The 126,572-nt window shown below is 38.9% G+C and overlaps 2 protein-coding genes across 16 annotated transcripts; both read right to left on the reverse strand.

Annotated features, from left to right (window-relative positions):
• Nucleotides 1-14,035: 14,035 nt before the first annotated feature.
• KCNJ8 (potassium inwardly rectifying channel subfamily J member 8) lies at nt 14,036-21,095 on the reverse strand. Its single transcript, XM_013184706.3, has 3 exons — nt 20,676-21,095; nt 19,974-20,422; nt 14,036-16,239 (listed from the first exon to the last, which is right to left on the reverse strand). Exons 2-3 carry the CDS (start codon nt 20,336-20,338, stop codon nt 15,339-15,341), a joined length of 1,266 nt encoding a protein of 421 aa, XP_013040160.1. The 5' UTR covers nt 20,339-20,422; nt 20,676-21,095; the 3' UTR covers nt 14,036-15,338.
• A 7,405-nt stretch (nt 21,096-28,500) lies between these two features.
• ABCC9 (ATP binding cassette subfamily C member 9) lies at nt 28,501-107,635 on the reverse strand. Of its 15 annotated transcripts, none has more exons than XM_067000665.1 (41): nt 107,496-107,635; nt 106,068-106,105; nt 103,968-104,073; nt 99,615-99,780; nt 96,230-96,371; nt 95,740-95,861; nt 94,467-94,633; nt 93,563-93,805; nt 87,487-87,681; nt 84,155-84,319; nt 82,522-82,677; nt 79,604-79,738; nt 78,207-78,369; nt 77,549-77,589; nt 76,517-76,659; nt 73,692-73,800; nt 72,393-72,503; nt 71,386-71,458; nt 69,633-69,738; nt 65,427-65,465; nt 63,747-63,848; nt 62,164-62,248; nt 60,696-60,776; nt 59,555-59,692; nt 58,943-59,068; nt 58,296-58,392; nt 56,415-56,662; nt 55,302-55,450; nt 54,425-54,494; nt 53,430-53,587; nt 50,475-50,567; nt 47,611-47,713; nt 45,217-45,318; nt 42,360-42,480; nt 41,136-41,266; nt 39,695-39,773; nt 36,638-36,746; nt 36,302-36,405; nt 35,491-35,624; nt 35,055-35,117; nt 28,501-32,925 (listed from the first exon to the last, which is right to left on the reverse strand). In XM_067000665.1, the coding sequence occupies exons 4-41, from the start codon at nt 99,757-99,759 to the stop codon at nt 32,788-32,790; spliced, it is 4,686 nt and encodes a 1,561-aa protein (XP_066856766.1). In that variant the 5' UTR covers nt 99,760-99,780; nt 103,968-104,073; nt 106,068-106,105; nt 107,496-107,635; the 3' UTR covers nt 28,501-32,787. The 15 variants fall into 15 exon arrangements, with proteins under 15 accessions (XP_066856766.1, XP_066856759.1, XP_047909835.1 ...); XM_067000658.1 differs by having other exon boundaries at nt 107,467-107,607; XM_048053877.2 differs by lacking the exon at nt 103,968-104,073 and adding an exon at nt 33,785-33,964 and having other exon boundaries at nt 32,786-32,925; nt 107,467-107,607.
• Between the last annotated feature and the right edge of the window lie 18,937 nt (nt 107,636-126,572).

Below are 126,572 nucleotides of genomic sequence, written 5' to 3' on the forward strand. Positions count from 1 at the left end.
ATAGTTTTATCCTGTCTGGTTAACATTTGATTTATGTGGAAATGTACTCCCCAAAGTGACAGACCAGTGATACTGAAGAATGCAGTGCTCCCAGCCTCACGTAATGGCTGGGGAAGTTTCTTTATTTATCCATTGTTTTCCTCTACATCAAACAGAATGATGGGCATGTATATTGAATATTTTTATTTGTCCCTGACTCATTTTTATTTGTCTGCCTCAGCCCAAAAGAAAGACAAAAAGCAGGAGGAAAACAATTGAGATTCATTTCAATGCTATCCCCAAATCTTTCAGTAAGAGAAATGACTATAGGTATAGGACATTACTAACTTATGGAACAATACATTTGCTGGGAAATTCAGAGAATGGATTCCAAAAAATATTTGGTGAGTGATTGTCCCTTCTTACTGATGAATGCAACAAGAAATATGCTGTAATATGCCTTCTCATCTGAATGAAGCATGATCTAATAGCTCTTTATCATTGAAGGATGACATACTGTCTCAGTGGCTTATTTCTTAATATGTCCTAGGGGAGAGAGAATGCCATATATCTGACATGAATCTTGATCTGCTATGCATCCTTTTCCATCCAGGCAACTGTGCAGCAGAGGTCAGGGTACATTTTTAAAAGCCTTTAAAGGCTTTCAGAAGAAATATATTGCAGTTTTTAGAAGATCAACATTCAGGACTAATGTAGCATATCTGTTAATCTTCACTGCTTAAATTGTTGCTTAGCTACATATATGCATGTGTTTGTATAGATATATACACACCGAGTAAAGAATGTTTATTCTAATTTTCCATTCTCCTGGAGTTTTGTATTTTGTGGACAGGAATGAATATCTGTGGATTTATATGGTTTTGTTTCTTGTAAAGCCAGTCTGATAAGCAGCCTCCAGCCTTGATCAGTAACAAGAATTGATTCCTATTCCTAAAATTTCATATCTTTTTATATTCTGTCAGTAATAGTTTGACTGTTTCAGTTGGTATGATAAATATATTTCTAGCAAGACTTGTTATGAATCCAATGAAAGACACCATTAGGAAAAAGTCAAATCTAAAACATCTGTCTCAACCTCTGTTATTCCTTGATGTCATACAAAAGTATGACAAATACCACAGTAGTGTCTTACCATGACATTAAAATCTGCATTAACTCTTCAGATTTAAAAAACAATAAATAAAAACCGTCTGCCTTCTTCAATCAAATTTGAGGCCATGAAAGTTTAAGAATGCATAGTGTTCTGAGTGTGGTTAGATATTCCTATCCCAGAAAGAAATAAACTCAAAAAACCCTGACCCTGGAAACCTGAACAGTAAAAGAGATTAGGCATGAAATTTAAACCTTACCTCCCCTATCTTCTCACAGTCTCTGGGTTTTCAATAGATTTTTTTTTTAACTCTTTCTTGGAATTCAGTTACATCTCTGAATCTTTTTAGCTGATCGTCAGAGGAGATTGCCAGTGCTACAGGTTCACCATGCGGTACCACAGTCACATTGCCTCCAGGAGAAGGGGTGGCCTGAGCAGGGCTGTGGTTCCTGAGTTGTCTGCTTGGGGACAAGAAGTGAGAGAGGACAGAGTCAACTATAGTCAGAGGAAAGGAAGGGATGTGTGTATACATCTGAGGTAACCAAAACGGAGCACTAGACTGTGGAAAGAGAAGAAACATTTAAGAATTCAGTCATTTTCCAGAACTTTATTTTATTATACAGGGAAAGCAAGAATTATCCTTCTCCTTGGCATGTGAGGGCTTTAGTGAGTAAGAAACAGTTATATCAAAATAGGGCACCTCTTTTGGGTGTCTAGGTGTTTCTCCATTTTTGAGACAACTCCAACTTTGGCTGATGCACAGAGGACTGGACAAATCCTCCCTTCCCTGTTCTCTGAGACATATTCTATAGGAGAATTCAGCAGTAAACCAACTCCTATGATTTCAGTTATTAAAACCTTGTCATGTGTTCAATTCTTTTATAGAATAGAATAGTGTATGTTAGAAGGTCATGTGTGAACCATGGTCTTGTTTTGATACCAATGAAATTTTGTATTTCAATCCTGAGACTGGGTCCTTCTATTTTAAATGGCAAGTAGGAAGTCACATCACCCTGAAAATAATATAAAATGCTGTTTGTAGATAATTCACTTCATGATTAAAAAAAAAAAAAAGAAAAGCAAAACCCACCCCCAAAAAAGTTTAACTGATCTATTATACCAGGATCAGTTCAATTTTTTGTTATGTAATCTGCATGATGGCCTTGTTTTCTGCTGATGGGAAATTATCCCAAGGAGCAGTGTGTCTCCTCTGGGAATGCTCAGTACCCTGGAGATGCTTCTTGTTTGACATTTTGTTTTTCAAGTGATTACTGGGCCTTTGCTCGGATGAGAGAAATAATTTTTCTTTCCCTGACGTCAAGTAGTACATGCAATTATGTAATTGCAGGGCTCTTTCCTTTATACTTCATGCTAAACTGGCTTATAATAGTGAATATACATGGATTTGTCCTCCTGGTGCCTATTGAGGAAGACTGGATTGGGCAGCTTCGGCTGTATTTTGGTAGCAGGTATTCAAAGGATCTCTGGAAATCCCAGTTATTACTGGGTTGTTGTCCATGCTTGCTGTCATACATTCTCTCATGGGGAATTTGGGGGCCAGAGTCAACAGACCTGAGTGCAAACCAGGGCAGCATCCTTGGCATAAGGGGCCAGAGATCATTTGTGCCAGCTGTAGCTTTGGTGTGCATGTTATGTCATTGAACCAGAAACAAACTCTGTTTTGTTTATAAAATGAAAACACATATTTGTTCTATCTTCTAGAAATGTGGCATAGTTAGTGTGAATAATGCTTGTAAAATAGGCAGGGATTGCATCTGGAAAACCTGAAGTACTCCACATTGTGCGAATTAGAAGTTAGGATTAGAAGCAGAAGTTCAGATTATGTCTGAACTAATTATAAATTTTAGCTAACTGGGACATCTGTTTTCTGCCTGATACTGTTTTCTGTTATGAACTGCCAGCAATCACAGCATTTTGAAGGCTTTTTGGAGACTCACATGAAGGGCAAAGCTAATAAATGCACACAGGTGATCCAAACCGTGTACCTAAATTTATTTTCATTGTACAGCTTTACAGTAACTCTTCACATTCATACTCTGAGAGGTTTTGTTGATGTGAAGCCAGAATGGATGCGGTTGTTAGCATCTCTCTTGATGCTCCTTCTCAGGTTGCTGTGAGGCAAAGCATACATCATGCAGGTGATGACTAGAGCTGATGGCACTTGCAATACTTCCACTCAGTAATGGTTCCTGTTTCAGCAACTTGCAGTAAAAGGCTCTATTAATATCAGTTTCAAGATATGTCTGATAGACACTAATGGTAAGTTTTGATCATAATCGAATTATTTCACACAAGCCAAGTGTTAAAGTAATCAAAGGCTTTGCATTTAAAAAGAGGTTAATAAAAGAAGAACAATTAAAAAAAAAAAACAGAAATTAAACTCTGCATGAAAAATCTCCAAGCTGTATGATTTCAGAGAAATGGCATCATTTAAAGTATTTTTAATATCACTACTTTGTGAAGTCCTTCTTTCTGACGTGAATGTTTTAAACATTATTAAATGGAATTCTGGAAATAAGAATTTCTGGTTTTAGTTAGTTGGATTTCATTCAAAGTTATTAATTATCCTTTTCTTCTTCTTCTTCTTCAATGCTGCATAATCTTCCTTTTTTAATTAAAAAAAAATTGCTAAAAGTACTGCTGAAAGAACACAGTCCTTGGTCACAATCTACTTGAAAGCTCATGGCAGCTGATTTTTCTGTACTTTTTTTTTTTTTTTCATGAAATCCCTTCTCTTTCTGTCAGTTTGGAATATCATAATGGATATAGCAACTCCTTATGTTATAGCAAAGGCCAGAGACAGTTTTGTCCAGACAGAGGTGGATCCACAGACTGTTCCTACCTAGCCTGAAAATTTCATCGAAGAAAGTTCATCTGAACTATACAGCATTTTATCTCTAACTCCACCAGGCTTTGAAGTGAGATTATACTTTTTATTACCAAAATGTTATGAATGTGCTTTGTATATGGCAGGGTTGGAGCAGCCCATAGCTCTGGAAATTAACACAATGCCATAATAACAATGAAGACAAAATTCTTTCTTAATGTGCCTAAGTATGAAACAAGCGCACGGTGCATTCGTGCATAAAGGACAACAGGAACCTTCCTGCCATTTTAATTTCCTCCAGATATTGCGCCGAGATGTCTAAACCAATATGCTTGTGTTTTTATGTAAGTTGAGGGTTAAATAACTCCCTGGGGCTGGAAAGCACACACCCACGCTGCCTGGGAAGGGTTGAATCAGAATTAGGAAAAGGCCCCGTCTAGGCAGGGTTATGCTCTGGAGACCCTGTCACTTTTCACACTAAGTACTCTTCCTGCCTGGACTCTGGGCACTTAAGCATGTATTTAACTTCAGAGGCTTCCTTGAGATACCTCCTAAATTAGAGAGAACTTAAAGCAAGTGTGTAGAGATCACTGAATTGCTCATGATTGCTGCATTTCAACAGTGCAGAGGTGTTTCTGTCTCAGTGGGTAACAGTATCCTTGCCTTGGTGTTTTAATAATGTTCACATTTATTCATGTTATCAGATAGTACTCTATAGGTCATACTTAATTAGGTACCCATGTGTTATCATGCCCTACCCAGCACAGCAGCTGGAATCCAGCACCTGTAGATCTCCCTTTCAGAAGTCTTTAATCAGTTGTATCTGAAATCAAAATCACTTTTACGTTACCAAAAAAGTAAGACATTTAGCAATAAATTCTTTTTAAACTGAACAGCTGACATTCACTTATGCTTTCCTTAAAAGCCAGCCATCCCTTGACTTCTTCGGTACATTTCCACATTAGCCTGGATCCCTGGAGGAGCCATCCTCCTGTAGATGATGTCTTCCTTCAAGTCTGCTGCAGTAGTTTAATCTCTGTTATCCTCAGACTCCACCTTGCCCTGAATTTCTTTCTTTATATTACTCCATGTGTGCTGAAGGATGGTTTGTCCTACTTTTCTTGACTTTTCTGCTTCTTTTGCCCAGCAGACCTTTATTTAGCTGATTAACCATAGCAGCACCCTAGGAACTGGATCAGCATTCATTGTCCACAGTTTAGTACAGAGAATCAAGGTCAGCCAGAGGGCATAAAGCAATATTCTTGTTCAGAGTGCGTGCGAAACCCTTTTATGCAACAATCAATTGTTTAACAAGAGGAAAAGCAAAAGCTGTGGAAAGGAATCAGGACTCTGGTTTGTCTTTCACAGTCCTTTGAATCCTGCTTTTGGCAGCTCAGAGAGAGTCTTCCCTGTGGGGACATTGGGCACATGTACTTTAGGGAGCTGGAAGATCTGGGGCTGATCCTTGCCATTACTGTGATGTTTGCATGGTCACGGCATGCAACCAAGTTGGAAGTGAGTCCCTGCCTGATGTGAACAGTTAGGCATGTAACTGTGAGCTCGCCATTCCTTTTCATGACTGGAAGAACATGTCTTGCACATTGTGTGCAGCTTCCCGTATGCCATCATCTGCACTAGTGGTGCTCCCTGGGGCCATGAGCATGTACTGACATTGAGTGTTAACCTTTAAAAGCTCAGACCTCTGAATGAAATCTTTTGGTTAGCCTACCATGTCTTTGCTAATAAATATGTCACCCCTTGGAATGTCTATTTGTACCCTCTTTTGTGTGTGTGTGCACCATGACTTAGCTGTTGGGTGGATGGGTCCATGTGTAAGGCAATTTCCCCAAGTTGAACTGCCATAGCCTCTTCAAGATTTCGTGCACCAAATTACTACACACAATTTTCTCAAAGGGAGTTTGAAATCTGTTTCTACTAAAACAACTCTTCCTTTTTCACAGAAAAAAAAAAAGTTCAGGAATAAAACATAAATGGTCTTTGCATGCTTGTGTTTGCACAGTTGTATGTGCACATATTACACTACTATTTCCCCTGTTTAATACTCAAAATGACATTTCTGAAGTTTAACTACCCTGCCCCATTTTCTGTCCAGATGGCACACTGGCATGTACCAGCCTTTCTCTGCCACTGCACCCCCATGCAAGTCAATCTGAAAACTTTAAAGAGGAAAGTGGTCATGTGAAGCTCTCTGAAACACTTGACAGAAATCTAAACCAACACATTTCAAAGAGTTATAAACAACAACCGGTCTCAGAAACAGTGCTTCTCCTGTGACATGATGTCACATTAATCACTGCTAGGTTGCCCTAATAAGGATGAAAATTCCCCCTTCACAGCCTGTTCTCCCAAACAACAACAACAAAAATGCATCTTCTGTGTTGGACCTTCCTTAATGTTTGCCAGAACAGATGGAGCTGGTAGCTTTGTTCAAAGGTCAATGAGGTTATTCGAGGCCCTGGGTGGGAGTGAAGTCCAAAGGCATGATAGTCACAGTGATGTTCTTTTCCGTGCTAAAGCACATGAGAGAGTCTCTGAGACATGAGAATTCCTGATGTATAAATAATTTGTGTGTCTGTGTGGCCGGAGACCAAGACCAAGCTTTATGCGGAATCTGTTGGCTGGAAAACCAAATTAACTATAACCTGGAGAATCCCTATCATCAAATCTGGCTGTGCAAACACTTACCTCCTCTATTTCTATATATAGCAAGTTAAACAAGCTTTTATCCTTTGATTTGCTAATGTATACAAGGAGAATTTAAGTTTAAGGAATTCAGTGAGGAGTTAACAGCCATGTGCTTGAAGGGGAATAGCAAAGAATGTAATAATATGCACAGATGTATCATGCAGAAAGACCCTGAGAAGTTATCACTAGCTGCTAGCTGTGTGATTTGCAGAGAATTGCAAGCACTGTGCAAGGTGCCCCTATGTACCTGAGATGGTCTTTCTTTTTTGTGGACATTACTAGTAGCCTCTCAGTGAATCAGTGTTCAGATCTTGACCTTTGAAATGAGAAAGATACAGTTAACTTGGTCTACATGTCTCCCTGCTAAGTTGTTACGGCTTGTACATGCCTGTGTATGGTCTCATTTTAGCATTGCCATCAGTGAAGTTTCTCCCACTTTTGCTTTGAAGATTGTTCTACATACCACTCAGTGCATGGTCAGGAAACCCCTCTTTTAGTTATCTTAAATCCTCGTTTCTTTGATTTCAAGCTTTTACTCTGGTAATTGATATGATTGAAGTATACTAGCCCTGGACCTCCTCCAACCTCCCCTGGAAGCAATGTACAGCATAGATCTTCACATTTTAGATATAGGATTTTCCATTAATTATCAGTGTGAGAGGTTTAAAACTATAGTGACAAAATGTTTCAGGGTGTTGTGCGTGATTTGTGTTGCACTGTTTCCAAGTTTAAATCAGGGTGGAACATTTGTTGGGAAAAAAAACAACCTAAAAGATGGTCCATTTTTCCTGGAGTGTCCACTGACAGAAGGAGTGCAAATAGGGGTCAGGTAGCTCCACTATCAGCATCAGCTTTATGGCCTTATGTGATCATCTTACTACTACTGGTTTAGTCACAAGAGTATCTCATGGGTGACATATGTAGGTTTTCTCTGTCAACCTGATGATTATAATTTAGGCTGTGACTGAACAAAGTACTTGATCTTTAACTTGAAAATGTGCAGGAGTTAACCCCAGCCAACAGACAGTGAGGATGTACATGTACACTGTGCAGTTGGGTCAATGTTACCATGTCCATGAGAGCGGCTGATTTAATTGATCTGAGTTGGAGGATTAGGCCAGGTTTTCACAGGTTGTTTTTTAGCTAACTTAGGCAATTATGGATTGCTGACCATGCATGGAGCCACTGCATGGACCCATTGGTGCCACAGGCAAATGCTCCCCATCCCTGTGCTTGTCGTTCATCTGCTTTACTACAAGGTGATCCACTTTTGACTGAAAATGCTCTAAATGGGCCCAACTTGTTCTGCTTGAAGGCAGTGAAGGGTGTTTATCCCATGCCTACTTGCAGGCTGAGCCAGGATGGGCACATCTGACACATGGGGGGAGGTGGACCATGGCCCAAAGGGAAGGACAGCAACCTCTTATGCCTCTTACACCACAGTAATGCTTTTGCAAGGATTTAACAAAATAACTTTGTTATACAAGCAAAGAATAAACCCAGTTTTAGTGCTGGACATAGTCTTATTCTTTCCATGATAGGACAGCTGTGCTTCAAAATTGAGCACACACTTAATTGCAGCACTGACCTGGACCTTGGTAATACATGTAGTCATGCCCAGCTATATATTTTCTTGGGGTCATTCCTCAAGAATTACCACAATAAATTGGATTATGGATGGGGTTTTTGCTTCTTTTTTAATCTCTGAAAAAGGACATGATGAAAACCATGGCCTCGGTTACACAATTTACTACAAACCTTTGAAGAAACCTGATGCTATATCATAAGCAATTCTGCTGTACTCAAGCAAAATGTGAACTTACACTTTGCTCGTTGTCTGTTACTCTTTATCTTTAACCAGAATATCTGAATTGATATTTGAACATACTCTTGTCCCTGAAAGGAAAAAAAAAACATGGCTGATAAGGGCATACTTAGTACGAACATAAACTGAGGGATACTTGTGTCTTTAAAATTAGCTTATATTAAATATTTCAAAAATCTCATCCTGGCTTGCATTCCGTTTTTCATGTTGGTATATAGGCAATACAAAGGGGCTAACTATAAGGAGACCTTTAGTTCAGAAGCCTTATTGTTCTCTTAATTTAATACATAAAATTTAGAGAATATGGTGAGATTTTGTATATGGAAAAAGTAGCACATTACAAACAATTTAATCTGATCCGCCAGGAATAGTATCTGTTTATAACATACTTTAGAAACACTGGCTAAGAGTGAGCATAGAACATCTTTTATTATTTGATATATTTTTTAAATGCTCTGAGACACAAAACTGGCCACCCAAGGGGCTAACAATCATTACTTGCTCTCCCTCAAACTCAGCAGTGTTTCCTTTATCCAGTGTTGCAACCCTTCAGTTTTCCTTTAAATCCTGGCCTTGACTGAATATAAAAATCATGACAGTCAGCAGAAGCAGCCACGTTTTGACAGACCAACCCAGATCACCCAAAATCAAAGACCTAACATCAAAAAATATACCCTGAAGAACAATGAGGCTGGGCCATGGAAGGATGCAATTAATTGTCATCACTATTGTGGTTACAAAAATAGCCCTTGAGGAGAACAGTGGTGCTCCCTGGATGAGGAAGACACTGAGACCCAAACCACAACAGCCCTTTTCAGTCACTCCAGTGCTGTTCCTTAATTTAATGGCCTTTGCAGTAGACCTCAGACCATAAAACCAAGAAATATAGTTTCACTTTGGCCCACGCAGAAGCTGACTTTCTCATCGTTGCTAGTAAGCCAAAATTTAACAGCAGTAGGTAGCAAAGTAAACTCCTGTAATGGTAAGATACCCTAATTTTTACAGATTATCCTCAGGGACATTTGTCAGCAATGTTTGAAGGGTCCATAATTAACACTGAAATGCATTTTTCAAAATAAATCAACAATTTGGTGATGCCTAACACTGTTTTTTTATTTTGCACATTTGTTTGTTTCCTCAGTGGGAGCTTAATTTAAAACTTTGAATCAGAGGAAGCCTTTCTATTGACCAAAATTCATTAACTTTCCCTATTAATAGATTTGCAGTCCAGAAGGGACCATTAGATCTTCCCATCTGGTCTCCTGAGTAGCACAGGCCCTGCCATCATGCGCAAATATGCCTGTACTGAGCCCAGAAATGTGTGTTGAGGCTAATGCATATCCTCCAGAAACATAGACCAGGTTCGTGGGTAGAAGTAATGTGTTCAGTTGGATCAACTCTTTTTTTTAGAGTAGAGAAAAAAAAAAAAAGAAAAAAAGAAAAAAAGAGGTTAAACATTTGTTAGATATGAATAGAGAATCCATCAATTTTTTGGTCTTCCTCTTTGACTATATAACACAAATGTTAAAATTATTGGTAGCATTAGCTGAAGTATGGACAATATTTTCCTTGAATGAATGTTTTTTGTCTTTATGTTGTAGTATGGCTTGATGTTTCCAGCATATTCTGTTCACTTTTAACTCATCAGTGGCCTGGAAGGAGAGTCCTGAGTCCTGTAAATACACTTAGTATTTTTAAAGGTTTCTTTTAATCCAGGCCTCTTGGTGATGTGTCTTAACTGCAAGTGCCTCAATTTCAGTGGCTGTTTCTCTTGGACAGCACTGATCTTGTCTCCATAAGGTAAATCTCTCTACACTATCCAATGGAGGAATGTGGGAACATATTTTATCTTTGCTGTCTAGTTATCACATGAGAAATCTTTTTTTTTTTTTTTTCTTCAAGTTCAAAGAAGTCTTAAAGGGAAGTAGAAAATATAATTCAGAGAGATAGGAAGAAGAAGCATTATTAATATGTTAGGGGTATTAGAAATTCTTGCCTATCAGCTTAGATTAGTCTGGATGTGATGTAAGCACAAATATACAGAAAATATATTTTAACATAAGAATTTGGGGAGGGGGGAAGCGGGGAAGAGAGGAACAGGCAGGAAGTTATCACTCACCTGACTTTGCAAGCAACCCAGAGCAGGAAATCAGGTGTAGAGAAACAGGGTTTTACTCTATCACTTCATATTTCACTGCCTTCTGTTACAGACAGGAGGAGTTTCCCCCACCACCTTGGCATGAATAATGATATCTTCCTATGAAGGATACTGAAGGAAAATGTCTGGACAGCAAGAGCTGTCCACGTCCTGCCCATGGGCCTGGATATCATAAGGACACCAGGTCCTTGCCATTTCCAGCCCTAACTCCGTGTCCACAACCCTTGGCATTGCTACCCATAGAAACTGGTGACCACGGCTCCTGGAGCCAGTCACCATCCAGCTCACCATGAATCCCCAGCATCACGGGTTTGGTGATTGCAGGTGTCTGGAGAACGGGCTGACACACACTGGTAGGATGCTGCTCCATGGCTGCAAAACCCTGTTGCTAATGGCAGCACAGCACAAAATCAAAGGCTAGTGGGACGTGATTTATTGTTTGACAGTACCTTCCAAACCTTCACCAGTGTTTTGAAAATATCATGCTCTGCAAAGAATATCATTTATCAAAAATAATGAAAGCTTTATTCCTTTCATCATATAATGTATCATGTTTTTCTTCAGGCAAAGTTCCTTTCTGGTCTTGCACCAACTACATTTTCCAGCTTGCATCAACAAGCATTTGCTAGGAATAATCACTGGAGAGCTTGGAAACTGATTTCACAAAATGTCCTCAATCTTAGTTTGTGAAGGAAGAAAAGATATGCAAAATTAGCAATGTTTTTTCAGTCAGCAGAATGGGGTGTGCATACTGCTTTCCAGACAGAAAAACAAAAGCATAATGCCTTGCCTGAATGTTATGCAAAATAGAAGGTGTGTACTTCTGTGAAATGTGTTCAAGATGGTTGTGAGGTAAGTCGAGTCCCATGCCTCTGAAATGAGCTGAGGGGCTACAGTAAGACATGGCATTACAGCGAAGGCCTATTGCGTACTTGAGCTATTAGCTAAACCTAAATAAGCCCTTTGCTCCCATGCCATATGATGTCTTGAGTGTCCCAGAAAGCTTGGGATAACCCTTCTGCAGATGGAGCCACACAGCTGCACTTGCAAGGGTGAACTGCCATGGTGCAGCACATTCCCACAAGGCAGTGCTCAGGGGTGGATCGCTTTTGGAGGGGCTGGAAGCGTAACTGAGGGAAGGCTTCAGGCAGGTTTGCTGTGCAGAGCGGGGTGCGTCGGATGGTGCTTGAGGCAGACAGGGGTGTCTGTGGTCTGCCACCCCTCCTGCAGGCACCTCACTCACTCTGCTGGCTCGAGGTCCACCCGCCCCAGATCCTGCCCTGACCGTGGCTCACACCAGATGTTTTGGAAGAGAGTGCAAGGAAACATGAAATTGACAGCTACAGAATGACCTGCCAGTGGGAGAAGTTCCCTCCAAATCCCATTACTTAGAGGTTGGTTCCACCCTGTAGCATTAAGCTTTATATCCCCTCTAAGTGCTCTCTGTGTTTATTTGCTCTCTGTGCCCCCATCACAGTAACTCTGAATCTTCTGGCTAGCCACTGAGAGAACAAAGGCTCTCCCTGCCATTTTTCTATTTAAAATTATGTCTGTTCTGGAAGGACTTTATAATTTTTAAAATCCTGGAAGGACTTTTCTGCTCTCAGGAAATAGTTCTGTTCCCCACAGAAGGCTGCAGCAGTGACAGGGACACCTTCCTGGTGTGCTGTTTACAGAGCCAAACATAGTAAATGTACAGAAGAGGTGATGCTGAATAATGCCCTTCCAGTTATACCATGTTACTGGGGGATGGTAATGGTAGGGACACACATAAATCAGTGAAGTGTGAAGAGAGGGCAGACAAACAATGCTTATAAATGATTGCTTCTAATTATTCTGAATTATTATTGATGAACCAGAGGCTGATAAAGGCACGGGCATCAAATGGAACTTTTGGGTGCTCAGCATTTTGAGCATCTTGTTTATTCTCATCCTGGCATGGATGCCAGTGTGTAACCATCAGCAGTGTTTGGTAGAAATGTCATTTGTAACTCTTAACTTGACAGTGTATTTTAAATACAGAAATCTTCAAATATAAAATAACCTCCCCTGATAAAGTTGCCAGGGAGAATAAGTCATTAAACATTTCAAATGGCAATACTAACAGCTCATCCCCTTCCAGCAGTCTTGGTGCTGTGAAGACAGGTCTGAGACCATCCTTCAGTGGGGAACACAGCTCCCAGCCTCAAAACTGCTGCTCTCTGCAGCCAGCCAGGTGGCTCAACTAGGCTGCTTCTGCCAGCCTGCCTCATCCAGGACTGCAATGCTCCCTCAAGGAAGGGTCTTTGCTCTAAGGGGATTTCTGCAAGGAGCAGGAGCACAGAAGAAATGAACGTGAAAGTCATGATACAGCTGGCTGGGAAGGGTCTGCCTTGGGTATCTGTGCAGCACCCTAGCATATGACCAAGGTGCCTTAGTGTTATCTCCACAGTACCAATATTCCAGTAATGTCAGTGTGGGAAAGAGAGAGTACACCAGGTCTAAAGCAGAGGGAAAGGCAAGGGCAAAATTAAAATTAGAAAAAAAAGGATTGTAGTTAAAAAAAACTCAGCTGAAATAATAAGAAAGTATTGAAATAATATTAAATTATTACTCACAGGGACCATAGAAAAGGCTGGGAGAGAAGAAGGACTAAGAGTATAGAAAAACAAATGGAGAATAGAAAGAAAAAAAGAAAAGAAATGAGGAGAAAATCAGAGACGGAATAAATCATTATTGTCACTTTTTATTTTTTTAGAAAATTTGCTTTTGTACAGCATTTGGCTTAACCATATTTCAAACAGACTGCCTCAAGGAAATTTGTAGCCCTGGAAATGGAGGCCAGAGACAAATTGTATATACTCACTCTGACTCTTCTTGGAAGCTACAGATGTTCGTTGTTTGGACGCACAATGGACAGATTAATATCTCCAGATGTTCACCAGCCATCCTCCCAGAACATTGACGGGCAGGACAGGGAATAAATGCTTTTAGCAGAAACTTCAGTTTCTGCTACTGCTTCAGATAAAGCATTTTGTCAGTGTTTATTTTGTGGGGAGCACCTGCTCCAAATATACAGTGCCTACGCTACACAGAAATGCTCTTCCATGTCACAACCAACATCAAAAGAAGCTGTAAACTGTCCATGCAAGTGCTGATGAACTGGCTTGTAAAGAGAATGAGACTCTGGCATTGTTCTTGACTGTTTTACCTGATAGGAGTAAGCAGATATTTAAAATTACAGGAGTATTTATGTGGTTGGGTGGTTTACAGAGTCAGTACAGGGAAGGGAAGTCAGTACTTCCCTCGAGCCAGAGACTTAATAAGGCAACTCCTGGAAGAAACATGAACAGAAATTTGTCCATAATTATTATTCACAGGGGAAAGAAGCTTGCATCAATTTAGCATTTCCAAAGGTGACACAATTAGTTGTTATACATGTATTTATTCTTGTAGAAAAACTTGTGGTGACATTTTGGAGAAGGATGTTGATAACAAATGCCCATTTTAATTTGAAGAGAAAAGCTGCTTACCACCAATTTTCACTGCCATTTTACATAAAAACACAAGAGAGAGACTGCTGCAAAATACTTCAGCAACAGTGCCCTACTCCCCCTAACTGAAAATTATTCATCTGGTTTTGAAAATATTATCATTAATATTATTGCCACGATCCCCTCTCATTCCCATTCATGAATTCCCACTGGCAAAAAAAGTAACCTGCTGAAGCAAACGTACTTAATCCTACAAAAGTAATGTAAGTGAATGAAATAGACTTCCTGCCTTCAATATATTAATCTGTAAGAGAAAACAAAACAAAACAAAACAAACAAACAAACAAAAACAGGATTTGGTCTTCCACCAGTACAAGGAGAATGTTAAGGACATGTGTGCTGTTTCCAACTTGAATAATTTCAGTGACATAGATGCTCAAGTGGTGTCTTGGAAGACTTGTGTCTTGGGTTACGGCTACATAACAAATGCCCGCTGTCCCGCAGTTGTGTATCTCACCCACAGAACAAGAGCAGTGTCCTGCAACAGGTCATGCCATTTCATGGGCCTGCTGAAATTTTTTTTTTTCTCCTGGCTCTGCCCAGAGTGGCACCAGGTTTCTTCTGGGGTGGCCAGGTCACTTTGGCTGACTGGCATTGCTCTCAAAATGACTTTACCATAAAACAATGGAAAGAAAAGACTTGGAAAACTGAAGGGAAAATCCTGGCTCTTCTCCAGTGAAATCACTGAGGAATTTAGCTACTCTTTTCAAGAGAACAGAGAATTCACCCCAAGAAGATCGATATCCAAATATTCCACACAATGTATGTGCAAGCTGTTGATACGCAGCAGTTTTGAACTTCTGCCTGCAGGTGGGTAACCCAGTTCTACAGGAAAAAACACATTTTGTGACAGCCTGCAGAAACAGATAAGAAAGAGACCTTTGATAGGAAAACTATGATTTAAAAACAATAGCATGCCATTAAAAGAAGTATAAATACACTTTATATTACATGAGTGGACTATGTTTTCTTTAGTGTACGTGCCATTTTTATTAATTCATACACTAAGTGCTAACGTGTTTCCTAATGCCATTAGGTGGTGCTTTCAGTAAGTAATATAGTTCTTGAACAGTCCTTTTCTGCATCATGTTCTCATTTTCTTCAGTAGAATAAAATTTAAATCAAACACGACACTGCCTCCTCCTTTTGAACTCCTCGACCTCACACAAGGCTGTGTATCACGTTTCTGAGGCACTCTGGCTCCCCTCGGGTGTGATGAACTGCACTTTGGGCACAATGAGAGAGGGATTGGTTCTCCGCATGGAGTTGCTCCTCCGTATGGAGTTGTTTCTTCTCATGGAGTTGCGTTTCCGTAGGGAGTTTTGGTGGGACAGCTCACTTTTCTGCAGGGTCTGAATGAGAATTGATGGCTTCTCGTCAAGTTCTCGAGCGCTGCAACGTGGTGCTGCCACTTTGACGGTGTTGCCGAATTTGGAGTAGTCAACAGCATATACACCTTCCTCTTCAGTGACGATGGGCACGAAGCGGTGACCCCACAGTATCTCCTCTGCTATGTACGAGGTTCTTGCCTGCGTTGTGATGCCAGTCGTTTCTACAACGCCTTCAAGTATCACTATGAGCTCCAGATCCTGGAGTGCCAGGTCAGCAGCAGAGATATCATAAAGAGGACTCCGCTTGTCTATGACGTGACAAATGATTAAGGGAGCCACCAGGAAAATATTGTTACTTTCAATGGGGTTATCCACAGGGATATCTACTTGGTGAATGGGTATGACTTCTCCTTCAGGGGTCGTAGTCTTCCTCACAACCTGGATTCTCACTGAGGCACTGATGATCATGCTCTTCCTCAGGTCTCCTACTCGAAACATGAAGCAAAGTTTGCCATTTCGAACTGCAATGACTGCCTGCCTGCTGAAAATCAAAGTCTCTGCCCGCCTGTGAGCTTGTGCAGTTTTCATGAATATGCAGCCCAGCATGACAGCATTGATGATCAGACCCACAATGTTCTGTAGGATCAAGACTGTGATGGCCAAGGGACATTCCTCTGTCATCATCCTGCCGCCAAAACCAATGGTCACCTGAACTTCAATGGAGAAGAGGAAAGCAGAGGTGAAAGACCTGGAGGGGAAGATTACACAAAGTTAACTCAAAGTACATCGAACATAAACTGATAAGCTATTAGCATGTACTTTCTAGAAACAAATGGCCTTAGAGGCCTATATTTGCAGTCCTTGTACATTTAAGTCTGTTAACATCAGCGGAAAGACTGCACTCTTGGTGACTCAGTGTTTGCACTATCAGAGCAGCATCTAATGGTGAGAGGGGAAGGAAGACCCGAGAGCCTGAGCTCCTATAAGACCATCTGTAATACGAGGTGAACCTGAGAAGCTCACTAGAACCTCTGTTCCGGAAGATATGTCCCACACCATGTTAGCCAACAGTGCTTTAACATGCAGCGTGACTTTCCACCTTCTCCTTCCCACGGAGATCTTGGTGGAGCTGTGGTTTTGGAGACAGGTGAGCAACTGGCTGCACACTGACATTCTCCCACCACCCTGCACCTGGAAAAGAAGCTGGGCAAATGGCAGCATTTCACTCACACTACCTGCCCGTCTGTCCTGAACCCCTTTAAAAGGATTCCCTGGAGGGAAAGGGGACATTCCCACATTTCTCACACCTCCCAAACCCACGCTTGCCTCATGACTGAGCCTGCTGGATCAGGCTGCAGAGGGAAGGCAGTGGCCTCCGCGGTCCCCTCTGCGCATCCCTGCAGGAGGACAGCACTGTGAACCTGGGCTTGGGTTTAGCTCACTGTTGTGTCAAGGCTAGCTGGAAAATTTCAACACAGAAGTGTACTGTAGAAGTGTGAGTTAAGTTAAATGTCCCTGATAAGCTACAGTGCTGGACATCAGATTAGGCTGTCCACAAGCTTTCCAAAACACATGGTTTATAATATTGAACAATGTCACCTCCCCTGTATACACCAGGATCTTTAATTTCTGTTTATAGCACAGATATGTCCTTCACCAAAGTCTCTTATGTCCAGAATTTGTACCTTGGAATTTATTTGGTAGACATGGGATCTCATGAACTAACATTATAGTTACCCTTTTAACACAGTGCAACACACAAACACTTGAAGCATCCTCATTCTCATTGTGGCTTTAACTATGGAAAATATATATCCTGTCCATAAAGATGGACATTCATTGTGTTCATTGGTTTTGGTTTGCTTTCCAATGAATTCATTTTTAAATAACGTCTTATTGTTCTGTTGTTGTTGTTGTTTGTTTTTCCTAACCATATTTGCAGTGAGCCTGGGATCATTGGGATCATGAAGACACATTACAATAGCATAGGTAATACCAGGGATAATTTTCTGTAGAATGAGAAAGCTCATCTTTCAGAAAACCAGCCAGCCTCCGCATAGATAACTTTGAAAGAACTTTGTCATTTCGTTCCCCCCGCCCCCCCCCCCATTCTTTGGCAGATCCCCTGTATTGAGGGGTTTATTTCTGCATTTCATTCTAAAGAAATCAGTGATGAGGGATTTTATTAATGTAATTCATGGAATGATTTCTATGCTCATAAATATTCATCTACATGCAGAATTAAACTTCTGGCTGAAACTTAATTCAATTTTATTCAACTGAAGGCTCTGTGCAGTGAAATATTCTGATTCCCCTTAACAGTAGCCATTTTAAAAGGGAAAAAAAAGGGGGGGGGAATCTACCTTTTTACAGCAGAAGTAACAGAAGCAGCAAGCTTGTACAGCATTTTGAACATGCGAAGAGGGAGCCATAAATGCCAAATCACACTATTCCCAGCTCCCTCTCTTCAGAGCTCTGCAAATTTTCCTCTTTGGATTATGCTTGATTTGCGTGGCAAAGTGCTTCTAGCTTTAGAAATTCTGCAGTACTTTGAAAAATTAAAGTGTTGTGCAAGTTCCATCCAATGATTAGAATTTCCAAAGCCAGGTTTCCCATAAATCTGTAATGGCACCTACTCAAAAAGCTCTCCTGAAATATCTTTGGGCCTAAATCTCAGAAAAAGTAAGTTAAAAAATATTTGCTATTATTTTGGCAGATTGTCTCAGCATGAAATGTTTTACATCCAGCAATTCACAGCTCTTAAAAATATCAGCAGTCATACTGCTGTTGCATGGCTGTGTCCAAAGTGGTAGCCAGGTTTAAGAAGATGAAGATAAAAGATTTTCCATGGCTTGAAGATGGATACTTGAGCAGCTGTTTGCTGAAACTCCTCAGGCACTCACAGCAGAGTGCGATGTGTGCTGTTTGTTATGGGCTAAGCCACGCAGCCACACCAGTTCATTGGCTCTGCTTATCCCCATCCCTCCAGGCTGTTCATGCAGCAGCGGGCTTGCTGGGGAGGTAGTGAGGGGCCATGGCTCTCCTTTGTCCTGGTGGCATGAAGTCCTCAGCACCCAGAACAGGCTTTGTGGGGTGGTCTGGGAGTCCCAAGGGGGCCTCCAGGCAAACAGGGGAGTGTCCTCCCAGATGATGCTGAAGAGCTGCTTGAGTGCAGCTACCAGCTAGTTTGGGTTGGACAAATCCCACACATCCTTCTCTCTAGGACCAATACACCAGAAAGGCTGGGGGTGACACCCCTGAAAGACTTCCACAGTGGGCAGAAGCTGGGCCATGACATCTCACTTCAGAGGCAACTGTGGCCACTTAATGGAAGAGAAATAAGAGCAGCCTCCCCCTGCCTCAGCCCCCAAAGTTGAGGAAGGTTGGCTTGGAAAATCCCTGTTTCCTTTCAGTTTGAAAAAAACTCATCTAGCAAAACAAGTGTCAAAGTGAAGGTAGAATGAAATCACTGCTCCCTCATGAGCCAGATCTGATGTGCCTTCATACTTGCTGAGGTGCCTCAAAACCTACATGCAACTCCACGTTGGAGTTTTCCTCCAAGAGGAGGAAAGAGGAGTGGATACCCTCAGCCAGCTCTGCAGCCCCCTCATGGTCCCTACCACACTGCACCATGTAAAGGCAGTTGCTCTGGCCATTCTGAACCTGGATCTTTCTGCTTAAAAACCTTGTGCTGTAAAAAGAGATGTTACTGATGGCAGAGCAATCTTGTTGCTTACCCCCACCTCCAAGTAACAAACACTTCTTCTAGCCTGTGTAAATATGTGCCAGTTTGTCAGAGCCTTGAAAATTGCCATGGCTTTGGGGACAGAGAGGAAAATATTTTTCTTTAACAGCTGACATTTAACCCAGCAGTCCCTTAAGCTTTCACTGTCTGATACATCATGCACGTCATGGAAACAGTTTATCCGTCAAACCGCTGGCCTGTGGCTTCACCAAGGGACAGGCATTTTGGAGCTCTCTCATGGGAACTGTCTCAAAAGACATTTAGCTTTGCCCTAAGCAGCACTTTTCTTGCTAGCTGATACCCATGGCCAGTGCCCTGCCTCTCAGGCAGCACTTTTGGGGTGGGCGAACTTTTACCAGCATGGCAAGCGGCTTGCACCACGCTCAGGATGCTCCCGCTGCCATAGACAACATTACAATACGTGTAACACATACCCACTCTTGTAGCAGGCTCTTATCTCGACAGGCAGGGTATGTTACCCACAGAGTGTGGAGACACATGAAAAGCAGCGGGTCTCCCTCTCTTTCAGATCCTGTAAGGAATCAAAGAAATCTACAGTACAGTATTTTCCAAGCCCAGAAGGCTTGCTGAATTTATGTACTCTAGAGGAAAACACCACACTTTTCAATTGTCTCAACCAAACATCACGGTTCATTAAAAAAGCTGCATTTCAGGTATCGGCAGGACAGCAGGCAGCTCTGTTCCCCCCTTTCTTTGTCCCACCAACTGTACTTTACCTGACACACGTCACGCAAGGTGTCCACTTTGTGCTGTTTGTGGTGCCCTCTGTGCTTGGGTCCATGTCGCCATGGGCGAAAGCCACCAGCCACCACATCATGGCGAAGAGCAACCAGCTGCACAGGAAGGACATGGTAAAGATGACCAGTGTGTGACGCCACTTCAGGTCCACCAAGGTGGTGAAAATGTCTTGCAAGAATCGCCCCTGCTCGCGGATGTTCTTGTGCGCCAGGTTGCATGCCCCATTCTTGGCGATGAAGCGGGCTTTGCGCGGCCGGTCTCGGATGCGGGGCTTGCGCAGGTTCTCAGCAGCGATCCGTGCCAGCACATATTCTTCAGGGATAATACTCTTCCGAGCCAGCATCTTCCTGCCACCATAGTCCACCTAGCAAGATGTGAAACAGGGGACAGTCCCTCTAGCGCGACTCTGGAGGGCTCACTGCCTACCCTGAGAAGAGAGAAAAGCCAGTCAGATTTGTCACCCGTGCACTGTGGTTAGGTAACCTTACATCAGCAACCTTTACATCAAATGTCACTGAGTGTCTTATTCTACAGCGCCCTCCCCTTCTCAGCCCGTCACTTTTATGCGAGCAGTCGGTATCAGCTCCCGACGGAAAGGAAAGGTGCTATTCCCACGCTCCTTGCGGGAAGGCAGGCTGCAGAGCCGTCTCGCAAACTCGGTGTAAAGTAACCTGACGTACGATAGGACGGATCCTCGGGCAGCTTCTCCGGGAGGCAGCTGTGCCCGGGTGGGTACTGCAAAGTGGGGTGCTCGGTGGTTTGCATCCTCTGGGACTCGAAGAGTTGGGCTCCTCTGCTTCGAACCGAGGCTTGCCTCGCTCAGTAGGGCTTTAGCTGGCGGGGCCCTGCCAAAAAGCCCCCGTCCGGTCCCCAGAAAGCGTCACAAGAAGGAGCCGAGCTGGCAGCTGGAGAGAGGGCTGGCGGAGCAGGCGTTCCCTTTTCCCCTCGCAGCCCTCCTCCCGTGCCGGGACTAGGCGGGGCAGCCCTGCCTTTATCCCCAGCCCTGGCCCCAGCCGGCTGCCAAAGCTCAGCAGCAGCGAGCGGGGCTCCCAGCATCACCACCGGCCCCCCTCCGTGGCCCCAGCAGCGGTGGTGTGGGGCTGGAAAAGGCGCCTTGAGGGATGCTGGAGCATCCCCTAGGGCCAGATCCTGCAAATGTGGCAGGAGGCAAGGCGGCTCCCTGCGCGAAGCCCACCTCTGGCAGCAGCAGGGCTGGCGAGCCCAGGGTTTTTGCCTTTTTAGCCTTATCGTGCTTTGGATCTCAGCGAGACAGCTTGCAGGCAGAAAGCGAAGCATGTGCGTAAGTGTCTGGAGGAGCAATGCCAAAATCTCACGGCCTTTGCTGCTTTTGACAAACTTAATTACCTGTTTCTGTGAGAGGAAAAGAGGCATTCCTTTATATGGTTCACAATTTGTGTTAACTTGGACGGGCGCAGCATCAGGGCCATTATAATCTTCAGCTGGTGGAACAGGCATTGACAGATGGGTTTTTATATATTTGATGGGTATAGGAGAAATTATGCACAATGCCAAAAACAAACAATGAAATAACAGAAGTTCATTCGTTTTCTCACAGGTCGAGGTTTACAGTTTTGGCTCTTGTGTTTAATGGAAACTTGCATTCTTGGAAATTACAGCTTTTTTTCCAAGGTCTTAGGGTTTGTAGTAGGAAGAATAAACAGTACATCAACTTTATGAAAAGATCTAAATTTAGATGTTAATGAAGCAAAGTGCAGAGATTTCATTGTGTCAGATTAACTCCTCCATGCCCAAGGAATGTGTGTGTACAGTGGGGAGGTTTCTAAAGTTTTCTGAGTATCACTCAAGTGAATGACCTTTACAGTATAAAATTTACACAGAACATAATACATTACTTCTCTCTGTAAACTGGAGACAGAAAGAAATGCTTCACAGGCCTGCTGCAGTCAGGAAGTTTTTAAGTGTATTCAGGCATGGAAAAATTGAGAAGGCACATTTGACAGGCAGTGTAATCCTCAGCTTGAAGATATCCATCCTATCAAACACATGCACGTGCTCAAGTTTAAATAGAGGAGTGATTCCTGGAAACCTTTCTAGCAGTATCCTTTTCTAATACCAAGTATCCAGTAGTCAGAAAAGAGACAGACTCAAAGCCACGGTCATATTAGGCAATTAGCTAAACATTTTTGTAGGAAATTAACTCCAGGCAGATGACCAGCTTCAGTGTGAAAAATCAGGTTCTAAAGCAATTACTTTGAGTTGTAACCAGGCTTGAGTGTAAGCACATAAAGTCACTTGTGTGTGTATCTGCAGGATCGGCGTTGCTGTCCACTGTGGCACTCGATGGGCTGGCATGGGAGAGCTCGGGAGGTTATTCTGCTACAAATGGAGTGGCAGAGGCTGGTCATGGGGGACTGACTCATTCGTTTGCTGCAGCCTCCAGAAGAGCATCTCACTTGGGTGTAACTGTTGGAAACAGCTGATTTAGTACACATGCAAAAAATCATCTTTCCTTTTTCCTCTCCCTTCCCCTTTCCCCCTTCTAGCCCCATGAAACGTTTGTTCCATGCTAGGGCTAGAAACAAGACTGATGTTTCCCCAGTATGGCTGCTAGCTGTGTTTCAAAAAACATACAGAGCTGTCAGGAAATTCCATGCAAACCCCCCTCCTTTTGCAGGAGATCCTTGCATATTATTATTTTGCTTCTGACACAACTCATGCCATGCAGCCAGTTCTAGTTTTCCCTAAGGTTATTACTGACATCCATAGCTTTATAAATGGATACATGTAAATACCAGGCCACCTTAGAGCAAAACCCACCACTGCTACTCTGTTCAGTCTCAGACCCTTCTCTCCATGCCAAGGCACTTTATCTGCTGGTGTGTCCCTTACCCTATCTGCTGATGGTGTTCTGAGGAGGAACTTTCCAAAAGCTGGTCAGGTGGAACAGGAACTGCCTTGCGGCTGTCAGAGCCCCCTGCTACCTCCCAGTCCCTCTTGTTTCCCATGAACTGCTGGGGGCTTCCTCACCATGGTGGAGCACCATGTGAGGGTGCTCCACTTCCTCACCACGTATGGAGCACTGTGCATAGCTGGGATAGGAAGGGGTCCCTTCAAACATACACAGATAGTCTTGGTGTAACCCACTGTGACTACACCAAAGTTATCAATTATTTTCCCCATCATTATACATTGGAAGAAAAATGCTTTTAAAATCCCATCTTTCCATCTCTGCCTACTCAATACTGGAAGAGCTTCCCCCTCACAGAAAGGGATGCCTCCCTCCACTCTTATACCTGAGATCAGCTTCGAGGAAGCTTGCTGGGCCATGACTGCTGGCATGTGAAGGTCAGGAGCACTACTAACAAGAACCATTCCTGGTTCAATAATATGAGACATGATTTTTAGCACAGCACACACTTCCCCAAGCTCCAGTACATGAATATGCTCCAGAGAGTGACAGCTACCAAAAATGTTCCCCTTTGCCCTTATAAATACTTGCTTGGTTACCACATGCACACGAAAGTCTGAGATTTAAGTAATAGCTGGGAAAATCTCCCAAAATGTCTCCTAGCCCTTTTTGTTAAGAACATAGTGTCTGAGTACTGTGAACACATCCTGTACAGGGGAAAAAAAAAGTCAGAATTGATGGCAGGTTTGGGTCCAGGTTTATTACGGCCCATTATGCTTCTCCCTTTTTGCTGTTTCATTTGCCCTCCACCCACAAGAGTTACTGATATTATGGCAAATATCACTTCACAATTATGCTTATCTAAAAAGCATTAAATAATGTTCTTAAGCATGAATCTTAAATTTCCACATTATAGCTGTGCCCAGTCCTTTCAGAAAATCCTGCTTCATAATAAGTTTTGTTTGAAATTCTAATCTTAGCTTAGAGATAGGATGACTTTTCAGGCGTAGAGATGTCATGCACTCAGCACAAGGCTTCCACAAAGACACAAAGCTGATAAGCCCTATACGGACAGCATGGATGAACTCTTCCCCAGCTGAACTGGCAGTAGATCCATCAAACATGAAAGAGCAGAAACTGCAAACTAAGGGTGTCTGTTACCCTGAAGCAATTTTTCTTTTTTCTTTTCTGTTTCATGCAAGAGCAGCAGGACAAAAATAGTCTTTATCATCAAAATGCATGTAACTCATGCCCCTCATCCAATATTGCTAGGTTACATAGTAGAGTCTGTATATGTCCTGTGGGTTTGCTGGCAGAGGCATTGATTTGCATTAAGACTGTCTGGTTTGGAAATGATACACGTTGTTGAGATCTTAGCCACTTTTTGGAGAAATAGTCATTTCTTTTGGCTTTCTCTGTCACTGTAGTGGCGGAGAGGTTCCAGGGAGTTTTGACACAAGATTTTATGGAACAAGTGATAGCACATGCCCCTTTCATGCTTCTTTCTACACCGAGGAAACAGGGGCCAAGTCTGCTTGCATAGGAATGTGTCCTGGGATGGGCAGTGGTACTCCAGCCAAACTTGTCCAGAGCTGGGCCCCTACTACTGCTTGCAAAACAACACGAGGTCCCCTGGCCCTGCTGGCTCCCATGGCCTCTCCTAGGAAGTACTGCCATACTTGGAGGGCTCCCCTCAGTGCTCCAGAGGATCAGCACGCAGGCCACCAGCATGCATCTGTGACAGAGGGCATGGTCTTAGGGAAATGGTGCAGGGAGGTCCCTTTTGGGCTGGGGCTCCTGCAGAGTCAGCAGAGAGAGGGGAGGAGGAGGGAGAGGAGAGAGATTATCGTGCCCAAACCATGTGATTCCTAGAGTGATCTGATTTATGAAATCCAGCATCTTTTAGCCTCTGCTTCCTATACTCCACCTCTGCTCCAGAGACATGGCTGAGCCAAGAAAGGGGTAGATGAAAGAAACGCCTTGTGCTCCAGGATTTACCTTATACTCACTCTCAGCCTCATTTCCCTCTAGAGGTGACCACATCGTACTATGTCTGTGTGCAAAACCCACCAAGACTTCTTGCCGCCCCACGTTACTTACCCATCTCCCTGCCTTTGTCTTTTATTTTAGCAGTGTGTTTATTTCTTTCCAAATATCAATAGTGCAGGTTGAAAACAAAAGGCTGCACGTTGCTGAGTCTCAGCACTATAGAGACTCAGCCTGTCACAAAACCTTCATGCCCTATCCCTTGATAGGGCAGTTGCTTGTCCCTAGTTGGCTCTAGGGACAGGCAAAGATGCCTAAGGTAGCAAAGTGCTGAATGTGGCAGAACAGCCTCTGTCTCCTTTTTCTGTGCCAGAACTTTGGAGAACCAGAAGTTAGGAGAGGGTACATACCCCTGTTGCTAGGGCTTGGACAATTATTTTCTCCTTTACCTCTGGAGGGATCTGGAGAAACAGAGCCAGGTATCAAAGGTTTTTTGATTGATGTCCTTGTCCAAACTCTCCTATTCCTCCTGTGTAGCAGGAACCAGAAGGTTTGTGGCTGTCTTCAGCGTCAGAGTAGCATAATTCATTTTTATCTCCATAAAATTCCATAAAGGTATGGATTTTTTTTGTATCTCCATCTCTGTGCTTCCAAGTCGCTTTGGTTACAAGTGATTGATATAACAGCTCTCTCTGCTGGCAACAGAGTGAGGGTTAAATTAAGATATGCCATTGATGGAAAATAGACACCACCTCTCATCTTCGGATAATATCACAGAATAATTGGCAACTCTGAACCCTCTGGTCTCAGATGCTATGGTGGCCCCGATAGATGACCCCAAACCAAAATGATTCAGCTGTGAAAATCTGCGGTACAAAGAGCTTTTCACAACTTAAGGTCTCCACCTCTGATGGAGTAGTCTAACACTCATAGCTGGTATTGCTGAAAGAGTAAGGGCCAAATCTAGCTAGTATGATAAAAACACACATAACTGTCAACCACGAATCTATAACTTTATGCATTTCAAAGAATATGCGGCTTTGGAGCACCTGTAACTGATATTGAAGGACAGTGGTTCTGGACCATGTCACTTACACTGAGGTACATTAGTTCCTTAGTTACATGGTTAAATATTTTACTGGATGTTTAAGTGATGTTTTCGGATGTAAGCAGGTACAGCCAGTAAACCCTGAAGTAAAATAAAGGGAGAGTTAAGAAATGTCATGGGAATAGCTAAGAGACACTCATGGGCAGTTCTAGCTGTCACTGTTTGTTACTTATTTATACCTTCTATTCTGAGGATGTGCAACTATGTAAAGTATTTATTTACAAAAATGACTAATATGCATACACGAGAATCAGTGTACCAGGCAGGGAAATTTGCAACATGGTAACATTTGAGCTGAATGCTGCATTATTATAGAGTAATTCATAGGATGGAAATCTCCATATTCAATGAAAATGAATTAAGACTTCTTGCACATAGTGAGTGTCAATACTCCAAATAGAAACTATTTTTTATTAATAAAAGTTATTTTGCAATAAATGTTTGTTTATAGTCCGTTAAGAATGTGGCTTGTTTTATTAGAGGAATAAAAAAACTCCTGCCAGGAATGTCTGTTATGTTTGCATGAGTAGTGTCTAACACCAGACAGATTTTATCAATGGTGAATAATTAATAATGACTGTGTAGGAAATTGATTAAGACTTTTCTAGAAATCTCTCTTCTCTTGAAGAATTACATTTGGAAGCTTCTCTGAACTTCACAGCTTCATATAAGCCAATACTCTAAGCTGTCCTGCCAAAACAGCGTCAGCACATCTCTGATTTGTAAGAGTCAGGGAACTTCTGCCTCACAACAATTTTTTGATAATTTGAAAACCTGGTAGTCTTTCCCCACAATTCTACACAGAGGTCAGTTCTGGTGGAGAAAAGACAGAGCAGTAAAAAAACAATGTGGAAATGATTGGAATGTTTGCATGGCAGTGAAGAATTTGATTTACAGTTTTGTTTTCAGACTTTTTTTTGTAGTACTCCCTCAGTTTTGCCTCTGAAAGGATTTATTTCCAAAGAAACCAAAGAACTCCTCACATGCCATCACTGAATTCATATCAGAGAGTTCACAAAACTTATTGAGATTTTAAATTAGGCTTTCAAAAGGTGCTACTTGAGGATATAAAATAGCAAATCTGACGAATTCATTTTTGCTTTTTAACACATTTTATGGGAGAATCATTGCTCCAGAGAGATTTTAACTAGTAGCTATGTGGTTTCACTAGCTATTTTAGAACTGATTTCTACTGACACTATCACATTGGGGATATTGACCTGCAGTGCTCACAAGGGAAAAATACTCCAAGATTGCTGTCACATTGAAAAAATTTCATTTCCTAATAATGGAAACATAGTCTTTGTCCACAGCTTTTTATAAAGGTAGGCATTTCCCTGAAATAAAGTATATCTACGTTTGTGATAATATGCCTATACAGCTTGGGTAAAATGGATGTGTGATGTCTCCTTCATCTTCTCATGAGACATGAGCAACATCATATGTGAGTGTAACAGCATCTTTTCACAATGAAGCACAAGAGCCCATTGTTTTAGTAAGCAAAAAGAAAGCAATTACATGAAACAGTTTATTTTGTAAGAATTCTGAAGAGACCTGCTTGGCCATGTTCAAAACTGATGTAATCTGTATTTTAAGAAAACATAATACACCACTATTACTTTTTGCTAGCAGAGGTTTTACATGTAATGAGATGCCAGATCAGCTGGACCATATTTGCTGTTGGTACTGATTGAATTTGGTGGAGGTGCATCAGTTTATAGCAGAGATGTTCTGCCAGTTTACTTGAAACTAGAAGTTGCTCATCCAAGTGCTTGAGAAGCCTTTCATTATGTATTTGTTCATGTAAATGATTTGAAATGATAGCTGGAAAAAGCAGGCAAGCTCTTGCAAATAAAAATACTTTTTCTGCATACCAGTTTTCCTATCAAAGCAATGATTTCTCCCTGCAGACTTTGCTTTGCTTATGTCCTTGGCTTATCAGAGCTATCCCAAAGTGCCTAGGGCTGTCTGTCTTACGCGAAACACTGGTGGATCTGTGCCTCCTCTGTGGTTTATACATGTCTAGAAATCCCCACCTGTCATCTGTTTCCACCTCTCAGAGGCTCTCTGAGGTTGTAAAGTGGGTGACCAAACAGGCAGATATCTAGTTCAAGCTCATTGCCTGGATTCCCTTTGCAGACATCAGTGAGAGATGAGCACCACCAGAGTGTGTGTGAACTATTCTGTGGGCTGTCACAAACCCTTGCCTGGCATTGAAAAAAGCATGATTTTGTTCTGGGAAACCTTTCTTCTGACCAGAAGGAAATGAACCTTGAGTTACTTGCATCATAAACTTCAGAATAAAAGATTGCGTGTGTGTTTTTGTGTTTAACCACACACACATATAGACAACACACTGTGTATGAAGTGGCAAACTTATCCAGGTGGTCCTGAGAGGTCTTCATAACAAAGTGAAGGGACTGTGAATAGTGAGTTTTATGGGATTCTTTTAAATAACTTATCATTTTCATCTAAAACAAGTTTGAAGTTACAAAAAATCAGCAACAAACTCAGCTCAGAATTAGTACTCACAGCCATAGATTTATTTCCTTAAAAAAAAATAAAACACACAAACAAACAAGAATAAAAAAAAAAACACACACAAACAAAAAAAAACCTTTCCTATTTGGCAACTGTATTGTTTGAAATGTCAAGTCCAAAAAAATTGTTGTGCTCCCCAAATTCCTGAATCATAAATAACAGCAGAACACAAGTGGTTCAGACAAAGCTATGCTTAAGGAGATTCTCATCATCTTTCATGTTGAAATTACCTGGAAAACCCTTGGTAAAACAGTACTGCTTGGATGAATCCCAACATCCATTGTGCTGTATCTGGAGGAGGAAGAAGTTTCACCCTCCTACCTGTCAACAGTGTTGATAGTAGAGGCTTATGGACCTGTCTGAAACACAACTTAAAACCCCTGCAATGGGATTCACGGCACATGAACATTTTGGCTCAGAAATAAACACAACATTTGTATGGGGCATTGCTGGTGGAGAAGAAGCAGTAATGAGCAGTTAGCTGTTACTAGTGTGGTGGAAAACCACATACAAGAAGGGCACAGGGCCATTTGTGCCAGCCAATACATCTACCTCAGGGAAAGGGAAAGACAATCCACTGGTTGCAGCTCAAAGGTTGAGGAACACAGTTGTGGATCCACAAACAACTGCATTGGCAAAAAGGGACCTTATGCCTTCTATTTTACTTCAAACATTCCAGAAAAACACTTGACAGAGAAAAAAAATTACAGATGAGATGAGAAACTTAATTTAGGAAGTCTCACAAGAGGTGATTTTCCTCTATCCATAGTTTAAAAAACTGTACATGTGGCCAGTGTTTGCATTCAAAGCTCCTTTGTAAAAGGAGGAACTTGATATTTCTAGAGTATAATATTGCAATAATGAAGCCTTATTTAGTTACTGATTTTGGGGAAAAAAATCCAAATCATGATCACACTAGACTATGTGTCCCATGAAGAGGAGGGGTGTTAGGGTAGCAAGCTAGAGAAAAGCAGGGGAAGGAGGAGAGAGCAAAGCTGTGTCAGAGAGGAAATAGAGCAGAGGGCACGGAGTTAAACAAAGGAGTGGAAGGCCACAGGCAGAGTAGTGAGCACTCAGGAATACAAACACGAACCTCAAAGAGGGTATGATATATGGAGGTGCTGAGGGAGGAAAAAAAGCAAGGAGGTTGTGGCAAGAGAACAGGTGCTGAGGAGTGACACCAGAGGCGGGAGTGTGGCAAGAGTCAAAGAAGCAAAATCTCTAGGCTGATGCTTCCTTGTCCATGTAGGCCCAACAGCCTAAGAAAACTGCTCCTAAAGGGCCTCAGTTAAGACCTTTACATGTAATCAAGAGAACTTTGTTTCAAAGACTTCATCCCTTCTGCACCCGTTTTAGTAACAAAACTGACTTGTGTGACTGTTGGGAACACCCTTCTTCATTAGTGGGAAACACAAAAAAGCAAAAGTTCAATGTATTCCATTGGTAAGTACATAACATAGGCATGGTGGCTAAAATGCAAGATCTGATAGATCTATGGCAATCTGTGTGCTTTGTCTCTTGGAATCTGTGTGTACTGAGCAGGATTAATTGCTTGAGAAACCAAACCGTGCTTTTAAACTTGCTAGAGGATATGCTCCAATGATTATCAAACACTTTGACCACAGTCGCGTAACTCCTGAACTCCATGCAGTACTCCTGCATTCCCCCAGCAAAACGAATCAAGCATGCTGGTAGACTATACACAGCCCACAATATATTTTCTTTTCTGCATATTGAAATAGCAGTGTTTATTACACTGTATACCTCTGGAGGGATGTATGAGCAAACAAGGGTCTTCTTACTTCTGTGATGGCTTTGGGACAAATGTAAGAGGAAAGAGGTGCTAACTGTTGGCCCCTTTTAAGTTCTTTAGGATGCCTAACAAATCCTAGTTCCTCTACAGCCACTTAATGTGGCTTAACAGGAAATAGGATTTCAATGATAGAATCAGTACCACTTAAAATAAATCAGGACTGCAACATCATGAAAGATACACAGGTAAAGTTATTTGTACTTCATCTTCACGCTGAGTCTGGCAGCAATGAATCTGGTTAGCTTTTCACTGAATACAATGAAATTAAACCAAGAATATTTCTGGCCTTTTGGCTCTGAAATCTATATAAAAGCATGTTATAAATATCTGCCTTATTTTTTTTATTTTCTTTGTATGACAGAGTTCAATGCAGGGTATTAATTGGGAAAAGAGCAAAAACTTCGCAGTAGTAGACAGGGAAATCACGATGCTTCCCTTATTAAAATTTTCAAGGCTGATTTTTTTGTTTAGTTGTGCCACAAAGCTTTTATTTCCAATAGTTAAGATGGGAAAAACAAACCAAACTAAAACAAAACAAGACCCACATTACTGACAAAAAACAACAAAAACAACAACAACAAAAAACAAAACAAAACATAATTAAAAAAAAAAAACAAAAACAACCCAAACCCAACAACATAAACCACTGTATCATTTTTACAATAGTAGACTAAATACAATACCAATTTCAAGTCCTATTTTTTGGGACCAAGGGTAGCAATTATTGTCTCATGTTCTTTTCTTTACACTAGAAATAGGCATAACTGCACTTCTTGTTCATCCTCAATCTTACAGAATCATAGAATCACAGAATGGGTTGAGTTGAGAGGGACTTTAAAGATCATCTAATTCCACCCCCCTGCCATGGGCAGAGATACTTTCCACTAGACCAGGTTGCCCAAAACCCCATCCAACCTGGCCTTGAACACCTCCAGGGATGGGGCATCCACAGCTTCTCTGGGCAACCTGTTCCAGTGCCTCACCACCCTCTGAATGATGAATTTCTTCCTAATATCTAATCTAAACCTTCCCTCTTTTAGTTTAAAGCCATTACTCCTTGTCCTCTCACTACACCCCGTGACAAAGAGTCCGTCTCCAGCTTTCCTGTAGGCCCCCTTTAGGTACTGGAAGGCCGCTACAAGGTCTCCCTTGATCCTTCTCTTTTCCAGGCTGAACAACCCCAACTCCCTCAGCCAGCCAAAATATATTTATATATAAAATATAAAAATTGTCTATAAAAATAGATGAATAAGAATTACATTGAATACTACTAGTGAAACTGATGTCTCAAACTCTGCCTTTGAAAATATGTCTATGAAACCCCTTCTAGAGGGGGTTCATTGCTCATTGCTCATTGTGCAGTTATCACGGTTCAGAATCTAGCCATATGCATTAGCCAAGTGCAGGCAACCTTTTCAAACATGTATGAGGTAAATATATATCTAAGTGCACCTAAAATCTTGAAGAAGTCATTTGAAAATCATGTCTTCTTGGACAAGATCTGATTTAGAGATAATTCAGAAATGCGAAAAGGAAAAGACAGGTTGTTCAAGCATAAAAAATAATGTGAAGGGCTAAAGACATATAAAACATTTAGTGGTTGGCTAATTACATGCCATTTTAAATAGAATATCTTAGTGGAAATGTTTAAAAGATTGACTAATATCAAGTTCAGATAAATTCAGATTAATTTTAATATGAAGTCTTAAGATACTGTACAAAATGTATTCCTCTATAAACCTATCAAAGCATGCATAACTATAGGATGATTTGGGTCTTCAATTCAAAAAAGTCTGCAGAATAAATATGGATTTAGGAACTGGCTGTAGGGATAAGCCATCATTGTACTGAAAAAATAGTGCTGTGCTAACTACAGTGTGTGAACTAACATGAAGGACAGGAAGATTTTCCTTATTTCTGATGAAATTCCTTTTCTTCATTCACTGCCCATCTACTACAATTTGAAGAGCAAAGTTTATCCCTTTGGAATGCAGCAGATTGCCACAAGTGTTATGGGTTTGGATTTGTTGTTTTTTAATTTTCCTCTCTGGGGACTGAATGCTTCTGAGGGTCTCTAGCTTCCTCGACAAACTGCACGATTTGATTCCTGCTTCCAGAATAACATATGCAGTTTGTAAGAACAGTGCATTCTTTTGTTGTCTATAAAAGAAAATAAGGTCACTTAAAATGTCTAAGAAAAATGCCAGATTTCCAGGAAATAAAAACTTTCTGCCTGCGTGTTTGTGTTTGTGAATTGTAATGGATTTTTAATTAAGTGATATTTTTATTGCTTTGAGGCATACATGTATTGTAATGGGTTTTATTATTTTGAAAGATGGACGTGTAAAGAAAAAAAAAGCTCTGAAAAAAGGTTAAAGTGATGTTACATTGAATAGGAAGTATTTGCATTTGATTTGTTTAAAAATAAGCTATTAACATACATCGTGTGATTCTTCACATGTCAGCCCGGACAAATGAAGCAAAGATGCCATCTTCTTGAGAAAGCAGGTTCTCAGGTGTATCGTATTCTAAAATGTTCCCTCGTTTCATGACGATGACCAGGTCTGCAGTTAGAATAGTGTGAACCCGATGCTGCCGTAAAAAACAAACAAACAAACAAACAAACAAACAAACAACATACAGTTTTCATTATGATAGTTTTCATTGCAGTTCATTAATGGGCCTAATCCGAGGCCTATGAAGTTGGTGAACGGCTGTCCTTGTTTACAGTGGTATTTGGAGTAGGTCCTTGTACTATATCTTTAGTCTGAAGAGATCTCAAAATACTTTATAGCCTCTGGCACCAAGCCTGAAAATACTTATGCATGCACGCACTTCAATTTCAGTCAGCTAATTGCCTTTATGGACAACACAGCTGTTGGAATAAATTCCACGGCATCACTGAAATACGTCTTCTTAAGGAAATACGGGCAAGAAACATCCTGAGTATGCCTGCATAGTCAGGTGGCTTAGCATCCTGCTCCAATCCTTGGTTTTTGTACATTGTCTGTACACACTGCATGCATCTTAGGGAATTCCTACATTGTCTCCTTCTGCAAATCATTTAGCTCCCTCTGTGATTAAATTGGTGCATGCTGAAGGGAATAATAGTTTAGTCCTATATACAACAGGAATGAAAACGGGTAGAGTTTGATTTCAATGCTATGTGAATATAGCCAGTCAAATATAGACATGACTAGCTAAAAGTGAGACATTTCATTATATAGACTAAAGGTCAGGGATTACTTTACGGGGTGGATTCATTTCACATCATAGAATCAATGTTAGTTGCATGTCTAGGCTTTAGATAAATATAATTAGTATAAATAGTGACAAAATTAAACAAACCCAGGAACCACACAATAAACACCTTCTTGCACTATCATTTCAGAAGTTGTGCAGTAGAAAGGAAGCAGAATGAAAGGGAACTAAAGAGGTAAAAAATAACTACCATAGAGCCAGAAGTCTTGTGAACAGTGTGGACTGAGAGAGTCTACTTGTGAGTCTTCACCAAAGTGGTGAACAGGCCATCCTCTTTGAGGAGTAAGTTTGAGGCAGTGTCACATTCAACTAGAGAGCCCTCAGAAAGGACTAGGACAATATTGGCATCCAAGATGTGAGATACACGATGCTGGAAAAAAGAAAAGAAAAACAGGTGGGTGAAGGAAAGATCAGCTATGAGTAAAGAAAGGAAGGAAATGAAGCCAGCTGTGTGAGGAATATGTGCCATTTTGAGACATCAAGTTTCAAAAAGCAAGGGAAAAGTGAGATTCCAGAGAGAACAATACTAAAAAATCGAATGGCATTTAACTGGAGGGGAATATGCTTACTGCTAGCATCTTCAGCACTTATGCATCCAGTAATCTTAGAGCCTGTTGTAAATTACCCTGGGTTAAGTCATTTGTCTGACATCAACTAGCCACTGACAGACTAGAAACCAGAGTCCAAGAATCATAACTCTAATCTCTAACCACAGGATTGGATTCTACACACAGTGAAGAAACAGCTGTTGAAACACATATTTATCTCTTGGATAAAATGTCTGCTTTTTGAGTAAGCCTACCATCACAAGGTAGAATTTATCTAAAAGGTATCCTCTTTGTGTGTGTGTTTATGTATGTATATGTATGCACATACACATGCATACTTGCACAGATATTTGGATATTTGGGTATGTTCTGTGTCACTAGAAATTGCAGGAAAAACAGGAAAAAATGTCAGAGACAGTTGAAGAGATATTAAGTTTTGAGTAATCCCTGTTGATTCTAATTTTTAAAACCTTTATTATAAAACCAACTTTTTTTTTTTTTTTTTTTTTTTTTTAGTCTAAAAGAGAAAAGACCATCCAACTTGAGAAATCTTTTGAATCTTTTGGAATTTTGGCTCCTTTTATAAATTTGAGCCATGGTTTTAGATGCCATACATGCATGAACTTTAGAGGCAAAATTCAAATCTAGATTTTAAAGCAACTTTCAATAATGGTTTAACCCATGGATTCAGTTTCAATTTGTTAATGAGAATGACTGCAAATTTTTTTGGAGACAATCTATATGCTGAAGTTTCCTATAAAGTCTTTCTTCAGATCTCAGTGTTTTAGTTTGGGAATATTCTGACCTTGGGTTTTACTTTTATGTTGTTTTCATCGTGATGTTTCACTGTTGAAAGGCAAGAATAACTGCTTAAGAAATGAGGACGGAGCATCTGTGAGCGTCAATACTTACCGCTATTGTTACAACTGTGCGGTCTGCAAAGGCAGTCATCACAACTTTCTGCAAAATGTTTTCCTACCGAAGTAAAAGAGTTACTTCAGTTATTTCATCCTTCTGTATTTTACTTTGTTATGTGTCTTCAAACATCAAAAAGACAGGATCATATTCTACACCATCTTCCATCTGCACATCAGACTCTTAGCAATGAAATGACACACAGGTGAAAAGGAGGGACACTAAAATATTTCATTTGTGTGGGTTTTTTTGCCCCTCACTGCAGGCATCGACCCCAAAACACAACATAAATAATTGAAACTAAACACAAGACAAAAGCAAAAAGTCCATCGGTTTTCTTTTCTAACTAGATCTCATAGCTGACATTTTGGGGACGATGATGCCTCTTCTCCTAGTAGATCCATGCATCAATGGTACAAATCGCTATACTCACTGTGGCCATGTCAATAGATGCTGTGGCTTCATCCATGATGAGAATGCTACTCTTGCGAACAAAGGCTCGGGCCAGGCAGAAAAGCTGTCTTTGCCCTACACTGAAGTTCTCTCCTCCTTCTGTTACCATTGCATCTGTAATAAAATCAATTAAGCTGAATGTACGTTCATACAATCAGGATGCAGTGATTTTGAGTGTTCACCATGAAAGCTCTGCTTGTGCACTGTTCCTGCATCAAGCAAAATCCCTGTAAAATCTAGTAAGCATAATATTGGAACACTGGAATGGAGAGATACCAAGAAAAATGAGCACATCTTCTTGGGAAAGGATCAACATATCATTAAGCAAATAGCTGACAAAAATAGTTAAATCTGGTAGGCTGCAGGATTGTATCTTAGTAATATGAAATACACAATATGGCAAAAATTAGGTGAGCTTCCTTCATGAACCAAATCTCAAATGATAAGGTAAATGCTCTGTCAGTGTTCTCAACAACAGCAACAACTCTGCTGGCCAAGCCAGATTCTGCTGAAGGAGCAGAGGTAAATCTGCACTTTTAAAACTCTTCAATGATAGGTCACCCATCTATGATGCTGAAGTGCCACATTTTTCTCTGAAATGAGTGGAAAACAAGACTACTCTTCAGCTTTTTACTAACGATATTTTCTCTGTCATGGAGACAGTATATTCATAAGATACCTGTCAACATGATGGTTCAGTGTGTAAGATCCCATGTATCTGTTTATATAAGTGCATGCTCATGTGTGTAGAATGTCATTATTGGCCTATATCCCTGGCTACTTGGACATACCAAGGCCTCCTGGCAATGATTTGACCATGTTCTTCAGCTGAGCAATCTCCAAAGCTTCCCAGAGTCTATCATCAGTGCACTTGCATTCTGGATCCAAATTAAATCTGCAAAGAAAAACAGCAGGAGTCTTGTTACTGCAATTGCAGTTCATTCAGGTCTTCTGTAAAGGAACAATTTGGCACAGTGTATCTCAATTGATTTCCCTTGGACAGACTGTGTGGGCACATTGAGGTGAGCTGGGAATGGTCATTCCCATTTCCATCCCTTGCTGTCCATGGTAACCATCACAAACATGCCATGCAATGCTGTTTTCAACCCCTGTCTGCTTACACCTACCGGATGGAACCACTGAACAGTATTGGATCCTGGAGGATAATGGAGAGTCGGGAACGAAGAGTATGAAGAGGCAATTTGCTGATGTCTATTCCGTCAATCACTATCCTCCCTGTTTAAAACAACATGCAGAAGACATGTAAGGGAATTGCACAAAATGTGATTTGCAGATAGCAGGCAGAAAGATAAAGCAGATCCTTTGTGCTAGACTCCAGATGATGAAACAGCTTGCCTCTGCATTCTCTCAGCATTGTTACATAAACATGGAGAAGGTGCATGTATGCATTAACACAAGCCAGAGGGAATCCAGTTTATTAGTGATGTTGTTGCCTTTCTGTCTGTCCCCCACCCACACACCTCCCCAATGAAATGTGTGGCTTCCATGCTATGTGATTAATAATAGCACTGGAAAGATAATTTATTTTGGGGCAACCTAAGGTTTACAGCCAAACGGATCAAGAAGAACAGGAGCAACTTATGCAGTTAAGCGATGTTCTGTACCTTTCTCTATTCCCCTTGACTTTAACAGTAGCAGAAGACCTTTAATTTCAGATATGCTCACTTCTTTTGCATAATATATGTATGTATCTACAATCAATAATGCATCAGGAGCCAAAAATCTTCTTGTAACTCTAGAGGGAATGGGGTAGCACTAACTTTTTAACAAGAGGCAGATCAGGAAAAAAAAAAAAAAAGGATGTCATACTACAAGCATTTTAATGCTATTCATGGCAGTTCTTATATATCAATTTCATTCAAATATTTGGTTGTGAATTAGCCACACACTGTTCTTGTAGCATAAGATTACTGGAAGCAGTCACATTAATCATTCCTTAAACTAGTAGTTCATTCCCATACAACAAGTTGCTGGAACAGCTGGGATACTTGGTAAAGCAAGAAGATTTTTCCATTTCTAGTCACTACTTCAGGTTAATGAGCATACGGATCTCATCTGAAAATACGATTCATGATGTGTTAGTTGTGGCCACTGTAGATATTCAGGCGAGGAAGGTGGAGGAAACGTACAAGAGGAATTGTGGATGGCTACTCTGAAAGTAGAAGAGTTGGAAGGGCAGCAGAAATCTCTTCCCTTGGATCCTCAAAGAAAAGCCAGGAACTGCTGAACCCAGTGACTTTCCCTGGACACAGAAGCTTCCCTCTGCACATGTGGAAGGGATGGGCTGGGGTAAACTGGATGAGGATATTATAAGAGGTGTTTTCATCAGGCTCAATTCTGCCTTTTCCCTGTGGATTACTTCATGGTGTGACTGCACACAGCCCTGGAAAGTACCTACTTAATGTTCATTAGTTCTCTACAAACAGGGAGAACCTAACCACGAACTGGCAAATAAATGGATATTCAAAGCTCTGTGTGTGTGACCCTTCCATCATTTCCAATTTTAATGAGATTCCATTTTGCAGGTTACAATATGAGGGCCTATTCCAATGAAAGACCCAATCCCCACCTAGCCAGACTAACATGCTTATGCTTTTCTCAGAAGTTCAGAGGAACCAAGATTTCATCTGTGGAATGCAAAGCTCAGTTATTTCCAGACTTCCATAAAGACTGAATCAGCTCATAACACTTCAGCATGAGACAACAGTGGTTGCACGAACTCAAGCAATTTCTTTTCTCCATGAATGAGGACATGAGAGAAGGTTAGCAGAATATGAAGTGGACTAATGAGAGAAAAATTAATATGGCATGCCTTGGGAACAAGGTAAGATATTTTTGATGGAAGCCAGGGTGCTCAAGGGAAAGAAAAGAGCAGATGAGATGATTTACTTGCGGGAAAAAGTGAAGTAGAGAGGAGTTGGGAAACCAAGAAAGTAATGAGGGCGCTCAAGCAAGACAAAAGAAAGAGGTGGTTTGAAGAGAGGACAAGAAAGGGAAAACATTAAAGACTGAAGAAGAAAGTGAGAACATGGAATATGGAATAAATAAAAATTTTAAGAAGTAACACAGACATAAGGAAGCAAGATGGATACCTTGAATGAAATCTTGGCTTCACTAAAGTTACTTGTAATCTTTTTTTAGAGCCAGGACCCCACCCAGAAGTGGATCAGCTTAGAGTCTTATGGGTTTTGCTGAGAGAGAGATGGTTAAGCACAAAGGATAAACTAAGCTCAATTAGAAAAGGCTGAGGAATTCCCATAGGGAAAAATCAGGGATACAGAAAGAACAGACAAAGAAAAGATATAGAAAGAAGATTAAAGTAGAAGGAAACTGAAAGCTGAGCAGAAATAAAACTGTTTGCACTACTTATATATCCAGGAACCTTAGTCATGAATCAGAAACCATATATACATATAGGCACAGAACCACAACAAAAGCAAGTATTAGCTGCATCAGTTTTATTTATCCTCCCACATCCTACTGGGGTTTCCCTAGCAAACATTTAATGCATAATAGCCAATTTAGAAACATAGAAATCTTTGTAACAGAAAGATGAATTTCCAGTAGTTTTCCATATTTGTACAACAGTTCACATGTATATTTATTATAAATGCCAGGGTGCATATTGCTGCACGCTAGTTCATTCCAATGAGCTAGGAGAGTGAAATGCTGCAGGAGTGAAAACATAGTAAAAAGTTTCCAAAACCTTTAGTCAGTTTCTGCTGCAGTTGTGGGAAAACACAATAAAATAAAAATAATTATCAAGGGAACGGGCTTGTCAAGTTCCAGTTTCTATTCTGCTAATATTATGACACTTATCATAAGTTAATACAGTTATTCTTTAGGGAGAAATTTAGAGGCTCCAGAGAGTTGCATATTTTTTCCTCGTACCTCAAAAATGGCATATTGTTTTGTCAATGCCAAATAAATAAATAAATAAATAAAATTTACAAGCATAATCTGTGTGTAACATTTCCTGGAAGAACCAAATGCTACTCACAATACGACACTTTGTACTTTGAAGGATCAGGTATAACAAGCCCCATTCAAACCAAGTGTCTTCCAAGCCAAAGAGCTAGGATATAAAATATCAATATAGTTTCTTCTGAAGACATAAGGGGGGAGCAGGTCAGGAGTGACAACAGACTCCATTGAAAACTAACCATCAAATATGTCCACCATTCTGAAGAACGCCAAAGACAGGGATGACTTGCCACTGCCAGTACGACCACAGATCCCAACCTGAAAAAGAAAGCAAGATGTTCCTTATAAAAAGAAGCTGTAAGTCAGACTTGCAGTCCTTCAGGAAAGCTGGACTGGATTGCCCTACTGGCGAGAATAAAGGTCCTTCCCAATGGCCAATGGCAGATTCTTTTTGATCTGTGCATCAGAAAAGACTTGTAAAATGAAAAGAAAAGCATTGGGCTATCACTGATGCTAAGGAGTATTAGGAAGAGATCATTACCCTGCTCCAAACTCCAGGCAGAAGGTAATAACAAAAAACAACAACAACAACAACAACAACAACAACCAAACATATTTTAAAACCTATTTAAAGTGGTATTTCAGCTGCTACAGCTGATGCCTTATCTCAATAAATAAATAAATAAATAAAAATAAAATAAAACAAAATAAAATAAAGAAAAAAGAAAACCTGCTTAATTTCTCCATATGGCTTGTGCAGTGCTGAAATTCCACAGAGACCTGGAGAGGAACCCTTAAGTGAAAGGTGAAGCAGCTTCATGTGTACACTGAAGAGCTCATGGAACATGTGACAGAGATTCCCACCTGTCCCAAGAAACAACCTTAGCAATCACATCGTAAAAGCTAGGTATTTTCAACTTGATAAAAAAGAGTATTATTTACTTCACAGTGAGACCTTATGGTGTTTCTCATTTGCATGCAATGAGTTTGCATGTATGCATCACAATTCATACAGTGGAAAACGAAATTTCTGCAATGTTAATATTGCAATAAATGCAATTTTAACCAAGGGAAAAAATATATTTTTTGGTTCTTGTAGAATTTTGTTATTTCAGTTTGTTGAATTGATCAGTGGGGTAATGTACAATTTAATATTACTTTGATTTGAGCATTTTATAACGATTCAGTAGCTGAAATTTAACATAAAAAACAACAGAATTTCAGGAGTGTTGGGATATTCAGTCAAAAATGTTGGAACAAGATAGTTCCCTTTTGCTAAACAATCTTTAGGAACATCTATTCCAGGAAGATTTTAACAATTTCGTAATTTTTTGTCCTGGACTCAAATGACACTATCTACTGAAATGTGAGATGTTCTTGAGTGTTTACTCATCTCCTTTTTGATGTTCATCTAATCTCATCTGCCACCTATGCTCACTCTAAGCAAGGGGGGATAGACACGGAAAGAGATGGGAGTCTCAGAAGAAAAACTGATCGCAGCCAATAAAGTGATATCATCAGTGTGTTTCTTGACCCATGACTATGGACCTCAGAGAGGACCATCAATGTATACAGATGTTACTGCAAATTGTTATTCTTGCTCTTCTGCTACCTTAGAAAAGAGAACACAATAAAGAAGGATCTGCTCCAGAATGAGGACCATATGCAATTATACAGTACCTTTTGTCCTGGTTTAATATAGGCCTTAACATGTTTGAGAACAGGCTTCAAGTTGTTTTCATATCTCACACACAAATTTTCAATCTTGATTTCCCCCTCTTGAGGCCAGTCTTTTGGGACTTGAGAAGAGTCTGGAATAGTTACAATAAAACAAAACAAAACAAATGCTATCAAAGGGCCACTTTTTATGACATTTCCCTTTCCCCTCCCTCCTTCCTGGGAGTCATCATGAAGCCACTTGAGAAACCTAGGCCATGCCAAAAGGACATAGGCTAAGGGTGCGCCCTCCGCTAGGTTGGCGTTCAGACTGTTTTGCAGGGGAGCTGAGAACTGTCTCAGGGCATGTTAGCACTTAGCTGCCAGATCTTGACACATAAGACAAGAGGGTAAGTGCCTAAGGGGCTCTTAGCGATGAAACGGGGAGAAGCAAAGAGAGCAGAAAAGGTCAGCGGAGTGTTAACATGTTCTGAGGTCAGTAACCGGCAGAGGAAGGACAGTGCAAGGAAGGATGTTGTTACTGCTTTACAAGTTGAGCTGTTGACATTATCACAGCTCATATGTCATCCTGATTTGCAAATATGCAGGTAGGTTTTGTCTTCAGAATAGGAGCCTGGCTTTCCAAGGAGGCTTTCTGACCTGTGAGCTTCTTCATCCTTGCACTGCTAGCACTTGCAAAATACCAATCAAAGCTAATTTGAATAAAACAGCAGCAGTACAAAGAGCAGCATACAGTTCAGGGAAGAGTTGCTGAGGTCTGACTGAGGTTTGATTGCCATCATGCCCCTGTCTTGTAGCCCCCATTTGCTGCAAAGATCCCACATCTGAAGCATGAGACTGTTAATGCACTTATAGTTCTTATACGCATTTTGATAGGTTTCTTCTTCTTCTTCTTCTTCTTCTTCTTCTTCTTCTTCTTCTTCTTCATCTTCTTCTTCTTCTTCTTCTTCTTCTCCTCCTCCTCCTCCTCCTCCTTCTCCTCCTCCTCCTCCTCCTCCTCCTCCTCCTCCTCCTTATTCTTTTTTTTTTTTTTTTTTTTTCCTGTTGACTAGTATAGGCTACATATCTCATGGCTGCTTTTGGCTATCCTTGTCAGTCCAATCAGTGGGAGTTCCTACATGTCAAGGAGACCTATAAATTTTGCATGACCAAGTCTACCTTGCTTTAACAATCCTATAGAAAAACAACAGCAGAAATCAACAAACAAAAAAGTTTAGAGTGCAATACCCAAGTAGCCATCATAGTTCTCCGACTCCATGTTCAGGAAGCTGTGTACTTTTTTTACTGCACCCATCTGCACCTCCAAATCAGCCAGATTTCTCACCACCCAGTTCAAATAGTTTGTTATCTACATTACAAAAAGAAAACAAGGACAGGGTTCAGGTCTGTGCATCTATCTGTTTGTGAATAAAACTCAGATAAATTTGTGAAAGTCTTTGGCCTGACCCAGCACTGTGGATCTGTTACTGGCATTGCAACAGTCCTAAACTCAGTGGAACAGCATCAAACACATAACAGGCCTGTCATACTCCAATGCAAACAACTGTGACATAGTAATTTAGCACCCAGTATACTCTTTTTTTTTTTTTTTGAAGGAAGTTATACCCAGAGTCTGTAGATGTGACTGATTAGGGGAATCTCTTGTTCCCAAGTAAGCAGTACTGAAAGACACCTTCTTTAAACACACAACACAGAAGAAATCAAAATTGGTAATGCCATTTGGGAATATGGCAATTTATAATCTTTCAAAGACAGACTAAAGATTAAGAAAATTCACTATTTGCAAATACACTGAAAAGAATTTTATGGGCATTTCAATTCTGCTTCTTTCTGTGCATATTTAGATAATCCATTTATCTCAGTGGAAAATGTGTGTTTCTTTAGCATAGCAATATATAAGAAAAAAATATATTATCAGCTCAATTATATTTCCTTCTTAGTTTTTATTCCCATTTGTAATCAAAAAGGTATTACTTGTAGTAAGTAACTACTGATTATTAGTTGTCAAATAATACCCAGTAACTTAGGGAAGCTGATCCCTAGTCAAGACTATTTAAGGCTGAAAACTGTATAGCCATTTCCTAAACTTACGTTTCTAAGTGTATGTTTAGGTGCCAATTTAAAAAAAAAAAAAAAAAAAAGAACTGATCTTATTAGGTACTGTTGATTGACAAGCACCTTTAGAAATTGAGCAGCTTTAGAAACCTGAATAAGGGTGTAGAAACCTCACTTAAGGAGAACATTCTACATGCAAACACAGTGAGAGAATGATTTTGTCATTTATTTGCCGGAGACTGATGAATCTGACAGATGTTTATTATGAATAAATCACTCAGATTCACTTCTTTACCACTTACCTAATACAGACGCAATAGGCATACAATAAATATTTTTCACTGAGAGTCAACAATATTTGTTTTGATCAATTTAGATGATTTAGTTGCTTGCCCTAATGATAAGGAGTTATTCTCAGGGATAGTGTGAAGTACTTTCTTTATTGCTCAGAAATACACATCTTCTGTGTCCAGCTTTTGATTCAGAAATTTATCTGCAATCATAGCTCTAGCAGATTTGATAAAAGAGCCTGGCATCCCAAAGGCTCTGCCCATTGTTTCAGCCTTTATCGCAGTTGTGCAACAGAATTGGCAGGGTTTATACAAGGGGAGAGAATAAGCTTCTGAATGTCTACAGTAAACATCATGTTGGTACAAACAGTTTGAACTCATCCAGGTCCAAACGTCAGCCCTCTCTTAGCTCCAAAGAGAAACGACACAAAAACCTGTCAGGGGATGCAGGCAATCATCCAAATGCATCCAAAGTTTCACTAGTGTTGTTATGGGGGAGGGGAGAGACAGGTAACCACTTTTTAACTGGAGCATCTCTTCATCTGCTACACCAGACTTGAGCAAACAGCTAACTTGCACTAATGATCTGTTTGCAAATGCAGACTAAATACAAAGTAGCCAAAGCTGATGCAGACATCTTGGCGCTTCCAGATCTCTGCTAATGAAGCAGGATTACCAGGAATGTTTTCAAAGTGAAGCTGAAAGTCTGGGACTGATTCTCAGTTGCTGGCAGATGCTCACTGTGCTGCAACAGTGGCTTGAAGGGGATCTAAGGCCACCCTAAGGCAGCTGCCGAGAATCTTCTGTTGCAACCATAGGCTCACCAGCATTTATGGGTAAAGCCAAATCTCAGTGTTAGACCCATACCCATATCCTCTAGAGGACACCACCTTCCTTGTACCAGTGCAAAAAGCAGCCAGCTTTGTGCCATGCCAGACATGATTTCAAAAATTCTCCCTGCCACTATCCTCATCCTGCTTTTATCCCCACTCTCTTGGTGAATTTAGTGATATTTTTGTTCTCTATGATGATAGTACTCATTCTATGCCCATGATGCTCTCTCATTCTCTCTTACAGCCTACTACACTAAAACACTGTTCCGCCTCTGTGACTCATCTCAAATAGCTCACTGCTAACAATAAGAGTTAAAATGATTTGGCTATTGTGCCATCAAAATCTTGTCTTTCCTAACCTCATCTTCTCTGATTTCCAATTGCTACTTGTCATGATGGGCCATGCCTACCAACCTTAAAGGTCTCAATCCCCAAATACATCCAGAATTGGATGGAGAATATTGGGCGTTTGAGCAGATTCCCTCCGAAAGCAGAAATGGCATTTGTGCTTCTTCAGCAATGATTCTATTGGCCATTGGTTAAACATTACCCAGGTTATGACAGTCTGTGGGATAGCAGTTTCTGGCAGGTTTTGCCATATACAGGAGCAACCAACACAGCGTTGTTCAAAACAGAGTGCACAGCAGGTCCTCATGCATTTTTAATTTTTCTGCTCTGCTTGGGAGCACGCGGGGCCTGGGAATGGCTGTGTTTTTTTAATTGGCTCATAAAACCTGAAGCAAGTCCAAGTTGCCCTGAACTCTCTCAACTTTGGCTTGAATCCATTATTTGCAAGATTGTTTTTTTCAAGATTAAGGAAGCTGGAAGATAACCATGTATATGTATTTTTAAAACTACCATAAACTTAATACATTGGTCTGAAAGTTCTTCTGCTTTGGTACATACCGTCAGAGCGTACAGGAGACCTAGTCCCACAAGCCCCGAGTTAGGCCCTTCAGTGATGGAAGTTACAGCTGCAGTAAGAACTATGCAGGCACCGAGGTAATCCTAAAATGAGACAGAGGGAGAAAGAAAGATTCTAGACAACATTAAAATGCAGCACCAAGAAAATTTCTTCAGTCTCACAGCACATTCAGTTTACTGAGAGTTACTTCTATAATGGCACCTAGTCCTTAATTCTGGGTTGTTTTTCCTGGAAAAGGTCAGGGCTTTTGGTGCCCAAACTGAAACACTCTTGGAGTTTGCTGGACACAAGTGAAACAGTCCAGTATTTTCTTCAAATACAGTTGGGCTGGAGCATCTCAGTGTGGCTACACCCAAAAGAGGAGGTATAAAAAAATCTACTGAGCGTGTAAAGAAAAACATAAGAATGGCATAACATTGACACCCTTATTTACGACTACTAAAACAAATCAAGTCTATTCCTCTCCACTTCCATGTCTTCTCAAACATGGGTTTATCTTTCAAAACAGAAGTAATGCTGACTTCACAAAGTCCATGAAAGATTCTAGTAGGACTTCTACAGTTAATGCACATGTTTTGTAGGCAGACAGACATAAAGTGTCTGCAATAAAGCATGATGCATAAAGCATTGTGCAATGGGACACTGTGCTTGGGGAAGACATCTCTAAGCCTGCTATACACTCACAGCTTGCAGTGAAACACGATGTCGATGTTGGTATCAGTAGCTGAAAGCAGTAGAGCCGTGTAATTATAGGGCTGCATTTGGGCTAGTAAGCCTTGCTCTTGCAGAAATTGCTGTGGAGATTGTATTGGACAGATCTGACTTCTCATATGCTTTGCAGGAGCTTGAACCTATCTCCTTGATGTGTATCTCTCTTTTGAAGTGAATGCCAGATACATGTGGTCTTGATGTAGTTGTCAAGGTGTAGTTGTCAAATTGAATCAGGATTCATGGAACTGCTGGCATTCCCACTCTCTTACTGTTCCCTGCATTATATTTACTTTGGATTACAGGGTTAGCATTTTCCATCTATTTTTTTCCCTTCTGTTTGATAATGTCCTGCCTGGAGTCTTTTCCTCTGAGATTTGAAACAAGGTTTTCCTAGTTCATCTGTCTGTAAGATGTGTTGATGAGCAGATGACAGACTCTAACCTAACTACTGGGAAACAGAAGAACAGTGCTCTTGGATCTCCATGAGAAGTTGGGACAGGACTTCACAGCTGCCATTAAACTCTCATAAGTTTTGAGTGGTATTAGTACCACTGCATTGTTAGGTAAAGCTAAATGAACTATTCCTTGGCAAGACCACATTATTTCTAATGCGATGATGAAGCAATGCATATTCTTGGATCAAATTCATTCTGCATGTAAGCAAGTCTAAGAATGAGACATTAACGGGCATTGCCACAGCTTATTTCAGGACTGGATGGGGCTCTGTTATTTTTCTGTCTTTGGTGTCAATGCAAGTTCAGCTTGATCTCACATGCTGAATGCTTCATGCACAAGGGAAAGCCATGCCCTCATAAGAAATGAAGCACATCTTTGTTGGTTTAGCAGTGTACCAGGAAGTGAAGGTGGGAATAATGCCCCTGATGTGAGGATTAGTTGTGTATGTTACTATTTGTGTCTAGCAAAATCAGGTCACAGCTCTGTTCATTCTCTGCTCTTTTCATGTCAGATGAATAAGGAAATCACAGTGATTTTGCTTGCCCCTCATGCACATCAGGGAAGTTCCTCACATGCTGTCACTGGAGAGCCCCTATAAAATCCAGAAGCCTGTCTCACTGGTACTGGCTGTGTTGTGGCCTACTGTTTTTAAGTTGAAGTCTAGCTCTGCTATATTTTGTGATATTAAACAGTACTGTACATTACACACAGTATGGGCTCACAGCTGCAGTAAGGGCTGTGCAAATAGGGGCTCTAAATTACAGCTGTGGGATTAAACCTGTTGTTGGGGAGACATCTCAGGGAGCTTCACGATGCCTGAAATAGCCCTGGCAGATTTATGACAGTTCACAAAATTACTTAAAAGCCATTCTCTGCTTTGAAAATAGCTGCTGCAGGGACAGGTCTGCAGATGCTGCACAGTAGTAGAGAAACCTTATTTCAAGTTACGTAAATGTTTGCTCTTGCAGTCTCTTCAGACAGTAGACATCACAACAGCAAAAGATGAGGGAGACTCGTATTTTCTTATTCATGGCCAAGAAAGCTTAAAAAACCCTATGTGCTTAACATAAACAATCTGAATCTATTTTAAGTAACAGTGTGTATAATCTCATCGCAAGATTTATTCTTGTTATCTTCTCTTCTGCATCATGCAAAATCTCTTTGCTTCCAAGGTTTCAAAATCATGGCTGGGACTAAACTGAACGTACCGTCCTGACCTCCAGCCATCTGTTGGCAGCCGATAGAAATAAGTAGGCAATGTTGTTCGTATCCGTTAGTTCCAGCATACGTTGTTTAAACCTGGCTTCGTGCCTGTCGAGAGCAAAGTTGTTATATTACAATACATTACACGCTCATACACAAAAGGATGAAGCATTAAATTCCTCTTTCCCTCCCCTTCCCTTAACCTCAAACTCTTTGCCCTTGTGCCTTTGCCAAACTTTGGATTAAAAGCGTTTCCCTAAGGACCCAAACCTGCTGCCAGAGCTTTCTGACCAGGCAGAAGTTAGCTGGACAGCTTTGTGAGTCTTCAAAATGAGTGGCATCTCTAAGGTTTCATTGTTTATTAGTAGGTTGTAGATTGATTTGTAGATCAATACCTCTCAGCTGCTCAGCTCAGCTGTTTTCTCAGGCAGCCATACACTGCCTAAGAGGCTCAGACCGCTACAATGAGGGAGTAGATCCCATGTAGTCAATGATCCCTATAGATCATTTCTGAATTACAGAAATGAGTTGTATCACCTCCAGTGTCAATTGCCTCTCCCATGTAATGCCCATCATCTTTAAAAAAAAGTGCAAGAACATCAGAGCACCTGAAAATGAAGGTAGACTTGGGTGGAGAGGAGGAGTATAAGTAAAATCTCTGTTGGTATAAATACACTAAATTCATGGTGCCTTGCAGTACTTCAGGGTCTGGCCTGCAGTTGCGTGGAAGACATTTTCTCATTTCACATTCTGCTGTCTGTTCAATACCATCACTTGAAAGAAATAGCCAAACTTCATACAGCCACTTACCGTCTGTTTTATCATGGCAAGTTCTTACATTTCAAAGTTTCAGGGCCCTGCTATGAAGCTCCTGTAACCCTTGTTCTACCAGAAACCTTTCCTATCTTTTTTTTTTCTTCTTCTACTTTTTTTTTTCCCCAGTGATACTTCATTTCCCTCTGAACAGCTTGTAAACATGGCAAGCAACCTCCCCAAGGCAACAATGATACTTCATTTCCCTCTGAACAGCTTGTAAACATGGCAAGCAACCTCCCCAAGGCAACAACTGGCAACAGCAATGACGTGGGGAGGAGCAAAGATTCACTGAATATTCTGCTCGTCTGCCATTCTGGCAGCAGAACTCCTGTTTTCCTAATGGAAAATCTGACTTGCTTGATCTGTATCTTTTCATCCACATCCAGCTCATCTTCTGGGCTCTTTTAGACTTTTATCCTGTCAGATGACAAACAGCAAAGGTCACTGAAATTGCTTTCTTATCCAACTGTGCTACTTTGTGGTAAGTTATGCAGAGAGCTGCTCTATTTTATCCTGGAACATACTGAACTCAAACTACAGAGAATGACTAATGGGATTATTAGTAAATATGAGCTTGCTGACAAAAACCACTGGAGAATTCAGGTTCTTGGTTGACAGTGAAGCACAAAATGGGAAATGAAATGGCTTCGATTTGCACCAGAGATTTGGAAAAACTCAAGTGATGGTTACGATGCCTAGTCATTTTCTGGGGCTGTCTTTTACTCTCTGCCATCCAAGCTCACATAGTTGTTTTGTAAGGTAAAGAAGAGTTGAATGACTCCCAAGAAATGCTAAGCTCCTCTTCTTTCTCAGGAGATAACGTGATGAAAGGCCACACTGAATGTCTCAAGAAGCACTCAGCATACATCAGTATCAGGACTTAATTATGAGTTGCTGGTTTAATACTTCATTCAGATTGATACAGCTTGTCAAAACATTTTGTGTTAACCATTGGCTCATATCTCTTCAACACACTGCATACGTTTTTGCTTGTCTTGCCACATTCCCTTCTGCACTCTCTGAACTAATAGACTGGGTCCTAAAGCTAGCTTGAAGCGATGGAACAGTCTCAGAAAATGTGTAATTCATTGATAAGATGAGAAAAGAGTTCTTCCAGCCACTGGCCATCTAGGATTTAGACTCTATCCTACTCTGCCCATCTCTCTGCAAAGAGGCAGAGGCACTGTTGTTAAGCTCAGCCTGATCAATGCTGGCTAAAATGGGCCAATGCCAGTAGAGCTGGGAAAAATATCAGAAGTCTCCTGCTGAGCTGAACCAGATCAAATACATATATAAATAGTAGTACAGGGTGATCTGCTCTGGTTTGAAATTCTACTGTGTGTAGAATGAGTGCAAGTTATACTTGGGGACAACATCAAGCTTGCACTTTGACAGAGTTATGCATGCTAGCTGTAATGCAGTGAAAATATGAGAATTTGGCCTATATTTCATGTAGAAAAGAAAAACATGCATGGAAAAGTGAAAAAATTCTCACTTGGAATATAATTTTTTGTTTTGGTTGACAAGGCTACATTGTAGAATATCAAGATCAGATTCTGTTCTGTTGTAGTTTTCTTGGAAAGTATCTCTAGTTGCTTATTTACTCTCCCAGTTAGAGAGTACAGCAGTGATGCATCCCTGACTGATGTATTGGCTAAATAAAGAAATGATTCAGAGGCACTTGGATAACACAGCTTGTAGGCTGTAGCACAGGGATTTTGAAGGAGTGATTCCCATGCCTGCCCTCAAAGGCGAGCTCTGTGCTGTCCAAGTAAGGCACAGTTAAACTAAACATCTTGAAAGTTTAAAAAGCATATCCTAAAACTGTCACCATCTTTAATTCAGAGGAAAACCAATATACATGTTTAGCGTGTTACTGAAAACATGCACAAGAGTTTAAAGGTATGGAAAAGCAACATGAAAACAAAAACCACTTCCCTTTTATGAGATAGCTTAATTAAAGTCCACCAAATCAAGTAATTTGACATGCTCCAAGAAAGCTACATGGGCCTGACCAGAACCAAGCCTCCCTCTAATCATTGGTTTTACAGACCTGAATGCTCTGATGGTGGTAAGGCCTTCAGCTGTTTCAGAGAAGTGACAGAGTAAAGGTAGCTGGGTGCTGTCGTCAAGTTCCTGGAGGTCCCTGGAGCAGAGAAAACAAACAGCAGGAAGCTATTACATCTTTTCCTTTAGAAATGTTACTGCCTAATGGACAACAATCAGTATTTTATGTATTGAACATATTCTTTTCAGGATCATGCAAAATACAATTTCTATAGTGTAGAAAGAAACTGGCACAGAAATCTCACACTTCACTTTTGTCATAGAAGACTACAATCACATCGCAGCCACCTCCACCCTGCCAGTTTTTGGTAACAGTCAAGCTTCTCTTGGTCCCACAGTGAAGATATCATCACCTCTCTCCTGGCTAAAACCCTGCTGTCAATTTTAGCCATCGTTAATCACCTTTTACTCTTAAACATTCTAATTTATTAATATAATTAATACAATCAGCTCAGAGCAGTTAATTTGAAACTTCAATGCATGTTATTTGTGGCTCTTACATCAGTTATAAAATAAAGCTTGTGTATCTGTAAATTTGTCTATTTTAGTGCGTTTCAGCTGGCCTGACAAAGATGATGCCTTTGCATAAAAACCTTTCCTCATTTTCAGTGTCTGTAAGTACAACAGCATGCTGAACTCAAAATATGGCAGAGTATAGCAGACCACCTGTTTGTAGTGTTAATATTTGCCCACCGGTTGAAATAGAGATACCACTGATAGAGCAATAATATGAATGAGAAATTTTCTTATTTTCAAAAACTGTATGGAGCAATGATATTTAAGTCTAAAAGTTCCAGTCTCCTGAAACAGGAATGTTTTCCAAGGCACGGAGACAAATACATCTTTCTGTCACACTCTGCCATTGGCATACCAGGCAGCTGTACAAGTATAAACAGAACAGAGGCCAGAGCATTAGATATTTAAACTCCTTATTAAAATACTACTCTGTTTGCACACTGCATTAGATAGGCCAGCAGAAAGAGCTGCTCCATAATGCTGAATGTTACAGTATACAGAACTGAATTTGCTGCTTATGTTTTGATGATAAATATGCTCTATTTCAAATTTATGATGGAAAATACACAGAAGTTTTTGAGAGATGTAATGGAAAATGCAATAAAGAGTCAAAGTGCTGCAAGAAATACTGTAAATATTTGCATTTCTAAAAATTATTGAAGCTTATATGGCTGGAAAGTACACCATGCAAATACTTTATAAATACTGGCTCAAGCTATTCCTTCATCATACATTTCCCAAGAATATTTTTTCTACAAATAACTATTATATGTATTCATTTCTATCATGAAGTGGAAGAACACAACTCAATCCTGTGTGCCTCACAAGTGATTTAAAATAATTTAAATAAGTTAAAAAAAATAAAGCACTTGCTGATGCATATTTTCCCAGAAAACTGTAAAGAAATAAAATGAATGAGGTAGTTATGGACTTGCAGAATATCAGTGACTGCAAAACCAATGGGTACATGTGTGTGTGTGCTGACCTACAGGGGTGACCAATCTCTTGCTGGCTTGTGTGGTACGGCTATCAGTTCAGCACATGGGAAAAACAGGTTTGGAGATGGATGGAGACTTTTCTCTCACATATAAAATCACAGAGAGAAACCATAGTATTTCACTGGGGTCTAATACATCAGGTTTTGTTTATTCTTGTGTATTTTAAGAAGTTTAAATGATGTGCACTGCTGTGTGTAGCACAACAGGGTGACACAGAAGATCATTATGAATTTATGAATGAAAACCAGGTCCCTTGGTTCCCTAGCCACCTTGAGACCTGCTGGACTGTCACGCACAGATTCAGTTTGGAAACACAGTGTGGAAATAACAAGGTTTTTGCAAAATCTTAGAAAATGTAAGCAGTTATTTTAGAATTAAACAGTTTTTGTTTTGCCAATTCTGACTTTATGAAGTTTTCTTATGAAAAAATTTCATTGGAAATTCTGAGGATAGCTGAAGAAAATCGGCTACAGTGAAGATAAATTACTGACACTTTGCTCTGTGCCCCACTTGCTGCATTGATTTAAGGGGAATAACTGGCATAATTCTTTCTCAGGCTACCTAAATAAGAGAATTATCCATGAAATTAACTGTACTGGAGCACTCGATTGAAAAGCACCATTCCTCTTAGATGGATGCTAAAAACCAGAAGTTAATGCTTTGCAATGTGCCTACTACAGAGACAGGACCTGAAGTGAACTGTTGCTGACTAGAAGGTTATTTTGGCCTCTATGTGTGTTCCACCAGCAGGTACCTTGATGGGCATTTTTAAATATCAGGAAGTGGAATAAAACGAGTCAGACATCTGTCTGATTACAAAAATAAAAGAAAAAAGAAGCATGACTGAGTAAACATAAGAAAAAACTTAGAATGACTTGCTTAGATGTGCTACTAAATTATATAATTAGTACTAAAAACATAACTCTGAGAAATCATGGCAGTTTTCTACTGAAAAAAATGCTCTCTTTAAAACCAGCCAAACCATTCTGAATATAAGATGTTGCTGTACAGTGGAAATAGCTTTCTGTGGATTTTTTCACAATATGAAGAAAAAGTCATGACTGGCATTAATCCAAGAAGTTATTTTCAATTCTCTACTAACCCTCAAAAGATCAAAGAGGAGCTTTGACCAGATGTGAGCTGGCTCAGGTGACTTACCAAAACTCACGCTAATCAGTCTTGACAGCCAATAGTGTACAAGACTTCAGCAACTAATGTTACTTCCCAAAATACCTTATTTGTAGTCAGATCAGCTGGAAACATCCTCTAACGCATGGCTCAAACTCATACCTCAGGACTGTATACAGGATGGCATGGTCACTACGGCAATTTTCCCCTTATACTAGTTCAATAATCTCACATTTCAATACAGCCCTTACATACCAACTTTTAAAAAGAAATTTTCAGGGCAAATTTTGAATGCATACTTGGAAGCAACTCTGAAGTATTTCTGGATGAAGTAAAATGCTATGCCAAGGGGCACGAGGGCGACAAGGAACCACGGAGTGGCGTATGAGATCATCCCAATGGCTGACAGGCAGAGTAAGGTGGACCGGGTAAGAGACTCCAGGGTAGGGGGAATGTGCTAAAGCAAACAGAAAAACATATATAAGACAAAATTAACTGATAGCACCACTACATGCCTTTTCCTGTAGAGGACCCTAGGGAAAGTGGAATGATACTACTGTACACTCATTGATACCCCCCTACACTGGGAGCCTGCATGTTTCTGTGGTTCCACTGCCCTAATGTGCAGAGGTTAAAAAAACAACCTAGTAGTTCTTATTCTAGAGGTCAGTGTTCCAAAGTAGATGAAGTAGGGACCATTTCCACCTCACTTATATAAGAGGGAAGAAAGAGAATATTGTTCTCGATATACTAAATATTTAGAGAAACAGCACTCTCTTTCTCAGAACCTCTTAATTTTCCTTCCATGTTCCCATCATCCTTATATTCAGGATTATTGGTCATCCAAACCTTTTGGTTCACAGACATAGTAAAAGTATCCCTTCCTCTCCACGAATGATCTAAATTCATATGTGCTACAGCCAGGATGGAGCGCCTATTTATCTCACATGTATTCCCATATAGTAAAAGTTATTATATTCTAAAGTCTGTTTTCCTGATTTGAATCCAAAATCTTGTGTTTTGCTAATCCAGATTTTCCAACAGAAGTTACTAATCTGTATATGAAGAAACTAAGAGCTGCCGTCTCATATCGCATTTAATCTGATAGTTTCATGCCCTCGTTACTACAAATGTATGACTAATTTATATTTTGAATTTGTCTATTATCCTTTCCAGAGCCTCTTTTTGCTATGCCCTTCTGCAGTGAATACTTCAATGCATCACCTTATTCAGCAGCTAAGTGAAAATTTACAAAGCCAAGATATAATAAAACAGAATATATTGATATGTATACCTGATCAATGATATTGGTATCAGCAGAGAAGCGATTTAGAATTAGCCCCAGTGGAGTCATATCAAAGAACCTGTTGAAAAAATTAAAAGCAAAAAGTTATTTGAAATGGAATTCCAGTTTTGGATAAAAATCCCAGTCAGATAGAACACAAGGCTGTGTCCAGCTATTTTGTAAAACTAAGCAATAAACATAAATATCACACCAGCCCATCATGTCTGCATTCTGACTATTCAAATGCTTCTTTTGGCGTTTTTCCCATCTAGCTGCTAAATCACCTCTTGCAAAAGCCCCCAAATCATTTTACCTTTTGCTCTTTCATCTACACTCCCTCCAGGCTTACATTCCATTCTAAGGACCAAATCCTCTCCCTGATTGCTATTTGACCTCCTGCACAGGTCCAGGCACCAGGACTTCGTTGTTTAGTGAAAGAACTGTGATAACTGTATTCATTATGCAGGAATGCATATGACCCTTCTGGCCAGCCCATTGCCTACAGGAGACCATGCTTGGCATGTACAGAATCTATCCCCACAGGCATTAGAAGAAGCCTAGTGTCCAAGTCATTTGACCCCAGGGCTGGCTCTGGGTACTGTGAAGCCAGGCCTACACTCAAAGCCTTCCTTGATATCCAAGCCTTGAAGCTTGCATGCAGCTATCTGACACACCTACCTTTCAGCCAGATAAAAAAGGGGTCAAAATTTGACATGTGCTGACATTGAATTTTTTCCCCCATTGCTTCACTGCTTATTTTCACTTTTTGAAGTCTTGAAGGAAACAGGGCCATTACAAGAGTTTTTCACAGGAGTACCCTTCCAGCTACAAAGAGGGCAGATTTTGACTGTGTAGTTCTCCAGAAGGAACATTATTTTTCCTGTACCTGATTGGTCCAAGGATGATCTTATTGAGGAGATTATGATGTAGGTTCTTGGCTGCTGTAAGACCCATCCACTCCACAGTGAGAGATGTGATGAGGCACAGGACGATTCCTGCTCCAGAGAGGATGCTGAAGACAGCTACATGATAAGTCTAATAAAACAACAAATATATCAGTCCTAGAAGTAGCCACACATTTATTTTGTCTGCTGTGAAGTTCCCAAGGTACTAGTACCAGGTAGAAACAGCTGGTATGTCACATTGCAGATACTACATAATTATATTACATTTTAGATATTTTTTTTTTTGAAAATAAAAGAGTTGTCATGGAACTGAAATTCATGAAGTTAATATAATTAGAAAATCTGACTGCTCCAAGATTACTCAAGCTACTGATAAATATACTTCAAGATGTTGAAGTGATAGAACTATGAAGATAGTTCTTGGTAAACATGAATGTATGCAAATTGTTAGCCAGGGAATTCAGACAAACATACTAGAATCTCTGAATAATTAAGGCACTATAGAGATGTTGGAAACTTCCACATTATTAAGTTCAAGCACCACAAAAATTCTTAGAGCAAATCCTACACTAACCTGCCAGGGCTGTAACACACTTAAGCCTTCTGAAAGTTTGCTAAGTGGATTCTGATATTTGTATATTAGTTACATTTAGAACAATAACCAGATCCTATTTAAGCAGTACATTTGAAGATTTGAAGACTTTTTGTTTGTTTGTTTTTCTTTTTTTTCTTTTCTTTCCTGACAGGACATAACTGGATAGCCACTACTTAGGGAAATGGGGTCATTGACTTAGGTGTTAAAAAATCCAGCTGGAAAAGTTTGGTATGAGATTCCTCATTTTTCAACCATTTTTCTACCCTTAACATGCTTCTGCTTCAGTTTTACATGTTTGAAAAGACTGATAAAGTTTGAATTGCCTTATATTTTTAGCATAAATTTCTCATCCATCCTACCTCATGATTGATTTTACTACATCTATCTGACTTTCCAGTCTAGCTGGCTTTGAAATGAACAGCAAACATTTTCTCTCTTTTTTTTTTATTATTAATTATTTATTTTTTTCTTTTCTGTCAGGTTCCAAGGTATGGCCCACCTTCTTTGTGCTCTTAGCATCAGCAGCATTCCTGAGTTCATTTTCATTGTCCATGGATGTCCATGTAGCAAGCCAATAATCTATGGCTACTATAACTGAGTGTTTCAACAACTTTGAGAAAATCATCAGAAAGAGCAAGAAAAATCCTCCAGAAGTTAGATATCTCCAGCAGGTTCTCCATGGCATCTTTGTCCTGAGCCTCAAGACAGTTGACATATTATCATCTTCATCTTCTTCCTCTTCTTCCTCTGTGATTCAGACATTTAATCAAGTTAGCTTGGATGCAGTCCTAAGAATTATACCTGGCTTTACTGTATGTGGTTGACTTTTGTTTTGAACCTTACGTTTTAATGACAAAATACAACTCATCATTTGAAAACAGAAAACACTTCAGACATATTTTCATAAGACTTCCCCTGTGTTCTTTGAGCAACTCTGTAGTCTGTCAGTGTCAAGTCTTCAGTACTGACTGTATTTATAGTAGAGACTAGGCCTTTTCCCAATGTGTTCAGCTGTTTTTCTTGTACTGTCAGCAGAGCATTTTGGGTTATGTTCAAGATTACAAAATGCTCTCCTAAGCTTTCCATTCAGAGGCTCTGTCATCTGTTGTACAAGTGAATTTTACTCTCACTTTATTTAGAGGTACTAAAGTTTTGTCTATTTAAAAGAACGTATATGTTGGATTAGTGTTTCTTCTAGGCCTACCATTGACTATATGATAATTTGCACATCATACTGAAATACAATTGGTGGCAGACTTTTCTATGGCAAATATATATTTCATATATGCATAAATATTACATTAAAATATTTTTCCACCAAGTAAAAAGAATATACGTCTGATAGCTTTGCAGGCTACACTTGGGGAAAAAAAAAACGATGACCTGCTCTTGCTTGACAGCTCTAAACTGACAGTGTATGCAACCTATTTCTGTTTTTGAACATTAAAAATGAATTAGTAAGAAGCATTTTCTTTAAAGTTAATATTACACACTTTTGAAAATTATATACTTTTTTTGGACACAGAGACGTGTACATTCCCAGGTAACATAGGAAGTGTGGATGACCTGGAATGCATTCTCAGGTTACATTTCAGCCCTGAAGATATTGATATATATTTTATAATCCTAACGATGACTGCTTTTTTGTAAGCATTCTGTGGACTATATGGACACATCTTTTTTTTTGGTATTTTCTATCTTACCCCACAAAGAAATAATGGCTTCCAATTTCTGTGATTAGGTTGTTGGCAAGGCTTTCCTGCACAGACCAAAAGGAGGAGCTTGGGAGTGACCCCAATTTAAACTCCTCCAAGAAATTAACTGATAAAATGTAGTGATGACTGCACATAGTAAGAGCTGTTCTGCCCACTTTCACCAAATAAATATGAAGACAGTGTAGCATTTCCATCTCAAGGACTTTGATGTCTAGCTCTGCCTATTGTACAGTGATTGGGAATCTCTTCAAAATGCAGTAATCCAGGCCCAACAGATCTATGTCCTAAATAGCAATCCACCATGAGTGTTGCCAGATGAAACACAAGGTGTTAATAAAGAGCCTGCAAATAGCTACTCTGTATTCTACTATCATTACAGCAAACAGCACCACCAGAATCTCTGTGATTAGTGCTCCCTGTAAGAGGAAGCCTGCACTTCACATTTTCTCTTCCCTGGCATCACTAAATTGCTTCTCAGGACTGACTAATCCCTTTAGGCCTAGTCTGTCGTCCCAGGGATGTTCCTGATGGGTCTTGTTGCCAGCTGCCAGTATCCAGCCTACCCTCAACATCTTCATACTTCACTGCTAACTGTCAGCTTTGGATATTCAAGTGAAAAGGCAATGATAGCAATAGAATAAAAAAAATGAAATGATAAAACATACCTTCATCTTCATCTTCCAGTTGTGATTTGGATTCTCTTGGGTACATGGCTCTTCTAAGAGTTTTTCTCTCCAGAGTAGTCTGGTCAGCTTCCATATCCTGTGATAAGAAATCTTTCATTAATTTAAGAGCTCAGTTGTCTGCTACTGTGTTGGCACCAATATTAACCTCAAAGAGACTTTATTTGGATCAGTGAGGCCACAGAATGCAAAAGCACAGTATTTTAGGACTTTTCTTTCAGAAAATCCTGCTTTGTCCACTTTCTTCTGCTTTTTTTCCTTGTATTCTTTCCCTCCCTCTCTTCTAGAATGATAAAAACTTTGAAAACAGCTCTTAAAGAATCCTAAATCCTTATGGCAATAACAGAACATAAGGCTAAGAGAGATTTTAGGAAGTCCCTTCGTAGACCCCTTGCCCCAGGAATGGATCAATTGTGCACATCATTCCAAAAGGATGTTTGCTTGATGTGTCCTTAAAAACCACCTAAAATGGACTGCTCAGACAATCTCTTCTAGACCTTAAATCTCCAACTGTTGATGTGTTATTCCTTAGTGTCTAGTTTAAAACATGTTTCATGACACGCTTTGATTTTTTAGAAATTAACTGAAAAATATTTCCTTGACATCCTTGCCTACATGCTCCTATTTACCTTTTCCAATTCTTGATCTTGGCGATTCATCAAAGTTTTCCAGTGTTCATACAGCTCAACATCCTTGTTTTGTATATCCTTTAGTGTCCCTTCCCGAAGTACCATTCCATCCTTCATTGCTATGATCTAGGGGAGAAAGCATCCAATAGGTCTACTCAGCAATATATGTAGTATAATCACTGACCTGGATCCTACAAGACATCCTAGAATTGGTGAGATTACATTCATATAAATTTCTGTGTTCACTGTATTCAATATTTAAGAAATAATTTCTTAATTTTGTTAGCACAGCTCATAAACTGAAACTTCTGTAAGCCAAACTCATCTGTACTTGTAAAAAACATGGACAAGCCATAAGTTATAGTCATAATTGTAATTAAGTCACAATTCTTTAGTGGCATTCCATCAAAAATCCTACACAAATAATATAAAAATAAAATGTTTTCTTCTATTATAAAATCCATGTTATGTAATGTTGTAGCTAGCCACATGATATATAGAATTAATCACTCTATTACAGAAAGCAATAGTGAATTTGTCAACCATTAGAGTGTTAACTTCAAATGTATGCTCATCATTAGCAAATCTGCAGCATAGTAGCTCTTCTCTTACCCAGTCAGCATGTGGTAGGTATTGTAATTTATGTGTCACCAGAACAAGGGTCCTCTTGTCTTCTTGGAGAAACTTCAAAATCCCTTCCTGCATTAAATGATCACTTAAGTGAATGTCCAGAGCAGAGAATGGGTCATCCTGCAATCAAATAAAATAAATAAAATAAATAAATAAGTAAAAAGAACAGGTTTAAAAAAGTATATATTTTTATTTTTTTTTTTTTTAAATAGAAAGCATCTCCCATTACCAATCATCTCTCTCTAATGACTAAGACCTAGTCAGAAGGGTGCACTATGAAGCAGTGACCTAGAATCCATTATTCTTCAATTCATAGCAATAGACTCATTTAATTTTTTGTGTCTAGATGTGTGCAGTGCTGGTGCCACCTGACAGTATGAAGAAAACATGATCAGGAACACTAAATCTGAAATTTCACATTCAAAATTGAAAATGTTGGAATCCAGAGCCAAACTTGGGTCTAACTTTGATGTGAAACTGGTACAGCTAAGATAAAGCAGAGTCAGGAACTACACTAATTTCACCCAAACTAAACTGCAGGTGTGCTTGGTCTTCACTTGGAGTAAGTACAGCTAGCAATAAGATAACACTCAGCTGTACAAACACTTCTTCTCTAAGAACAGAGTTAAGTCCCCAGTTAATTTTGAAGGGTCTCAGACAGCCCTTTCATGAACAGTAGACTCCTGAAATTCCTGACATACCCTGAAATTAGCAACAGAAGAAAAAGTCTGTCTGAATCCACAGCGTTCTACAGGAGACTGTTGAATGCTCAGTCTGTTCACTGCTCAGAACTAATTGCATTATGGTGCTTCTCCTTATCCTGAAGTCTTGCTGATTTCAGCAGGATTATGTTGATACAAGGTACCACTGTGAGTGAGTAAAAGGCAATCTGTTCATCTCCTTCAGCATTAACCTCTGTAGATCCCACCTTCTTAAGTCTCCCAGTATGTTTTGATACTGCCTCTGGTGGCTTTTTATTTCCTAACTCCATAACTTGGATTTGTAGTTGAATACAAGTCCCTATAGTTCTCTAAAGATAATATAAAGTTTTCTGAACATATATACAAGGAATGACAGTTTTATTACTAACTTTACGTGCTCCATATGAAAAAGAAAATCTTACCAAGAAGACAATGTTGGTGTTCTGATAGAGTGCTCGAGCTACACAGATTCTCTGTCGTTGGCCACCACTTAAATTAATCCCCTAATGAATATAATGGATCAGAAATATGCATCTTTGAATAAACATTATGATAGATCTTGGGAAATATGATTTTTACAGTTATACAAGGTTCCAATAAAAATCAATTGCTTAGTTAAAATGCTAATCCTGTTGATAAACAAGCATAATCCTTACATAATAGACAAAGAAAAATTATTATTCAGCAACAAATCATGGATAAGTATAAATTATGAAGAGCTTCTCTAAGCACAGTAGGCTTCATAGATTGAAAAACGCAACCAATACTAGCATAAAATTCTGCAAGCAAAATACTGGCGATAAAAAATCCCTTTTGAGGTACAGTTGAAGAAGGATTTTTTTTTCAAAATAATTTTTAACATGTCAATACAACAAAAAGCAAGGTGCAGCTGTTTAAAAGGAGCACATTACTTTTTTTTTTTTTAATTTATTTTCTTTCTTTTTCTTTCCTTTTCAACCATTGAAGTGTTATTCTTGCTCCAGGCACGTCCATCCTACAGTTAAGGATGGAGGGTCACTCATGCGTATCCCTGAGGTCTTAATAAACCAGATAGCTTCTGATCTGTGCTGTAGCTGTACAGGCCTCAGTCCTGTCTATCTGCCCAAGTATTTATCCAAGGATGTTCAATTAAGCTTTATACGGCCATATATTCATTATTGGGATAGCAGAATTAGCTTTTTTAAACTAACTCATTCACACACATTCAGACTGCAATGGAGATGTGCTTGACAAGAGCTTGGGAATAAAGCTCTCCTGGCTTAAGATCAGCGCCAAGTAACCCAATTTTCCTGTAGGACAAAATATACAGTATAAACTTCTGTATGCTCACTTACAGCAACATCACTCTGCTATATAAACATACTGTAAAAGGGCCATTTCCCCCCACACTTTAAACCCTATTTATCCTTTTACTGATTGCTACAGTTAGAATTTTATCCCATAATGAACAACAAACTCACTGAAATAATTCCAGTATGAATCTTTCCCAATTTTCTTAGGAAATTTGCACAAAATTAATCCCTTGAGGATCTCTGTTTTTCATTGTGTATCATAACATCCAGTGTAGTAATTCTATGGCATACAAAGAAACAACGTATGCATAGGGGCAAATTCTGATCGCTGAAACAAAATACATTATTTAGATTTGTATCTGTCTTGTGCCCTCCAGATTAGAGATCACATAACAATATTGTTTAGTGTCATAACACATATTCATTGTTATGACTGCCTAGAACGCTGCAGCAGCTAATGCAAAATAACTTCACTAAACCCTGGTGAATTACAATTATTTACCAGGCTGGCAACCCAAAGCAGATTAGATGAGTGACATCAGAAAGACTCTTCTTAATACATAGACTAAGAAAACATGAAAGCCTTGAGGTTATTTACCCTTTCTCCAATTTCTGTCTGATCACCAAATGGTAGTAAGTCAATGTCAGGCTGCAGAGAGCATGCATCCGTAACAGCTTTGTATCTGTAAAACCAATATGTTCATTGCAATTATTTAACCAGCCACACGCTTTATTAATGAAAAAAAATAATAATATATAGCTCAAATTCACAGCTAAGTTATCATGGCCCTGTGGTGCTTCGCAAATGATAATTGCAAAAATAAGTAAGGCAAACATTGTAAAAAATCATGTATTTATCAGAGATTTTCATGGGCAAGACTATTTTTTGAAGATTCTGTTACTTAAATTGCTTAGTACATTCTTCCCCGTCAGTGAGCAGTTTTGCTGGACTCTGGAGTATTTGAAGGCATTTTTCAATGAGTTATTCTTCTTCCCTTTTTAGGTGCCTCTTCATTTACTTCAGTGTGATATTTCAGGGCAAAGGATCCTTACAGTGCTTCTGATCCTGAGTCAGGAAACCTCTTGCAAAAACTTGAAATGTGTTGTGAGATTTCTAGGTCTGTGGGGCATCTCTGATGATCTGCTAATAAGCAACTGGGACCAGAAAATTTGAGTGATGTTAATTCAGTTTTGCCCTTTTGATATGAATGAATTTAGGCTGATGCACTAGCTGAAGAACCTGGTCCCTGGAAATGTAGGTGCTTATCTGAATTTTGAGATATTTGTTAACTTTTATTAAGTGGGAATAGAACCATACATCTTATCAAAGCACACACTGAGAGGAATGGGTTGTATTTTTTATAATTTAAAGTAAAGTGAGTATGACCTTTGAAACAACAGCAATTTATTTTACTTAAGTCATTTTTTCCACTGTATTTGTTAGCTGGCCTTTTTGGAAAGACGTAAGAAGCAAGTGCTGGACAGGCAGAACAGAAACTATGCACTTCAGCTTTCACACTCCCTTCTCCTGTATTTCTATAGGAAGAATTAAGGTTATTTCCTTGAGGCACCCCATCTGCATATGTTCATCGTTTTTGTAAAGTGGCTGCTCCAGAAACTTGATCACAGCATGATTAGGACATAAACTCAGTGGAAACTTGCCTACTATCTTTGTTTCCATAGTCCTCTGGCAACCTCAAGCTCCACTAAACAGAACAAAAATATGGCACTAGCATCCATAGATGGGATTCATCTCACCTGATTTTAGCTGCTTGAAAAATAGACATATGGCTTCCATTGTATTCCATGGAGAACCGCTGCCGCTGTGTGATTCCTCACATAAATTTTAGACATGCACTCAGGGTAGAGAGAGAGCCTCAAAAGGCTAATTTAAAGCAAAAACCTTCTTTTAAAATGGCTAAAGTCAGGTTAGCTAAATCCACACCAGGGTTCATGTGCATTGATATTTTTCAGAATCTGCAAGCTTCTGCCAGATGGAGAAGACAAAACCCCTTAAAGGAAGCAGTCAATTTTATTATTATTATTATTATTATTATTATTATTTTTATTTTTATTTTTATTTTTATTTTTATTTTTATTTTTATTTTTATTTTTATTTTTATTTTTATTTTTATTTTTATTTTTATTATTTTTATTTTTTGCAAGTGTTTTGATATTTACCTTTGTTTATTAAATGGGCTCCCAAATATAATGTTCTCCTCCACTGTTGCATTCAACAGCCATGGCTTCTGAGCTGCGTAAGCCACTGAATATCTGTTTCTACTGTAGATGAATAAAGAGCATTAGTAAAAAGCAACGCATCCGCATTATGAAATGTCTGAGAATCAGGGGGAAAAATGTTCATTCATAGAAAATGCAGAGAAACACATAGACAGAGCAATTGTTACTAAAGTGAAGGGAGGAACTTTAAATGAGATGCTTTTGTTAGAACAGCACGCACTCTCTCCCCTGGTGGCACAATCTATATTCTAGGTTGTACTCTATTCTACTATAAATGACTGGTACCTACCTCAATTTAGTAACTGTAATTTCAATCCAAAAGTAGATTATAAATATTCAGAATGATTAAATTATCACAAAAATGAGGGTTTTTTTTAATTATTTTTTTTTCTCCAACATTGAAACAGGTAGTAAAAAGGCACTGTTCAAATGTCATCACTATACTTGTCTCGCTGCTTTCTGAAGCCTCAAATTATTTTACCAGCCTGTGCACATGAAATATCTTTTTCTCAGGCAAAGTTTTTTTTCCTTTAAGTCTATTAGATGTTCAGTGAACAGACATGACGTGGGAGAAGAGGGCAATTCAATACAGATTTGGAAGGAATCATTACAGTATCCCAAGTACTTATTAAGCTTAATTTTAAATGTGTCTAAACACCTCATTAAATATGTACAATAAGGGTAAGAATATTCTTTACTTCTGGATGTTTTGTCTGTGTATTGTGGCAAAAATGTTCATATAATGCCAGGCCTTTTTCTGAGATGCCTGAGATGTGTGGGAAGCACTATTAATGGCTTGTAAATCTGAACACTTATCTTCCCTTTCCATTTCTTTGATTGCATTGTTTCAAACCAAGCATTCAAATTAGCTTTGAATGTAAGTATCTAGTATTTTTGAGAGAGAGGATGATAGGGTATGAGTAATAGCTGGTTAGAAGCAGTCAGTAGCACTCCCAAAATTTTAGCAGTTTTAGCAGTTTGATATCCACTAGTATGAAATATGTCCTCAGGACTGTCAGGTATCAAATAACGGTGTGGCTCCCAACCACAGCTATTGGTGCCACTACTTGTTTGTCATTTATGGTGTGCCTTTTTAGTTTAGCTTGCCCATCTTTTAAACCTGCAGGCTCCTTCATGGAAGCCAGGGCTGGAATCACTGGCTGACATGAGCTGGATCGCTCCGTTTGCACGCCGTGTGCCCTGCTCCATCATGCAGCAAGCAGCTGGGTTACCAACAGCATGAAACCTAGTGCCGATCAGAAAACATGCAAGCTCATAGGAGGGTACACGTGATGATGACTTGTATCTGGAGGTCCTGTCTTGCGAGTTACGGAACACACTAAATTCCCAGTGTTGTCAAATAGGAGCTGGGAGCACTTAACCTCTTTTAAGCAAGACGTGGGCCTTTCTGGGATGCTGGTCCTCAGACTGAGGTAGTGGTACAATGGTTGGGAAAGACTGGGATCCATTGGATTTAGAGCAATCTGTCAGTTAATTCTACAGTAAATAATTATTGACATAGTAAGGAAACACAGAGATGGCTGAAGGATATGAAGATGAAGTTTGAGGAAATTCTGAAAAAATTAGTGTATTATGATACACTAAAAACAGAAATAATACCTTCTGGATGCTTCAAAAGAAGGTTCAGTCTCATTTACACTGTAAGTTATGGTAAATGACATTTAGTAAGCAGGAAATAGAGAAAATAACATTTTACGTAAGTTTTATATACAGGAAAACTGTAGTTAAGTATATACTTTAAGAACTCAATATCAGCTTTTTTTTTTTGTCTGGTTAGGGTTTTTTTTTTTTTGCTCTTAAAGGGAAAATAAACATGGACCAATTAAAAGCGTATAACTTTTCTAAATACAACTGTTTTGTATCTATTGTGCATAGTGGCTAAACAGGCAATCTATGTTGTTAGAAAATTAATTAAAAATGAAAACTGCATTGTAAAACCTGTTAAAATGAAATTATTAACATTGCCTGTGAACATAAAAAATTGACAATCAATAAGTCAGCTTCTCTATACTGTTCCACCAATGACCTATGGAAGCTGGTAACTACCCTAATGTCAGGTTTCTTTGGAGCAAAGATAACCTTCGCAGATATGATTTCGCAAGGTTCAGGTGACACACTTTTACTGTTTAAACAGAACAGATTTTGAACCTGTTTGTAGCAGCGAGGCTGCATCAAGCTATGCATGGCACTGTGTAATGCCTAGACTTTTCTTGTCAGCCTCCACTTCTAAGGACCATATCCATGAAATGCACTTTGTAGAACACACAATGTCAGTAATGACAGTAATGATATTGCAGTGTTCTTTGTCCATGAATTAACTTATTAACGGTGCCAAGGCCATGGAATGCCATATAAAGGAGTTCTAGACCAGCAATGGTGCTTGCTGCCAGGAACAGCAATGCATCACTCTAAACTGCAAAACCTTAACAAGTAAGTTTATGTCAGGTAAATGGAAACAGACATTAGAAAGGACTAGGAAAATTATATTAATGTGTTATTTGCCTCACTTAACAAACAAACAAACAAACAACAACAAAGCAACCACCAACAAAAATCCCCAAAATCCTCCCTTCTCAAGTCTACAAATCCTCCAGATGAAGTCTTTTGCTGCTGAAACAGAAATGTCTGTTTGCCTGCTGAGATACCAGTAACTGCAGCTGCACTCAAAAGCAGAGGATCCAGATCTGGCAAAGGACAGAAAAATTCTAATAGCAGAGCCCTCATAGTGCCAGACTCACATATTGAGCATATTACCCAAGTGCTAGAACTGAGACATGCTGCTTTCTGTGCTGTGCATCAGCTCTCTAAGAACTTTGATAATTAATGCTTCCTTAAGTGCACAATCAGTGTGTTTTCTTCATGCACCAACTGCTGCAGAACATGTTAGATCAGAGGTGAATAATCCCTGCTGGTAATCTCAGAAGGGTCAGAGAGCCACAAACCGAGGCTCAGTTTGAACAGACACTGCTTCACCAGAGTTGGTCCTTTATCAGCAGAAGCTCACAGTCTTCTCTATGATGAAATTTACAAGAAATCAAAAGATGGACACTAGTGAGAGATTAGAAAGAGGTCAGAAATTAGGTCAAACCAAACAAAAAGGAAGAAAGCCTAATGCAAGTAACTCTTGAATTTCCCCTGTTTCTCACTTAGTACACAGCAGCCTGTTTGCACAGAAACCTGTTCGATGGATGTATACCAAGTGAAGGGCCTTCCACTTAGCTACTCTTCCCTGCTTGTCTGTCTGAGAAGATGGTTCTGACTCCTTGGCTTGATGTGGATGAGGAAAATATACATCTTTGCATATTCCCCACATCCATCCCAGTATACAATTAACGGTAACTCAGATCTGAAACAGGCTCAGCTGAATCACTGAATCTAGATAGACTCATTTTTCAGTGTTTAAGACATCTGTCTAGCTGATTGTTCACTGCGAAAACAAAACCACAGTTCCTTGCAAAGGTTTGCAATGCACCCGAGGCTTGTCTCATATAACTGGGAAGAACTGAGACCTGGCCCATAAGATTTGTTCTTGCCAAGATCTGTTATGCTCTTGCTTTCCCTAAGACACCAAAATGATGACAACCCTGGCAATAGCACATACAGCTCTCAATAGAGCCAACCACAACAGCAACAGGGCATTCAAGCCCCTTGATGGGCTTTCACAGTGATGTATTGCAGGATTATCCCATCACAACTATGGCTAAAGTCTGATCCATCATTACTTTACTGTGTTGTTACCCCTGAATTTGTTGGAGAATTCACCTAACCTGCGTATCATCCCTGGATCAGTAGCTATGTTAGTCATGCATATGGAATCACATGGAAAGCGATTCAAGAAAGTAAATAGGACCTTTATTGCTATTTTGTAAAGCATAGGATCCATTCAGTTAAATATCTGACGTATCCTTCTGTACTTATCTCTCTGTCAGGCACTCTGAAATTATCAGCAAAACATAACCGTGTTTGCATCAGCTATAGCAAAGAACCAAATTATACCTTGCAATGAAAACAGTCACTCAGTAAGGCCTGAGATGCTTGCAAAAACCTGAGTTACCTGTTTGGTTATGTACAGATTGCTGGTAAAGAGACAATATGGTTCTAATCCCTTAAACACTGTGAAAGTTCAACATTATTTCATAATATATTTCATAATCTGTAGCATCTTTCAAAGATTTCTCTATTTCTCTAATCTTTCTAAGATTTCATATCCTTCTCTAGGACTTGATTTGAGTCTTTCTCAAATATATCTTTGAAAACATTTGTGAGAATAATTTTTATGTATACTCTTCTGGCTCATCTTTTCTTAAACTACTTCAGAATAGAATCCACCTCATTGCGACCTCAATATTTTCATTATATATCTTGAAAAAATTAACCATGGCAAGTCACATATTTGTCCATCAAAACTTCATCTTGCATATGATTACACTAAAGTTAGTCTTGCCTTGGCTCCAACTGTACCTACTACTCCAGTGAGATCATACGTTTAGAATAGCAGAAAGTGAAATATGGCTAGGGAACAAAAAAATGCCATGCGTACTAACACAGGAAAAGCAAAAATATCCAGCTTGCAACATTGCTGTAAGAAAAAGATGACAAAGCAGGTTCCTATTCAATGGATAGGGCAAAAATAATATTGGTATCTGTGACAAAATTCAGCCTTTCTCCTCAAAAAGCTACTTAAGAAGATTTTGGATTGGTAGATTTAAGGAAACAGAACCGAGCTTTAGAACCAGAGAACAAGTCTTGGGGTTAGAGCACACCCCTTCCACAGTCTCTGTCCTGCCTACGCTGGAATAAAGGTTAGTGTCCCACTTAGTTTCCATAGGAAGTTTTCATTCATTGGATCTGAATCCATGTAGATCCAGAGGTCTGACCCCATCCGCAATCCCCTCCCCAATAACAGCTTCTTCAGAGTACTCACTCTTCAGTATTTGGCATCCTCAGTCTGCTTTCTGTAGACATAGGGGGAAGAATATGACTTTCACAGGTGAAGCTTGGGCAGATAGCAGGGAAGGGGGAAAACATTTCTCTCATGTTATTATTAAAGCTTTATTTATTTATTTTTTCTTCTGCTAGCAGCAACATCACTGAGTGGCGAAGACAGCCTTTCCCATATGCTGGTACTCCACATGTACCACTTCTCAAGTGAAGAAGCTCCAGCCTGTCATGCCTTCACTTGTGAACAGTTGCAGCATAATAATGCTGATTTAACAGTCTGGGTAGGAATCAGCATTGTTTTTCCTTTTACATTGGTTAGCTATCCCATCCGTTCAATGCTTCTTGAAGAATCTTGTTATTTGCACAACCTGAGTTGCAAATGCTATGCACAGTGTTACTAGACGACAAATGTCTCTGATGAAACACAACAGATATAAATTGAACCTCATTGTTCTTACCACGACAGGGAAATACATGTTATTTGCTGTAAGATTTTCTTCTAATATAATGAGTACTGTAAACCCAGAGCTGATTCCCACCACGGAAGGATATTTGATAATAGGAAGAGTATATTCTATTCTTTCTATTCCAGTAATTTCTTAGTGCTAATATATTAGATATTAATCACCATACTGGCCCATTTCCCTTCCTGAGGCACTCTGCTCTGCCTGCTATGAACTGTGAAAAAAACAGAAATGAAAATCCCTCATAAGCTTTCAGTTGATGCTTTTCAAAGAGGATCTGGGTGATGCACATGGGTAATTATTTAAGAAGCAGTATGAGACATGAAGTTTACATTTCTCACAAAAAAATCCAGCTACCTCCTTCCTGAATGAAAACAATTAATAGCTATATGATACATACTTGCTCCAGTGAACTTTTCCCTCCAGTGTCTGCATCTCTCCCAGTATAGCAAGGAGAAGTGATGACTTGCCACAGCCAACTTGACCCACAATCATTGTCATCTGACCTATGATAATAACAAAAAACACATTAAAAAGCAAACAAACAAACAAACAAAAAAACTACTCAAGTCCATGAGGCCCAACTAGATCCCATTCTACAGCACTTGAGATAGTTCGTTAAATTTGTTAGTATATGTTATGTAATTAGATAGCATTGCATCTGTTCAACTATGGAAATACACTTTAATGGATAGTACAAGTACACACCAAGTCCCATAAGCACAAGAATATTGCTTTGACATACATTATCATACATTGTATGAGAATGTATTATTTTGTGAAAATTATTTAGGGTCAAATGATAATTTGGCTGGGCAGTAATTATTCAGTCCATGATTCCATGAAAATTTGGGCCAATCACAGAAGTGTTTGCATCTGAAAGAAGATCCATTTTACTCTTTTCTCCTTTGCTGTACTCTTCCTCCTGCCTCCTCCTCCCCCCCCTCTTCCATCTGCAGTCCCACCCTATGGTGGTAATGGTGTTAGATCTTGCCACAAACTTATTGAAATCACAAAGTGTGTTATTTGTTGCTTTTGCCAAGTGAGCTTCTTGCCAGATAATGTGTTAACGGACTCATTCCTTCCAAAGTATGTAAGCTCTTAGAATGGCTGACCAAACTTGTGAACCTGTGGCCTTGGATTGTAAACTCCTTAGAGCAAAGACCTGCTCCTGGTGTTACATGTGGGACTGGACCAGCACAAAGGGATGTTCATTCATGTATAGGACACCTAATGCTACTGTGAAAAAGATTATATAGAATAAAGTACTCTAGGATTACTAACCAGCTATGTGACATCCAACATGTGTCAGCTTAAAGGAACAAACTATTTTGAAAGTAAACAGTAGGATATAATATATATATATTCATATATATGCATATATATAAAATCTTATTTAATAACATGAAATACCACCAGACCAGCATTAGGAATTTTATAGCATTCACTATTATCAAAGTAAAAAATAGCTTTTGCACTTGCTACATAGGTTTTCCAAAACAAATCAATGTTCTGTAAACCTGTGCATGTCCTAGCCAAAAGATGCTGTGGATGCAAGAAATGTAGAGGAGGCAGACCAGAAAACTACTTGAAAAAGAAATTCATTCAGGATTCCTCAAAAGACAAACTGCATGAAGGTCAAAGAATGCACTGAGATGAAAACAGCTGTGTACTGGGAGACTGTAACATTGAAGAATGAGAGGAGAAGTACAATATATGACTGCTGTGTCCCTGTGCACCAACTGGTGGCCACTGCTTAAACAAAATCCTGGACTAGATGGACCTGTGGTTTGAAGAAGTCTGGAGTTCTCTCTTTTTTTTTTTTCCTATTAAAAATAAAAAAATGTATTTTTCTGCAACCATCCTTTTTACATTTATTCTTAGTGTTGATGTTGTTCCTGTAACTATAAAAGTAATATAAACAATACAGGTGTATAAAAACTACATTTTTTTTTCTGTGTATATATAGTACTTTATATTGATGACAAAGTTCCATGCCCAATATAATTCATAACTTTGTGTATATTTTTAATCTTAATTTTTTCTTTTAAAAAACTAAATGTGTATTTTTGAGCCTTTCACAACATCAAGAAATGGAATTATTAGCAATCTGATATTACGTATTTCATTTTTAAGATGTGCATTTATCATACCTGTTGGGATTCTGATGTTTATATTGGACAACGTAGCTAAACCGCTTCCCCATGAAAAGTATCCATTGGTCACCTACAAAACAACTATCATGTCAGATACAGAAACATGAGGAGCAAAATCTAGAATGTCTAGTTTGTATTTAAAATATGTTACTAAAAAAACCTATGAGGAATGATGAGGTATTCTCACACAGACACATAAAAATGCAAGTTAGGTTAGAAAAGATTGTCAAACTCAGAAATGTTTGGGAATAAGAAAGGTTACGTACACAAATATATACACAGCATGAAAGGCAATAAAGTTGTGATCTTGAGCTGTACCGAACACTTTCATTCTGTCAAGTAAAAGATTAAACACTGAATATAATGATCACAAGATCTCACAGGTGACATTCTAAATACCATAGCTCATCAAGGAATGAGTAATTCTGCATATTGTGATATATGGCCTATTGTGAATGGATTCCCAAAGTACACATTAAATATCCTCAAGGTTCATGCTGGACATAAGAAAAATATTCCCCAGTAGAACCTGGCCTTTATGTGCATACCTCCTTTGGAGTTAACAGATCCATGAAACATTATTTGCAAAGAGAACAAGGACATTTGTGGTGAAAAGTTGTCCAAAATAACTTAAAATAATGTGGCAGAATAAACGACAAAAAATGACACAAAATTTTGATCCTGGTTCTAAGAGTGAAAAAGAAGTGCATGAAGGGAAACTCTAAAAAATCTGTATTAATTTCTGAAAATCAGATTATCTAGCTTTTGTTCCTTTAGACTCATGATGCCTCTTGTTTCCTGAAAAGACAGGGAAACACTGTAAATAGGTGGTCTGAAGACAATTCTTCACATTTTATTTTTGGATAAAGTGCTTATATTTTTATTTTTATTTTTTCTTGTTCTTGCAATGGACAATTTGCCTTTGGAAGAGGAACAGCAATTAGGTGCTTTCTAGTATTGTAGTACTTAGCAGGAGGACAGTATGTGTTGATTTTTTTAACCACCTTGATTGCGATGTCATCTGTTTCCACAGGACGTGTTTGCCTCCTTGATGGTTGTTCATAGCTTTCAAGCTGATACCTCAAGGGCTGCCTCCTGTTGATGGCCTTGGTGTGCTAAATAGTGAGGTGAAGAGAAGAGAAAAGTTGGAATTCTCAAGAAAGGAAAGCATTTGGTTCCGTAGAAAAAAGAAAGTCCATTCCCTTTCCTCTCACCATTCTTTGTCACAAGAAGAAAAGAGTGCTTTTCAATATGTGTGATAAAACACTATACTGTGTTGTATATATTGCAATGTTTTAAACATCCTTAAGTGAAGAACTGGAATTGATCTTTTTGATGTTGGTCTCCCATGCGTAACCATCCCAAATTGCAGCTCTGTCATCCTCCTCAAACTACTAGGTGCATCTGCCCTACCTGAGGTAGCTCCAAACAAAGCTGTGTCAGTAAAAGTCACTAACAGACACACAGAGTGACTTACAGACACGCAGAGTTACCAGCTTGGTTCTTGGAAGCAAAATAGATGCAACAGTGAAAAGCATATTATATTAACTTGTGCAGAATCCTCCACTAATGCATAATTGTGATTGTAGAACTAGCTTGTTTAGAACTACCTGGGGTATTTGTAAGCAGCACTGTATTGAGCTGAATAGGCATAGTAGGTAGACAAAAGAAACAAAATAAACACTGAAATAATTTTGGTTTTATTTCCTTTATTATAATTGTTAAGCCAGAAAAAAAAATGCTGTTTTGGGTTGGAAAGGTTAGTTCAGCTCAAAATAAAACTTATTTTGTGCTAATTCTTTCTGTTGCTTTCTTCGAGTTCTAGTCACATTTTAAATGATACCATCAGTTTGAAACAGTTGAATTAGCTAGCTTTAGAAAAATTTTGAAATGAAAAAATGTCTTTTCCTAAATCATCTTCCTTGTTGTCGTTGTCTTGGCTAGAACTATTCCTCGAATTTTACCCAAATTCGCTAGATTTTTAGCACTCCAGCAACAGCATTTTGGAATGAATTCCTATTTCACAAACTTCAGTGTTGTTTTTTTCCACTTCCAGCCCTGAATTTCCCAGAGCAGGGAGTTGCCCTACCTAAAAATGCCCAATGTACCATGGATTGTACTGTCAATGTACAGAACAATCCTTGTAAACACAGGAATTGCACCTGGGACAGTTATAAAACTGGTCAACAGTAACGTCAGGTAAGAAGCCAAAAAAACTGAACCCTATCAGCCAGGCCATTGGCCTTGTCCTGGGCTGTATGGGTTCTCTGCTTTGAAATTCAGTGTCATGAAAGAGAACTTACAAGTCCCGTGTGCTTCTTACAGGATTCATAAGCCACAGAGCTGTCCCCACCTCTCCAGCTGTCATCTCCAATCTCATCACTGAGGAGAAATTCATTCAGCTTCTGTACACTTAAACAAACAAACAAACAAACAAAACAAACCAACAACAACAACAAAACAACCACAGGACAGTGAGTTAAATAAGCCCAGGTTTCCACAGGTACTTTTCCAGCTATCTACAGTCCAGCCAGCAGGATACACCAAAAATATTTCAATAAAAGTTTGAGGGATATTTTCCTCTTCCTATCAACTGTCTGCAAGTTTTCACTTGCCATTGGGGCAATTTTCACCTATCAGGAGGACAGATGAAATAAATGCAGTGGTAGCTGGAAATGAAGAGGAGAGCTGAAGTCATGTGCTTGCTGCTAGAACCCTGTGAATATGGTTTCCATCTCAGCAGACTTCTCTCTTCTGTGCCTCTGCCATTTCTACACACAGTCAGGATGCATAAATGAGTCATTCACCTACCTCTGAAAATATCAGTGCAGTAGGTGCATCCTGAACACAGCTTTGGCATAAACTACATACTAACAGGACTCAACACCACACAAAACAACACAGCCATGACGAGCTTTGAAGAAATACAGAAAGAGTTCTCTATGCCTACTTCGTAAAACTGCTTCCTGGGAAATACACCACAAAGGTTCATTTAATTCTTCATCACAGAAGGGCTTGATCTTTCTTCTGTCCCACTTCCTGTAAGACTGCCATAATTACTTGGCTCCATCATTCCGAGGAAGGGATGAACATAAGCTCCCACCTGCCATGGTGAAGCTACAACACTTTGCAAAAACTAAGATCTAGGTGCAGGAGAAAGCAGGAGGATATATGCCTTTAGATCAATGATTTGAACATGAACCTGTAAATGGGAAAGCAGACCTGTTTCAAGACCTGTCTGAGCATTTTGTATGGAATAACCAGTAGCTGTTCAAGCTACAGAGGTAGTGGTTAGCAAGAATGTACTGCTATTGTCATTGTTTCCTCTTGCTGGTATACCTGTTCTTCAGATGTCTAACTCACATAACAGAATTTCAGACTTTCATAAGTATATCTGCATCAGGCAAAAATTTATCTTGTAGAAGATAAGAAACCTTGCTCCAATCATCTGCCTAATGAGACATCAAACATTACTTTGTGTTTGAAAGAGGACAGGTACCCTCAAAAGTTTTTGTATTACTAGAACTACTCTTTAAAATGAAATGGAGATTCTGACCAAACTATTAGTGTTTTAACCGTAACACAAATGAGTGCATACTTGTATACATATATTTAACTGACAGAAGGCATTCTTCATTCTTTACTTGGGGGATGTGATGCTCATGGGAGAAAGACGGTATCAAAGAAGATTGCCAAAGGATAAAGTTTGCTTTGGCAAATATATTTTTAAATAATGTCCCGAGGGATAGCCAGCAGTGCTAAGGAAAATGCCCACACCATTTTGATATCAAGGCTGTGTAAATATAGTACAAAGATGTATAGGCTAGGATGATTTATAAGGCAGACTTGATATTTTCCACTAGTCAGAAATCATTTTCAACCTAGGGAAAATCTCTCATGTGGCTCTGATGCTGCTTTGATAAAAATAAACACTGTTTGTTTAATTTGTTTTTGTTTTTTAGTGAGTGTGGTGCTGGTAAATTACAGCTGTGTAGCCTGAAGTCACACTGATTTTTATTTTAAGGAACTTCCAGGTGGGAAGGCTAGTTTGATCTTCATGTCCTGCTAGTGCTTGACCTCTGATATGTTACTGCCCATCAGATGTCAGTCTGTTCCTCTTCGGACAGCCTGGCAGTGTCTACATCTAGATAACTGCCCTATGACCATGATTCTTTCCATACAGACCACTGATGCAATAGCTGAAGATCTGAAATTTGAATTACTACCAACCAGCTTCCTTGAGATTAAGTGTTCTGTACCCCAGCACGAAGGAAGCTGTTTTGTCAGGTTACTTGCAGAAGTGTATGCCTGGCACACACATGCTTCTGATGAAGCAACACATTTTATGAGTTCCTTTTTCTTTTTTTTTTTTTTTTTTTTTAATTTTTCCACTTCGTGCCAGCTTCCTTGCTGTCCTGACATGAAGATCTCTTGCACTTGGAGACTAAACTCCCAAATTTCTGCCTTTCTCTGCTTCCTCTCCTTCACCTCTTTAATGTCATTCAGGGGAATGGCAGTAAAAAATCAGAATTTCCTCTATAAGAAAAGTTCTGTAGTGCTGTTGCTCTTGCATAATTAGTTCTTCGGTGCCTAATGTTCCTCCGATCACTCTTTTTCCAAAGAGAGTCCATGTTATCACTAGACAATGAGAGAGGATTATACTAAATTCTCACTTAACGCACAATGTATCCTTTGTGGAGGTCAAGTTCAGCCTGTTGCTCTTCCTTGCACCAGCAAGGCAAGCCTTGCTAGACAGCTGCAACCCAGCCTCTCTTATCATCCTCTGTGTTGGCTACAGCCCAGAAAAGTACTATGTGAGTGCGATGATAGGTGGCAACAATGTGAGAAGAGAAGCAACCTCAACACAAGAGAGACTGGCCTGGTTCTGAATCCAGACTTAGAAACTTAGTGAAGTTATAAAAAAGAACAGAAAACTTATTTGTCTCTGTATCATGCAGTGAAGAGAAACGGTTACTCTGTTTTCTCTCAGGTTTATAGACATTCTGAGTCCCACCTCTAAATCCTCTTCCAGGTGACCAGGTAGGAACAACCTTTTTCTCCAGCACCTTTCCTGCTGTATTAATGAATGTAGATGTTAAGAGCTGGAGAAACTACAAGGACTGCTTACCTTACGATAGCCTTGACTGCAAAACGAACCACAGTGGAGAGCAGAAACAATGGTGTGACAAGGATGTGGAACAATGACAGTGATGCAAAGGCCTGGGCAGGCTGCAGTGGCTTGTCATTGGTATATGCATAAGTCACAAATGTCTGTCACATCAGAAAAACAGAGCATATTAGTATAAAAGCTCTTGAAAACAAAGAAAGCAAACAAAATGTTTTACTTCAACAAGGCAAAGAACTACATATCGCAGTTTGCTGGGAATTCCAGAAAATTGAAGAAAAAGGTGAGTCCTGTTAAAGTAAAAAAGAATCTAAACATTTGCCAGTAATTTCAAGTGACTCAAGCAATTAAGAATGAAAAATAAAAATCTTTGTAAAATCAAGGCATTTAGTTTTGTAAAGTTTTGTAGCTGATTTCAGTGTTTAGAGAAAACAGACAACTCAGAAAAAAATCTACTAAATGTTACGCTTTTTTCACAGATACAGAACTATAATCATATTTCATTGAATTCTGGTACACACCATCATCATTCTCTGAGTACGGCCAGAATTTGGTCTCTGCAGAATTCTTACTGACCAGCAGGCCATAACTACTGTAGCGAATAGGCTGAGATTTAGATCTGGCCAGAGGACAAACAAAATTTATTTCTCCTTAAACTTTGTAGTATGCTTTTGTGAATACTTAAATGGAGGCTTACAATGCACTGTGTAACAGGAATGCTTTTTCACTGCTAGACAACAGAAAAGCAAAGCCACCTAAATGAGAGCTCACAATGAGAGCTCTCAAAACGAGACCTTCTGAGTTTCTAAAATGTGCCTTTCATTTTTTCTGAATTACAGCTGGTGAAATACCAGTACTGGGAATGGGCATTTCTAATGTCATGCTATGCTCCAGCCAGCACACGTGCATTAACTCGTGCTGGTTTTACGACCATTAACAATGGTCCTACAATAACACCAGTGTCCTTGTTCTCTTTCTCCTCCTCTCTTTTTCTTTCCCCCTTTTTAAGAAAAAGTGATAAAAAGCATTTCTTACTGCAAGAACAGCTGCTATTGGTATGGCTGCATTCATAAAAACTGGGGAAGAGAGATAAAATAGGCATCAGATTACATGACATATAAAAAACATTCTTACAATTAGTTGTATGGCACTAGAATAATCCAGATATTTCCAATTCAAGTACTTAAAACTCCCAAGGGAAAATTCCTCTGCAGGAAGAAATTTCCTTCCGTGACAGAGAGATCTTAAACATACAAATGAAAAAGCCAAAGAATTATCTCATTTGTATACTTTAGTGAACTGGGATAAAACATTTTATGTGCACAATTATTATGCAACATAACTAAAACATTATCCCCTCAGCTCTTCCTCAGTACAAGGAATACAATTTCTTTTAGACACTAATTTATCTTTGCTGTAATCAAATATATTTATATAAATATCAAATAATATGTTGCTATAAAACAACTTGTAGTTGTAATGTCATAATTAAGGTGACAGAAAACTTACTACAAAAATCAACAAGACGTCTTCTCAAGTTTCTGTGCTATATATTTGTCATGTCTTTTTATTGTAATACATTCCACACAGAATAATGTCATAGACACAGCTGTATCTCACTGTAGCTGAAGTCAGAAGGAATGTTGACATGAGGAACAGGATGCATTTCCAAGAGCTAAAAACAGTTACTTACTGGAAAGAGATGTATGAAGAGCAAATGTTTTCAGACTGGTGAGTTCCTTCATTCTTGTTTCTTCTACGCTAGTACAAAATATGTGCTCCCAGGCATAGAGCTTTAATAACTTTATGCCTTTTAGTATTTCATTGGTTTTCTTTAATCTCTCAGTAGAATAGTCCTTTATTTCAAAAGAAAACAAGGATAAGAAATTGACAATGTTTTGTATTTTTAATGAGAATATTTTTCCTTTTAATTCTCTTGTAAAATTCATTAAAGAATTATAATTTTATTTGTGATTTTGCACAGGCTTTCAGTAGTCAAACAGAGTAAGGCAACATACAATTTCAGGTTCTTTGGAGATATTAAAATACTTACAATCATGAGGGAAAATTAAGTGACTCTGTTATGAGAAGAGAAATAAAACAAAATACCTGAATCCCTCAAACAGGTTGAAACTCGGGAAGGTGGATTAGTAGGTCGATGGTGTCCATAAGAACAGACGGAAAACTACACGTGTAATTGCTGATACAAGATTCATTTTGGGATTCATACAGAATGGTCATGAAAATAGGTGAGACGTTTATTCATGTATTTACCTAATTGTTCCTCACCAGAAAACATTGCTCATATGTGCAGGTAAAATCATAACCCAAAAGATTTTATGAGTCAGAAGGAATTCAGAGGAGAGCAAAAAGAAAGATTCAGAAATGGTGAAAGAAAGACTTCTGAAACAGTGCAGAAGATAAATCCTCTGTTGTTATAAACTGCAATAACTCAACAGGATTGAAGTATGTTGAAGAGTAGATACACTTAGCTATAATTTGCTTACTGAATATTAAGGTAACAATGATCTCTAAATATTTGAGGACTCATACTTCAAAGGCTGATCAAAAAAGTTCAAGGACCATGAGAATAAGGTTAAACATTAGACAAAGTATCAGAAAACACGTGCAACTGGTAAACTAGATTAGATGATAAAATAAACTCACAGCATTGAAGAGGGCAAAATAGATATTAATCCAGCAATGCTAGCTGAGTTTTAGAGAATGCAAAGGCTTGGAATGAGAATGTAACCTCCAGCCATTTCAGAGGGGGGTTGTACACATTCTTTAATAACATACTCCCATAATTTATCAGTCATTTGTACTATTTGGTAACATCCCATGAAATACAACATTTGAATTTAGGAGTAACATCCTTTCATGGAACTGAATTCAGAGAAAACTGTGCCATTTGGGTGAAAATACTCTCTGTGGAGAGGACAAGTCAAGGCCCACACAATTTCTTTGGATTCTTTCTGACAAACATTGAGGTGCTTTTCTCAGACAGGAAGGGCTGCTGAGCCACAGAGAAACAGAAAGGGAAGAATGATGGAATTAAGTGATGGCTTGCCCCAGATATAAATTACTTACCAGTGTGCTCTTCTGAGCCTCAGCCAACTTTGTAGCTATGAAGTACTGTATTGGAGCTAACAGTACAATAACCGCTGCACCAACCAAGGCACTCACTCCAAGCAAATTATAGAGTAGGATTACACCCATTATTATCTATGAAGAAAAAAAGAAATATAGAAGGAAAAGTAGATTTCAATACACGGGAATGATAGCAAATATATCTATATATTTATTCTTCTAATAAACAGCTAAATGTTTCCTAGGAATTAAGTTAGACCTTATTTCAGAAGGTCATGTTTAGAAAGTGTGGGAAATGAACCCAGATGCCTTTATTTCTGACATTAACTGCACAGTTTGTTTTGGTGCCTGGTAGTCCTAATTCCAGACAATGATTCCAAAGAACTGAAGTAGCGCCAAAAAAGATGGTGCTTGCCCCAAGGCATCTGACAGAATCACTGGCCTCAAGTCTTATTTACACTAGAGCTCCTTACATCAAGCTGGAAGCATTCAAAGGTCATGGTACTGTCATGAATCACTTTTGCATTCTGTACAATGGGTCCTCTTCCAACTGCAGACAGAGGCATGTCTAAGACAGGCACTGAAGCACAAAGCAGACGTGCTGGGAGTGACACAAGCATGAGCTTGTGCATCAATACCATGTAGCTCTGTAGGAAAGTACCAAGGTGCTAGCTGAGCACTACAAAATGTTTAGGAACAGTACCCACAAAGGTTTACTTGGGAATGACTCTGATGCAATTACTGTGATTCTGGTGCCAGAGTTAATACAAGCTCTACAACATAAGTATTTTCATATAAAGCTTCACTTTATGGTACAGAAAGATCCTCAGTGATAATAGGACACAAAGAACTTGTTCCCCACTTTGTTTTGCTCTCCCTCACGTGACTCAGCTCTCTCTTTAAATCTGCCCTATTATACAGTATCAAAAATAAGAATCAGTGGATTTCAACATTTTGAAAGCATTATTTACATTTCTAGGCATCTGTAATGCAAGTTAACATACCTAGATGCCTTATTCTTAGCAGAATAGTACAATGTTACAGGTAATAATTTCTACTTGGGGTAAACTCCAAAATCCTTACTGCAGGCCCAATCCTGTAATGAGTTTTTGCCCTAGTAGGGCAAAATAGCATATGATAGTAGGCCAAATATATCGGTGGAGACACAATACATTTCCTAAGGTTAGTGACAGTTTTCAGCAGGCTATGGCCAGTTACACTACATTTGATCACACTGGGTCGATATAAATTCAGTATTTGCTAGAAGCTGTTCTGCTTGAGGAATGGGCAGCCTTTACAACTGTTGTTTCTTGGGACATCCCTGGAAGCTCATCTCTTTTGCATAAGGCAAGACAGGATAGTTCCATCATCTTTTCCAAAGCAGTATGTTTCTAATCCAGCCCACAGTTACCAAGGGTTATTTCGTTCTCTTCTTTTCTTTTTTTTTCTTCTTTTTTTCAAAGAGCTGCCAATTGAACTGAACAGGCATAAAGACACATTATCACAATAACAGTACCATTGACATCATCTGCATAACACTTTGAGAAGGAAATAGTATTTTTCTTCTGATTTTATTGTTGAAGCAGAGCTGTAAAGTACTCACTACAATTTATAGTGCTTAAGCACAGAAGGAGACTAGTATAACCCAGGCCACAGACACTCACTAAATTCATCATCAGGTGCTAATTCCTGGGTGATGTTATGCTCATTCTTGGACAAAGATATGATCAAGTTGTCCCTGTGTTCACTGCCTACTGATTCCCTGAAAGTGAAATACAAGAACAGAAGTTTCCTCACACCAGCCTTTTACAGTACTGACGAGGAAGGCCATTACATTCCTTCAGTGGAACTAGACAGCCTGTTCATTTAGTAACACTCCAATATTAACAGCAACACTTCCAAATAAACCTGGATGTGAAATGGAAACCTCTTTTTATTGATTTATAACTTAAGACGGAATCCTCTGCAGTATTTCTAAGGTCTGTTACCATGCAAACTCTTTTTTTTTTTGGTCTTTTTCTCTATTAGTTATTTTATGACCTTCTAAACCCTACCATATCCTACAATCTACACATAAAAACAATATTTGTTTCCATTAGCAGTAGTCTTACTGCTGTCTATTATAATCAATTATTGACGCAGTTCCAGGCAAAAAGAATGGCTTCTATCCCATTTTTAACTTGTTTGGTGTTGATGGGGTCACCTATAGGTTAGGAGCATGCCAATCCCACCTGAAGCTAAAATTTTGAAGATGCTATAGGGTTTCAAGCTTCATGGAAAATGAGTGTGGCTTAGGACCTTAGTTATCTATGTACTTCTCAAGATTTCTTTCAGGCTAATAATTTTTACCTTTCCTTCCTACACATCTGCTTTTCCTTTTTTTCCAGCCTTGATAAAAACCAGGTGTTTGTGTCAGAGCACCTCTGAGCATTTTATGCAGCACACTGTTGGTGTTGCCATCAGTCACAGAGCATAATTCAATTGCTTTTTGTTCCTGCCACAAAGTGCAGTTACAAGTGGGCACTGCAAATGCAACACTTGGCACTGCAGAGATGCCCATGCTGCTGCTATGTGGCAGAAGCAAAAGCAATGACTTGTGTCAGTAGAGGAAGAGAGATGAGCAGGGAAAAGATGACAGGTCATAATTTTAAAGCCACAGATCATATCAATGACAGCAAAATCCTACTCAAAAAAAAAAATAAATCCTCTCTTTATCGGCCCTTAAAGAGACAGCCTCCCAGTTCTTGGAGGAGATGATGGGCCACTCTTCTGCTTGTTAGTCCTCTTCCAGGAAAATGAGCATGAAGTCCAGTGCTAGCAGTTCCCCTCTGAATTTGGTGTTAGTCTCACAGAAGATGTATACTCTTTTCAAACAGGTTGGAGGATCCTGACATTTGGCCCTTACTTTGATGCTCTACCTGAACAGGCATAGCCCACAGATTGGGGCACAGGAACAAGAACCACATTAATTGATTTGTTTCTATGGCTACCAAGTTATTGATTTGTCCCAGTGTCATCTCTCCCATGGACAAGTTTGATGTGGAAAGTCTCAGGATCTTATTGTATATCATTGCCTGTGGGAAAGGAATAAAATGGCACATATGAAAATGATGTCATTATAAAGCAATAGCAGCAGCAGGATGTTTCACATTTCAGCATCAGTGATTACCTAGCACAGACTCTCATTTGAGACAAAGAGAGATGGAGACAGAATGAGAAAAAGAACCAGAGAGAACAGACTTTTAAAAACTCCAAAAGCTTTGCTGTTTAATGCTGACCTAAAACAGAACAAAATGACAAGAAAACATCAACATTGAGGAGACTGGGCAGATCTTTTTTTAATAAACACGTGGTGAGCCTGGTTTTCTGGGCACTGTCAAAGAAATTCTTGTTTCCAGTGAAATAGTTGAATTCAAGCTATGAAGTTTTGAACAGGGTGGATTTATATTCCTTTGCATTTCTCTCCTGTACCTAGCCATCTATTTCCATAAAATCTGTAGGAGCTTAACAGGGTTTAAGGTTAATTAGGGCTTCTACCTACAAGAATTTTAAAGACAAATGCTGTGAGCCCAGTCACTGCTATGATTAAATTTCACACAGTGCAGCTTTAGGGAATTTTTAAAAATAATTTGTACTCTTTGCCCTGTTTTGTCTGTGAGCAAGGTAGATCCTAGAACCGCCATTTTGGCAACCAGGAATCATAAAAACATAAGGAAATAATCAGGTACTCTTTCTTCACCAAGTCTATACCCTCTATCCTGAGAGAAGAGAGAAAATGTTTAAAACAGCTACATCAGTCACTGTGCACACAGAAAGAGAAGCCTCCACAACGGCACAATACTCCTGTGGTTAGTTACACCTGGGAGAACATCAGTCCAACTTCTGTTCTGCTCAAAGTCCTGATACTTTTTGAGGAGTTTGGTTTGTGGATGTTCCAGCTACAGCCCGCAATTTGAGCTGGAGCTGCTGGCTTTAGTTCATAAGCATGACTTTCACAGAGGGTTAATAGATGCTGGTTTTAAAGACAATTTTGGAGATGAATCACTCCTGTCTCATCCCACAGGGCTCTGTGCAAAAGGGCATAACTGTTCAGAATCACCACTCATGATTCATGGACAGCTCTCCAGTAAAACATAGCTCAGCCAATGATATGGCAGATGACTCTGTTCACAGTCAGCAAAAATAAATTCATAAGCAGATGAACAAGGCAAACACAGAGCTTCAAACATCAGTATGCTGAATAATGTTGCTTATCTTCATACAACTAATACTATCTGCAGAGATATGTTCTTAGATGCACAGACTGTTAAACTTCTCCGTATTACTATGATGTGTCTAGTTCTCAGTGAAAGGAATTGCTACCATGACTTTGGCTCTGTCGGTGATATTACATTTTCTAGTTTTCTGTGTAAAAATACAGTGCATATCTTCTCTCAAACTATTATTATTAACTGAGTCTTTTGAAAAGAAAAAAAAAAGATAAATGAAAGTACAAAGTGGGAGCTAATGTCAGTAAATTTCTTGGCAGATCATGGGAACATCTTTGCTCACCAGTAAAGCACCTCGTAGGTTGATACCAGTTTCTGTAGTCACATAGTAGGAAGCCTGCAGGAATGTCCTCTGCAGGATAAGGGCCAGGAAGAGGAGAACTGCTAAAACATAGACATTCCTGAGAAATTCCTCTGAGGAGAGATATGAATTTGATGGATCCTTCAACTGAAAAGAAAAGGAAAAACATGACAACAATGGCAAAGGAGGGATTGTCTGTTCTGCATTAGAATAAACTATATTGATAGTAATATGGGAAAGTTACAGGAATTATAGCTCTTACTGTTGTACATATCACAATCATTTAGGCAGAATTTAAACTGTCTGTTCCTGTTCTAAAGATTTAGCACACTAATTTCAAGCAGTTCTGAAATAAATTGTTTTTAGCAGAAAAGGGACAGTGAGGTTACCATGCTTGGTTTATCATTAGTTTATCCATTGAATTCTGAGTTGGAGGATAGAAATACCACTCAGCAGAAGATAAAGCTTATTCTACCTGCACATGAAGAAGTTGCAGAAATAGTATTTTCTGTAACACGATTGGTTTATTGCATTGATATTGCAATATTGAGTATGTTGCATTTGTACAATATGGAAGCAATTCCTTCCAGAAATATAGTCTATTTCACCTGTGAACTCTGAATAAAGAAATGTTTTAGCTGCCAGTATTTCCCATGAAATGACATGTAAATGTCTCTATGAGGAAAAACAATTCTTGTTTAAAACACTTAATTTGTTTTCCTTTTCTATTTTTTTATGTTCATTGTGCTGCTCTGTTTCAGCCAGAGAAGGAAATAAATGCACCAAAATACTGCATGGAAGGCTGTTCCTTTAGCATTTTCGATCCAGCTGGAAGCAGGATGTACTGGAATTCTTACAAAAAAAGAAGAAAGGAAAAGCCTGTTCTACTGAAATCCCCAGCCTGATGCTGAGATGAAAGGTCTGGGAAATACTGAAAGGTAAGCTGCGTACCTACACTCTTAAAGAGTCTTTCATTGCTCTGGGTTGCTGTAACCTGCCAGAGGACTCCAGGGAGGAGAGAGGTGCCCTGAGCTTGCAGGCGCACTTCACCATGGTCACCCAACCAGGAGAAGTTCAGACTGGTCATTAGGAAAAAATTGTTTATTGTGAGGGTGGTCAAACACTGGAACAGGCTTCCTAGAGAGGTGGTTGATGCCACAGGCCTGTCAATATTCAAGAGATGTTTGGATAATGTCCTCAATAATATGCATTAACTTTTGGTTAGCCCTAAAGTGGTCATGCAGTTGGACTAGATGATCTTAGAAGGTCCCTTCCAACTGAACTGTTCTGTTCTTCCTGTTCTGTTCTGGTTCTGTTCTGTTCTGTTCTGTTTTATTCTATTCTAACCTCACTCCACTCTCCTCCCTCTGTCAGAGACACACAGTGGATGAGTAGCCTGGGTCTGGCCTGAACCCGTCGTGGAGCTGGGGGGGAATCATTTCCCATCCCCAGTCAGACATCTTCTGTACAAATTAAACCATAAAATTCCAAAAGTCATGGAGGTACTTAAATGTTTGTAAGTACCTAATGGTGTTTTCCAAAGAGCCAAAGTCTGTAAGACACCTAAATCCTGCTGAAATAATAGGACTGAGTTGGTTACCAGCTCAAGACTCTTTGAAATGAGGGCTGCTTAAGTGCATAATTGGTCAGATAAATATTTTCTCTCAATGTTCTGCTGCATCTAACTTCCCCATGTCTACATAGTAGGGATAACAATAACAAACTACCATTTTAGATACCTTTATCAATATATATATAGGGTTCTCAAGAAGTAAGGCAGAATGAACATAAAATTCAAGTAATTTACATTAATTGAAGCTAGAAATAATTTAAAGGAGAAAAACATAACAGCAAGAACAACCAAGGGAAAGTTTATCAAAATCTGTAAATTAAAAGCAAATGTATTCTGAAATATATCCAACAGAAATAGTGACTGTCTGTCACCAAGCCAGCCTTTTGGAGCACTTTCAAGTTCTCCAATGATTTTAATCTTCCTTTTAGGCAGTGGTGATTAAAATGCAACCAAATAAAACACTTCACCAAAGAGTGCAACAGATAAAGGAAGGGGAAAAGGTACAGGTTGCTAAATTTTAGATCCAGAAATGATCATTTCCAAACTAAAATGTCTTGTTTGTTCAACAAGCAAAAATAAAACAAAACAAAACAAAAACACCACCTATTTTTGAGGCAAAAGATATACTTTGCCTTTTAACTGTGTGGCTCAAATCCAACATGTGGAGGTTCAAAGATGATAAAAAGCTTTATTTGATAAGCTGCACAGTTACACTCTGCTTCTTCAGTGTAATGGCTGGATGAGAGTCTAAAGCCAAATTCAGAGAATCAGTCAAGAAAATGAATGTTAGGAGCAAGCAGCCAAGAAGATGCTTGGATAGCGACGACAGTCAAATGCTTTATCTGCAGAGGAAAATTTTATTCCATTACATACCTATCTGCTCATTCAAATATAAAACATTCACTATATAAAGTGTATGGTTGTATTTCCATACCCTAAAAAAGACAAAGGAAAATACCTTTTTTGTGTTTTGTCTGATGTCAGCTAGTAAAATAAATTTTGTCTTTATGTTTTCACTAGTTACTAACAAATTCCTGTTCTTACGACAGAAAATGTTTTGCATCAGAGGTTTGCTCAGCGCTCTGAGAGATGATATCTGAAAGTGCAGTCTCAGTGAAACTTGAAATGATATGTGAACTAGCAACTTGTGTGCATCTCTAGAAGAAAGGATTCTATTGAACAAAATGGATGGTCTTCAACTTTGCACATACTCAATGTATTTCATCACAGCAACAAGCAGAATGATCAGTCATAGAGGGTGACTACTCTTGGCTTCTCAGAGGAAAATGGATTGCAAATTGTTCAAAGTGTCAATGACTGACAAATGGACAGATGGACAGAAATTAGGCAGAATCCCCAGACTCTTCCTTGCTGGATCCATCATTGGGGCACTACCAGTGAGGTGTCCTGCCTGAAATGAGGAGGCACAGTTGAAGAGATGCACAGAAACTGTTCCTTCTCCCCAGAAATTCAGAACAGACTCCACAAAGAGGCAGACAGCTGGGCTGCTGGGGGAAGCCTGCACTATCTCTGTACCTGTGCTGCATTCATACCCAAGACTTTCACTACTCAGGTCTATAACTTGATGGTCTCTCACAAAAAAATACTCGATTTGCTTGAAAGTAATAATGAAACATTACAATGATGATCATAGGCATATAGGAACATACAGTATTAAATACCTGATATCAATCAAGAACTTATGCCAAACAAAATCTTTTAATCCATGTTGTCGGGTTACCTTTTCTGTTGTATTTGTGTTATTGGTTGTGTTCTGGAAGCCCTGGACAATGCCAGAAATGCATAATGGCCCAGCAAAACCCAGCAAGTCAGCCAAGTAACGGAAGGTGCTACTGAGAAGAATCGGTCGTCCAAAAGCACTGTACATTGCTAACCATATTGAGGGACTCCGGTTGGGCTGGTCTGCTACCTTTTTCTGGAAAACAGAGAGAAAGGTGTCAATGCACCAAGAGGCCTCCTTGGCAGTATGTGGCAACTTCTATTTCATTCTTGTCTGGATGCCCAAATGGTTCCTGCAGTGTGTTGTAGAGTAGACAAAGCATCAAACATGATGTAGGTATCAGCAGATTTCAGACACTCTTCACAGCAAATTCAAATTCTGCCTACTCTTGGTAACTGTGGTTCTTCACCTCTAAAGCCTAAAACTTTTCTCAACCCATGAACACAGGAATGCAAATACAGATTAAGCATACTGGTATGTAGATATTGCTCTTCATCACATGTGTGCTCAGGAAAGGGTCTGACCTTTCAAGCCCTTGCTCCTGGATAACCTTTACTTTCACAGTAGGTGTGAAACCACCTCATCCAAAGGCTTCTGATATGAGAGCGAAAAAATATGGTCAGACACCTAGAAGAATATCGTTTAATTTAATTTATCTGGATTTTTTTCTCTCTCTTGGATGCCTTTCAGGATGATTATACTTCAGCTGATCACTAATTACTGCACTCAAAAAGGTGAAAGCAGTGGGCTGTTTTAGGAGGTAAGGTTAAATCATCTAGTGGTCCTTTTGAGCCTTCAGTTCTGTGAATCTGTGCAATATCTTGACTCTTGCACTAAAACACCAGCCAATGGATATCTCTGAGCCTTGTCAGAGGAGTACTGATATTGCTGAGGCCCTTTTAATCTTAAGAAGAAAGAGGTTTATTTAACAGATCCATGGTCTGCAGAGTGCTGTCTTGCACTTTGGGCAGCAGCTTTTGACACTGTAAAAAAGCATCTGTCATTTTTCAAGTAGCACAAATGCCTGCAAGTTATAACCTAAGCCAAGCACTCTTGAGTGTTCACAGAGACATTTTAAGTACAGCCCAGTAATAACAGGCCCCTGCCCCAGCAAGTTAACCAATGAAAAGCTAGTATGTCTGTACTGTCTGTCTGGTTCATGTATTTTTTTTTCTCTTTTCTCATTTTTTTCCTTTTGTGCCACTTCAACAGTAAGGTAGAATGTTCCCATGGTGCCAAAAATGTACAAATGTACTGGAGGGGCAGATAAATGTTTGCTGACTTCTAGAGAATACGCCAGGCTGGTCAAAACCAATGGCAATAAGTGTAGTACAGAGAAATAGGCAGCATGGGGACAAACTAGAGCTAACAGGCTGTTTTCAGGCTTACCGCTTCACAGAAGTAATTCTCTTTTTTTGTTGTTTGTAGGCAAGTAGAATGTATGTCACAGACAAACTTTGGGTTATTCAGGTAGCAGAGACCAAATTTTAAAGATGTTTTGGAACTTGAAGATGAAACAACCAGATTAATAAATAAATAAATGAATACAGGTGGAATCAGACAGACCAAAAATCCCATTGAACTAATTTAGAATTAGGAGCTAGAGTGCAATTTTCTCAAACCTCTTCTCTCCTGTTGAAACTACGGCACTGACAGAGTGACCTGGTCTGAATGGGTGTTACACATGTTCTGCCCTGCAGTGTGCCCCCATCCTCACTGCTGCTGGGGGCAATCCAGACCACAGCAGCAGATGGTGGTCACCTCTGCACCCAGGCACTCCTACACATCTGTATCTCACCAGACAGCTACAGAGACCTGCACTTTAACAGTTTGATAGGAGCTAAGTTACCTTCTTAGGAAAATGCATGTCGTCTTTTAGAAACAACAACACATGCTATTCTGGGCATTCCATCAATGGCAAATTTGGGAAATGGTAATGGTGAATTCTTATGTCTTTAATTAATTTTTGATATTTTAATTGCCATTTTCATTACTTACACAAAATTCACATAATTGTCATCACTACATGTAATGCATTTACTCTTCACTGGAGTTCTACTAACTAAATTAATATTCTAATTACAAGTGTAATTGTCATCCTCCTTGCTATTCAAGATAAGTATATCAAAGACAAAAAAAAGAAAAGATCAAATGTAAGCCTTAGAGTTACTTTCTTTCCCTGATATCTGCCACTTAAATTTGTGAAGTCATTCCATATTCCTTCAAAGAACTTTCTACCAAAAAAAAAAAGACATTAATTATTAACAGAAAAATAGAACCGTCATTAGACATATCTGTCAATAGGTTGTCAGACTATTAATCTTTACTGCTTAACAATGTTTGTTCTTTTTGTATTTAATCAGGACTTCAACATAACTGAGGTATCTAACGTGATGGGAGGAGAAAGAAGAGTGAATTTTTTTTTAATAATCACGAGATTTTATGGAATGGTCCTCTAGGCCTGATGTTATGCACTTCAGTATAGTATGGTGTACAATGCAAATCTCTCCTGGATATGTGATATATGCATTAGTTTGTGGTTTGAAACATCTAGACCACTTGTACAGTTACCAAAAAAAATAACCATCAAGCAACAGCAGAAACACAATCAAAATATTTTTAAGGATTATATGACAAGTCCTACTCACATGTAGTACATTGGTCCAAAAATTTGGCTGTGAGAGATTAGTTTGATATTATTAAGTACTTTTTTATCATCTTAATCTTATTAAAGAATTTTTTATCTTTAGCCAAAATGTCCTTTTATATAGTGGGAACTAGGAACATGCATTAAAGGTCTAACCCTATGTGCATGATGTGCACCACAGCTTATTTTGCAGAAGCAACCTTCACATCCACTGTTACAATTCTTAGAAAGGTGATATTAAAATACAGTAAGATCAAGTATTTCAGTTTCTAGGGCAGACTATCTAGAAAAGCAAGAAAATATACTGTGTCTATCTTTTAGGATATTTACTGATGGAAAAAAATAATGTAAAGGAAAGCCAATTGCAGTGTGTTTTGTTGAATATACATTGTTTAGGAAAAAACATATTTAAGTAAGCTTGGTTATCAAAAGAGCATGTTTTACCTGTTAATTTATAATATTTTCTACTTTGAAAGAACACATGCTGTATTCCGTTTTATGATATTCTATTTTATGTTGCCTGTTACAAACAATCTCCAAATCCAGTAACAAATAACCTATATCTTATTGTAAGAGCTGGAATGCCTTTTGCAGTATTGACTACTAGACTAACAGACAATTAGAATGTCGATCTCCAGTTATTTAGCCTTTATTGCACTGTTTTAAAATATTTTATATTATAATAACATTACTGATAACTGACTTCAATAGTCTATAAAATATAATGCAGCATGAAAGTGATATTAAAATTAAATTACTTGATGCTTTGAAAAAATAGTTATAACTAAAGAATTTTGAGCAGTGTTTGTATTAACAATGCCAAGAACTGCTTGATGCAGATTGGTAAATGTAAGAAAAGAATAGTGAATTCAGATTTGTCACCAAGAAGTGTTAACTGTGGTCTCATGTGTCAGTGGGCAAACCCTCATCTGGAAGGAGCCAGAAGGATTCTGTCAACAGAGTTGAATACAGATTTCAGGAGTGATTCTACTGGCATCAGAGGTAAGAAGAAAAGGTTTCACTCAGTGTTCACAGACTTCATCGTTACTCAAGTGGCATAATATTATTTTAGCAGAATACAGCAGCCATAGAACATTTGTTTCAGCCCTACAAACCTACAGTCCGATATGCTTGGGCTACAGACTAGGAAAACAGTGATTTTGAGCAAACAGTCATTAACCTAATTAATTTCCCTTGCTTTACTTTTTGGTATGCCTTCAAATTTAATTTCAGGCAGAAGGGACAGAAAAACAACAACAACAAACAAACAACAACAACAACAACAAAACGACAAACCACACTTCATGTGAGCTGTGTCAAAGGCATTTTACAATACAGAACATTCATGTTCTTGCACAGTGTCTTTCATCAAGGTGCGATAAAAAGGTTTTGGAAAGGAACAGTAGCTTTCTTCCCACATGGCCAGAGAGTACAGCTGAGATCAGCTCTGTGCAGGCACAGGCAGGGGTAACCCAACTTAATCCAGTGGATATGGGGGCTCCCCTCACCACCTGTGGAAGGTTAGTGTAAAATACACCCTGTCAACAGAGACAGTGAAGTAGCATCTATTCCAGATTGCAGACCATGCAATTTTCCAAATTCTGTGGCTATTTTCTGACCTGGCCATGTACAAAACCAACACGTTGCTTTTAGCCCTTTGGTTTACTTCCACATTGTCTATAAAATATCAGTTAAGGGTTACAGCCTGTTTTAGAATATTAGCACAAATAGAGGCTATCATAATCTTGAGACTTTAAACACTTATGCAAACAAACGGGAAGAAAAAAATCTGATGTAAGTCATCTTTATAAATGTAGGTGCATGCAAATGTAAGGGCAAAATACTGCAAGTGTTCATATGTTCATGGTGCACATTGATGGAAGCTATGCACTGAATGCTTGCATTCATGCACAGAAGCAATAACACACTTCAGTTGCCTTTTGGAATCTGACTCACATATTTGTGCAGGCACACGCTGTATCTGCAAATATAAATGAGCTACAGACAAATGCTTGCACTGTTATGCATGCTTGTGATAAAGAAAAGAACAAGACTGAGCTCTTCAGGGATATGTAGGTGCCTAAGGCTTGTTGGTCTCTTTCACTAAGATTTAGGCACCAAATGCTTCTTTAAGGAGCTGGTCTAAGAGATGCACTTCTCCTTTGGTGTGAAAAGCCCAGTTCTGATGACTCAGTATTTTTCTGCTTAAAGTAGAAGGGTCTTGGACTCTCTGATAGCGTAAAAATCCATTACAAAAGGCAAAAGAAGCAACTTCAATCTATTAAAATGTAAAGAATTGTACTAATTAGGCCTTCACATCAGAGACCACAAAAGAGTCTTAAGCTCCACCAGCTACTGGGTGGAGAGAGCTGCTCTTTCCAGCTTCCCCTTGCATTGACATTCTTAATTGTATGCTGCTTGGTAACAAGTTTATCTGATGTGTACAAGAAAGGGATTTACATGCCTTTGTCTTATGTGCTACATTGTCCAAAGTGGCCTCTGACTCCTTGTAACCTCTCTGGTTATGCTTGAAAATTGACATGTTATGTACAAATCCGGAAGACAGGCTCTATAATCATCTCTCTTTTCTACAAAACAAAGGATTTCTTGACTGTGTGTGCACACATGCAGAAATCACCAGCATTAAGCACATATGAAACTCCCATGTTTTTGCCTAAATGCATGCAGAAGATACTATAGAAACTCTTCCCCTTCTGCTTCTCTCCTACCAATGAGACAGTGGAGAAGTGGGTGGCTGGGTGCTTAGCTGCTGGCTGGGGCCAACCCACCATGTTTTTCTTTGTGTGTGTTTTTGAAATTAGGGTGTAATTAAATGGAGGAGGTTTAAAATTTGTGTATGCCCAAAGACTTTTGTGTTCAAACACCACTTTCTGTCTAAAGAAGGAAGGATATGCTCCCCTTCCAACGTGCATCTTAGAGGAAAACCACAGCTGAGCCCTTACCTCATATGGACAGGTTTGTCCATGAGTTTGTACCCTCTTGCAAGGGTAAAGGACAACATTTACTTAAATATGCAATATTTCTAAGGCACAATTTCTGAGGAGAAAGTGAAGATGAGTGTTTCCAGTTGAAACTATGGAAAATTAAAATGTCTTCTAAATTAACATGCTGTCATGAATATCTAATATTTAAACTACGCTTTCATTTTTAAAGAGGAATCTAGCAAGTGATCATTCTGTTATGGTTTTAGTTTCCACTTGCTCTCAATTTGGCAACTCTCCCTGCTGTAAATTCACTTAAAACCAAACAGTAACTATCGGATTGGAACTTCCTATGCCAAGTTTTTACCTTGGAACAAACAGTCCTAAGTTAAAAATCCTAAAACTAGGATTTCATAGAAGCAGTAGAAATTCACAGTGACTTTACGGTTCTGAAAGCCAAAACACTGACATGGACATCTCTGGTTACCTTTTGTTCCTCATATGCTTCTTTGAGGCAAACATAATTTGTCAGTGCTCTCATTGCAATTGGGAGCTTCCCAATTGCCTTCAAGTCCACAGGTTTCTTGTGAGCAGATATGATGAGAGTATTCATCCACCAGTAAGTCGCCTTTGAGAGCAAATTGACAAATGGCTGAAGAAACCTCACCCCCAGGTCCTGTAGATCCTCTGGTGGCTTTACTTTCTGAGGGTTCATAAAAAATACATACCTCTGGAAAGAAGAAAATAGACAGCATGTCCCCAGGAATTATCTTATTAAGGGCAATTTCTAGTAAAAAATATGTACAATATAACTGCAGTGACAAATTTGCATGTAAAAGCAATTATACATTAACTTTAAATATACATTTACATTTAAACAGGAGTATTTCCATTTTGACAATGTAACTGTGAAATAATTGACCACTATGGTATGTAGACAATCCACTATACCCTACCAGTACCACCTATCTCTGTCTGAATAGCAACAAAAGAACTCTTGGGATATATTTTAAATTACAATGGGTAAAAGCATATGCTTGTTTATGCATATATAGTTTATCTGCATTAGCACAGCATATACTGTATAGATTATACACACATATACCGATATATGCACAAATATGCTTGTATATCCATATACACATATGTATTCTCTGTATGTATATATATGCATATGCACACATACATAACAAGTCTAGGGCCTAAATCAAGGATATATTTAAAAGAGATGCCAGGTCCCATTGATTTCTACAGAATTAATGAGATATTCATGGTTAAGACAAAGTTGGATGTAAACTTGACACAAGTTACAACTACTGGGACTAATGATCCATCTTCATCCCTGAGATACTACAGATATCTTTTCAGAACCTGATCAAGAAATCACATACCCTAACTCGAATAACATTGATCTCCACAGCCATCAGCAGTCCATAGAGAATGACCATAATTCCAGTGATGCAGAAACGCAGCTGAGAAAAAGGCACACCATCCTGGCAGTATCTGACAAGCTTAATTGTTTTGGTGACAAATGCCATTATCCAATAAAGAAAGAGAGCTGTAAAACAGGTGCACATGCATCATTATAAAATACATAGTTTAGCTATGCTAATGCTGCAGAAGCTGTAGCTTTCTCAAGCAGAAATATTCTTACGCTTAATTTGATGCAAGCATGGTGATCCTCTATATCACCAGCCTGCAGGCTGGCCCAGGGTAATGTCAGCCAAAGTCAGGAGATCGGGATTGAGAGATTTGCTTTGCATTTTCTTTTCCCAAGTCACTGTTTACTTTTCTGGGCTACCACCTTTCAAAGAGATCCACCATGCTGAGTCTTTGCACAACTACAAAAGTCTATTGAAGATAATCTGATGGAAAACTATGTTATTAAAATGAAGTAAAAATCACTTAACATGACAAATATCTCAATAATTCAAATTGCCTCTTTGAAACAGTAGGGTTCATCATACGTGTGCATTTGGAAATGTGTTTATTTTGAAACAAAGTATATATAGTTTAATTATATCCTGCACCCTGGTTTCTATCTGACAATTACTAGTTCAGGTTGTTGAGCTACATGTAATTTGGACAGTATAGTTCCATGAAACATTATCCTGCATTGACTAGTCAAATTCTGACCACCTGCTGACTGAGATAGATATCATGAATACAAGGTAGCTGTGTTTCTCAAAGATAAACCTTCCTTATCCCCTACCTGCCAATCGTATTTGGAAAAAGCAAGGGATGGCATTCATTAGACTGGATAAATGCAGAGTAAGCCGCAATAGATGCTAAGAAACAACAGCCATCTGCACAGGATGGCTTGTGAACAGATTACTATTAAAAATGGCCTTTCAAAATAGCCCTTTTGAGTTGAGTAAGTTTTTTCCCCAAAATTAATGAGCAGTGTCAAAAAACACCTAAAAGCTCGTGCTAGAAATACAATAAGCATACTGTGCTTTCCCTTTTGTGATAGTTTTTTTAAAATAGTTTTCACTGTGTACCTAATAAAAGGTGTAGTAACTCCTACAACAATACTAGTTCTAGGAGCAGAAAATTACTTTTAATATTCCCCTGGATTTCATCTTCCTTTTCAATCTAAGCAAGCTGACTTTGGCTAACCTACTGCTTTTTGTAAGAGTACAGAAATATCAGACTCAAACTTACCCAACAGTAACTTTGGAAAGTTAGATGTTTCAATATTATGATAATAGACTATGGATACAGTAGCAGCCACAAATCCCATTATAGCTGGTAGAAATAGATGGAGATGGCGAGATTTCATTTGTCTGAAAATAAATGAGGTATAAGTTAGTGAATTCGGTGTCTTTATTCACCACTGTTACATTGCTAGGTATTCTGTTAAACTACTTAAGAGGACAAATATGACTTTCCTAGTGGCATTTTTTTCTCCATGTGTATGTGTTAACTTCTGTCAATGTTTACTTACTGTTATAGCTTGAAAGAAGAATAACAATGAGCTAAGAACAATCATTTCATTATCCCATTGAAATCAAGAGTTTCTGAATTGATGCTCCATCTTTTTTGGGAAAAAAAAAAGCAACTCTTTAGACCTTACTAGCAAGCGTGTCACATGTTAACAGTGTATGTTAACAAATTTGGTTAGCTTGGCTATCCACCCATCACTGTCACTTACGTATCAGAAACTATGCCCTCTGCTATTTCACACACATGTACAAACAGGAGAGTGAATGTCAGGATCCACCGTAGGTTGTGTCCAGGGAAGTGTAGCCATGTATTGTGGTGAATCTGGACTTTGGAGCTTTGGCTTCCCCAGCCTGGAAAATAATATTAATGAAGGAATAAAGTTAGCTTTCAGCCAGCAAGAGATCTGGTTATCCATTCTAAGCCATAGTCATGCTTCATCAGTAGAAAAGCAAATCAACTATCAACAGCATAAAAGAGCTACAAGACCTGTTGTTGCTACCCTTGTGACCCAAGAGTGTCTGAGTTGCCATGTAGCCCTCCATAATTTAGATCTGACCCTGCAGATAACAGGACAATAGACTTTCCAAAATATTTCTCTTTGATTTTTCCAATCAAAGAGAAGAGGTTCCTGGCCAAGAACAAAGATGAAAAAGACAATAGAAATATCTCAGTCTCTCCCTTGCACAACAGGGGCTGACAGAACTGAAATGGTGGTGTCGTCATGTTTTTCCCAGCCACAGATCAAGAGTGGGCAAAGTTGCCAACTGATATAAAAATACATCCTCCAATGAGGCCTCAAAGAGATATATTTACTTCAAACAAATAAAATTTATTATGTCTCTCTCAGGCCTGGCTGGGAGCACTGTCTCAGGGGATACCAGGCAGCCATTTCCCAGTCTCCTCTGGCGCAGCCTGGCCTCGTGGTGTGCATTCCTTGCACATTCAAAGCTCCCACTAGGCCACCAGAACTTAGCTGATTTAATCAATGAATTAAATTTGAAGCCTATTTCAGTTTCATCACCTCAGATATCAACTATCCTCTTCAGAGAAGATTGTCTGTAAGCCAGTAACCTGAAAACAAGCTGGACACCAGGGACCTGACAGACGTGTCAGTGCTGTGGGGAGCTGAAGTTTGATCAGAGGTTAGCCTCTCATGGTGTCGAGTTCTTTCTTGCATGTTGCTTTGTAAGGCAACTTGTCCTCTGTCCTTTCCCATTCTGGTACAGGCCTGTCCTGAACCATTCAGCCTAAATGCTCTGGCCTGTACATGTCCCTCTTACTATACGGCAAATTCTGGAACTCACTGATGGACTTCCCAAATCACAGAGAGAAACTCAAGAACACCAATTTTTAGGGGAAGTAAAGAAAAAACAAACAAACAAACAAACAAACAAAAACATTTTTAATCAGGGTAGTGAGCTTTCCATCTGTTTCTTTCAGATGGTGCAGAACTGAATTTAAAGTTGAGGATATACCTTTGATACACAAGGATCACAGAATGATAGAATCATAAAAAGGTTTGGGTTGGAAAGGACCTTAAAGCTCATCTAGTTCTAAGTCCCTGCCATGGATGGAGGTAGTGTCTCATAATGCACAGGGCTTATCAGGTGACTAAGACATACACAAGAACCCCTGTTTATTCATTCTTGGAAACTGTCAGTTTATCCCCATTTCATCCTTTAATACGCAAAGTACTGCAGGAACAAAATATCCTCTCTTCTCCCTCTAACTCAAGCACGCTCCAGAGTTTCCAAAGATTTTCCTAGTCTAATATGTCTTCCTTTGACCTTGCTTTTATCTTTGTCTCTTCCAAGCTGCTTTTCATATTTATTTCCTTTCACACATAAATCTGCACACGTTTCATCATCAGTTTTCAATTTTAGATTCAGTCAATATTGTGGACTCCAGCTGGCTCTTAAGGCTCTGTCCAATACCTATTTCTCCTGGCAATCATGGTACAAAATAGAAAAGAAAGAATTGTATACACACACACACGTATATATAATCGCATGCCATACAATTTAAGCTACCATGTTTTTTTCCTAACATTGTCAGAAAACAAAGTGAATTCTCAGTGGTCGCAATACTATTTCAAAATTAATTGGCTAGTACCTGTAAAAATATTACAGGAGCCTGCTACAAGTTGATACAACACAGAAAGTTGTAAAAGATAATGTCAGCCCTCAGACCCTGTACTGAGTTTCAATCAAACACTTCTGCAGCAAGCCCCGTAATTCAAGGATGGCTCACATCTTACCTCAGAGAGAGATCCAGCACTGATATTAAGATTTCAGTTGGAGGCAGTCCTCCATAACCTTTGTTGTTGAAGGTGTTTTTTTCTTTTTCTTTTTCTTTTTCTTTTTCTTTTTCTTTTTCTTTTTCTTTTTCTTTTTCTTTTTCTTTTTCTTTTTCTTTTTCTTTTTCTTTTTCTTTTTCTTTTTCTTTTTCTTTTTCTTTTTCTTTTTCTTTTTCTTTTTCTTTTTCTTTTTCTTTTTCTTTTTCTTTTTCTTTTTCTTTTTCTTTTTCTTTTTTTTTTTTTTTTTTTTTTTTCCTGTCTTTAATTATCCTTCTGTTAAAATTTGTTTCTTATTCCCCTGTTTAATTATTTAATTAGCTTTCAGTCTCTGGACCTTACGATACCTTTGACTGCTAGTTATTAAGTGTCTTAGCCCACAGGCTCCTGTAGCCTGTTATTCAATCACTTTGGATTAATTTTGAATAATGGAAGTCCTTATATCTCTCATTCAAATATAATCCTAAATTCAAATCTTCCTTATGTAAGAAATGCATTACTATGCAAATATGTAACACCATGAAGGGAATATGGAATAAGTGACCTCATGCAATTGTCAGGAGAGTATTAAATTTTTATTAATATTTATTGCCTTTTTTTACAGTCATTCAAGTGTCTTCATCTTCTACAATCATTAAATGGTATTTATTTCATCACTACAAGTAACTAGGATAAAGAGAAGACTATACTGAAAAAAATATCATTAGAGTACTAGTTTTGATGGGGCTTTTAACAAAAGTATATAAATTAGAGCCATTTCATTGTCCTAAATTCTTCGAGAGATATTTATCATTTATTATTTTCATTCCCATAGGCAAAGATTGTAACCTTTGCTCTACCTTTGCTTCCAAATATTGGCAGAAGAGAGAATTGTTCTGTTTTAAAAGTTTCCTACACTTCTCCTAGTGCTAGATCCAAGATATTCTCCAAAATTTGCATAACTTCAAGGGAATTCAAACCCACTGTATTAACTCTTCTAGCATCTGTAAATAAAAAAGTTTGCAAGTTGCTAATTTTAAATCTGAAGAAAGCCTCTCAAAGCACTGCAAACTGGTTTCTCTGGTTCTCATCCATCTTTCTTGTTGCTTACTTCAGATTTGTATCTAAAATTCCCAATATGTCAAGTGGGTTTGCTTCAGGTCCTCTGGATCAAACCACTCTTTCTCTTCTTTCTTAAAATTATTAAATACAAAGCATCTAGCAGTTTGCACTACAGGCCTCCAAGCACATATAAACATGTCTGAGTTTAAACACACGCTCAAGTGTTTGTAGGATTGCACAGCTCCATTGAATAACTCACCAATGAACAAAATTGGAAAGGTGATAAAAAGCAGGAAGACATGGGGAACCAAGTTGAGGGCATCCACAAAGCAGACATTTCTAAGAACACCAGCACTGATGTTATAGGCTGAAGCATTGTCATTACCACAAAATGCAAGCCTCATGGCTTCCAGTAGGTCTGGCTACTACAAAAAAAAAGAGAGAATACAAGAGACATGTTGAAGCAAGAGCTGACTACCAAGACTGCTAGCATTTCTTTCAGCTACATACAGAGAGAGAGAGAGATACATGAGGAACACACTGAGCAATTGACAAAGGATAAATTTGTTGTATTTCGAAAATGCTCTGGGGCCTGTTCAAGTATAAGCACATTGGAAAGAAGGCCGTGTTTATATTAAATATATTAAACGAATATGCATTAATTAAATATACTGTGCAATGTCTTCTAGTGTTCATTATATGCACAAGAGTTAGACTGAAAGTGCTCTATATTCATAACAGGATGTGGAAAAAGAACAAGAAAGTTTTGAGAAAAAATACTTTCATTCCTACTAAGAAAACTCAAGTTCACATTAGTTGAATCCTGTGTGTTACTTTTTCTTTGATGAGACAACACTCTCTGCACAACTTCTCTGTTCATATGATTTGTTGCACTACATTTTCAGTGCAAGCACATTGAACCTTTTGTTTGGCAGCTTTGAATTCCCTGATATTTTGCATTTTTTCATTGTCCCATTGAACAACAGTGATCATATACACTAGTCATTCCAGATAAAGTGCGAAACTCTTAATCAAAGAAGGTTGTATTGAAGATAGCATGGGCAGTAAATCAGCATTCATGCTTGATCCTGCAAATCCTTATGCACTTGCTTAGCCTCATCTAGGCCAGCCTCTGGCTTCCATGTTTTCTTATGAGATTATCTTTGTACACCAAGATAAACTCACGTGTTCGTGCTTGCAGAGTGTGGGCCACAATATGACCCAGAGTTATGGGCAGTTTCTGGCTTTTATCACCCTGTGCACTATTTATTTATTCATTCTTCTTTATAGGAAGATCAAAAAATATTGCCACCAAAATGTTTCCTTGCTGGTTTCTTTTCCCAAAACTTATACACAGAAATGTAGCGCTGTAGAATAGCTTGTGTAAACTTATCTGCTCACAACATTGTTTTCCAAATTTTACATACTAAATGAAAAGAATGCCTTTAATTCAGCAAAGTGTATTGTATGTTTTGGTGAGTGCATCTTTCTGTAATAACATTGGCATTAATGAGTTTTGCATAATCAGAACAATGAAGACATGCAAAAAATACATGAATACAATTTAAAAAAGAAAAGTTTAGTTCAATGAGGAAAAATGCTTTCCTTATTTCCTTAGATAGTTCAGATTAGTTTTATCAGTTTACTTGTTTAAAAACGGTAAGTATGACAAGGTAAATATAAATTAATCAAGTACTCCCTTGGAGAGAACACAAATACAAAGATCTTCAAAAGAATAGAGTTCAAAGAAGCACTCTGAACCTCTGCTAACCCCCTCTTTTTGCTTTTAAGCAGTTTTTTGCTGGGTCCAGAAAGCATAATCCCTATTGAAATATATCACTGAAACTTGTAAAGGAGTTTAATTGAAAAGAATGTGATAAATGCAGCCCCTTTTCTAAACATATCAGGGATTCGTGGATTGATATTTACCAGAAGTTAAGCATAACTCAGTGTCATACGGTGGACCACATTCTGCAAACATGAATTCATGTACTTACTGTGGTACAACAGATGATGGGCAACCCACTCAATTTTCAGTAGAACAAAATTTGATGGAGAATTTGACCCAGTCTCCAAAGTGAATAGCATGATATGACCACTATCAATCTGACATTATACTTTAATATAAAATATATTCAAAATTCTAAATGATTAGTAATGCAAAATAAGTATTCTTTTGAATACATGAATTCGTTCTAAGTAGTCTGAGAAGTTATTAACAGAACAAACAAAAAGCTTTTTAAAAAAACTACAAGGAGTTTGTTTGCTTTTAATTTGTAAAAGCTTGACATGTCTCCTTTAAGAGAAACATAATGGTAATGATAATCTCTTGAAAATCAGTAGTGTTGTTTCCTCATTTTTATCGAAGGTCAGAAGTCCAAGGGAGTTCTGCTGGGAATTTTCCTCCCTTTCCCACAAGTAGGGCTCTTTTCTGAGACAGCATAAGATATTATTGTGGTCTAGTGGTTGGATTGGTACTGAAGGGCAGGGGGATCCTGGGTTCAAATGAGTACTGAATCACTGACTTTAAGTGTAGCTTTTGGCTTCTAGTCAAAAATAAATCTGGGAGAAAGGATTAAAACTGTGTCCAAGAGAAGCAAAGGGAAACTGTTTTGCCTTTTTTTTTTCTTTCCATTTTTCTGGAAGTGAAATGGAATATAGGCAGTAGATGTTCCCATGGAAGAATAGGCCATTATCTGCATGGAGAGTGCTCTCTGATAGCTAGGACCTAACTATCAGTTTGTAGAGGATTCTTATTACACCTCAAACAGTGGTCCCTAGAAGCTGTCAAGAAAGATGCATAGCACCTTTGCTGTGCTCAGTTTTGTGGTGGAGCATGTCCAAAAATATACTGTCTTAAAAACAACCATCCTTTGTACATTGATAGGGCTGAGGAAATAATCTGTTTCTATCATTAATACCAATACAGACAGACAGTGTCTGTCATACTGATCATCATTTTCAAGACATGCATAAGCAGTCTATTTACAACACTTCTGATACAGGTTCAAAGAGGTATAATTTAATTTTCTTCTCTTAAAATGAGAGAAATCAGAGTCTAGGTTGGTTAGTTTGTTAAAACAAACAAACAATCAAACAAACAAAAACAGACAATCAAAAAGATCGCATTGTCAATGAAATGAAATAAAGTAATTGACTATTAATTCCCAAGTTATTAAATCAGAAAATACTTCTTTCTTAATCAGCACATCCAGTGACCACCATTATTAATGCTCCTCAGGCTTAAAATCTATTAAAGCATTCTGATCAGTGTCATGATGCAGTGTTGACCCAATACAACTTATGATTTGGCTTTAAGAAATGCTCATCAGGTGCAACCTCCCTTTTTATCAGCACTTGCTTCAGGACGCACATATGGTACATTATGGCAGTGATAGGGAACAGAAGAGATAAGGCTGGTAGGAAACATTAATATTCCAGTGGTCTGCCAGCCTGTCTGTCCATCTGTCCTTCCTTCCTTCCTTCCTTCCTTCCTTCCTTCCTTCCTTCCTTCCTTCCTTCCTTCCTTCCTTCCTTCCTTCCTTCCTTCCAACTGTTCATCTGTCATTGAGCTAGACCTGAACTATGGCTGTGAGTGGAGGACCCATGTTCTGCATCTGTTGGTACATGCCAGCTTTCATGGATGCTTTCTGGTGTTTAAAGACAGGCTGCTAGCTGTTCTTTGTGTCTTGAAGAGTGATGTATGAAAATACACCGCATTACATTAGAGACAGAGAAATAATTTTTCCTCCAGTGTGCCTCACAGGGAGCAACAAACCACTCCAGCATTCCTTTTGCATCCACTTCAGGTGCAGAAGGTATCAGATCAGATAAGATCAGATATAACCTCCTATGTGGAGGAGGTTATCTTATCCTTTTGCCTATGTGACCCAAACCACTAGACCTAGCTCTGACTTTTGGAAAACTCATCTCCATAGGCGGCTCTGGAGATGCACAGATGCACATTTGAAAATTTTGAGTCAAAAAACTGACCCTGGAAATGAAGACAGCTTGGAAGATCTCACCTGCAGATAACTGATAAAAGGCAGAATGAAAAAGCACTAATCCCTCCTGTTCTGTAATACCATAAGATTTCTTTTCACAGAATGAAAATGTGAAATGGAAGAACATCAAATTTAGAAATAATATCAAGAATTGCAGTTTTTCCTACTGCTAAAACTCATCAAAACTACAGCTAGATTTAGAAAGGAAGATGGAACACTTATGACTGACCACTGACCAAATTTGGGTTCCTCATTAATAATTAGACTTCTCTTCCATTGGCTTTAGTAAGGCTATGCTAGGGTTCATTTAGAACTAGACCTATAGAGAGATGGATAGAGGTATATTGCCTAAATGAGGAAGTGCTATTTGTTTCGCTCAGTGCCGAGCATCATGCTAGAACATAATTAAATACTCCAAAGACGACTTATGTTTTTCCCAAGCACCAGTTCTTTATCATTGCCAAAGACAGAATATTGGCCACACTGAAAAACAGTCTAAGCCTGAAATGAATAGCCATGTTGAAGCTCTTTTAGCTCTAAGCAAGTCAGAACACAAAGTTCACTCAAGCTTTCCACACGGTGTAGCCAAAGCTGACTTTTCTCCTTACCAAAAATGTGGAGACAGACTTTTCAGGCTGCAGTATGTATGCAATGAGGCATCAAAGAGGAAAAGCTGGGCTGCAGAGCCACATGAGGAGAGATTTGAGGATATTTCTGTTGTTAAGGGATGGTAGAGAGAACAGCAGAGGTTGTTACAACTCAGAGAGGTTATCACTTTCCCTAGCAGCAGTTGCCCTCCTATGCGTGCCAAGCCCTCTTCCTTGGCGACACTGGCAGCAGCACGGACCTTCTCTTCCTGGAATTGTGTGTAGGTGAGTTAAGCAGCAAAGCCAGGTTGCTTTATCTTCCCCAGCAGCCTGCTGCTCCAGGCAGATGCCTGCTTTGCTGTACTCTACAAGGTCCAATGGGGAACCACAAAAATATTAACTCAGTCTCAGAGTTAACGGTGTTCTATTACCACAGTACTGTTTCCAAGACAAGAAGCTCTGCTCACTGCTATCCTGAGACGAGATCAGTGCTGAGTTGTTGCAGCTGCCATACTTCAATTTCAATGTTAGTTCACTTAGGACAAGCTCAAGGACCTATGAGTCATGCGGAATAGCACAGCAGGAAAATGTCCACTGGTTTCTTAGCAAATCTTTACCTATGTATTCTAAAGGAAGGGACAGCCTCTGGAAAGCACACAGACCTCTTCTTCTCACATGAATTACCAAGAACTTTTTTCTAAGTTCTTACTCAGTTTGTAGTGTTTGGACCTGAAGGCTTATTTACAGGCAGATGGCTTTGTCTAGCGTACGGGAATGACTGCAATAAATGGGAGCAGTCTAACTGCCACTACAAAACAACAAAATGCATAACCTAAACATGAATATTCAGGAGAGGACAGATGAAAGGGTAACAAGTTGTTCTGAATTTTTTTGGACATCTGAAGTTATTGACCACTATTTCTCATCAAGTAGCAGTAGCCTTTCAGGATGCCTGTTGAGATCCTAACATTTCAGAAAACAGTATTAGTCATGGCTATTACAAAAATGGCTTTCCCAGAGATAATTTCTCTTTCTGCTGAATACAGTAGGCCACCAAACTATGCTGGGCTGATTGCACCAAAGTGAGGATATCATTATATATTTGCTTTACTACTAATTATAGTAGGAATACTACACTTTATAATAACATTGCCAAGCACACTAGGCTTAACCTAGCATTTCAGTCAGGGGAAATGCAGTAATGTGATAAAGATCTTCGGATAACAAGTGCATACTATCTGAGGGTAGCAGCTACATTCAGCACCCCAGTAAGGCTGCCAAATACCTGGTAATTTTTTGTTTTATCACTTGTACAATGGGAGGGCTTTGTTCTTCAAAATTAATGACAACTTGTTCAGCTTAACTTCAGTCTTTGCAAACAGTAGAACTAGTTACAGATTTTCAGTGGTGCTTTTTCTTTCTCTCTTTGCAAACAGTCTGCTGCAAGCTAAAGCAATGAGCAGAACTTCACAGAGTAGAGGAATGAAAAGAACAGTCAGGAGAATGAGTCCATAATGGTGCCAGTGGACAGAGTTTCATCTCTCCTTGACATCATTTGGGAATCTGATTCCCTGTTGGTTTGCTTTAATGAGGATGTGAACTGTCTGAACAGTAGCTCACCCTGCAATGAAATAGCTAAAAAAGTTTATGCCCTTTAAGCATTTAAATTTTCATCCTAAAATCTCCATCACTGGCAAACTGAGACTTTCTGGTTCTGAGTTAAGGTGTACAGACATTGTCATAATATAATAAACAGAAATCAGTACAAAAGAGTTTAGGAAAATATACTCATTGTGAATAAGAAAAGCATTTTGGGAAGAAAAAAGTAATAGGACAACAAATTAAGCATGAATGTGATGTAGCATTTAACCTAAACACTTACAAATCTCATTTTAACAAACTGAAATTGGGATTCTTAATGCATTCCTGAGATAGATTTTACATAAGCTATAGAAAAGAATAAAATGGGAAAATGGCAGATAATGTAGATTTCCATAAAAACAATAAGAACATCCTCACTGAGTGCAAAACTGTTAAGAATTCGAGTTACAGACATTTTAATTAACTTAGGGACTTCAAAATTGGGCTTAAAAGTCTTCATATTCAAGAGTTTTATCTTACCTGGATTATCACTGTTCTGCACGCTTTGCAAGATATGACTGTAAAGGAAAGAGCATAAATACAGTTCTCAGGTGGACCTTGCTTGGGGGAAATATGGAACTTTAAAAAAGTGTTTATTTCAGTAGTTCAGTTGCCTATATTAAAAAAAAAATAATAAAATCAATAGCTGCACTTCCTGATTAAAATACATCAGCTTACAGAGCATACTTGGGTCTCAGTTCATATTTTTTTGGTCTTAGAATTTGCATTATATGCCCATATATGCAAATATACAAGTACACATGTATACATATATATATGTATATGCGTACACATACAGATGCAGGATGGAGAAAGTACTGAGAGTTTTATGAAAGTAGTTGGCTTTCAACTTCTCAGTAATGGAGTCATTACAAAAGTAAGATTTTTCTCCTTCTTTCCTGAAATTCACAGAGAAAACTTTAACAAAGATCAAATTATTTTTAGGTTGGATAAGCAGTATGGAAGGTCTAACTTGCCATGGATTTTCAGTTAGTGCTCTGAATCATTTTCCTTTCCAGGTGTAAACCTATTCATTCATTTTTTTTTTTACCTCCCTAAAAGCACCTGATCTAATGGAATCTGAAAATCATAGATATGCATTATTTGCAAAGAGTTCTGCTAAGTCAATGGCAAAAAAGTGCTGCCCACATAAAATCTCTTTTACCCAAAATCATCCTGTACCAAATTTCTTTTTCCTTTTCATTTCTATTTCGGCTTTGACCAGCTACTCTAGATATACCCTGCTTCCTTGCTAAGCACTGTCCCAGTTACCTTGGGCCTTAAGGTGATGAATTACTTCTGATACCTGTCAGCATTCTCATCGCTAACTGGTGTATACCAGCAGCCCGATCCAAACTGCACTGAAGTCAATGCAAAGAATCTCATTGACTTCAGTAGGTTTTGGATCAGGCCCCAAACACAGAGAAAATCACAACAGCAAGGCTGCTAAACACAATACTGATGCTGAAAAGCATTTCACACAAACATCTGCAGTGCTCTCATGCATCTAAGACAATGCTTTTTCTTTTTTGGTAAGCTCCTTAACACAAGGCGATTTCAACCATCAGCGTGCTACGCTGCCTGCTGCAAAACCTATGGCTTCACATGCTAAGACAGGACGGTTTAAAAAAAGAAACGTAACCCTGCACACAGCAGCAAAGAAAACATCAGCGGTAGGGGACTGTAAAGCCTGAGAATGCCTGAGAATGGAAAAGGAAAAGGAAAACAGATCTGAGTTGTAATCCCAGGAAAGAACAAGGAGAAGCCCTGTCCCACAGATATAAAGCGAAGGAGGAGGAGACGGTTAGTGGGGGATGACGGGGGGGTCACTGCATGCCCCGCTTGCTTGCTGAATGTTAGAGCAAACTCTGTAGCTTACCTTTGCAAACACAAAAACAAAATACCAACCCAAATTTTCACTCGGTTGTGCTATGTGATCAATATCATCCCGGTGGCAGGATTTTCCTCCACTTAATGAAGCAGCTCCAAGCCCTGGAGTGGATTATTTTTAGGCTGGTGATGGGAAGATCAGCTGCTGCCTCCTATCGAGTTTCCAAAGCGCACAAACTCTGCTTGTCTTTCTCACACGCCGAAGGGGGCAGGAAACTGGGAAGAGACAGGCAAGCAAGAAGCACCAATTTTTTGCCTCCTGAAGCTACAGTCCCCTGGGATTTCTTCTGCTTGCTTTTATTTTCATTCTTACTCGCTGGAGTGGTAAGAATCCAAGAGGCTGCATTAAAACGCGCAGGCTATTATCAGATGGTTATCTTGAAATAATTGATTTGGACAAGGTAGTCTAACTTTTGGCAGGCATGGGAGCTTCAGTTTTTGAATTCTTTTGAATTAAGCTTGGTTAATTTGAATTTGACAACATAATTTTGTACATTGTCCATCATCTCGAGCAAAATAGAAAGGATAAGTCTACTCAGATATTTTACCTTATATCCCTCCAGACTCTCCAGCTTAACATATAGAACAAATCCCACTTTTTTATCACTTAAAGCACTGGATAGCTTTTCTTTTGAAACAGATTTAAAACAAACAATCTTGAAATAAAATTCAAAGTAAATTTTATGTTTATTCCAGGGATATAATTTTCAATACAATTGCCCTTATTTATAAGGGATAATATTTTTTGGCAGCACTGGAAGTTGCTACATTGCATATGTTTCTTTATTTAAAGATAAAGAGGTCCTCGAGAGCCTACAGGCTGATTTGTTGCCTATTTTCTTTCAGTGCCATTGAACCAAGATATGCCAAGGTTCAGATTTTCTGTCATGATAACTTCATCTTATCAAGCCATACAGCTTGAGGCCAAAAATGGCAAAGTTGTTAGGGCTAGACCTGGGGCTTGGCATAAATACTCAGAGCATTTACGAGCACAGCAGGTCTGGGGTTGAGTACCAGAGCTGGAGGCCTCTGGGACAAAGTTTGCTCAGACCTAGCAGAATCCAGGGGTTGCACTGAGATCAGTGGGGAGCAGACGGTCTCAAATGGATTGTGGTCAAATATGTTTTCATGCTATGAAAGGGATTACAGAAAACTGTGAGCTGAGTATGCGGGAGAATGCTTGGGGCCAAACATTGGTAGAATCATTAAAATCTTGACAAACCCAGCCTTCTCCTTTTTCTGAGATTTTTTATTTTTATTTTTTTACCTTACGACTGTAGGGGAAAAAAAGTGGAAACCTCGGATCTAAAGAAAAGTACTGCCTTTTGATATATCCCATTGACTTGAAACATCAACAGACCATTACACTGAGTGACTGAGGCAGCCCTTGACCGTCCTCCACAGTACTTGCTGTTTTACTTTTTTTTTTTTTTTACTTTCTTTCCTTCTCTCTAACATATTAATATTTAATGTTTCAGAAAAAAATAACTTTGAAGGGAAAGGATCTGAGTTCTGTTATATATCTATGTTTCATTAAAGATGATGTAAAATAAAATCTTTAACCCATCATGTGGTGTTTCTGAAAAAAAAAAAAGTATAATTTCAGACAGAAGGGGACAAAATTAATGGAAAGAATTTCTTAATTAAAACATGAAAATTTGGTTCACCCATTTCCATCAAACTGTTTTAAAAGGAAGGAAAAAAGGGTACAGTAAATGAAAATAAACGTAGCAGCTACCAGCATGTTTCATTTTCTATTTACCAATTGAATGCTTTAATTTTTAGTAAAATGCTTTGTAAATAAATGCATGTTTAGAAGGATTAAGGAGAGCGGAAAGCTCTAAGACGTCAGAAAACATTCTGCTCTGATCCAGAATTATTTTTTTTTTTTGCATTTGGGCTTGTTGATTCGCCAGATAAACAAATAAATAACAAGGAATTTGAAATGGTTCGAGATGTGTTCAGATCTGTAACTAAATGGGAAAAACAGGGCAATTTTTAGGTATCTCTGCCCAAAACCTCCCGCCCAGTTTCCCACTCTCGCCTCCCGAAGGCCCGCTACCCACCGCTCAGAAGCCCCCGGATGCCCCCCACTGCAGGCCGCTGTCCCCTGGGCTCGACCCCAGCCCCAGCCCCGGCCTAGGCCCCAGCCTTTCGCCGCTGTCCCTGCTCGGGGAGCGGGTGTGCGGCCATCAGGGCTGAAGGGCTGCGGAGCGCAGCGCCGCCAGCCACATTACCTGATGACTCTGGGGTGAAAGTGTGCGGATCTTAGGAAACCGCCGAGTTTTGGCTGCTGGCTCGCAGGCAGGTAAAAATCAAGTGCCAAAGCCCATTAACATGCTGGCAACAGTTTCCGCGCTGTTTGCGGGCTTGCATCATGCTTGACCGGCTCAACCCGAAGGAATCTAAATGGTGAAGGAGTAGCGGGAGTGGGAAAAGGTTTTCATGAAATAGCACTCACCTTTGTGAATACAATCCACTGCAGCCATGGATTAATTTGCCACAGCTCCCAGCTGAGTACTTTCCACTCTGATTATCTTGGATTATTTAACTCACCACACGGCAGAGTTTACCTGTGCTTTGCACACTGTTCACATAACGAGCTGTTTTGCAATATGTGGAGTCTCAGCTGAGTACAGCTCTCTCCTACGTTGCAGACCAGTCCATAGATGTCCTTCGACATGTACTTCACGGCGCACCAACACTAGCAATCAAGTAATTGGACTTTAATGAACTATTGCTCATTAGCCCAACTCAGGTAGCTGCATGCTAGCCCTCAGTCTCTCCCATTCCTTAGGTAAAGAGCTGAAATCATCATTGTTTCACATATACAGGCAGGTTTTGTTTGAACTGTTGACACTGAACCAGCTGTTTCTGAGAAAACCTCTCACGGATCTTCAGCTGAACAAGTGCGGATAAATTACTTGACTTATTTTAAACCTATGTGTATCATTTACACCAGAGTCTTACACTAATATAGCTACATAGGCAATGCTAGGAGGAAATTATATAAGCTAAGGCATATCAAGTCTTTATTTTACTTCTAAATTTGTCACAGTGACTAGCCTTTAGTAGCTCTGTGTCAGGACTCTTGCCATCATATAAAAAGACCAGAGTGACACACCTTCAAGATTAATTGTATCTATGCTTACAGTTCTATTTAAAATAAAAGAAAGGTTTTCTGCATTTGTGTTAATTTTGTCTCAAAAAATGGATCTGCCAAGAACACATTAAAGAAGAAGCAAAACCTCAATTTTCTATTTTATTTTTTTTAATGTAATAGAAAATGCAGCCTGCTCTTTGAATAACTTCTCTGTCCCTTTTAAATATTTATTGTGATTAAGCTTGGAGAGGAGAAGCAGCAGAAGCTTAGCATTATTTCAAATATTTTCCACAGCTTTTAAAAAAAGTTATTATTCCTGGTTTCTATGGGGAAAAGTGTTGTGGAAAATATATACAGCAAAAGTTCAACAGAGCAACCTAAGTGGAAAAGAGCTCTATATGGAGAACTACAAGAAAATCCCAGAACTCGGAGTTCATCACTATAAAAGGTGTATACAGCCACATGACTTGAGCAGGGATGTACCATCCTTCTGATCTTTTGACGGACAACTAAGTCTAAGTGGTGCAGTAGTGAAGTCCCAGGCACCAAATGCAATGCTACATTCATCTCAGTAGTTCATAATCTTGGCTGAATCAGGGTGCAAAATTGCAGTTTATCCGCAGAAGAGATTTGCACTGCTGCAGGTATCTGGGTTGCCCCGTGTAAGGCTCATAAACACAAGCCTGGACCACGACTTACTGTTGTTAGCACATCCTTCCATGATGCTTCCTCACATTGGTTTGCCAAACTTCCAGCCCCAAGTAGTTTTTGTATGAATTCAAAAACACAAGTCCAATCACATAAAGAGTTAAAAAATTCTAAGTTGCAACAGGAACACTTGAATAAAATGCCTTTGTACACAGAGCATTAACTAGAAAGTGACTGCAAGCAAAAATGAGATAGACTAGCTGAGTCTCAGTGTCTCAGATCCCAGAAATATGAAGTAAAGCACTAGAATAAATACAGAAAAATTAGTTATATGTTTAAATGTTAAACACAGTATTACTTTTAGGATCTCCAGTTTTATTTGTTCTGTTTGGTAAAGGTATTGATGTGCAGTCACATGGGCAAGAAAACATGTATGGTTTGAATTACACATTTTTATCCAAAATTACACATTTTTATTCAGTTACACATTTTTAGTCCAAAAAAAAAAAAAAATCACAAAACCTGACAGCTATTCTTTTAATACTGGAGGGCTTTTTGAGGCTGTCAAGAACAATAGAAGACTTGCATGTCCTTTAAGCATAGAGGTGTTTGATCCTAAATTTCATAAAGTAGTCTTTTGTACTACAATTTAAATTCTACTAGATGCTTAGACTCACGTGTATAAATGACAACACTGTTGTGGATGTTGTGTGTGTATGTCTGGCTGGAGCTGGAGCAAAGTGTTAGTGTTTTCTTTGTTTTTATCTGTGCTGTATTGAATTTGTGTCCTTGGGGCCGACATTGGACAATTTAGACTGTTCTTGCATGTTGACCATAAAATCTCTTTTCACTTCTAAACCAGCAAACCTACTGGTCTGATTTTATCCTTTCTGCGAACATGACAGGACTAAACTAGGGAGAGAATCATTTTCTCCCATAGAAATCAACCAGCCACCTACCTTGACAAGTCACCTTTTTTCAAATTTTGGCTTTCAGATACATCATAGACAGGAACAAAAAGATGTTAAAATGTGAACTCCTGAAAGGGGATCCCAGAAAACAGAACTCACCTTACCTAGAATTAGATGGCTGATAATTGATTGCTTACATCTTGGCTAGTTGCCTAGACTATCTATACAGAATTTGGAGAGAAAAATATATTCTTTTCATCATAAAGCAAGCATATAAGATACTGGGGACTCATTACCCTCTGGATATTTCACTATTTCACTCCATAGACTAACAGAGAGTCTGTATGATTGTTTTAAGCCTAAGTAATTCTCAAACACATAGAATTAGTGAAGTGGACACCTGCTTCTATGCTACATTTAGAAATGAGAATTATGAATCCAGATAGCTGGAGCATTTTTGAAAATTCTACCTTTTTCTAAAAAAAAATCTTTTTCTACCCTATATCTTTTTTTTTTTCTTTGAGGTATGGAAATAAATAATTATCAACAAGAGATATTTTTGCATGTGGTCCACTTTATGTTTTTTATATGGCAAGAGTCCTTTAGAATGTGATAAAAAGAGTAATAATCATGATAAGTGTCTTATAGAAGTAATCCTTACCATTTTTACTAGACCTGGTAGAACCCACACAAGCCTCCTCCAATATGCCTTACGATCTCTGATGGTAGTTCTGAAACTTGTTAATCATACTTGAGCAGTATTTTGCTCTATGCTAGCATGAATGTATAAATGTAAATAAAGATTTATAAGAAATAAGAAAGATTTATAAGAAATACATTCTACAGGAAAACATAGAGTCCATATTTGCCTATACTAACCCTAAAATTTGACATCTGCTGTATCCAAAATACAGCATTTGTTTTGTTATTTCCACCAGATATAATACATTCTTCTAAAAGTCACTACCGTAAGAGAATGCATTCAATCCTTAAGAAGGTCCTTCTCTCTCTCTCTCTTTTTTTTTTCCCAAAGCAAGATATGTAGTGCAGTCTCTTGCTATTCTAAAAAAAAAAAGGGTCCCACATCTGCCTTTTATCTAAATCCTCATAGTCCAGTCTCTGAAGTTGCATATCTCGAAGCTGGAAACTTTTTAACAAAGTCTCTGTCTAGGTTTCTGGAAATAAAAACTAAAAAAATAATAATTTTTTTTTAAAAAAAAAAAAACAACTATTAAAATTCACTTTTATAAAAAAAGGCAAATTTAAAATATATTTAATTGTGATCACTCTTTATGTTGTATTTGAGTTAATAGTATGTCATCTGGGTAATTTAACTGCTGCAGTATGGGTGTAGTATCTCAGGTCTTAAAATGCTTTTTGACTTATCAACTACTTCTGTATCTAGTGGGTACTAAATACTAGTGTTCTGTATCTGTGACCTTTTCATCTTCTCTCCTTGCTGATGCCATCTATGACCTTTGCTGGAAATGCAAATGGTAAAACCAGTTTAAAGTCTATCTTACAGCACAGAGAACATTATTGAATCCCATGGTTACAAGGATTAAAATCTGTAAAAAAATTTAGCTAAAAGCATAAAGATTAATTTCAAATAATTCTACTTCTGTACAGAAGGATATGCCAATGGCACATCAGTGGAAGGCAATGTCTTATCAGAAGACACAGAAGACCTCAAATCAAAATAAATAAAAATATCCTAAACTGTCCAGCAATCAGCACACTGTAAAAACACCACGTCACAAGGAATGATATCCCCATAGACTCTCCAAAAACACTTTCTGAAAGCTCCTCATTAGGGTATATCTAAGGTGCTTCTGTAATATTTCATCACGATCTGTGACAGCAGTCTGACAGCATCGTCAAAGGGATTGTATACATACAGAAAAAGTGGGAAACATTATTACAGCACAACTCAGTCCAGTTCCAAGACAGCAATAACATGATACCATATGGCACAAAATGGTAGAAAATAAAAGAGTCTTTGGGGTGAAAATAACAGTTCCTATAGAACAGTAGTAGAAAATGAACACCATGAGATATATAATGCTTCCAGGCAGACTCTCAGCAGACACCGTAAGATTTATTAATATGACTTCAGGGAGATTTACATCATATTTGCTGCAATAAAGCAAATGGTCTGAGAAATGTAAAAGGGAATTAAACAGACTTTCGCTAGTGTTCATTCTCTGTTTTACATCTTGTCCCTGCGACAGTAATGGACTTGATAGGGAGTACTACCTCATTTCAAGTAGACCAGCAGATTCTTTTGTAACTTTGCATACAAAATGCTGACATGCTGAGGCAATCTGGACATTGTTGAACAAATATGACCAGAATCACTCTAGCCAAATTTTCAGTTTGTGAGTCAGTTTGTAAGTTGATTGCACACAATCTTGAACGCAGCTATTCTGATGAATTAATTTATTCCTCCTCTCAGTTATCTCAGGAAGCAAGCTAGTACATGTATGTGAGTCTGCACTACGTGTTAAGTCATGTATTGCTTGTCATTCCAGCCACAATTAAAAATGAACCCCATTTGCACAGCTCAGATCCAGATCTGGTTTGTAGATGTGTTATCACCCAGCAGATGTTTTAAATTGAAGGGTGTTTTATTATCTACAATGGGACAGATTCTGTGTGTCATCTTGCAGCAACTAACTGCTAGATGTGTCTGAGGGACATCTGAGAGCAGTATAATGCAGTTTTGCATTTGAAACATACAGCAACAGCCATTAGTTATAAGAATCATATACATATGATGTTATATCTGAACAGAGGAAATGATATCGTCATGAGGCAGAACTCCCTTGTCCCTTTTCAGAAAATCTTGGGTGGAAATATGAGTTCACGAAACTGGAATGCAGCATGTCCAATACATTTTTCATAGATTGTATTGTGTCCTGAGCAACTGATGCATATGTGCAATCTTTTATTTACACTGTGAAGGGAAGAGAAAGTGGAGACGCTATAAAGGATGACTAGGAGCATTTGTGTCTTTGAGGAAAAATATGGTTGCTCATCCCCTTTTTACCTGCATTTAGCAGACACTCTTGTAAGATAAGGTGACTTCATTTGGACTGAAAGAAAGAAAAAGGAATTTGGTCAGTTTCAGAAAAGAACAGAATAATGATGAAGACTGGCAGGTCCACTGCATGGCAACTGTGTTCTGAAGTTTCTTAAATTCATATGCTGCCTGTGGTTGTAAAGGATACCTTGTTCTGCTCTTTACCATTCACCCAGGTAACTAGTGTTTAATCAGGCTGGTTTATACTAGCTGGTAGGAAATCCATGACAAGTAGAGTTGATTGAAATTGTGCTTTGAAAAACTTTTGTCTTGCTAGTTTAAAAGAAAAAAAAAGTTCAAAATATTTTTGCAAGTTTTTCATTTTTTACTTGTGAAAAATAGAGCTGTTTTTTCTTTTCTTTTTTTTTCCTCTTTTATTTCCTTCCTTCTTTTAGTAGCAAAATGCAGAGAAAGAAGTTGGAAAACCTAATATTTGGAATTTTGCGGGTCCTTGATATCTCATATTTATTGAGATGAAAAGTTTGATAAAATTGTGAGAAGTCTTACACATGAAAAATTCTTATTCTCATTCTTACGACATTTGTTTCAACACTTTCAAGATACTGGATACTAAGTTTAGACCCCGTATTTTGAAAATCTTAACTTCCCTCCTTAAGAACAAGTGCTAATTCTGTTAAGTACGTTTCCACTGAAGCTGGGAGGAGATGCTGGTTCCTGGCATCTGCAAGAATCACCTTTTCTGAGGAACTTACAAAGCTATAAAGAGACTTATGTAATAATTGAAGGATATGAACATGAGGAATGAGTTACTTAATGTACTAACACATTGAATTATGTCTGGGGAACCCATAAAGTGCAATCCTGATAAGTAAAACAAACTGAAATACTGTTTTACAATAGATTATATTCCCACTGCATTTACCCCAGTTTCTGTACACACGTTAACCAGTAGAAAATAGGATTCTTGTTCAGAAAGCTTTCTGTCCTGCAAATATGCATTTCAGTTTTCACCATGAAAATTTATAAAGCTTGTAACAATGGCAGAATAGTCCCCTTATGAAAAATGTTCTGTATTTCATTATCAACTACCACCAATAAACATGTTGATAGAGCAACCATCCTATGTAGATATCTACAACATTCTCCTGTAGTCCTTTTGAAGCAAGTATTGAGGTTGCTGGAATTTCAGAAGCTAAAGCATCATGTTCATTCAATACATGATTCAGGTTCCTCCTCCCTATGAACAGTGCTTGCTGTCAGACCATATAGGTGCCATTCCCTTTGAGCTCTAAGAAACACCTCAGTGGATATAAAAATTCTTGGTCTGAGCTAACAGAGTAGCTCATTAAGGAAAATGAGAAGAAAGACATGGAGAAAATTAGCCTACAGTGTTATTTACACGGACAATTTAGCCTGAAGAGAAAAATAGTTGACAGAGCAATTGGATGCTAATTGTCCTGGTCAGCGTGGCTATGGTCAGCACCAGGAGGAGCTCCAGCTCCAGAACGGCATCCCCTTGCAGCCATCTGTGCACTTTCTCCTTGAGACACAGCTAATCCAACCTTAGAAAAATCCTTATTCCTATGTCAAATATCTATTTTCAGGTAGTTTTAACAATTTCTGACATTAAAGAAGATGTAATGCTTTTCAAACACTGTAACAGGCAAGAGATTAGCATTTAGTTGGTACCACCACGCACCACATAGATCCCTGTAAGTGCAGTATTGTCAATAGTTACTATTTTTTCAGGAGTCATTTCTTCAAAAACATGGTACAGAAGTGGTGTTTGATTTGTCTTAGTCTCCCCAGGAAAGCTCACTCCTGCGCTTAAACAGAGATCTTTGTTTTGCATTACTTAGAACAAACAATTGTGAATCTCTGAAATTGCTCTAAGATATAGTATACAACACGATATATGATACGTGCAAATTGTAGCCCAAATATTTGAAAGCAGACCACTGTAATGAAGCGTAGAAAATTTAAAAGGCTTTTCAATGTTGTTTTGAAATATGATTTGAGGTTACATTGTAGAACAGACTAAAGTTTTTAGTTCCACATTATCAAAAATTCCTGAGATGTTTTCAGAGATTTTACTGAAAAATGTCAAAAACCTTGCAAAGGCAAGTATAAGAAAACCGTATCGTAAAATGGGAGACAATAAGATGAATAGATAATGTCTCTTTCTACAAAGTTTGTGTGTCCAACTCTTCTCCAAGACACAGCAAGGAAAAAGTGGAGAGTACATGAGTCACCTAAGGTACCTGGTCACTCTAGTCACCTCTTGGCCATACCAGTCACTTCAGCTATCTGTAAAATCAGGGTAAAATCGATGAAAATTGCATGACTGAAACTATTTTTAAAAAATCCATAAAATCACATTATATTGCAGATGTTTGAATGTGCTATGTCTTTATTATCAAGTTAAAATGATTCTTTAATCCATAATCAGCACAGTACATTTTGGGGGAGGGGAGAGGGTTGTGAAAAAGTAAAAACTATCCCAAATGTTATATGGCTTTATGTTAGCTTCTGCAAACACATACTCAATGACTTGACTTCCCAGCAGCAATTACGCATGAGATGTGTCTCATGCTCTGGTGTGGGTTGTCCAAAATGACTACTCACTAACTGATCAGTTGCAGTGTGAGAACCATCTTTCAAAAATTTCCATTGTAGTGAAACAGGAAGATTGTACGTGCAGACCTGAGCACTGTAATACTCTCAGCAGCTGCGCTGAGGCAAGTGACCCTACAGAAACATGACACAAAGTATCTTTCGGTCTGAGAAGACAGCTAAACACAGGGGTACGGGAGAAATAACTTTCTGACTCTATCGGCTGTTGTGTAAGTGATGGGGAGTGGGAAGTAGATTTCCTAACAGCATGAATTACAAAGGTAGTATCAGAAGACCCGGATCTCTGCCTGATCTTTTGTACACTCTTCTGTGATTCACATGCTCATAGAAAATTATTAAGAGGACTATTTATCTGACCCCGCAAAATGATGTTTGGACTTCACATGTGCTTTCTATCTAGAAAATCTAGATAGATAGAAAATCTAGATATCTATCTTTTCTATCTATGCTTGCTCTGTGGGTCATCAGCCAGCAATGAGGTTGAAAATAGGAACCAGTCCAAACAACAACACTCTACTGTACTCGTTTCCCATCCAGCTTGAGGCCTAGATACAGGGAGGGTGTTTACATTGAAAGGAAGAAGAGCAACATGCGTGTATAAGTGATTCATTTCATTAAAGGAAAACCACCATCTGGTCTGTACCTGAAAGTTTTGGTATGTAAAAAATAGGAAATCCAACTCAACCTGACCATAAAACAAATATAAAATACAGTAATTAGGAACTGAATACCGTAATAGAATAATGGCATCTACAGAAGCTATTTCTTGTGTAATAATCATAGATGCCTGCCTGGAAATATATCTACAGTAAAAACAGCTGGTGATTTTATTAAGTTCTCCATGGACATGTATCAGCATCATTCTTAGAGTAAGAAGGGTAATCTAGCAGAGTTCTTATTCCATCTCTGATGATGATTTTCTCAGCTGGTTTTACTTGCTTCTACACGGCATGGTGTTAATGCTGTTATAATAATGTCACTAGATGGCACTGTTCCCACCAGATGCGACTGCTGCTTTGCGTTCTCAATTGGGTTACACAGGGTCGTGACAGGCTCTATGACAGGAGCAGTTTCAGGAGACATAGCAGAGTATGAGCTATAAGAATCTATAATTAAATCTACTCTGTTAGATAGAGGAAAGTATAAGTTGCTCAAGACTAGATACAAATAAAGCAAGCTATGTTCAGATTATCGATCACGGTTTCAAATAATGGATTTCTCCTCTGCTGAGAAGGAATACGCAAAAGCACTGCACTTGGTAGACCAAAAACATTAGCGGCAGTCAGAGATGGTCAGTGTCAGACAAGAAGGAGGAAATATACACACATTCCTGTGTTTCAAGTGGAAGAATTTGTTAATGTGTAAAATAAACATGTATTTCATAAATAGTTTTGACATATATTGTAGGCAAACAGAGGCTGTAGATTGAGGATGTTTATGGACTCAGGCAGATAAACTGTTTAATGACCCAGCGCACAGATAAAATGAGTGAGTGGGCTGCTAAAGTCGGAGAGATTTGTAACAAAAAAATTTTAAGAGTGTTATGAACACAGTATGAATGGAAACATATGTTTGTGAGAGCACCAGATGAGACAGCAGAGGAAGGAGTAAAGGAATAGACTGTACTGATAATGAAGAACACAATTCCCTGGACACTGCTCCCAGAACAGTGTTCTCAGCAGTAAAATTGAGTAATGTGATGTTTAGGTCAAGCCCAAAAGGCCTGCACTCTGATAAGGACTCAGCACAGATAACTTGGCAGCAGAAGATGCTGCCTTCTAACAACAGGAAGATGGCAACAAGGTTCCATGATATGACATATAGCATTCCTTTTCCTGTTGGCCCATCAGAAAAAGAGAGGTACATTTCAAACAAACAAGAAAAAATGTGCAAAAGCAGCAACTTTGCCTAAGATTTATGGAGACTAGAGTAAGAAAAGTCCTGAAACAAAAGACCACCCTATAACAAGTACTGGTTCCTAAAGGATATGAAAGATCTGTCAAAAAACAAGCTCACTATTGTCAATCAGAGAAATGATGAATATTTGACAGCCAGTGTCCCTTGTTGGCTGTGTTGCACACAAGTGGTCCTTAAGAGTGCTTGTGAGTGAAATCTCTGAGGGAAAGATAGTGCATAACATCAATTTATATAGAAGCACAGAATCTCCGAAGTTGGTAGGGACCCACAAGGATCATGGATTCCAACTCCTGGCTCCACAGAGGACCACCCAAAACTAGACCCTATGTCTGAGAGCGTTGTCCAAATGCTTTTTGAATTCTGGCAGGCTTGGTGCTGTGACCACTGCCCTGGGAAGCCTGTCTAGTGCCCGACCACCCTCTGGGTGCAGAACCTTTCCTTAACACCCAGCCTGACCGTCCCCTGTCACAGCTCCATGCCATTCCCTCGAGCCCTGTTGCTGTCCCCGGAGAAAATACTTACATAGAGATTTTGTAAGCAAATATAAAATTTTCATTTTTTCCAAGAGCTTGCATTGAATTTTGTTATGCTGAATTTTCTTACAACAGCTTTTACTTGTATTCCCATGTCCCTTGATTCCCTCATGTCTTTCAGTTCCTCTCTATGGCAATCTTCTCTGAGACTTCTAGATAATAGAAGGTGTGAGGTTCTTCTCTTCCCGTTTTCTTGGTTAGATTGCCTTCATTGCAAGTTATAATTTTTATAAAATAAAAAGAAAGGGGGCTGGAAGGGAACTAAAGAGACCATTCAAAGAGTGCAGATTGTCCCCCTCTACTCTGCCCTTGTGAGGCCCCACCTGGAGTACTGCGTCCAGGCCTGGGGCCCCCAGCACCAGAAGGAGTGGGGCTGTTAGAGTGAGTCCAGAGGAGGGCCACAAAGATGATCAAGGGGCTGGAGTACCTCTCCTATGAAGAAAGGCTGAGAGAGCTGCCTACAGAAGAGAAGGCTCTGGGGTGACCTCATTGCAACCTTTCAATACTTAAAGGGGTCTTATAAAAGGGATGGAGAAGGACTCTGCTTGGGTAGATAATGACAGGACAAGGGGGAATGGTTTTGAAGTAAAAGAGGGGAGATTTAGATTAGAGGTTACGAGGAAATTTTTCACTCAGAGGGTGGTGAGGCACTGGCACAGGTTGCCCAGAGATGCTGTGGATGCCCCATCCCTGGAGGTGTTCAAGACCAGATTAGATGGGGCCCTGAGCAACCTGGTCTATAGTGCGTGGTGTTCCTGACCATGGAAGGGGGGCTGGAACTTGATCTTTAAGGTCCCTTCCAACCCAAGCCATTCTATGATTCTATGATTTGACATATAATATTTGTTAGATCATTAAGTGAATATTTAAGTCATCCGTTGTAATCCAAAGCAATGGCAACTGTGCCTAGAGCAAATCCTAACACTGTGTCAGTGTTGGCTGCCAATGAGGGAGACGTGACATCACAGAATCATAGAATTAGAATCATTTAGGTTGGAAAAGACCTCTAAGACCAACAAGTCCAACATCCTCCCTAAGCAATGTATTAGACTGTAATTTTCCTTCCAATTATGATTTCTTATAATTAGCCTGAATGACCAGTGATATACCTCAAGCTTATAACTTCTCATCCTAAATATGCTAACGTGGCAAAGAATTTTTCTTTTTCCTTGCAGCAGTCTTTTACTTATTTCAGGCCTACCGCCATGCCTCCTCTCAATTTCTCCTTTTGATTAAAGATCTCCATCTCCCTCACCATTTCTTCACAATTTCAGGCTACAAAGGAAAACCATGCAGGATTTTCAATCCTTTTCAGCTACCCTTCCACAGGCTAGGTGATAGAGTTGTAAGAACAATAGGCTAGAAAGAATCACCTGGGCATGCATGTGATAGTTGCTTAGTTCAAAAAGTCTCAAAATGCCAAACCATGACATTTTCTGACATTGTAACAAGACACAAGAGTTAGAGTGAAAAGAGTGAAAGTCACCAACAATAGGAAAAAATACCATTTGTGTACTTTAAAGGACATTTAAGTCTTTACGTTTGAAGAGTTTAGGGAGGGCCATAACTAAACTATACTACAGAATAAAATAAAATAAAATAAAATAAAATAAAATAAAATAAAATAAAATAAAATAAAATAAAATAAAATAAGATAAGATAAAATAAAACAAAACAAAACAAAACAAAACAAAACAAAATAAAATAAAATAAAATAAAATAAAATAAAAACAACATCAACGAACCAATTTAACAAAGATCTTTACAAGTCTCAATTAGAGGAAAATTTCTTTCTGCCTGCACATCTGGCCATGAGCTTAATCTCGCCTATACAATCAGGACACACTAACCTGGCATCTGAAAAAGCTAAGTATCATGGGATAATGAGCATCACTAAAACTCATTTTCCAGCTGAGGCAACCTTCTGATGTACCCTTTGTAGAGAGCAATTCAAAGTTTAGGTGCTTTCGAGCATTCTTTAAAGATACCTTTTGAAGGATACTTGAAATTATGGTGGTTTTTTTTTGGCCATACAAAGAAGGTATATATCTGAGGTATGCAGCCTGCTAGTTTATTGCCTCAGTTAGAGGCCCGGATTTAGGCAGGGTGAATCTAAGTCACAAAACTGAAAAATAAGTGTAAGTACAAACATCTGCAACATAAAAGATTTGATTTGCAAAATGGTTTGGGTTCTCTTAAAGTAAAAATTAAATATAAATTAGTGTTGTTATTACAATAATTAATATTCATAGGCAGGCAGGTAGCATCAACACCATTTGTCAAATAACGTAATAGTCATAGCAACGATAATGAAAAAGTCAAAGCAATAACAATGAAGACTTCACTTAAGCATTTTGAAATTACTGTTAATTATACACATTTCAGGTCTCTCTGATTTCTTCTGTGTACATCAGATGGCCATAGGGAACCTAATCCACCTAGCCAGTATTTAATTAAACACAGTGCATTTCAGTATGCTGCAGCAGAGTAATTTGCTCCGTTTTCTCTTCAGAAAGTCTAAGTAATACACCAAGTCAAGTGTAAGCTCCGAGCAATTGTATTCCTTTCAGTCTGTTTTTCAGAGGTGACTTAGAGAACTCTTAGACCCCTGAGAGTTGGCTTTTTTAATAAACACATGTTAATAGTTATTTATCTAGCTCTTATGTATGGACAGCCCAAAACTTTCATGAAACTTCCAATAGCAAGAACAGGGGATTTGCTCGTCATCCTGTGGCCCATTTCTTACTTCCTTTGCAGTGTTTTGACCCTAGCATTAGTGATTGACTCCACAGACTCCACTGGAGGTATCCACAGTTCAGTGCAGGGAAGGCAAGATCTGAGCCTCTCAGCTTTCCTGTACCTGAGAAAGGCAAAGAAAGAGTAACTTCCAGATGACCCAGATGTAGCAGAATCTCCCCAAATCTCTGTCAGAGATTTCCAATACATGCTTTCATTGAGTCTTTGTGATCTGTTTCTGTAGTACTCATTAAGTTAGGTATGTCCCAGAAAAAATAGGAGCCTGCAATTGGAGCCACCTGCACGGATCATTTTGGGGCCCTACTGACATAAACAGAACTACACTTCATGCACACAAATTTACTCCTGACCCCAGTTAGGTCAATGGCAGTCTTACCATTGTTATTAAGGAGTCAGGCTTTCACCAACATACCACAAAGGCTCTGACTCACGAAGCTCCTATGTAAGCTTCAGAGAACCACTGTTAGACACTTTTCCCATCTTACAGACTAAGAACAGTGTTGCAATCACTGTGAACAGACTCATGACTGGCAATTCAGAAGATGGAGGGCAAGGTAGATGTCACAACTGGCCGTTCAGAGGATGTTAGTTTGAATGCAGACCCCGGCACTCATTAGGATGAGGTTTCTTGTTCAGCCATGCTTGACACACGTTGTTTTTAACAGTTACATACTGCATAACAAAGTATTGCCCTAAACACCCAAGAGATTAATAGCCATTGTGCTAAGGTCCACAACGTACTGCCTGTTAGTAGACCATAACCTTTGAACAGTGATCACAGTAACAGCTCGGCACAGATCTACCTAATACCTTCAATTTTGTTCATTTGTCTCCCTGCTCTTGCACAGACATGAATGAACGGACTTCTTTCTTGAGCAAAACTACAGTGTGATAGTTTATAGCAACTGAACTATGGCCAGAAAGGAAATTTGCAGATTTTATTATCCCCAGTGGAATAGCATGACATGGAACATGCTTTTAAAATAGATTTATTCCCCCTACTTTTGCTAGCTTATCAGTATTTCCTTGAAATGAGCCAGTTCGGGGCTCATTGTTCAAGGATAGTTGGACATGATAGGAGTAGGGGTGGGCAGGCTGTACAGTCACAAGACCATAACCACATCATGTGATGTGGGAATATGTGCTGCACTAGCTAGCAGTAATGGGAGAGCTGAAACCCTTTCCTCCATTCTGGGAAACCTGTGCCTGCAGGACATTTCATGATTACATAAAACAGAGTACATGCTCCAAAGAAACAGAAAGCATAGCATTGTATTCTTTGTTTTGTTCTCCACTGCTCTATTATTAGAATAGCAAATGTTCTTATCTCAGAGTGCTATAACCCACACAGTCCCTTCAGGAGCAAGATGCCAGTACAAATACAGAAGAAACAAGTCAAAATGTATTTAGGTTAGTAATATATACTCAGACTACCTCAGAGTTTCTTCTCTGGATACTAAATCAGCTGTCTGACGAAATCTCAGTGTTATCAAGCTCATAAAGCATAAAATGCCACATATGTTAAAAATGGGGGGGAAAGGAATAGCCTGGAAACTATCCACGTCTGCTTTAGCAAGTAGTGTGACACAGTAATAGTTTGTGCTTTGAGATTCAGTTCAGAAGTGTACTCTTGTTTTGAACAAAAATGTTGATATAGATGCATTTGGACCATTAGTCTAACAATCAATAATAGCTTAATTGGAACAAGTCAAATAATTATAAATTAAATCTACAAAACTAGGCTTGTGGCTACAGGAGGATGGATATCTTTAGTTAAATGTCATGACAATGTCGTACATGCCTTTCACATAAACTAGGGGAACATGGTTTACATGAAAATATTTTAAGGTGGGGACAGAACTGGTTGCTGTAGGAACAAATGCAAGATACTGCATTTGGGCAGGTATTGCCAGATGCAAAGACACAGCTTGGAAGCATCTGGCTATGTATCAGCTCTTGCAGGAGCAAAAGTTAGGCCAAAGTGAATCACTGGCTGAATTACGTCAATATTGTGCAAGAAAAGGAAAACTAGAGATGTACAAATGGGAATACAACCTTCAAGGTACATGAGGTACTGGTACTTTTGCTTCTCTCACTTGCAGTGTTCTGTTTAATTTTGAGTCCTACATTATAAGCATTCTTGAGGAGAATAATGGGGATGTTCAGAAGCCTGAAGATTTGAACTAGGTGAAGGTAACTTGCTCCTAAAAAGGAAAAGTCTAAGAATTGAGATGGTGCCTATTTTCAAATATGCATATGCCTGCTAGAAAGATAGGAAATAAAACCGTTCTGAATATCTGTTCTAGATAAGACAGGAATTAATGGGCTAACATTGCAGAAAGGAAGATTCAGTAAAGATTAGGAAAAGCTTTGCTATCATATGTTTCTCAAGATTGCCTGGAGTACTGATAGTCTAAAAGACTGGGTTAGGTACATGTCTATGAAGAAGGACAACGGTATTTAAGATATCAACTTGAGGACCATTCCAGCCCCATGAGTAAAAGACATGCTTTTGGTGTGAAGGGAAAAAATGCAAACAGGTTTTAATTATGTACAGACCTGTAATAAAAATTCTTACTAGATGCACCCCATCTAGAAAATCTATGATGTGTGCTAGATCTTCTAATGTCATTTATTTTCTTTGTAAATAAAAGGTGAACCCAAATCAGCTCCCTGTTTAGGATATCCCTGGACTATGAGAAAGTACCAAACTGAATTATGAAGTTCAAATATCTTCGTTGTTAAATCATTCAATTTTCACAATGGGATGAACCAAAAGACAAATCTTTTCAACCTATTCCTACTTAACGTGTATGCATTTTGATTATTGTAGCAGCTATCTAAGAAGCTCAGAAAGAGATTTAATATAGCATATGATCTCTTTGCTGTGTTTCTTTGAACAGATGTCCTCTTCAGAAAGAACAAAACCCCAGTGATTATTCTTTTTTAATGTTTTCCTAGAGCTGAATATAACTGGGAGTGTTTCCCCTGGCAGCGGTAGACAAGCTCCATCTGCTCTGCGACACATCTCAGATAACCTGGGGACAACTCCAGCAAAATGTGGGACACGTTCCCGTGATGGACTGAGAACGCGAGTCTCCAGGACTGACTTTATAATGCTGCTCAAAAGCCTCTACTTCCTATTTTCCAGATTGTATTAAAAAGCAATTTCCTCTGCGGCCTTATAGCATTGGTAGTGCATCACTTTATTTTATCCATCCGGTTTCTATAGGTGAGTTCTTAGAACTCGGGGTGCGTTTTCATGCTTAACGTGGTTTTTAGCAGGTGGAAAACAGAAGCGAGGAGTAGTTTATGTTCTCATGTGAAAAGGCTCCGGTGTGATTACTCTGCCCTCTGCCGGCGCTCTCCCCACGGGAAGGACGTGAAAGTTTTGAGGATTTACGCTGGCAGCTGACGGAAAACTACTGAATCCAGCCAGCTGGGGTCCACGCGGCACTCCTGCCACGGGCTACAGGGCGTGCTCAGCTCCAGGCTGCGAGGGCAGCGGGGCTCAACAGCTGAAAGCCACGTCCTGCGTGCTGACGAGGA

This window comes from Anser cygnoides, chromosome 1 (assembly GCF_040182565.1).
Source record: "Anser cygnoides isolate HZ-2024a breed goose chromosome 1, Taihu_goose_T2T_genome, whole genome shotgun sequence".
Lineage (NCBI taxonomy): Eukaryota > Metazoa > Chordata > Aves > Anseriformes > Anatidae > Anser > Anser cygnoides.

Excerpts from the sequence above, each read along its gene's own strand:
- KCNJ8 (XM_013184706.3), bottom strand. The coding sequence starts at position 20,338 with ATGCTGGCTCGGAAGAGTATTATCCCTGAAGAATATGTGCTGGCACGG. Across the intron at positions 16,240-19,973 it reads CCTTGCGTGACGTGTGTCAG|GTCTTTCACCTCTGCTTTCC; the intron begins GTAAAGTACAGT and ends CTTCCCCTCCAG.
- ABCC9 (XM_048053878.2), bottom strand. The coding sequence starts at position 99,759 with ATGAGGCTTGCATTTTGTGGTAATGACAATGCTTCAGCCTATAACATC. Across the intron at positions 54,495-55,301 it reads ATCATCCTTGGACCAATCAG|GTTCTTTGATATGACTCCAC; the intron begins GTACAGGAAAAA and ends TTTTTTCAACAG. Across the intron at positions 53,588-54,424 it reads ATACCAATATCATTGATCAG|CACATTCCCCCTACCCTGGA; the intron begins GTATACATATCA and ends TGTTTGCTTTAG.